This window comes from Canis aureus, chromosome 20, assembly GCF_053574225.1.
Source record: "Canis aureus isolate CA01 chromosome 20, VMU_Caureus_v.1.0, whole genome shotgun sequence".
Lineage (NCBI taxonomy): Eukaryota > Metazoa > Chordata > Mammalia > Carnivora > Canidae > Canis > Canis aureus.
In genome coordinates, this window is record NC_135630.1 from 60,344,203 (window position 1) to 60,448,443 (window position 104,241).

Genomic DNA, 104,241 nt, shown 5'->3' on the forward strand with positions numbered 1-104,241 from the left:
AGTGTGGCCTCCATTGCTCAAACATACTGACTTTTTTTAGTATTAATTCCAAATCATCAGGCTGTGCAACATTCAATATATTCTTAAGGAAGCAAGTTAGGAAAATTGTCCAAAGTGACTTCAAAACCACTTTCTTGGGCAGCCCCGGTGGCGCAGCGGTTTAGCGCCGCCTGCAGCCCAGGACGTGATCCTGGAGACCCTGGATCGAGTCCCACATCAGGCTCTCTGTACGATGCCTGCTTCTCCCTCTGCCTGTGTCTCTGCCTCTCTCTCTCTATGAACAAATAAATAAAATCTTTAAAAAAAAAAAAAAAAAAGCTTTCTTAAAGAGGCACAGATTATATTAATAAGCCTTTGTTACCAATTCAGCGCTCTTCTTACTGCACCAGTTATACAATGTCGTTGAAGCTTTATTTTATAAGGATGGGGAAAAGTTAAATTCCAGTTAGTAAAATTCTCTTGTTTGTGCCTCATGGTAGAGTAAACATCTTTAATATTCCACAAAATCAAAATGTTTTCAAACTGAAACCACAGCAGTTAAGTTCAAATGAGGTGGATATGGTTAGGTATGGGGCAGTATATTCCATTAATACCCACTTTTAAAGAGATTTACCAGTGATTTAGAACTAAGTCTCCTTGTTCCCAACTCCCAATCCTCTAAAAATCTAAATCCTCACCCACTAAAATTCACTGCATTGAATGCTCAAGGGACCCTGCTGACAAAATGATTAGCACAGACTGGGGACTTGATACCCATCACCTACTGTGGTTCAATGTACTCGATTTTGTAAAATTACCTCTTTAACTGGAAGATGCATTCTTACAATAGCTTCACAGAGCACATACCTATTAATTTTAGTATTTGGTAAAACAGCTCTTAGCCCGAAGACATTTTTAAAATCTTTATCAGAAATGTCTGCAGAGGGTCGGCCCAGTATATACAAAAGGATTAATCTGTTTTTCATTCCCCTTAAAATACCCAATCTAATTCCAAGAAAAAATATGAAAGAAATGAAGTGTTGATAAACTTTTTGATCTAACTTTTTTATAGAGAAAATCAAGTACTACACTGAGGAAACAGAACATGGGCATCTAGCATCTCGCAGCACAGAACTGCTGCATGTAAGGAGGGGTGTTTAATGCCAAAAGCTGACACAAATCCAACTTACTTAGTAAAAGATGCCATTTTTTTCTAATAAATTATATTTATTTACAAAAGGTCTAATTTTATATAACTATTAGGTTCTTTACATCAGAACAATATATAAACAGAAGAGAAAATCTGGTAATTACAAACACAGAAAATAGAAACCTGTTTCTACCCCCTTATTACTCACCTTTCAGAACAAATCTTCAGTTTAGTTGTAGAGAGGCAGGCAAGAGAACAAACCCACCACAAGTTTCAGGCAGAACCAAAATAAAGGACTATCTATAAATCGCACATTTTAGAGACCCTGAGGAACAGCATACACGGGCCTCAAGAAATGGCTTAGTTGGATCATGATCTCATTAGGCAACCACTGTTTTAGTCTATGAATGAAAACTGGGCTGGGGGGGGGGGGGGTTGGCTAGTTCCCCTGAAATGCACACGTCAACCTAGGCCGTTACTCCTGGGGCAATTACCAATCATGAACAATAATGAGATGGCTTTTGAAGCATAGATCCTATTGAGTCACAAAAGCTGTTTTTATATAGCAAGTTTTAAAAACACAGAAAATCTACAATTAAGGAACTGAGGCAGGGAGACAGGCTAAATGGAGGACTGAGGGGCATGGTGAGGTACTTGGGAACAGAATCTTCTCAATTCCCATACCTCATCCTTTGTTGGAAATAGCCTGAAATCATTAGTTCTCAGTTTAGAATTTGGCAATTTTGCTGTTCTTTCCAAGCATGGCCTTTAAAGACTATCTCTGATCTAGCTAAAAGCTAGCTCTTCAAAGAGAAGTTACTACTTTTAAACTACTATATCTTAATTCATGAATATGAAAAACTACATTTCAAATCATAAGGTATTTCCTTTCCTACTCAGAAACCACATGGTTACACGTTCTAACAAGCTTTTGGAAATTTTTGTAGCAAAAGCTGTTAAGACACAGCCACCAGAACGGCTTTAGTTGTGGGTTAGTACACTACTGCGATCATGCTGTGTACTGTGGATGAGTGTATCTTGTCAACCAGCATTTTACATTCACTCAATAAATGCCTACAATGTGCCAGGCACCGTTCTAGTCCACAGAATATAGCAGTAAATGAAACCAATTCCTGTTTCCAAGGAACCTGACCACCATTTAAGTTAAAACAACTGAAAAACTTAAGAGCAAGGTAAGATTTAATAAAAAAGAATTATTAGACTTGTATATACCATTACCAAAAACCATAAAATTTTAAGTCCTATGTAGAACACAATTCCATGAAAAATTACTCATGACACTTTGCTTTTCCTTTATGTAAAATGAGTGGCTTTACTTAGAGAACGTAAAAGAATTAAAATTGTATCTGATACTGAGAGAGACACGTACCCAAGGGAAAAGAAAAGTCTGATTTTTAAGATACAAGGAATTAATGTGCTTTGCCTCATTTTGCTTTTGGAAATGTTTATTTGGTTCCTTAGTTTTGTAATTTACATTTAAATTACATAATATTCTTAAATATTCTATAAATTTATAGCATTCATAACTCTTCCCTGGGTACTGATTAGAAACCGTTCTCTCTCAAATAGCATCTAAGCTTTAAAAAAAAAAAAAAAAAACTTTCTAGGTCTACCCCTTTCTGGATGCAAAGAGGAGAAAAGTGGCTGCCAGGATCATCTAGACAAATGTTTCTTAACACAATACAAGCCCTTTGGTAAAGAAAATTATGAACTTTCTAAAAGAACGTACAGAGATGTCTCAGTTTTTATAGTTTCTTCACTCTACCCTATGAATTAAAGGCCTTTTTCTAGGCCATTTTTATCTTATAGCTGTATAAAAGGAGGCCCAATGAGCAAAAGTCAAGCTGTGACATTTTGACCATTTTCGTATTTACTGGGAGGCATAAAAATGAAGTTTTTATTGTTAAAAAACAGGAATATATGCCAAAGCTGCTTTGAGTAATAATGACATACCCTTGATGTGTTAAGAAAAATAAATAAATAAATAAATAAATAAATAAATAAATAAATAAATGCATGCCGTTGCTTTTATTTAAAAGCATTAAGTAATTTAAGTAAATTTGGGAAAGTGCAAAGAATTCATACTTGACTAACTTTTCACACAAATTCAGTTTTCCCATACAGGAATTACTGGACTGGGAGAAAACGAAAACATCAAATATTAGAGATTCTGATTTGGACTTTTATGATATTAAATGTATTAGTAAATGTGATCCAATAACTTAATGATACAGAGGGAAGAAAACCCTCAACATTTACCAAAGAGTCTGATGCTTAACTGAAATGTAAATTCCCCTTATCTGAAAATAAACATACTTTCCTGTTTGAACACATTTGTTCAGACTCCTTTTTGAACAACTCTGTTTAACTCTAACAGAATCAGTATTCTAAGACATTTCAGCTTTTACCAGACTGAAGATTTAGAAACCTGACCTAAGAGGTTAAAAATATTCACATAGAGCTCTTGCTATAACAAAATCTTCCCATCACCTGTGCCTTCACAGTACAGTACCTTTTGGTAACTAAATCCCATTTGATGGGATCATTGAAGGTAGACAGGATTATAGTCACTTCAATTACATCTTTTATAATAACAATGTTGTATTTTAAGTTGCCATTTATCAGTTTTGTTTTTAGGTCAAATATTTTCATGGATGAACTACAGAGAAACTTGAATTTGTATTGTAGGGATTTGAGGTGGTAAGACAGTGTCTCTAAGAAATACAGAAATCTATTTTGAGGACATACTAAAACATATCAATAACTTTTTATTTAAATAGAAAAATTAAAACTTTAAGGTCGCACTTAAAAAAATCATTCATGGAATTAAAACAAAATTTTACAGATTCTAAATTCTCTTATGAAACACCACTAGTATTTCTGCCAATATCATATGTGCATTTTGAAGATTTTGCCACTGACTTCCATGTCAAGTGTTTGACATGATTAGCAATATTAACTATCATTATGAGACCTCTGAAAAGTAAATCTAGACAAACTCCCTGTTGCCAAAGTTGTTATTTTGGTTCTAATATACAATAAAAGACTAAACCTCAAGCAAGAAACTTGATTATTTCACATCTTCTAAGGATAGTGATTCTCATTTTCCACAGTCATGTCAGTTTTTCACAGAAGAAAAATGATTTGGCAGAGAAAAGTTTAAAGATAACTCCCTGCCCACCCCCTTTTTGTCTTTCAACAGTGGATGCTAGATTTAATTGAAACAGTGGGCAGAGATGGGAAAGAGTAGTCCTGGTCATCTGAACTTCTCAAATAAAATGAACTTTTTGTTCTTCTAAATCCCAACTTGAAATAGGATTGCTCGAAGTGTCCAAAATAAAAAAATACCTAATGCTAAAGACTATATGCTAAAATTTACTTATTAAAAAAATCTCCTGCACTGAAGGAAAATAGTATAAATTACATTACCAACCTTCAAAAAGTTAGCATGTAAAGAGTATTCTAGCTTCAAAACATTGCCTCTCTAAAGTTTTCTATAGGAAATTTGTAGATCAAAAACAAATTACAGGGGCCTGAAATGTACTGACTTGTAATATTCTTAAATATTAAAAGGAAAAGTAACCTAGCTATGTGGGTTAGATGAAGTAAAATTCCAAGGATTTAGTATCTTTAAATGATCATACAATTTTTTAGAGCTGAGCAGTTTAAGTAGAAATAAATACTAGTACACGCTAGAAGAGAAGGTTTAATAATTGATAAAAATGTACAAAAATATTCAAATCAGAAATGCTTTAGAATGTGTACCACGAAGTCAATACTTCTCAGTGAGTAGGGAAGGTAAAAGACTTCCTCAATGGAAAAAAAGCAAAAGCTCGGATTAAAAAAAAAAAAGACAACTGTTAAAGAAAATGTTTAAGTCAACATTGATTTTTGTTTCAGACAAGGATATTGCAACTATCACTTAAAGTCTGGTGGCACATTCTTTAGTAGGTCCTTAAGGCAATATATTTAAACTAATTTACAATTTGATTTGATGTTAACTTTTTAAACATCACCTCAAAATAATGCCCTCACAACAGCCTTTTTTTTTTTTTAATGTATTCAGATGTTTCATAAAAAATAATGGTGGCTTTATTATAGTAGTGCTCCTTAGCACCGCTATAGTTAGTTAAGGGTCTGACAGGTTTCCATTAAGAACACCTATTTCTGAGTTCACCATAAAAGATCATATCGGAACCAGTTGGGTAGTGCACAAAAAAGCAGTTTTATCAGTTGCTGGTGCTTTTTTTGTACTACTAAGTATCAAAAAATTTTTCATTATATCTTCAAAATCCAACTTCTATAAAGTAAATCAAATCGCCTCATGACTTAGACTTCAGAACAAAGTAGAGACATCTGCAGTTATCAGTAAATTGCCACCTTTAATCCATCCTGCAGTGCCCTATGAAAGGGTCACAGAAAGACAGTTATGACCATATGAAAATATGATTCTTGATACAGAATCAAAAGTTATTTTCAGTTTCCTTTGCTTTTATAAAGTCCACAATAACAATACTTAAATGCACTTTTTTTTTTCCTGTGATATAATTAAAACCCAGTGTTTTATTTCAATTGAACTTTAAAATAGAGTCCCTGGTCTGAATTAGACTTTAAATCATACTGTAAACATATATTTGGTATAATTTATTGATCATCATCCAGTTGCTCCAAAAGGGTCCTTCTGCGCTTTTCCAATTCCCCTTCACTCAGTTCACTGCCAGAAGTATCCCAATTCCCCTGAAAAGACATTGAATAGGATTACATCTTATGTCAGTACTCAAAAGGTTAGTAGTATTGAACTTTTGAAAAAAAAAAAAAAGAAAGAAAAGGCAATCAAAATGTATATGGATTCTCTTCCACAGAAACAAGCTGCTCATCAGAGGGTTTAGGACTGACCTCTCTTCCAAAAGCCTATTAATGAGTTGCTAACCATTCTCTGGCTTTATTAGGGGACATGGTGAACTTTGGTGCTTTCAGGTTGCATTAATATGTAAATCAGGCAGAAAGATACACAGTGTTTTTTCTTTCCCTTCCTCTAACACCTCTGTATGTGAAACATTTGGTTTCCATTTAATGAAGCCAGTGTTCATAACCTAAAGCACTATATTCCTTGCTAATTTTGTAGATTCCAGGTCACCTAAGTATTTTATATTACAAACAAGTATTATGTTTTTACTTTAAGATTTTATTTAGCCTCTCTGTATCTCTCATAAATAAATACATACATATATAAAATCTTTACAAAAAAAAAAAAAAAGATTTTATTTATTCATGAGAGACACAGCGGCAAGGAAGACACAGGCAGAGGGAGAAGTAGGCTCCCTCTGGGGAGCCCGATGTGGAACTCGAACCCTGGATCCTTTGATCCCAGGATAGGGATCTGAGCCAAAGGCAGGAGTTCAACCACTGAGCCACCCAGGTGCCCCAAGTATTATCCTTTAAACAAACTATCCTTAGATAAACATTGAAGATTTATGAGAATAAACATTTAAAATTTATGAGCAGGGCAATAGTCTGAAGAACACTTAAAAAATATTGTATTTGTGAAAAACAATCTTTAAAAAGTAGATAGTTCATCTATTCTCCTTCCTTCAGAGATTTCATTTAACTGATTACAAAGAACAAACTGTTAAACGCTGTTATTAAGGAAACAGAAAATCTTCACCAAGGATGTGCACGAAACTCACCAGGGCAGCTTTTAAAAAGAACCTTTATATCAACTGAATTAATTAAAACACTAAAGGGACGGTCATAGGTTGATTTAGTAGCATTACTCCTGTTAAGTCCACAGTATTTGTGGAAGAATGGCAAGGCTAAGACGATCGGTGTTACTGTGCTGTCGTTTATACACACACACACACACACACGTGGGAAATTAAAGACTAATTTGATATTAAAATGTTAACTTTGGCTTTTAGTCCCCTCCTATCCCTCTGCCCTCACCTCTTCTCTCACAATGATTACTCCTACAAAGTTAACATTTTGAAACTGAACTTAGTGTATATCTGGAGAACCTATGATCTGAGAAACCCTGATCTGAGTCTCTTATATTCTTTAAATTTTCTTCATTTTCTTCAAATGGTAGCTAACCTAGAAAAAGTCCATCAATGTCATACTAACCACAGTATCTATTTTTTCTATTCTGGAAACCCAGGTATGAAATAATTCTGAATACTTACAGAATCCTTTCCAGTCTTTTTCTTAGGTGATTTGTGTTTTGATTCTGATCTTTGTCTAGTTCTATCTTTTTCACTTTCTCGGTCTTTTTCTTTTTTATCCTTCTCTCGCTCAGCATCTGACTCTGGAGAGTCCTATGTAAATAAAAAATAACATTAGCATTTTGATGAAGAAAACCATTGTTTTTTAGTATCTCCATTTAGATAATATTTAAGAACATCTATATATTTATATTATCATAGGGCATGTGTTCCTAGTGCAGTGAAAACTGAACTAGTAACCTCAAGGATTCTGGAACATATCCAAGATTCATTGGAGGGAGTCTGTCTATCCTTTGGGAAGGGTGACATTTTAATACAGTAACATCGCAAAAGAGTTTCACTAAAGTAGGGAAGCATACAAAATGGGAGTATGCCTATAATGTAAAAGTAGACAAACATTACACTTTCCACCAACCCAATAAAATATTGGTTTTTTTGTTCAGCTATGTGTACAGAATACTGTGATTAGGTTAATCACCTAATAGGTTGATCATCATATAATAAAATTCCTCTCTCAAAACTATAACTGAAAAGCAGGATTTTTTATTTTAAAGGATTTTATTTATTTAGAGAGAGCAAGGGGAGGGACAAAGGGAAAGGGAGAAAGAGAATCTTCAGCAGACTCCATGATGAGTACAGAACCTGAACTTAAACCCTGGAGATCATGACCTGAGCAGAAATCAAGAGCTGGATGGACGCTTAACCGACTGAGCCACCCAGGTGCCCCAAAAAGCAGGATTTAAAGGGCAATATCAAAAAAATTAAAAAGAAATGGCAATGTCACTGCCTAAATAACTGGTCCTTTATTAGATATGTACAAATTCGAGTGAGTGGCACGAAGGAAAAAAATCTCAATAGGTAATAAACACCTACTCACTTATGTTTCAAAAAAAAACCTCCTTAGGATATCTTGATACATACGTAAAATTAAGAACTAAGAGTAGAGAAGGAGGTGAACATTTAGACTTATGATTCTCACCACAACTGCAAGACACACACAAACACTTGGGTCTTTCTCTAAGATTGCTTTAAAAAGCCAGAGTGGGAATCTTAACGCTGATGTATGTTTATTTTAAAAGCTCACCAGAAGGTTTTAACGGAAGATTATGGTGAAGACAAATGATGTAATTCCTGAGTTCAGGTGTCCACTGGAACTGTGCTAGACTGCACAGGAGTAGACAGAAAAGGGTTCTATCGCCGCTGAGTAAGCTAAGGGCTAAAGCTAGGGGCAGTATAAAAATTAAAAGCTTGCTTACAGATTTATGTCTCCTCTTCTTGCTTTTCTTCTTATGCTTTTTTGACTTCTTGTAACTTCTCTCTAAGCAGCATGAAAAGAAAAAAATGTCTGACTTTGAGGACATCCAAGTGCCAATACCTTTTTTTTATTTTAATTTCTGAGAGCTAATGCTAGGGGGCAGGGAGTAGGGCGGGAGATAAGAGTCTTCGGCAGACAAGGGTTCAATCCAGGAGAAATCAAGACCTGAGCTGAAACCAAGCATTGGGCACTTAACCAATGGCAAGTTAAAAGAAATGCTTACCAGATTCAGCACTAGAAGAATGTTCTGAGGCAGACCGAGACTCTGATCGCTGTCTTTTTTTCTTTGAATGGCTGTCGTCATCATCTGAATCTGATCCCTATAAAATACACATAATTTCATCCATAATGATGTTATTAACAAATACTTCAATACACTTATAGTGCCATGATAAACTTCCTTACCGATCTAGAGCGGGAACGTTTCCTGTGATGTTTTTTAGATTTTTTAGAATGTTTCTTGTTCTTTGAATGATGATGTTGACATTCATGCTACAGGTGCAAAAGGAAAAGATTTTCAAAAGTTAACATTGACTTCAGACAGCAGATTGTGAAGAATCTTTAATGCTATAAAAATAAGTTATTAGAGTGAAAATTTCATTCATTTTGCACATTTAGGATATACTTTCATGAAGCTGCAGTTGTCAGTTAAAATGTTCTGTTCCTTCCTAACCATTCCATTCTGACTCATTTCAACATCTAAACAGAACAAATATTAAAGAAATCACTTCTTATAGGAATGAGAATGGTATGCTTTAGTAGGGACAACTGATATACTTCAGAAAAGTATCACCTGTAGAACAGGCACATTGCTTTAAAAACCAATGAAATGAAATTACATTCAGACATGATTTTTATGATCAATCTGGCTAGGCTTATTATTATTAGCACCACGAAAATGAACTACCTCAGAGTTATCCTTGACCAAGATAAATGATGACGCTCTCAGAATAAAGCAAAATCTAATCCTTTTTCTCTCTACCAAGGAGCATTCCCTTCTTAGTCAAACATTAAGAACTCCAAAGACAATCTAACTCTAACACCACATCAAATCAAAAAAGGAAAGGTCTCTGTGGATTTTAATTCATTTATTAATGCTGTAGTAAAAGCTCCTTGCCCCCAAACATCTATGGCCTTTAAAATAATTCTGCTTCAGTTTATAAGTAAATGGAAATTAAATATCTAAGAAGGAAAGCTCCTTTTACTCTTATCACTGAATGCTGAATTTTTCCTCCTCTTCTAACTCAAAAAGCTCAGATTACTAGGATCGCAAAACTTATTCCTCTTCCAGAGGAAGAGCCTCTTCCTTATGACCATTTACGACCTCAGCACTTTCCCAATACAAATCACCAGAGAATTTTAATGTTGATTATGAACTGGGAGACAATGTTAAGACACTAATTAGAGCAGAGCTTCTCACAAATGTACATTCTATTCGAGTGCTTTAGATTCTTATTGAAATGATGATTCTGATACAGGATTTCTGCCAATGGGGCCTGAGATTCTGAATGTCTAACAAGCTCCCAGCTTTGAAGAGACCTAGAGGCCAAGAGGGCTGGATCTTGAGGCAGCTAGGAGAAAATAAAGATGCATGTGGATGCATGTTAACAATGAAATTCATCAAGAACAAGAAATCCAAGGAAACAGTGGACAGTTAATTAAGTGACCTGCAGTGAGTGACCAATGACCACACCATGCCAACACTCTAATGTTAAATATATGCCAGCTTTCAATGTGTTGCAAAGTATCACTATGTCCAGAACTGGCAGGGTAGTGTTATTTGTTAAAAGCATTAACCCTGGAGTCAAACAGCCTGGGCTGGAATCTTTTCCCTTCAAATTACTTTTCTTTACCTCGGTCTGCTCATCTGTAACTTCACAGAGTTGTTGTGAGGATTAAGTTCATATACGTAGTGTGTGTTTGTAAAACTGTTAGAACAGTGTCTGGACCCACATAGGCACCAAATGCTATTACTGAGTAATTACTGGTCAATTTAGCATATTTACTATATACAAGAAAGTACCTACACCTAAAATCTTCATCAAAATACCCTTATTCAGCTAATGGAGTAACTTGCAATTTTATCATTACGTATTTTAACACAGACTTACTACTTATTCCATTATTTTCCAGATCTCCCTGAGCATTGAACACATCTAACATAGTGTAATATTTGAAATGCGTGCTTAAAAAGCTATTTAAGTTTTCTTTAGATTTACCAAAGTCATTATAGGAGGCTGCTAAATTGTTGAATTTCTAAAACACTGTAAAAACATAAGTATGAACTCTCTCCACAAACACATCTTACATTCACGTGCAAACTTAGTTTCTTTTGCTCAAAGGCAGTTTCTATAGAAAAATCATTTCCTTAACCATCTCAGGTAAATGACATTTGTATAGAAGCTGTATAAAAAAAAAAAAAAAAAAAAAAAAAAAAGCAGTATAATTTAAGAAACAAACTTTGATCAATTTTAATTCAATTTGGGCTTCTTCTATTCTTATGTATTTTGTAATAGTCGAATTAATTACGAGAATACTAAAATTACCTCAAGCACATGCATAAAATCTTTAAATATTCGTTTTCTTTCAGACTCTAGAGTTATGTCCTCAAATGCTGGCTCTTTTACAAATCTCTCCCGGATCTGAAACATTCAGATATGAACACATGAATAACAAGAAAAGTATACCAATATGACTAATAAGAATCACAAAAGCCAGTGGTAATGGTCACAGCCCCATCCTCTCAAAGGATTTCTTTTCCTCTGAAGTCCAAATCATTTTTTAATAAATATTCCTAAATGCAGGGTCAGAGCTGACTTTAAACTTTTAAATATTCTCAATATATTCAATGTATACTCTACTTCAGCTTCTTTTTGAGGCTATAAAATGGGAGGGGAATTAAAGATATTTTTATCTTCAATTGTAAAGGAAAAAGATTAGAAACAATTTACAATTATACCTACATCTTCCCAGACAGCATCCAATTCTATTGGAGGAGTAGCTTGTTTCAACATACTCTTAAATGCAGATTCTTTTCGTTTCATCTTCCGAGCCTCCTCTTTTTCTCGTTCGCGTTCACGGGCTTCTGCCTTTTCTAGTAACTTTTAGAAAATCATATTTAACCAGTTATAATAGTACAATTGAAGTAATTCGTTCTTAATTCAAGCATTCTCTCATCATTTATAAGTTATGAGCTAACTTATAACACAATTTCATTTGAGCAAAGGAAACTTCATCATTAGCCAATCATCTAAATACATTATTTTATTTTACTTTTCAGTAAAATTCTAGCTGTATTCCTTTAATTCGGGAGCCTACAGCTTAAGTACTTTTAGCTGAATATATTAAAAACCGTACTAAAGTAGCTGTTTTCCATAGAGGAGCTGATAACTTACACTGTTGAAAGCCAACTTAATGTTTCCAGCATCTAATGTGGTGGATCTTTTAGTTGAACTGATTATGGCCACAAAGTCTTCGAAAGTAGTATTTACTTCAACTACAAATCCTTTATCCTAAGAAAGAAAAATCTTGTTAACAACAATAATACATAAAAAAAAAAAGAACACAATATCGACTTAAAATATACTGGAGATTAACAGTAAATAGTAAGTGTAGTGTTTACCTTTAGAATGTCTTTTATTATTTTCTTCTCATCATGATAACGTGCTTTAAGATCCTCAACATAAAACTTGAAAAGGTCAAGTGCAGTAGATCCTAATGAAAAAACTAAAGAAGTCAAAAGCTAGCTCTAACCAAAGAGCTGCAATTACTTTTTTGTTTATAAAACAAAATAAAGCACCCCTCCATTCCCCAGCACAGCCACCTGTCTCTCTGGCCCATTCCAACTACTATCATAACTATAAACTGGGAAGAAAAGAATCTCACCCGGCTGACCAAGCATATTAGTAAATCTAATGTCGGAACTAATTGTTGGGTACAATTCCATCCAAGATGACATAGAATGCAGTTGTCCATGTTCATGCAGTTCATCTAAAAATATCTGGGGAGGGAAAAGCCAACAATAACAAAAACCAGTTATACTGAAAAGTCATCTTTAAGGACATTAGAAATATTAGTGTAACATGAAAACACACTAAAAACAGCAATATTTGAAACTCTTGTACCAAGGTATCCCAAATATGTGTTAGGTACAAAGAATTGTACCTTTGATGAAAGAATTGCTCTTTGATGAAAATAAAATCTGCTTTTAGGCAAAATTCTCTTCTGCGCTTCAGAGAAAAGGATCTTTGAAAAGCTGTATTATTTTCCAGACTTCAGTTTATTGTTCCTTAAGATGGAACATCATTTCAGTTTTCATTTATACCCTAAATCTAAATCTATATGCTTATTCTAATTTCTCTTCTTTATCCTTTTTCCGTATTTGCTGACTCTCGGGGCAACATACTGGGGCTTTTATACTCAACAATTTACACATCCTGCTTCCCCAAATCCTTTGGCTGTTTAACTGAATAAATATCTCTAAAGACCTATGGCTCAAAATTCTGTTAAAATTTCTATGTCTGCACTGTTCAATATAGTAGACACAGGTCAAATGTAGCTTAAAGTACATGAAATGTGGTTCGTCTGAACTAAGGTCATCAGTATATAACACACAATGATTTTGAAGATTACCAAATCTATTTTCTGTAACCCAGATTACCTTATTTTTAACATATAGGTCTTATTTTAAACCACTGCGAAAAACCTTAAGAGCCATTAAAGCTCAACAGTTGCAGAATATTAAAAAACCTAAAAATATGTTCTTCCTACGCACAAGGCTGCTCAGTTAAAAATCTACATTTTCTAGCCTCCTTTGTTTTTACTTACAGCCATGAGACTAAATTCTCAGCAGCTAACTATGAAGTAGAGTAAAACTTCTAATCACTGTTTTAAAAAACAAAAACAAAAACAAACTGTCCTTTCAACTTCTTTCAAGCTGAAATCTCATAACGTGGACAACAAACTCCTAAACATAAATAGAAGGCCCAGGACAATTCTCGAAGTATGGGCCAGAAGCATCACTATCAGCTAGAAACCTCCTAGAAATATAAATTCTCAGAACCCACCCACCCTAGACTTAGTAAATCAAATTCTAGGGGTGAAGCTCAAGAAACATGTGTTCTAAGAATATTTTGTATGATCCTTATAGGAAACCACTATAATAATGGAACCCATAAGATTAATAAATACTAAAGTTTTAGGAATAAGGACTGAAGTAATGCTATTGACTATGTCATTTAAGATGATTTAAGTGACCTTCGGCATGACATAAAGAGTTTATTTAAAAGCCCTCTAGGTGGGATGCCTGGCTCTCCACTGGTAGAGCATGTGACTCTGAATCTTGGGGTTGTGAGTTCAAGCCCCACACCGGGCAGGGATTACTTGGTAATTCAGATGCACACAAATTTGTGAGAACTACTACCTTAGGAAATGGCAACGGGCACTACCCTACACCAAATAATTATCATTAAAGGAGAAATAAGTCTGTTCAAGTCACTGTAATTTAGCATTTATCTTAATACAGTGTTGGGCACCTGGCTGGCTCAGTCCTTTAAGCATCTGCCTTCAGCCCAGGTCATGATACTGGGGTCCTAGGAATGAGCCCCATATCTGGTTCTCTACTCAACAGGAAGTCTGCTTTTCCCTCTGCCTTTCCTCCCTGCTGGTGATCTCGCGCTCTCAAAGAAATAAGTAAAATCTTTTAAAAAATCTTCATAGAATGTTTAATGGAAGAGATTTTGTAATTAAGACTGTATAGATTCAAATTCTGGCACCACTAATCAGTCGTTGAATTCGGTTAAGTCACTTCACCTAAGTCCATTTCCTTGTATAAATGGACGTAATAACAAAAATATTACCCAACTCTCATAAGGCTGTAATAAAAATTTAAGTGATTATCAATCTAAAACGTATAGCAGTAAGCAATTAATGCTGCTAGTAATATAATTACTGAAATGGGCAATCTGGTGAAATATGAAATGTTAAAACTCATTACTCCATGATGTTCCCTATTAATGAGAGGATAAAAGTGGTATCTGGAGGTGAAAATGAACCACTGGCCTATATAAAAGATACGTAATTTCGTCTTCTATGGTGTTTAAGAACTATGGCCTATCCCAAAATTACATACCCCGTACCATTCTCTACTCTTCTCTACACACTAAATATCTAAATATCAACTACTATGAATCAGTCATCACACATACTTTCTTTTCAGTCTTCTATCATGCAATTCCTCTTTCCCAGATGAAACCTTAATTGACTTATCAGTGCTAAATATCAAATCTGCTATAGCCTCTTATGTTCCCCTGGCCTAAAATGGCTGTTTTCCTTAGATGCATCCAAAACTAATTGTAGCACTTGAGTTAAATGTGTATGGATCATTCACAAAGCCTAATGATCTGGGATGAAGGGGTCTCAAAATTGTTTCTATTATTAAGTTCACAAACTATGGTAAGAAATTAAGCTAGAAGAGAGACTTTATTTACCTGAAAAGATTCTCTATTTTTCCGCTGTCGTCTCCTTTCTCTCAGTAAACTCTTCTGTTTTTCTTCTTCTTCTTCCTTTTCTAAAGCTCGGATGTGTTCTTCAAAGCAAATTAATGCATCTTCTTTATCCATGTCTAGAGATTTTTACAGTTAAAGAAAAATTAAAATGTCCAGTATCAGTAAGGAAAGCAGTTTATTAACTTCCTATAAATTTCAAAATCAGCTTTCCAAAATACTTATAATTAAACTCAAATAGAACTTGTAATCATCTAACTAGAAAATATGTTTTTAAAAAAATTCCAACCTCATTAAAATATATCTTGAATTTGAGGGTGAAAGAAAGACCATGTGACAAGACGCAATTAAGGGAAATAAAACTGTAACTGTAAAATTTGTCAGCAACATTAGCACTACCTAAGGAGCTTTTCACAGGATAGAATTTTAGGCCCTACCCCACACCTACTGAATAAAAGCACAGTATTCAGAGGGGTAATCCAGAAAGCTATAATTTAAAAAGCAACTAAGTCAGTCAGAAAAAGAACCTGGGGAAGCTTAAGGCACGATAATACATTTTTTTTTTTTTTTTTGGTGTTTGCAAAACTCTAAAGCCATTACCTCAAGGAGACAGTATGAGTAAAACTGTGGTAATTAATCGGATTCTTACTAAATCACACAAAAATGGCAAAAACAATTTCATGTTTATCTATGACAAACATACTTTAAGGATTATCTGATAAAGCTAATATTTTCTTCCTGAATAATGAAAGGAAATCAACAAAACACTCTATTGGTAATGGACAGAGACTGCCTGGGTAGTAGTAGCTCAGTTAGTTAAGCATCTGACTTCTGATTTCAGTTCACGTCATGTTCTCAAGGTTGTGAAGATTCTCTCTCTCTCTCTCGCCCTTTCCCTCTAGCTCTCCCTCACCTTAGGAAAAAAAAAAAAAAAAAAAAAGGAATAGACAAACAATTGTATAAAAATTCAGTTAGTAATCTCATAATAAAAGTGAGAATTCTTTGCTGTTGACTTTAAAAAACTTTCTCCCATTTAGTCACTAGTCTTACTTTGTAATTCCTCATCTTCTGCAAAAGTTGGATTATCCATCAGATACTGTTGGGCTTCAGACCAGGTAGTAGAGTATGTTACATTAGCCATGTTGTCAAGTATATTTTTTAAGGCTTCCCAATTTCTCTTTCGTAACTGCTTTGCTTGCTCCTAAATCAAAAGAATAAATACACGTTTTGAGATTCAAAGAAAGTATGGTATTTGAACTGCAATCAAATTCTAAGTGATGCTCAAGTTTCATGTTATCCATTTATTTTTAATACCAACACTACTTTTCCAGTGGTCTTGTCAAAGTGCTTGGCTTGGTAACTGCTTACCTTCAATTTTTCTTTTACCTTTCTCCTAAGAATCTGGGTTCTGGGAACCCTATCTCCCCAACAATTCCATAAATCTCTCTTCCTATAGAACTATGCATCAACAGAATGTAAAATGAAAGTTACTGTTGACAAGTCACACAATAGGTAAATGCCACAGTCTCCAACCACTTTCAGTTATGTTCAATTTTTGTTAATACTTACAGTTCTATAAATCTCTTTAAGACTGAATGAGACACAACTTATTGAGTAATAAAATAGATAACAAGGTGTTTTAAAATACTTTCATTGTGCAAGCACATTTTAGTGGTAACAATTATATATTACTCCTGTTCTTGTATAGAAAATATATAGAAATGCAATATAAACAAAAATACTGAGTATTTTAAAAACCTAATGAGCTTAAAAAGTATCTTTCAAAGTTGGCATAAGACAGCCAATTAATGACAACTAAAGTAACAGTTGAATAATTCTGTACCTAGTGTGTCCACATCAATACCTACTATTACAGGAGCTATCCACTTCTAATATTGAGATCTGCTACACCACATAAATTGAATAAACCAAACAACAAAAATGAGCATTATAAAGCAATTCCTAATCAGAATGAAGAAATACCTTGTTTTATCTATAAACACTAATAATTAAGAGTGGATAATACCTTTTCTTTTTTTGAAAGAAAGAATAAAACATCTTCATAGATTTCAAGACGATCACGTTCTGATATTGCATTCCAGACTTCCATCTCTCCAAACATTTGCTCCGCTTTTCTATTAAAAAAATTAAATGTAAAAAAAAAAAAAAAAAAAAATTAAATGTTACCCTGTATTATATATTACTCAATAAAAATTATTTTTAAGCTATTATATATTAAGTATATTGAGCACTTTATATTGTATAGGATATTAAGTACATTAACTGTATATTAAGTTTAGAACCACCCAATGAACACTGTAAGTTCATGAGTATATTATATAGAAAATCTTTTGGATAATTAAGAAAAGAACAAAATAGCTTAGGCCTCCATTTCTCCCTAGAGATGGAGTGGGTAATTTTTTTTTTTTTTTTTTTTAAGATTTATTTATCTGTGAGAGAGAGAGAGAGAGGGAGAGAGAGAGAGAGAGAGACAGGGAGAATGAGGGAAGGTGAAGGAGAGGCGGGAGGGGCAGAGGGAGGAAAGAGAATCCCAAAGAGATGCCATCTTGCTAACGAGGAGCCTGATGAGGGGCTCCATCTCATGACCCTGAGATCATGACCTAAGCCAAATCCAAGAGTTGGATGTATAATCTACTGAGTCATCCAGGCACCCCAAGGAGTGCATAAATTCTAATTGAGCCATGTTTTCTAGTCAAGACTGTATTTTTTAGGGTAGCTATAGACACTAAAGAACTATCCATGGAACTAAATCATAGACTTCAAAAAATGCCAGAAATTTAGTTAATACATAAAATAGGACTATTTAAAGAAATGAAGAATCTTCAACTAATGCTTTTCTAGAAGACTGAGGAAAATAAGGAAGCACATAATAATTTATTGCAAAAATGTTATATATATATATATACACACATATATATACACACACACACATACATATATATATATACACACACATTCCTTTTTTTTTTAAAGTAGACACCATGCCCAGTATGGAGTTGAAGCTCTCCCCACCCCCAATGTGGGGCTTCAACTCACTACCCTGAAAGCAAGACATGAGCTGAGATCAAGAGTCAGATGCTTAACCATCTGAGCCACCCGGGCATCCCTCAATTTTTATATTAAGAAGTCAGGCTTTAATTATTACACTGTCTACCCCTCTATTGTTCTAGTCCCTAATTAATAATTCAGGAAGTCTGTACGTTAAATTCCACATTTAACTTCTGATTTATCTTGTACCTTATGAAACTGCCACACTCCTACCCATTTAGCTTTAATAATTATCTACTTTGGGGGAGGTACTGTACTTGGCAAAGTCTGATATAGAAACAGTGCCAATAGGGGATCCCTGGGTGGCTCAGTGGTTTAGCGCCACCTTCAGCCCAGGGCATGATCCTGGAGACCCGGGATCGAGTCCCACGTTGGGCTCTATGCATGGAGCCTGCTTCTCCCTCTTGCCTGTGTCTCTGCCTCTCTCTCTCTCTCTCTGTCTCTCATGAATAAATAAATAAAATCTTTTAAAAAAAAAAAAAACAGTGCAATAAACACACACTATGCTTTACTAAATATCTTACTTGTATCTGGTTGTGGAAGTCATTTTCTCATGATTTTCAAGAAAACGTTGAAATGATTCCTTGGCCTCTTTGTATTTTGATCTTGCCTCTTCTTTTTCTTCTTTCTCTGTCTGGACTTTGTAAGCATTAAAAGCCTGCTTTTTTTCACTCAACTTTGCTAAAGCACTAAAGAGAAATATACCATATAAGAGTAAATGAAAGCAGGATGATCAAATGTCAATACTTTGAAGAAAAAAATGACTTCATTCACAAATTAAGAAAATTTCAATAAGATATAAAAAATTAAGAAATGATTACAGAGAATAATTTCTATTTTACAAAAACTTCTAATTTCATCTGTACTCAAATTGAATGAGAAGCTTTTTGGTTCATATCTGACATAAAACAACTATTCTTGGTATCCAAAATAACAGAAGACAAAGTCAAAAGTTACACTATTTTACACAATTGTGAATTTGCTAGAGTTGGAAAAGTAAATGAAAAACTTCAAAAAAAAAAAAAAAAAACTTCAAGTATTACCTGTATCTTGGGTCATTAATGATCATTTTCATAGCTTGTTCCCATGAAGCATTAGAAGGTACCCGCTGAAAACCATTTAATGTCAAAAATTAAAATTTTGCACAAATACTGTAAAAGTCATACAACAGGAAATAAAGTATAATACTCACTGCAAACATCAAGCACTTCCCTTTGCTCAAATTTGAAAGAGGTCTAATAATTTCTTATTGAACCAAGGCAAACCTGGGTAATATATGTACAGACTAAAAAGAAAACTTAAACAGAGCAAGGATACTTTTCTTATGACTACTGGTTAAAAGATTAAAGATTATGAATAAAAAAACATAATTACATACAGAGGTAGAATGTGCTGTGTATTATACACTATTCACAAAAATTTTTTTTGGTTAAAATCAGTTTCACAGAAATATTCTCCAAAAAACTTTAGTTCATTTTTGGTTACAACATTTTATGAGATTAGCATTTTCAAAAAAGGCATCAAGGTGCTGATTGCATTAAACAGTAACTTTATTATTAATTATTGCACATCATATAAAAATCTTTAATACCTTTTCTTTCAATAATTCTTTAAATGCTTGCTTTGCTTCCTCCTTTGTATTCCAAGTATAGGTTTTTTTTGCTGGTTGGCTTTCCTCCTCTTCTTTTTTTGGAGTAAAACTAGAGGGAAATTTAAATATGGTATTTATAACTTAAGTAAACATTTGCTTCGCTTATAAAAACAATGTTTTAATCATTTAAGCATTTGATATTGAGGTTAAATTTTATAATTTTAGAAATAAATTCTCCCGTATGAACCCTACACACTTACTTAAACATAAAGACATAAAGGTAATACACTTTTTTCCTGGAACATTCAGTTATTAGGACCCTGCATAGGGGCCTCTAAAAAAACAATGACACTAAAACATTAGTTCCACTAGTCCACAAATGAATACTTTTAAACGGTCTATAAAACTTACCTAGTGTTTTCATTTTAGTGCCTTAGTAACTAAGGATTTGGGCAAGTGTGCATAAATATAAAGATATTGAGAGTACCTAAATCAGGAATGGGAAAAACTACAATTCATGAGAACCAAATCTAGCCCACTATCTGTTTCTATACATATAGTTTTACTCATAAGTTTATATATTATGGCTTCTTATATGCTACCACAGGACGGCATCATTTTAAGACTGATCCACAAAACTGAAAGTATACATATATTCTTTTGTAATTCACAAAAAAGTATGTCAAACATTGATATCAAACAAAAAGAATGAAAATATTCAAGAATTACCAACTGCACTAGTTTGGGGGTCTTTATAAAATGAAAAGATCATATACTACTAACATCTCTTCCTATATAAAGGTAAAAAAACGCAGGAAAAAAAAAAATGAACCAGAATGCTTAGGGGAAGAGAATGGAGCAAATATTAAATGGAGCAACTACACAAAATATATTCATACCCTGAGTCAAGTAACCTTACTTTGGGAAATTTATTCAAAATTATCAGAAATAGTATAAAGGGCCCAGTCAAAAATTACCACCTGTAAATGGTATATGTTGCAGAAATTAAAAAGTTTATGACGATTCAGGTACTAGAAGGAAATACTAGAAAGAAAATAAGCAGAAAGTAATTGTTGCTGAAATTACGAAAAACAAATTATTGTAGAAAAAAATAAAAGTATAGGGATGCCTGGGTGGCTCAGCGATTGGACATCTGCCTTTGGCTCAGGACATGATCCTGGGGTCCAGTCGATCCACAGGGAGCCTGCTTCTCTCTCTGCCTATGTCTCTGCCCCTCTCTGTGTGTCTCTCATGAATAAATAAAATCTTTAAAAAAAAAAGTATAAAAGGATATATAAAATACCATCCCAAAACTTTCAATGTCTATCAGAACACTGAAATTTACATATATGTAATTAATAATCATTCAACATGCTGGAGTATGTATCTTTTTTTAATTTAAATTCAATTAGCCAATATATAGTACATCATTAGTTTTAGATGTAGTGGTCAGGAATTCATCAGTTGTGTATAACACTCCGTGCTCATCACATCACGTGCCTTCCTTAATGTCCTTGACCCAGTTACTCCATCCCCCACCTACCTCTCCACTACAGCAACCCCCAGTTTGTTTCCCAGAGTTAATAGTCTCTCATGCTTTGTCTCCCTCCCTGACTTTTTTCCCCAGTTTTCCCTCCCTTCCCTTGTAGTCCTCCCTCCCTCTCCACTATTGCTTATATTCTACATATGAGGGAAACCATGTAATTGTCTTTCTGTGATTGACTTATTTTACTTAATTACCCTCCAGTCCCATCTATGTTGATGTAAATGGTAGGTATTCATCCCTTCTGATGGTCAAGTAATATTCCATTGTGTATATTATATATATAATATATATTATTGTGCATTAATGTGTATATTATTATATATATTATATATATAATACACACACACACACACACACACACACCACCTTTCCTTCACCCATTCTTCTGTTGAAGGACATCTCAGCTCCTTCTACACTATGGCTATTGCAGACACTGCTGCTATGAGCATTGGGGTGCACTTTTACTCCATTTGTATCTCTGGGGTAGATAATAGTGCAATTGCTGGGTCATAGGGTAGCTCTATTTTTAACTTTTTGAGGAACCTCCATACGGTTTTCCAGAGTGGTTTTACACCAGCTTGCCACCAACAGTGTAATAAGAGGATTCCTTCTTCTCCATATCCTCCTCAAAAGGTCATTTCCTGACTTGTTAGTTTTAGCCATTCTGACTGGTGTGAGGTGGTATCTCATTGAAGTTTTGATTTGTATTTCCCTGATGCCAAGTGATGTTGAGCAATTTTTCATGTGTCTGTTGGCCATCAGTATGCCTTCTTTGGAGAAATGTCTGTTCATGTCTTCTGCCCATTTCTTGACGGGATTATTTGTTTTTTGGGTGTTTTAAAGTTCTTTATAGATCTTGGATATTAGCCCCTTAACTGTCATTTGCAAATATCTTCTCCCATTTCACAGCCTGCCTTTTAGTTTTGTTGACTGCTTCCTCTGCTGTGCAGAAGCTTTATATCTTGATGAAGTCCTAAAAGTTCATTTTTGCTTTTGCTTCGCTTGCCTTTAGAGATGGGTATTGCAAGAAGTTGCTGTCATCGAGGTCAAAAAAGTTGCTGCCTGTGTTCTTCTCTAGAATTTTAATGGATTCCTGTCTCACATTAGGTCTTTCAACCATTTTGAGTTTATCTTTGTGTATGGTGTAAGAGATTGGTCTAGTTTCATTTTCCTGCATGCGGCTGTCCAACTTTCCCAGTACTGTTTACTAAAGAGACTGTTTATTTTTTTCCATTGAATATTCTTGCCTACTTGGTCAAAAGATTAGTTGACTATAGAGTTCGAAGTCCATTTCTGGGTTGTCTATTCTGTTCCACTGACCTATGTGTCTGTTTTCATGCAGTACCATGCTGTCTTGATCACAGCTTTGTAAGGCATTAAGATGCTCCCAACTCTGGCATTCTTTTCCAACATTCCTCTGGCTTTTTGGGGTCTTTCCTGGTTCCAAACAAATCTGAGGGATTATTTGTTTCAGCTCTGTGAAAAATGTCATTGGTATTTTGATAGAGATTCCATCAAATGTGTAGATTGCTCCGGGCAGCATAGACATTTTAACAATATTTACTCTTCCAATCCATGAGCATGGAATGTTTTTCCATCTCTTTGTGTCTTCCTTAATTTCTTCCATAAGTGTTCTGTAGTTTTTACAATACAGATCCTTTACCTCTTTAGTTAGGTTTATTCGTAGGTATCTTATGATTTTTAGTCCATTAGTAAATGGTATCAGATTGGATTAAAAAACAAGACCCGGGGATTCCTGGGTGGCTCAGTGGTTTAGCGCCTGCCTTTGGTCCAGGGTGTGATCCTGGAGTCCCGGGATCAAGTCCCAACATCAGGCTCCCTGCATGGAGCCTGCTTCTCCCTCTGCTTGTGTCTCTGCCTCTCTTCTCTCTCAAGTCTGTGTCTCTCATGAATAAATAAAAAAAAAAAAAAAAAAAAAGCAACCAAGACCCATCCATATGCTGTCTACAAGGGACTCATTTTAGACCTAAAGACACCTTCAGACTGAAAATGAGGGGATGGAGAACCATTTACTATGCAAATAGACCTCAAAAGAAAGCTGGGATAGCAATCTTCATACTAGATAAATTAGATTTTAAACCAAAGACTGTAGTAAGAGATGGAGACGGACACTATATCATACTCAAAGGGCCTACTCAGCAAGATCTATCGATTATAAATATTTATGCTAATTCGGGAGCAGCCAATAATACCAACCAATTACTAACCAAAGTAAAGAAACAAATAAATAATAATACGCTTCCACAACCCACTCACAGCAATAGACAGATCAAAGCAGAAGATCAACAAAGAAACAAGGGCTTTGAATAACACACTCAACCAGATGGACTTCACAGATAATCACAGAATATTCCATCCTATTGCAACAGAACACACATTCTTCTCGACTGCACATGGAACTTTCTCCAGAATAGATCACATACTGGGTGGGTCACAAATCGGGTCTCAACCAATACTAAAAGATTGGGATTATTCCCTACGTATTTTCAGACCACACTGCTTTGAAAAACTCAATCACAGGAGGAAATTTGTTAGGAACTCTAACACTTGGAGGTTAAAAAGCATCCTACTAAAGAATGAATGGGTCAACCAGGAAATTCAAGACTTAAAAAGATTCATCCAAACTAACAAAAATGAAAATACAACTGTTTAAAACCTTGGATATGGCAAAGGCAGTCCTAAAAGGAAGCATATTTCATTACAAGCCTCTTTCAAAAGACTAGAAAAATCTCAAAAACACAAGCTAACCTTTCACCTAAAGGATCTGGAGAAAGAACAGCAAATAAAGCCTAAGAGAGAAGAGAAATAATAAACATCAGAGCATAATTTAACAAAATAGAAGCCAAGAGAACAGTAAAACAGATCAATGAAACTAGGAGGTGGTTCTCTGAAAGAATTAATAAGGCAGATAAAGCCCTAGCCAGACAGATCAAAAGGAAAAGAGAAAAAACCCAAATTAATAAAATCATGAATGAAAGAGTTCATGAGCGACACCAAGGAAATACAAATGATTTTAAGAACATATGAGCAACTATATGCCAAAAAATTAGGCAATCTGGAAGAAATGGATGGACTAGAAATTTATAAACTACCAAAACTGAAACAGGAAGGACAGAAAACCTAAACAGACCAATAACCGACTCTTTATATTGGGATTGTGAGTTGGAGCTCCAGGATGACTGCAGACATTATTAAAAAAAAAAATAAAACAGGTGCCTCAGTGGTTTAGCTGGTTGAGCATCCAACTCTTGCTTTATGATCTCAGGATCCTGAGATGAAGTCCCCATGTTGGGCTCTGCGCTAAGAGGGTAAGTCTGCTTTCCTTCTCCCCCTGCCCTCCTCCCCCACACAAGTGTGTATGCTCTCTCTCTCTCAGATAAATAAATCCTTAAAAGATGAAATAAAACGTAAAAAAGGGCACAAGGAAATACATAAAAATGTTACTGTTGTGCTTTCAAATATACCATGTAGATTCCTTTTTCAACTTCTAAGCATCAGAAAAAAATTTAAAGCTATTTTCACTTTGGGAGCTATACATAAAATAAAAAAGAATATTTAACAAGAAGTTGGGAGATGAAATCAATGTTTAAATATTAAGAAGATGGGTGATCATGTATGGAATGTGACATTACAGTTAACAGTTTTTTAAAAAATATATGTGGACATTAAAGTCAAGAAGCATAGCTCAAGGTTACTTTTTATATCTATATAAAGCACAGCCATAGGAAATATGACCAGATGATACAGAATACACGCACATGTAAACTACAGATTGACAGATACAGCTATTTTGTCATTAAAAAGTTATACCAATTTAATTACACCCTATTAAACAGTTTTCTTACACCGTAGTAAATCTTTATTTTTGTCTACCTAATCTTTGCTTCTATTTGTTCAACATCAAACTATAGCACTTCCTTGCAGAGTTGTGCTAAGTCATACTTGAGCCTGTTGCAAAATAATTAATAATACTAATCCTGTCTCTATTTAAAATTTTGTTATTTTAATAATCATGGGCTTTTTTGCATTAGTTTTGACTTAAAATTTAAAATTGCTGCACGGTAACTGACATATCTTGATTGCTAAGGTGCTTGGTACTCCTCTTTAATTTGTCCCTCGCCCTGTGTCTCTGAAGTCTGGTTTATAAAACTGAGGAATAGTTTTTCAAGAATTTAAGACCATGAGGCCCACAAAATTCAGCCTTGGTAATGATTATCTAAAGGTTCATGTTTTGATTCTCAAAAAAATTTTAAACACTCAATGGCTATCAAGTAAACTCAAAATTTCTTCCATTAATGAAGTCTTAATTTTGCAAAAGACAAGTCACTGAACTTACTCGGATACAGTTTCTTGCTTAGCTGTTTCTTCTCCAGTATTACTGGATACTTCCATACTCTGATCCTGAACAGCAGGAGTACTAGTAAGTTGTGCTTGTTCTTCAGTTGAAATCGTCACTGTATTCTCGTTATCTACAACGGTAGCAACAATTGAAGTAACCTCAGGCTCAGGAACAACTGGACCAGTTCCACCAACAGTATTTGAAGCAGAGGTGGAAGCACTGGCATTGGCTGCAGCCGCAGCAGCAGCAGCAGCTGCGGCTGCAGCAACAACAGCGGCAGCGGCTTCTGCAGCAGCCATGGTGCTCATGGTGGTCGGAATTTCTGTTGTAGGAACCGGGGCTGTTGATGTTGTGGTGCACTCTTCTTGCTTACTATATATTAAAAAATAACAACAACAACAAACTGGTCATCTCGTTAATAATCAGAAAGCCATACAATATAGTCTATCATAAAATCAAATGAATAAGATTTATAAAAGAGAGAAAGGCAATGTGACAAACTATTAAGCTATCTGAGAAGACTAAAAACAATGAAACTGGATTACTTCAACTTAACTGAGCAAACATCCAGGATAATATAGCATAGGGACTCATGCAACAATCTGCACTTCCGGAAGTCCAACAATCGTTTTCAATCACAAAATGCCCTACTATCACATTGTATTACATACCATAAAATTTGTCCTATATCATTAATTTCTATATGAACTTTAAATTTTATCCACTTCATATATTCAAAGAACACCTGGATACAGGAATTAAATCAAACCAAACTTTGGACTTTTCTGTAACACAGGCTTCTTAATTCAAAGGATGTAATCCAAATTCCAATAATTACCATCTAGCAAACTGTCCTTTGTATATATCTTGGTAAATATTCTTTTCCCTACCCCAAATCCTCCAAAGATATCACACCATCAGACTGAACATGGTAAATATTATTTACACTATAAAGCAAATATTTAAAACAAGAATGTTACATATTGGAGATCCCAAATTTGTAAATTGTACTGATGTCCAAAACGGCTTACCTGCTTTCTTCGGCTTTGATCATTGCTATTAAAGAGAAAAAAGAACAGTTACCTATGACATGGTTTTTAAATACAATCAATGAAAACAAACTTTAAAGGGAGATAAGGAGAAGTTTCTCATACAGTAAGATTTTAATTTACCATCCAAAAAACCCAAACTTTTTCAGAGCAAATGCTTGCTCCAAAGTTCCAGGACAGCAATTAAAGAATGAAGACAAATTTAAATGACAGCAGTTTTTAGTAAAGTTTCTCTGCACACTGCTACTTTCCCAAAGGCTATTGGCTATTGCAGAACTCAGAATATCTGTATAATTCTGGAATAAAACAGCATTTTCTCTGGGGGGTTAAACTATTTGATCATTTTAAAGGTACCAAATTCAAAATGAGACCAAATTCATATTATGAAATTCCAGCACATATATACTAGCATTGACAGGTAGATAGATAGTTATGCACACCAACTATCTTGTAGTAGGGTTATATCAGAAATGAGCTTGATATTTTTTACATGAATAAAATGGGAATCTACCTATCTACATTATTATTAGCCAATGCTAGTATAGAAATTTAAAGAGCTTTAAAGACTTGCATTCAGTATTTCAGCTTCCATTCCAAATAATTTTTTTTATGAGTAACAAAAATATTCAGCATCATTAGGGAATGAGATGGTCCACATAATTGGTAACAAAGCTGAACTTTATCAAAGTACTTAAAAAACTTATCCCCCTTTAATGGAAATCATTTCAGAAAGCAGGTTTAGGACGTCTGACAAAACATACTATAGGAGTCATCATTACTAACATAAATTAACATATTTTTCAGATACAATGATGATCCAAGCTAATTACGTGACACAGGAAAAAGGTAAGTAGACTTAAGACCATAGTGCCTTTAGGAAATTTTTATTCTCTTCACTGTCAGATGTCATTCCACACTGATGACTAATTTACTGGCTCCATTTCTTAAAATGCTTCTAAGCATTTTACTTAAGCAATTACTGCTAAGTTGATAATTAATGACACCAGATTCTATTTCAAAAGTGAGAGTAAAAGAACTGAACTCTCAATTTTCACTCTAATCTCTATTTGAAGAACTGGGTTTTATATTAAGTAGTATTTCCCAATTTTCAGGGGTATTTTGAATAGTTAAGGATAATGAAAAATACTCCCTTTGTAAGTGAAGCATGGTATTTTTAAAACTCCTCCTATAACAAACATAAAAGCTAATTTGCAATGTTGTGTTAAAATAAAATCAGCATTAAATGCATAGTCTGATAATATATTAAAATTTTAAACTGAACTCAAAGGCTCTCTGCTATCTGCTACATGGGTGAAGTCACATATTATATGTATGTCTCAACAGCTGTATTTATAAATACTGTACATGATGCCCTTATTCAATTTTCCAATGGTAAATTAATTTTTTAAATCAAAGTATAATTTTAAAATTTACAAGCTCATTTATAATATAACCCTTAAATGAATTTTTAATTAGAGATTTCTCACTGCAGATTTACCCAATTATGGTTAGTGAACATTAGTAACATACTCTAAAAAATGTTAAATAATGACAGAAAATGAATTATCAAAGCAGCTCACCATGCAGGTTTGATTTTGTAATAAGACTTCCAGCAACAATGGTATTCTGGTATCCTAGTTTCAGTGGAATCAAATCAAATAAAAATCTATTTAAAATCTATAGAACTGATATCTAGAGCAACAAGAAAATAAGAGCCCATAAAACGGTTATACCATTTAAAACGTTCTAATCATTTAATTTTTAAAAATAAGACCTGTGTTTGAACAATCCTATTTATGAAGGATTGTTTCAATGTGAATGACATAGATATGTAAAAAATTAACATTAGAAATTATTTTTTTTCTGTGTTACCTTCAAGATCCTCAAGTTCTTTAGGTTTAGCCCAGCGGGATTCTTTAGTTTGAGAATTATAATAGTAAGGCTTTCCAGAGTCAGATTTGTATTCCTTCCAGGGACATTTAGATAAAAGTTGCTAAAGGAAAATAAAAATCTTCAGTTAATACCATCACTTATTATTCACATCTCTGCTTCACTAAATATTATCAGAATCTTTACAAATCAAATGCTTTTGAGATAAGCTACCAATCACAGCATACTTAGGTGATGTTATTTGAGAGCGCCAAATCTTAACCACTAGACCACCAGGGAAGGTGATGTTATTTGAAATATTATTTAATCTTTACAATAATACTGCAACATCCATACCATTATTTCTAATTTATACTGTTGCTTATAGAAAGTAACTTGTTTAAGATAACACACCTAATTAAGGGGCAGACGCAAGATTCAAAAATCAGGTCTATATAAATTTCAAATCCTATTTGCTGTTGCCATTTATACTCCACCATAAGTAAAATCTGTAACAAACACATTATGACAGACTTCTCAAATACTAATAAAAGTAGGAAAAACATGAAAACTAGGAAAAAGCAAACCCTGCTTTATCCATGCTTAGACAAGGTTTATGGCTATAATTTATTAAACCTATGTGAACTATCTTATGTAAGAAAACAAAAAAAGTATGATATACTTAAAACCTAATATATATAACACCGGCTAGGGTGGCATGAGAATGCTACTGAAAACTCTTATTTAGATGATATTTTGGTGATGATATTTAAGGAAGAAGTATTTGCTTATGTCAGTCCTGGGATAAAAAAATTTTTTACTATCTGCCAACCTTCCATCCCAAGTATTGCTGTGCGTTAATATGGTTGCCTGGAAAATATTTTTGTATCTTCAAATTCCTTAATTAAGAGGGAGAAAATAAAGATACGCTGCCAAGTAGGAAAAAAATCCCCAAGTATGGCCTGAAATACCAGATCAACTCTTCCTTAGGACTCCAGAGTTCCCTATTATACCGTATGCAATAATGTTTACTCAGTTTATTCCTTCAATCTAATTTCCACACTGTATATTTTAAGTGATAAAATTTGCAACACAAAAAGAAATAAACATGCTTTTCAGGGGCTTTTTCCAGAGACGATTTCCCACTCTTACAGAAGGAAGTACTTGTAATTTAATTCGATCTTCATTACCCTAACTCAGTGGAAACTTAAGAATTCATTGGAAAACATGGAATCACCTAGGTTTGCTATAAAAGGAAAACAGTTTAAAATGTGAATTTAAAAAATGGAGGGCAAGCAGTGAGAGTCCTTCTGCTCTTCGAATTTATTCTTTAAATCATCTTTCTCAAGATGCCACTTGATAAGGGTTCCTGAGCAGGGGCAAAAAATAAAAAATCAGTAAACAAAATTGGTCTGTTCTCCTACCAAATACCCATGAAATCCAAAAAAAAAAAAAGAATCCATTTAACAATCCCTAAAAATTTTATTATTTTTTTTTTTTTAAAGATTCTATTTATTTATTCATGAGACAGAGACAGAGAGAGAGAGAGAGAGAGAAAGGCAGAAAGAGAAGCAGGCTCCATGCAGGGAGCCCGACGTGGGACTCGATCCCGGGACTCCAGGATCCCGCCCTGGGCCAAAGGCAGACATTCAATCTCTGAGCCACCCAGGAATCCCCGCCCCCTATAAATTTTAAAGGCTCAAACTTTTACCTCAGCCGGTGTTTTCAGATCATCCGGTTTCTCCCAAGTGGACTGTTTTGTTTCAGTATTATAGTAATAAGTCCTTCCATCAGGTGATTTATGCTCAGTCCACATTGATTTCTAAAGAGCAAAAATTACAGAAAGATTTAAATTATTTAACAGTGCTATACCAGTGAACATCAGTTTTCATTAGTTTTATTAACAATATGCAAACAAAAGTACAAAATAGTCATACTTCTCAGTTTTAAGTCATTTAGAATAATTCATCAATGCAAGTAGTAGGGAGATAACTGAAAAACAGACCATTTTAGAAGTATTTCAAAAGTGGCATGGATCTATTGAGGTTTTAGAATCTCTGTATTCTAGGAAGTATCTCTGAAGGATAAGGATATGACTGTTTCTTCTGAGAATGGTAATTCTGTAACACACACAAGACAATCTACATGCAATACAACCTATGCCTTGTAGCTAAAATATATGTAGAAGGGTTAAAAAGGGTTAGAGATGACCTGTATCACGTTTCTTCAAATCTAAGAAATATATGTAGCTAAAATATATGAAGTAGATGCTAGTGCTCTTTAGCTCAACAACTTGAATTATGTACCTCAACTTGGACAAAGTTCTAGACTGACATGCCATAAAGATGCAGCTGTCAAAGCTAGAAAGGATGCATTTTGGATGACAGAATTTATCAAGCAAGGTGAAATTTAACAGGGATAAAAAGTGAATCCAAATGCTTCAACATAAAACAGGTGATAGTATTATGTGACACTGGTGTAGAACGTATATCCGCTCTAGGACCCAGACGAACTACTAAGAACCTACTCAAAGCTGCTAGTAAAACTTCAGGTATCAATAGACATGATGCCTCAGATAAAGGCTGGTTAAGAGTTTTACAAGGTTCCCATACATAAACACATAAAATAATAATAAAAGGGGTGGTAAGAAACTTTGAGAAATGATAGGTGTCTGTGGTCTTGGTGGTGATAGTTTCTCAGGTATTTATTTATTCCCCAAATCATCTGGTTATACACATTAAGTATGTACAGCTTTATATGTCAATTAGGTCTTAAGACGTTTAAAAAAAGTAATTTTACAAGGAATCATGAATAAATAAATTACTGAATGACATCAAAGGTATTAAGTCCAGTTCCAGGTACCAGATTATTTAGATTGTAACAAAGTACAGTTGAAAAAGGGTTAGAGATGACCTGTATCACGTTTCTTCAAATCTAAGACAAAACACTGTACATATATTTCTAAGAAAAAGTAAAATCATCTTCAAACTATCACATGCTTTTTATTTATTTATTTTTTTTTTTATAAAGTTTCTTCTTTTCTTTTTAATTTTCATTTATTTATGATAGTCACACACAGAGAGAGAGAGGCAGAGACACAGGCAGAGGGAGAAGCAGGCTCCATGCACCGGGAGCCCGACGTGGGACTCGATCCCGGGTCTCCAGGATCGCGCCCTGGGCCAAAGGCAGGCGCTAAACCGCTGCGCCACCCAGGGATCCCTATCACATGCTTTTTAACACTCAGATTTTACTTTGCACTTCTGAAAGATGTATTCTTAGGCACTTTTAATCAAAATTCAGTTTTTTAATAAATAAAAGGAAAAATAGGCAAAACAGTAAAGCTGTTCCTTAAACTTTCACACTGAGACCATTTTTTGAATGAGAGCTGTAGACTTCCATTATATTCCACATGTATTGATCATTCCCTTTGTCAATAATATTGGTAACGCAGCATTTATTAAAACTGAAAATCATCGGCACTTATTCTTAACTATCTTCTGTACTTAAAGCCGAATCTTCTTTCTTCCTTCTCAACAAAACTGAGAAATAGCACACACCTACTTCTGATTTCTGCGTTGGGAATGTGGTTCAGCATACATCATTTTATTGCTTTTTCTACTCTCTCACCATAATCATTTATTCCTAAAAGTGCTCTGTCATCATTATTTCTAGAACTTTCTCTGAAACCACTGACATTCATTCTTCTGATGTTGGCACTTTTGTTGTTCAGATTATGCACAACTAAGCCATAACTGCTGCTTGCAGACTGGATATCATAAGACACAATGGATTACAGAACGAATCTCCATTTCAGACATGTTCAATGGTCAAAGCAAATATGCTATTTAATGAAGATTTGCAAAATGAGGGGATAGAGAACAAGTAAAGATGACTTGACACAAATTAATGTGATTTTAACACAAGTAGATGAGGCAAGATGATTATTTTCTAAAACTTCTTGGAAGAAAATGAGTTAATGTGAAGGAATTATAAATAGCCATTAGAATTCAAAGAAGAAACTTGATACAATTTGAGCTGTTTGATAACAAAATGTCTGCTTTTCATATAGATTCTTCATTAAGTCATCTGACATGACTATACCAAATGGATTGTGCATGGTGTAGCAGGAGAGTTAGATAGTTCAAAAGATGTTATTAAATTCCTTAACTTGTTCTAGCACCTTGAGCAGCATATAATAACTATAATCTTTCTGGAGCAAATATTATAGTAACTGCTGGAAATACTTAGCTTATTGTTACTTTAACATCTTTTAACCTAAAGGTGATGTGATTTAGAAATATATGGAAGCCTCAACTATGAGTACTGCTTTACTTCACAAATTCTGCTAAGGCATACAGAGGTTTGTATTTCTTTCATTTTTTAAAAAATGAACCCAACAGCATCTCAGGACTGCACTAAAGAGGAATCTATTAAGTTCCCAAATTATATTTAAATTTCCTAAAGTTGCACCTGCTAAAGGGCATTCAGGAAAAGAGGAAGTTCACCAGAAACAAACTTATGAAAAAATGGAATTAAAAGGGACAAGGTACACTTTACCAAATAATAGGGACAAAGAGGAGAAATATACAAACCAGTAAAACAATAAGCAATTTAGTATTCACTAGCCATTACTTTATTTAAGCCTTACAACTATACAAACCAGTATGAACACTATCCCCATTCTTCACATAAGAAAACCAAGGCTTACAAGGGTTAATAACTTGCTCATAGTGATTCAGGAAGTAAATAATAAAACTATAACAATTCAGTCAAATTTGCTTCTAAAGACCACATTTCACCCACACAAATGCTGTGCCAAGGGTATTATATTCAGAACAGTCTAATTGTCAATAAGGACAGATGAATTCCTGATCTATTAACGAGTGGTAAGCACTGTGCTATGCCACTCACTGCTCTGCATCAATTCTCAATTCTTTAACTCCACTCAAGTAGATACTATTTATTATCTCCACTTTATAAAAAGAGAAAATGGAGCACAAGAAAGTACAGGAACATGCCCAAGTTTAACACAGTTGGCTAGTGAGTTCATTACAACATTGTCCTGGCCCACCCACTAAGTTCCTATTAAGGGCAAGGCTCCAACACTTTGCATCAATAGATAGAAACAATCATTTCAGATAGGAATATAAATTTTGTCCTAATGCCTTAACTAATAAATCTACTTATAGAAGTCAATTCTGGAGAAAAATGATTTATCTGATAAACTTTTGTTCCTTTTCCTTCAATGCACCTAATCTGCAACTTAAAGTAAAACTGTATCTTGCTTCTGCTCAAACCTAGTAAGTAGTATTTTAAAAGAAAAATTTTTTTTAAAAAAGGCATCTTTGAATGTTAAATATAAGATGAAGAATGGCATAAAACATTAATGCATATATCAGTAACAACTATAAAGATGTCCTATGAAAGTCCTAGGACATTTGTCCTATGAAAGTATTATAGGACAAAATATATGACTTAGGCAAGTAGTTATATTAAGTAATGAGGACAGCACAGTCTACTCAAAAAACTTATTTTCCTAAAAATCACTACTTTAAAAAAAAAAATAAGACCTTTCTAGAGCAATAAACAAATGCTGCCCATCACATATTTAGATTGTCCTTGCCTAATCATAGAATACGTGACAAAGAGATGTGTATTCTGAATGGGCCAAAACCAGGACATTACTTTTAACCATTAGATTAGTTGCTTTGAAGACTTGTAGAACAATCCTTGCACTGGAGCTCTAGTATTACTCTGCACTTTTGTTACAGATGACAGCCTTCCCAAAATTACTTTATTACTGACAGTTACTGTTATTAATAAAAAGCTGTCAACACAAATGATAGTTCTGCGGAATCAACCAAAAGTTAACATTCTTACAAATGATAAATCGAAATCATAAATTTGCAAAATAAGGAATTAAAAAACTATCATCCTTAATATACAAAACTCTACTATAATTAGTAAGACAATCTAATGGAAAAATAAATACAGCCATTAACAGGACTCAATACAGATAATATAATTAGATGTTCAACTTCACTAGTAAATCAAGGAAGCATACATTAAATGAAAACTTTTATTCATCAGACAAGTGACAGTTAAAGACTACTGATCTACAATGTTAGGAGGGTGTGAGGAAAAGTGCACGGTCTCGCCAGTGCTGGGAATAGAATTAGTATTGGTTCACAGGCAATTTACTGGTTCTCATCAAAATTGAAAATGCAAACAAAAGACAAAGAAAAATGCAAAGAATCCCTTGATGCTGGTATTTCACACCACAAAGCCCCATTGTATGCACAGTTGCCGAGATGGGCAAGAATGTTCTCTGCAGGATTACTTGTAATGGGGAGAAGCTGGAGGTAGGTCAACATCTACCCACAGGAAAACTGTTCAGCTAGGGTCCATTCACACTGTACACGTATCTTATGGATATCTGTGTTCTGATATAACAGAAAATGTCTAAGATGCAGTGTTAATAAATACAGAACAAGACATTGTGGTATAGCGGCAAAAAATACGCAGAAAATGTTTAAAAGAAAAAAAAGACTGGATAAAAGGAAAAAGTGAATATATATAATCAAGAGAGCTAATATACTTCACAATTGGCTTGTGAATAAATTCAATATGCTTAAACTAAAATAAACCTAAGTACACAAGATAAACATTTACATACATGACTATTTCTGTAGTCAAGTATAAGCTCAACTGAATGAAACCAAGAGAAAAAACATGACTAAACTGAAACACTACATAGGTAGAAAAGTTCCCTCAACTACTCTAAATAAGGAAAATAAGAAAAAGACAAAATACAAGATTAGAATTAAGGAAGAACATAATTGCAAATCGAAGATTTACAACCAACTCCCAAAATCTAGAGCAAATCATTTCCTCACAAACTATTATAATTTGCCCTGGAAGAAACACATCATACAAAAATATTCCAATTACTACAAAAGGAACTAAAAGATACCCAACTAGATAATTTCATAGCAGAATATCATGTATGATTTAAAGAACACAAAATTACAATGTCCTTGTTTCAGATCTTAGGAAAAGATGAAAAGCTGTGAAACCTGCAGTGTATATACGCAAAGTAGAATTGACTATAGCTATGTCAGGGTGGTTTAATATTGGGAAATCAGTAAGGAAATTATTTCTATTAACAAACTGAGAAAAGAAACTATCGCAGGAAAACACCAAGAGACTCGGTATGATCAAATCACATCCTCAAAATTATGACAGGTCAGATATATTAAAAAAAATAAGAACAAAAATCCTAGAAATAACAAAAAAAATCAAAATGATGAAGGGCAACTTACTGAAAACCAATAAAAAGTTATTCTAAAGCCACTTCTATTAAAATCATGACCAAAATGTGGGTCTATAATCACTGTATTTCAACAAACACTTAATAGCAAATAACTATTCATATAATAAATAATAGGAAATAACTGATATAAATATTTGGGAAAGAGATAAATTCTCTTATCTTTACTGCTAAAGATTCTAATAAAATCTAACTGAAATGAAAAAAAAAAAGTATTCTAATTTCCCAGGGAAACTGATAAACATACCTAGCACTAAGCTAAATATAAAAATAATTTCTGAACTGGCAATAACTAGTTTGCAGTAAAAATGTAAAAAAAATTCCTATTTACAATACATCAAGATTTTAGAAGGCAAAATAAAAAAAATTTAAAAAGCTATGATAGCAGTTTCTCCTACCTAACAGAATTTAAAACAAAAACCATAATGAAAATGAGGGACTTACTATGGATAAAAAGTAACAGACCAAAAACTTATTCTGGACATACATGTGTTTAGTAATTCAGCCTTGAAATACACAGCAACAACAACAAAAATACAGGGAGAAAAAGATGACATCTTTTTAAGTTAAGGATTTTAAGACACTCCTCTCTTCTTAGGTAGAGCAAAGAGATGAAAGATACGCCAAAATAGGATAACAAAATAACTTTAAATTAAAAGCACACAGAATATCCCTAAAAATTGATCTTAAAATAGACATAAGTGAAGCTTTAATAAAATGCAAACAATATTCCACAGGCTGTGCTTCACTCCCCCCCCCCATGCTTTCTGATAATATGCAAAAAAAAGTATACTTAAAAAAAAAAAAAAAAAGTCATCCAAGGACATGATACATGAAAGAAGTAACTGACAAACTGGACTTCTTTAAAAATTTCTATTCTGCCAAAGGCAAAGTAAAGAGAATGAAATGACAAGCCACAGACTGGAAGAAAATACCTGCAAAGGATACATCAGATAAAAAAAAAAAAAAAAAAAAAAAAACTATCCAGAATATTACAAAGACCTCCTTGTTGAACTTAAAACCCAGGGATGCCTAGGTGGCTCAGAGGTTTAGCACCTGCCTTTGGCTCAGGGTGTGAACCCAGGATCCAGAATCGAGTTCTGCATTGGGCTCCCTGAGGGGAGCCTGCTTCTCCCTCTATGTCTCTGCCTCTCTCTCATGAATAAATAAGTAAATCTTGAAATAAATAAATAAATAAATATACAAACAAACTTAAAACCCAGGGGCCCCTGAGTGGCTCGGTGGGTTGTGTCCAAGATGTAATTTGGGCTCAGTTCATGATTGCATGGGTCATGAGATCAAGCCCCAAGTAGGGCTCTACACTCAGTGAGGAGCTTGCTTAGGAGTCTCTACCTCTCCCCCATGCCCACACTTGCACATACTCTCTCTCAAATAAATAATCTTTTAAAAAAATTAAGAAAAAAAAATGAATACGCAACCCAGGGACAGCTGTGCAGCTCAGTTGGTTACGTGACTCTTGATTTTGGCTCAGGTCATGATCTCAGTGTTGTGAGATCAACCCTTGCACTGGACTCTGTGCTGGGTGTGGAGTCTACTTAAGATTCTCTCTCCATCTCTCTGTTCCCCTTCTCACCTCTTTCTCTCCCACTCTAAAAAAAATATGAACAACCCAACTAAGAAATGGTCAAAAGATCTGAACAGATACCTTACCAAAAGACATACAGGTGGTAAATAAGCCTATGACAAGATGCTTAAGATGCTTAACATTGACACCAAAGAACTGCAAATTAAAATTAAATGCCTTTTATTACTGGGGGGGGGGGGGATTCAAAATGGGTAGCCACTTTGGAAGACAGTCTTGCAACTTGTCACAAAGCTGCATACATTTATACCATATGATCAAGCAAGCATGCTCAGTGGTTATTTATCCAAATGAGTTCAAAACTTATATCCACACAAAGATCTGCTCACTGATGTTTATAATAGTGTTTTATTCATGGTCAAAACCTGGAAGCAAAATTAAGACGTCTTTCAGTAGGTGAACGGATAAACCATGGCAAGTTCAGACAATGAAACTGTCTGCTATTATTATTACTACTGTATTATTCAGTACCAAAAAAAAAAAAGCTATTATGCCATGAGAAAAATGGAGGAAACTATAATGCAACTAAATGAACAAAGCCAGTCTATAGAAACTACATACTGTATAATTCTAACTACGTGATACTCAGGAAAAGGTAAAACAATGCAGACACTAAGAAGATTAGTGCTGGCTTGGGGTGGAGGTAGGGAGAGAGCTGAACAGGTGCAACAAAGAGGATTTTTAGGGTAGTGAAATTATTTTGTACACACTCATGACTATACATGTCATTATTTGTTAAAACTCATAGAATGCATAACCCTGAGAATAAAGTCTAATGTACACTGGACTACAGGATGTAACAAAGCATCAGTATAGGATCATTGACTGATTAGAAATACAACACCCTGGTGGGAGATGTTAATACGGGAGGCTATAAGGGGAGAAGATATTAAGAAACTCCTTACTCAGTGTTCAATTTTGCTGCTACCCTAAAATTGCTCTAAAAAACAGTCTTAGGGCGCCTGGGTGGCTCAGTCAGTTAAATGCCTGCCTTCGTTCTGGCCATGATACCAGGATTCTAAGATAAGAATCCCACATCAGGCTCCCTGCTCATTCAGCAGGAATCCTACTTCTCCCTCTGCTCCTAGCTTGTGTTCTTGCTCTTTCTCTCTCTCTCAAATAATCAAAATCTTACCAAAAAAAATAAGTCTTAAAAAAAAAATCCCAGATCTAGAAACCAAGAAAAACATACCACCCAATATCCTTTCAATAAAGAAATCAAATGAGGGAAAATAGAAAAGAAAATATTGGGAACTCAGTGAAATGAAAACCCTCTATGTCAAAATTTAAGCAATACAGTTAAATCAGTACCAAAAAAAAGGTCTAACAGCCATGAGCTAAGTACTCAAGAAGCTGGAAAAAAGGCAAGAGTTATCAAGAAGTAAATAAAGATAGCAAAAATAAACTGAACGGTTACCCCCTCCAAAAGACAGAATAAATAATGGCAATGATAGGATTTCTAACTCTATGCTAAATCATTATTAAACCTCAACAAAACATAAATAATGGGGGAATAGTTCAATTAAATTGGAATAGTTCAATAACCACTAAACAAAATTGACATAGTTATCTAAAATCTCTATGCTCAAAAAGTATTATTAGGTTCAGACAGTTTTTGTTTGTGTTCTAATATTATTCATCATCTACGCAAATTGTTCTAAGGACCAGACAGAGAAAGCTTACTAATCACAGAAAAACCACTTAAATAACAAAGGAATTAAATACACGTATATGTAGACATATACACTCTTAACACACTTAATAACTAGGGTTCACCTTAGTAATGCAAAGATGAGATATCAGAAAATGTATCTGTGTTCTTGCACTTTTAACAGACTATAACAAAAATATCAAATGACCATCTCTGGATAAGAAAAAAAGCATTGGAGAATTTTAAAAATCAAGTTCATGGAGCCCCTCAGTTGGTAAACTATCTGACTCTTGATTTCAGCTGAGGTCACAATCTCAGGGTCCTGAGATCGAGCCCCAAGTCAGGCTTCATGCAGGGCATGGGGCTTAAGATTTTTCTCTCTTCCTCTCCCTCTGCCCCCTGAAAGTACCCTCCTCCTCCACTCTGGCTTGTATGCATACATTACATTCTAAAAATAAATTTAAAAATGACTGAATGAATAAATAAAGTTCATAATGACTTCTCTCAGCAAACTAGGAACAGAAGTGTTGTATGTGTCCCTTACACTCTAAAAGTAAATAAATATATAAATAAATAAAACAAAGTTCACAATGACCTCTTCTCAGCAAACCAGGAATAGAAATGTCAATTTAATAAAGGTGGTTTATCGGGATCCCTGGGTGGCGCAGCAGTTTAGCGCCTGCCTTTGGCCCAGGGCATGATCCTGGAGACCCAGGATCGAATCCCACGTCGGGCTCCTGGTGCATGGAGCCTGCTTCTCCCTCTGCCTATGTCTCTGCCTCTTTCTCTCTCTCTCTCTCTCTCTCTGTGACTATCATAAATAAATAAAAATTAAAAAAAAATAAAATAAAGGTGGTTTATCAAAAGGCAACAGTAGAAAAAAAAGATACAGTAAATATATTAAATGGAGAAATTTAATTCATATACTCTGTAAGAGAGAAAACAAGTTAAAGATGCCAGCTTATCACTGCTGCTGCTCACCATAATACTAGAGGTTTTTTGACTGACACAAAAAGTTGAAAGATTAGATATAGATTAGAAGAAAAAAGAAGTCAAAATTCATTATATAATATACAAAGAACCCCAAAGCAACAATTCAGCAAACCTCCTGGAAAACATATATAAAAACGATCATAAAGTATAAGATTCAAAACAGCACCAAGTCTTATACAGTATGTATAAACTAACAGAATGAGGAATGGACAAGACTCTAATAGGAAAAATTAGACTTTAATAGACAAAATTTGTCTTTAATAGACAGAAAAAACTGACTACCATGTTCACTGATAAGGCTTAGTATTATAAATATGCCCTCATAAACTACATATTCAATCCAACTCCAGTCAAAATACCAAAAATATGTTTTTGGACAACCCGAAACTGATTAAGAAAAAAAAAATACCATTTACAATTGTACCAAAAATAACACAATACCTAGGGAAAAAAGTAACCGAAGATGTTAAAAGAACTATACAGTGGAAACTAGGATAGTTTCCTAAATGAAATGATCCTAAATGAAAAAAAAATGAAAGACATAAATAAATGGAGAGACATTCTATATTCATGGATCGAAAAAATTAATATTGTTCAAATGTCCATACTACCCAAAGTAATCTATACATTCAATGTTATCCCTATCAAAATTCCAAAGGCACTTTTTTTTTTTTTAAGATTTTAGTTATTTATTCATGAGAGACCCAGAGAGACAGGCAGTGACATAGGCAGAGGGAGGAACAGGCTCCCTCTGGGGAGTCCAATGTCTGACCTGAGCCAAAGGCAGATGCTTAACTGAGCCACCCATGTGCCCCAAAGGCATTTTTCAAAGGAACAGAACACACAATCCCAAAATCTGGATGGAACCGCAAAAAGACTGAATAGCCAAAGCAATCTAAAGAACAAAACTGGAGGGATCATGCTCCTTGCTTTCAAATTATATTACCAAGGTACTATAATCAAAATAGTATAGGACTGGCATAAACCTAGATATATGTAGATCAGGGCTCCCTGGCTGGCTCAGCAGTTTAGCGCCTGCCTTCGGCCCAGGACGTGATCCTAGGGACCCAGGATCGAGTCCCACATCGGGGTCCCTGCATGGAGCCTGCTTCTCCCTCTGCCTGTGTCCCTGCCTCTCTCTCTCTCTCTCTCTGCTGCTCATGAATAAATAAAATCTTAAAATACATATACATATACATATATATATATATATGTAGATCAATAAAACAATCAAGATCTTAGAAATAAACTCATGCATAAATGGTTGGTTCATATATGACAAAGGAGGTAAGAATATACAAGACAGGAAGCCAAACGCAGAAGAATGAAACTAGACTATCTTCATTATGCATAAAAACTAACCCAAAATGGATGTAGGCTTGAATTCATGACCTGAAACCATAAAACTCCCAGGAATAAAGATAAGCAGTAAAAGCTGCTTGACCATTAATTAGTCTTGGCAATGATCTTTACGATCTGATTCCAACAGCAAAGGCAACAAAAACAAAACAAAACAAGTGGACCACATCAAACTACAAAACCTTTTGACACGGGATCCCTGGGTGGCTCAGCGGTTTAGCGCCTGCCTTCGGCCCAGGGCATGATCCTGGAGACCCGGGATCAAGTCCCACATTGGGCTCCCTGCATGGAGCCTGCTTCTCCCTCTGCCTGTGTCTCTGCCTCTCTCTCTCTGTGTGTGTCTCTCTCATGAATAAATAAATAAAATCTTGGGCAGCCCCGGTGGCTCAGCAGTTTAGCGCCGCCTACAGCCAAGGGCCTGATCCTAGGGACCCAGGATTGAGTCCCACGTCAGGCTCCCTGCATGGAGCCTACTTCTCCCTCTGCCTGTGTCTCTGCCTCTCTGTCTCGGTGTCTCTCATGAATAAATAAATAAAATCTTTAAAAAAATAAGATAAATAAAGTCTTAAAAAAAACCTTTTGACAAAACAATAATCAACAAAATGAAAAAGCAACCTGCTTAATGGAAGAAAAATATCTGCAAATCATGTATATAGACGGAACCCTGGGTGGCGCAGCAGTTTAGCGCCTGCCTTTGGCCCAGGGCGCAATCCTGGAGACCCGGGATCGAATCCCACGTCAGGCTCCCGGTGCATGGAGCCTGCTTCTCCCTCTGCCTATGTCTCTGCCTCTCTCTCTCTCTCTCTCTGTGACTATCATAAATAAATAAATAATTTTAAAAAAAAAAGATTTAAAAAAAAAATCATGTATATAGAGTTAATATCCAAAATATATAAAGAGCTCATACAACGCAACAGCAAAAGCCCCCCCAAATAATCTGATAAAAAAACGAGCAGAGCATCCGAATAGACATTTTCCCAGAAAACACATATAGATGGCCAACAGATAGGTGTTAGAATGTGGGGAAAAAGGAAACCTACATGTACTGTTGATGGCAATGTAACTAGTGTAGCCACTATGGAAAATAATATGAAGGCTCCTCAAAAATTTAGAAATAGAACTACCATACAATCCAGCAATTCCACTTCTGGGTATTTAGTCAAAGAAAATGAAAACTTAAAAAGACACATGTAATTTGGGGAATATAAAAAACAGTGAAAGGGAATAAAGGGGAAAGGAGAAAAAATGAGTGGGAAATATCAGAAAGGGAGACAACATGAAAGACTCCTAATTCTGGGAAACGGAACTAGGGGTGGTGGAAGGGGAGGTGGGCGGGGGTTGGGGGTGACTGGGTGATGGGCACTGAGGTGGCACTTGACGGGATGAGCACTGGGTGTTACTCTATATGTTGGCAAACTGAACACCAATAAAAAATAAATTTATAAAAATAAATAAATAAATAAATAAATAAATAAACAGACACATGTACCCCCAAGTTCACAGCAGCCTTATTTACAAAAGCCAAGATAGGAAAGGTGTACACACACACACACACACACACAAGAATACTATTCAGCTATACAAAAAGAATAAAATCTTGCCATTTGCAAAACACAGATGGACCTTGAAGGCACTATGTTAAGTGAAGTCAAATGGAGAAAGGTAAGCACCATTTGACCTCCCTTACATATGGAATCTTAAAAACAATGTAAAATCCAAACTTAGATACAAAGAACAGATTGAGGGTGAGGGTTCGAAATGGGTGAAGAGGGTAAATAGGTACATAGTACCAGTTATAAAATAAGTTAACTCATGGAGATATAACACATAGCATAGTAATAACAATAATACTGTGCTGTATATTTCAAAGTTTTGGGGAGTAAATCTTAAAAGTCTTTATCACACGAAAAAAAGATGTGCAACTATGTATGAATAGATGTTAACTAAATTGTGATCATTTCAGTGTATAGATAACAAGTAATTTTGTACAATCTAAAATGTTATGTTAATTATACCTCAACAAAGAAACAAGTATGAAACATGTAAAGAAAAAAGGAGAAGAGGGGGATCCCTAGGTGGCTCAGCGGTTTGGCGCCTGCCTTTGGCCCAGGGCGCAATCCTGGAGCCCCGGGATCAAGTTCTGCATCAGGCTCCCGCCATTTTTTTGGAGGGGGATACAGGAATTCATACACTAATATGTGAAAATAGCTAAAGCAATAATGAAGAGAAAAACAACGAAGATGTGCCTAAATAAATAAATCTTTAAAAAAAAAGAGAGAAAAGAAAAAAGGAGAAGAAAAAAACCACAAAAACATCTACAAAAAAATTCCGTAAGCTTTTCCCAATATATGCATATCTTTGGGCATATAACCAAATGAGCACCTGTTAGGAAGGGTGTTATAGGGAGGGGAGTGAAGATGAAGAATAAAGTGGAAAAATATGTGAGGAATCCTCCAAGGATCAAATGACAATGACCATGATCTGAAGAGTTCAAATAACTCAAATTTGTGTACCCAAAATCTAAAAAGAATTAAAGCAAATAGGAAATTTTCAAATACACAGTATTTTTAGATGGGAAAATAGAAGAGTAGAAAATGTGAATTCTTCCAAAATTGAAACGAATTAAATATAATCCCAGAATACCACAATTTTGTCTTTAGTGTGTGTGGGTATATGTATATTTACAGATTTTTTTGGAGGGGGATACAGGAATTCATACACTAATATGTGAAAATAGCTAAAGCAATAATGAAGAAACAATAAAGAAGTGTCTTAATAAACTTTTAAAATGATTTATTCATTTATATGAGAGAGAGAGAGAGAGAGAGAGAGAGAAATGCAGGGGAGGGGCAGAAAGAACCCTCAAGCAGACTCCTTGCTGAGCACAGAGTCCGACTTGGGGGCTGGATTCCAGGACCCTGAGATCATGACCTGAGAAGAAATCAAGATTTAGCTGCCTAACTGAGCCGCCCAGATTACTATTAAAGCTGTTTTAATCAGAAAATGTGCAATACTGGAGGAAAAATAAACAAAATAAACATTTTCCATCTCTGGAAAATGTAAAAGAAAATCCAGAAGTAGAAGCCAGAATATGTGTGAATTTGACGTATGATTAAAAAGCTATTTCAGGATCCCTGGGTGGCACAGCGGTTTGGCGCCTGCCTTTGGCCCAGGGCACGATCCTGGAGACCCAGGATCGAATCCCACGTCAGGCTCCCGGTGCATGGAGCCTGCTTCTCCCTCTGCCTGTGTCTCTGCCTCTCTCTCTCTCTGTGTCTATCATGAATAAATAAATAAAATCTTTAAAAAAAAAAAAAAAAAAAAAAAGCTATTTCAGGGTGCCTGGGTGGCTCAGTCCATGATCCCAGAGTCCTGGGATGGAGCCCCACTTAGCAAGGAGCCTGCTTATCCCTCTCTCTCTGTGCATCTCCCCACCTGCTCAAGTGTGTGTGCTCACCTTCTCTCTCTCAAATAAATAAAATCTTAAAAAAAAAAAAAAAAAAAAAGATTATTTCAATTTAGGAAAAAAAGGTTTGATAGACAACTGACACAACCAAAACACTAATGGTGGTGGTGGTCCCTTCGAGGTGGAAAAACTTAGGGTGAAATTCACTTTCTTCGTTTTAACTTATGTCTGCTTCTTAATCCCCCAAATGAGCCTGCATTATTTAAATAAACAAACAAAAAACCATGAGCTATCACTAGTGAAAAATATAAATAGGCACTTGTAATGGAAGACCACCACATGGATATTTTATAATTCTTCAACATTTTGTTTAAAAAGATTTTATTTAAAGAGAAAGACAGAGATCCCACATGCGAGCAGGAGAGGGGTAAAGGAGGAGAAGGAGAATCCCAAGTAGACTCCACACCTAGCACAGAGCCCAGGGCTGGATCTCATTACCCTGAGATTACGACCTGAGTAAAGTCCGACACTCAACAGACTGAGCCACCCAGGCGTCCCTATAACCATTCAACTTTTAAAGCAAAAGATATAAGAAACTTTAAAACATTTAAATACAGTTCACAATTAAAAGTCTTTCCCCTCATATTTAAAATATTAACACATTTATAATCAATTCTTTTTGCAAAAGAATTGCTTTTTGCAATGCAAATTGCAATTGCAATGCAATGCAAATGCTTTTGGCATTTCCTCAACCATAACATGGGGATAATAGCCAACTCTCAGGATTATTTTGATTAAATGAGATTATACATATAAACTCTTCTTTCCAGGGTGCCTGATGGCTCAGTCCATTAGTGACTGACTCCTGACTTCAGCTCAGGTCATGATCTATCTCATGGTGGTGAGATCAATCTCTGCACTGGCTGCATGCTAAGTGTGCAGTCTGCTTAAGATTCCCTCTCTGTGGGGCACCTGGGTGGCTCAGTAGTTGAGTGGCTGCCTTTGCCTTGGGTCGTGATCCTGAAATCGAGTCCTGCATTGGGCTCCCCGCCGGGAGTCTGCGTCTCCTTCTGCGTATGTCTTGGACTCTCTCTGTCTCTGTCTCTCATGAATAAATAAGTAAAATCTTTAAAATGATTCTCTTTCTGTCCCTTTGCTCCCCCCAAAACAAGCAAGCAGGCAAACAAAAAACCCTCTTCTTTCCATTGATCTTTAAAAAATTAAAAAATAAACTAAAAAATTACAGAAAACCCTGAGGCCAAAGGGCATGGCTATTATCAGTAAGTAAATAGCCATCTTTAAAGTGAAGCTTTCATCAGGCTTATTTTCCCAAACATCATAAAAACATATGTTCTATTATGTTCTATTAGATGTTCTATTATGAACATCTTACACAGCAACATTAGCAAAAATAACTATTATCTTAAAAATTCAAGTATGGAAAAAAAGAAATGCAGTGTAGCAGTGTATTTCTCCTTTCCTGAGGGGGGAGGGGACCAACTACCACCACCAAGAACAACAACAAGAAAAGCAATTTTGAATACTATGTCTTTCTGACATTAGGGAAGGTATAAACAAAAGTATTTTAAATTTTATGTATTAGAAAGTCTGTATTAGGTTTACAGTAATAAAAGTTACATAAATTTTTATATAGGAGTACCTTCTAATGTAAACCTTATGTGAAAATTATCAGGTTAATTACTGTATACCTATAAGTTCTGTTTCCCTTCTAATTGTACTAAGAGTGGGAAATTCAAATCTTTGTAAAATCTGACCTATATCGGATTCTTTTTTCTTTCATTAAATCCCATCAAAATTAAATTTTAAAAAAATTAAATTTTAAGATAGATCATTCAAACCATTTTTCAACCTTTGGCATAGAAAAGAAAGGAAAAAGATTCAAGTTAGCAGATGATCCTTAAAACAGAAATAAGAATCAATGTTGTAGGCTAAAGAAGTATAATGAAATAAATTATGTTCCAGAGGTACTTACTGCACCAGATGCTGTACCTAAAAAATAAAAAAAGGAACAATATTTACAATGTGATAAATCATGCTCTCCCTTCAGTGAACATTTTTAAAGTATTTATTCATACTATTTCTTCCTCCTTATCATGTCACACCAAATACCCTAAGACTGTCCCATAATACGTATATGTTCTCTTTTTTACAAAATAAACATCTACATGCAAAGCATTTTCAGTCTTAAATGGCACTTGGAGCTTTCAACCTACAAACTCACTTGGAGTTAGAGAAATATTCACAATCTTTGCCTTTTGTTTCTCCGCTTGCTATTTTAAGGTGTCTACCTTGACTAATTCCTTTCTCTACTACACTACTGAAATATAATAATGCCACAGGCCTCAGATTCTATGCTTTAGATTTACAGCACCTTCAACTATATAAAGTCCAGACTTGTGGTGTACAATACAATATCCCCTAGCTATCACATATCGCTGTTTAACTTAAAATTTTTAATTAAGATTAAATTAAAAATTTCAGTTCCTCCTTTGCACTAGCCAATTTTAAGTACTCAGTAATCACATATGGCTAATGACTACTATATTGGACAGTATAGATTATAGAACATTTTCTTCATTGCATAAAGGTCTATTAGATAGTACTATCCTAAATTATTATCAATATCCCTTTAGACATAAGGGGAAATGCTCATTAGTCACCAAGGTCAAATGAAGAAGCATTAACTTTAGAAACTAGTAAATTAAAGCTTTGTATAAAAAAGAAAACAAGGGGGATCCCTGGGTGGCTCAGCGGTTTGGCGCCTGCCTTTGGCTCAGGGCATGATCCTGGAGTCCTGGGATCGAGTCCCACATCAGGCTCCCGGCATGGAGCCCGCTTCTCCCTCCTCCTGTCTCTGCCTCTCTCAATCTGTGTCTATCATGAATAAATAAATAAATAAATCTTTAAAAAAAAAAAAAGAAAAAAAAAAAACAAAAACTATATGTAAAGAGGGAATAAAGTAACGAAACAGAGAACAGTCAAAGAAGCTACTATGGACATCACTGGTAGAACCAAAGCATTTAAAAAGTAATTAAGATATTTTATGAGTCAGTTTCTGACTCAGGATACAAGAAACAAAACACTGGTTACCAAAGAGGGGAGGGCAAAATAGGTAAACAGGATTAAGAGACACAAACTTCCGGTTATAAAATAAGTCAAAGCAATGTAGTGTATGGCATAGGAAATACAGTTAACAATTTGTAATAACTTTGGATGGTGACAGGTAACTAGACTTATTGTGGGGATCATTTTGTAATGTATAAAAATATCAAATCACAATGTTGTACACCCGAAGGTAACAGGATACTGTATGTCAATTATACTTTAATCAAAAAAAAATTTTAGGTAATTTTCCAGGATTATTTAGGGTAATAATCAGCTCTAGATATCTAAATACGCAAAATATTATAGTAGGCATTTCAGAACATCATTTCAGCTTAAAGAAATTTGTGAAACATCTTAAAAAGATCCATTATGACTCATATAAACCTGTAGGAAAGCACATGGTGCATTCTAAATGTTTCAAATCACATTTAAAACAAAAAAAAAAAGTTTCAGGCATGCCTAGGTAGCTCAGTTAAATGACTCTTGATTTTGGCTCAGGTCATGATGAGATTAAGCCCTTTGTAAGACCCCACCCTGGACGTGGAGCCTGCTTGAGATTCTCTTTCTCCCTATCCCTCTGGCCCCTCTCCCTTGCCCTAAAAACCAAAACAAACCAAAACAAAAACAATTTGGCATAACCATGGAATAAAATTCAGCATCTGCAATACCAATTTATCTGGAACATTCTTTACTCATGGAAAACTGAGGCATTACTAATATGTATAAAAGGTACACAAGTCAAAACAGTTACTGATAATTGGTTGATAAAAAATACTAATAATCACAAGGCTTTCAAATTCCAATGACTATAAGGACAAGCAGGTAACAGAATAGACTATGAAATAGTCCAGAAAGCTATTGAGAGTACATGCTCCATATCCAAAATAAGGAGTTAATATCCAATTCCACAATGTCTGAGTACAAATAATGGACTCAATCAGAATTTTTTTCTTCTTCTTTTTTTTAAAGATTTTATTTACTTATTCATGAAAGACAGGGAGAGACAGAGGCAGGCTCCCTGTGAGGGGCCTGATGCAGGACTCAATCCCAGGATCATGACCTGAGCCAAAGGCAGACACCCAACCACTGAGACACTTAGCTGCCCTCAACCATAAGTATTCATTCAAATATTCTCTACCTACTATGCTGATAAGCACCATTACAAACAATAAATATTCAGATAATCCAGTTTTTCAAGATAAATTCAATCTTTGTGTAAAAAAATAAATCTAATTGTTACATATGGCCCAAGACTTTAAATGTCCGCAACTAATTATTAAATTTAAAACATTGTATGGGCTAAAGTATAACTGTAGACCAAATGTGGTCCCAGAACTCCTGATCTAAAATTATGGTAATTCTTTATGGATTCAATTATGAATACTATCCCTATTTCTCATTACTTAAAAGGACAGAGAAAAAAAAATCAGGAGCTAATCATAAAGCCCAAGAAGTGACCATGTTTTTATTCCTTGTTATACCAGTATAATAGTTATTGTCCAAATGAAGTCTAATATTTACCACCATGAATGCACATACCTGCTGCTACATCCATATTATTTACTCCTGGCTGTAAGAAAAAAAATGTAATTAGTAATATTCACCTTGTTTAAACTGTATTTTATAGAACTTCCTCAAAAAGCACAAATATAGTCCTTTTTAATGTATAATTCTCAAGCCACTGACTCAAAGTTTCTCAGTAAGTTTCAGTGGTTTTAGTTCCTTGAGTTCATTTTAAATTGAAAAACATCAATAACCCGGGGCTACTGAAGCACTTTTAAGTGTTTTATTTATATGATCATCGGTTACATATAGATCCACAACCATTTACCCACAATTCTGATACAGAAAAAGCTCTAAAAACCAAGTTTTTTCAACTTTCATACAAACACTCATTACACAGGCAAAATCTGCTATGAATGACATGAGCTCTTTATTCATCCCATCCCAAAGAGAATATTCTTAAGCTCTGCTACAGAAATACTGTGCTTGAAATTATAAGGCACTATACAAGACCTCAAAGGAAATCTTTATAGGATATACAGAATATACAAAGTATTCTTCTATAACATTAAAACATTTTGAAATATATATTTGGCCTAAAGGTTTTGGGTAAGACATTGCAAACTTACCACCCCAGTGGAATATGCTCATTACAACCACTAGGTTATCAGGTAATAAATAAGTTATGCTATTATGAATATCATAATACTTTACATATTGCTGTATAATCCAGTAAGGGTGATAAGACTGTGAAGGATTATGTAAGCAATGTGCCATCACTCAAGTCTCATGAAATGTAAATTTAGAATAAAATCTTTGATTTCTAAATCTAGGATCTAGTACTAAACCATATTACATCCGTTAATTAACACTCAGCAGAGCAAATGTCTACTCTTTAAGATTAGAACACTACCAGACCAATAAAATGCTTCTGGCTGACAAATTATTACTTCTTAGTATTCTACTCTTGTTTAATATAGAATTAACAATTAAGAATGTGTATATAAGTATACGAATAAATGTGAATGCCTATCATTCAAGAACCTTGAAGGATAACTAAAATCTAGTTTGGGTTAAAAGGGCATCAGGGGGCAACGGGGCGGGGGGGGGGGGGATGTGGAAATGGCTTGAGCTAAGACATGGAGGTGGAATGAATAAAGTGTATTAGGGAGAGGAACAAGAAGACCCTCCAATAGGAGTAGAGATCAGTATATAGCAATTAAGAACTGTGCTAAATTGGAGCACCGGGGTGGCTCAGGGGTTGAATTACCACTGTAATTTCCACCTTGCATTACATACAGTAATACAGTACTCAAGACAGACTTAGAAAGCTAACAGGATTGCCTGAAAATATATAGATAGTATAGTATTTCATAAATAAAAGTAGTCAAAACATCACAGTAAATAATTATTTTTACTAGATTACCGGTAAGGCAGGCTGCATGGAAGCCTGAGACATATGAGACATCATCATTCCAGGCATTACTGAAGACATCATTCCAGGCATCTAGAATGAAAGTAAAAAAAAGGTTACTAAATAAAACCAAATAGAACTTTATTAATCTATCTGGCTATCAAAGCTAATATGTACAGCTCACGATTTAAACCCAGTGAAAACTATGTAATATCAATAGTATGCTTAGTAAGTGCTTGTTGAATGAATGAAGTATTTTATCAATGAGCTAATATTTAATGTATGTGTAGAGTTAAAATTATTTTAACAAACTTAAAAGTTAGGTTTACACTTACTATGTTATTTCCAATGTGAATTTGACAATATTAATCTTTTAATTTTAACTCATCACTCATGTTTTTTTTTCTTCCTTCTTTGGAGCAAGACAAAAATTTTTTGTAGTTCTCACCACTGACTATATCTGTATTAAACAAATTTCATAGCAATCTGGCTCTTTAAAAAATTCAAATTTGATCAAAAGTGCTTAAAATTCAACAACCATAAAAAATATGTAAAAAACAAACTTCAGACACATCACCTATGTCCTCTCGTGGAAAGAAAAACTTAATAAAGCACATATGTGAATATCTGAAGAAAATATTAGTCTCCCAATGACTGCCATCTAAATCTATGAATGAATTTTCACTAAGTATAAATAAAAATCATGAAGATTAATATAGGATTTTGACCTAATATTCATCCCTATTAGTACAATCCCACATTATACTTTTGATTTTAATATGAGCAAATCTAAGAAAAACATGGAAGGAAATAAAACTTGTATACAATAATCATAGGTAATGGAATAAGGTAACCAGGTATTCAAGCAGTTTCAAATTAAATGAAAATTGGAGAACTAGAAACAACTGAGAAGCATATTGGTCAAAAGGAACATACAAAGCCCACTAAACACAGATGAGAACACTTGGCACAGTGAATTTTACTATTTGGGAAAGTCCACTCACGAAACAAAACCAGGGTAAAGCACCATTAAAATAAAGTAGCACTTTATTAACAGATTAAAATACAAAGGTTTATTTTGTTCCTTAAAATATTTAATAAATTGCTTAAACATCATGAAACAAGAACTTGACAGGAAACGTTTGACTATTACTTGGAATATATGGTGAAACAGCAGTTGAAAAAAAAAGATATAGAATTTGAAAACAGAAACACAAGTCTCCACCACCCTGACTAAAAGAATTAGAGAATTGATATAGTAAGGGGAAAAACAGCAATCAAATGAGAACTAGGCTTGTCCCCTCTTCTCCCTACTCCCAACAGATACACCCTCACAACTAATTTCACTTTAGGCTTACAGCAAAGTAGGTGTGAATTCTTTAAGATTTTATTTATCAGAGAGAAAGCACTTGGATAAGCAAGGAGAGCAGCAGAGAAAGAGAGAATAGGCTCTCCACCGATCAGGGAGCCAGCCCAATGTGGGCCTCGATCCCAGGACCCTGGGATTGACCTGAGCTCAAGGCAGACATTTAACCGACCAAGCACCCAAGCACCCCACAGGTATGAATTCTTTAAGTACTACATAACTGACTTCTGGGGAGGCATGGTGAGCAACAGAAAGAAACAGCCTCGTATTTAAAATGGCCTATATATAAAATTCAAAGCTGGTAACATATCCATCAACTAGAATTCTAAGCTAAATTGGAAAACTGAACTTTGAAAACTTGAGAAAAAAGCATTTTCTCAGAAGAAATAAAAACATAAGAAAAGCGGGGGTAAAATCTCCATCACGCAACAATATTCCCACATAATAGCAGTATAAAATGTAATTTCAAGTTGAAATTACATGAAACTTCGTAAGACAGTGATCAAATCCCACTTAAAAAACAACGGACAAAACCCAAAACCAAAACCACAACCCCTTACAACATAGTAAGAATTGACCAGAACAGGCCAGTGACATTTAAAGCAAACAACCTTTAAAAATCATTAAAGAGCAGAGTTTGATAGAATTCTCTCAATTGTTCTTCCCACATTTCAAATTTTAAAACATCTCAAAAATCTGCCTTTAGCCTAAAAATTGTGGAACTGGTCATAGAATGAGATTTAGGGCACCGGGGATTTTTGTTGTTGTTGCTGTTTTTTAAAAAAAACAAAACAGCTGTTTATCACTTTCTGCTACCAGAGTCACTTAATTTTTAACTAAGAACACCTAAGTTTTTTGCAAATAGACTTTTATAGGTTTCAAATAAAAAGATGATGAAGAGTCAATGTTGATTTTGTAGCAAAAATTGAAGCAGAGGAGACAATGCTCTGGAACACACTCGCCAAACTCCAGTTTTGAGGGAGTCCCACCAGTGCTTCTCTTCATCCAGTCTGAGGACTAACCCCAAAGGGACCACACTTGTCAAGACTGAAGTGTGTCCAAATACCAGGACAATGAAACACTGTGGCATAAAGTCTTCCCCAGATATAAAACCTGAGTCTGGGGGTCTTTGCACCTTTAACTCCCCAAATTCTGAGGTTGGCATTCTCTATTTCAAAATAGAGTTTTACATTTATGGAAATAGGTGAATGAGATATCGTGTTAAACAAAAATTTAAGTTCTCCCTAAATATCTCTATAAATTCTGAGGGGTATGAAACCAAAGAACAAAAACATAAATATGGAAAATGCTATATTTTCATGAGAAGTTATTGTAAGAATCGACAAATTAAGAGCTCTTCCAGAAGTCTGAGCATCACCAAAAAACGTGTTTCTCAAAGCCTGAAGAATCTACTTTGTGGAAATGTTATAATTTCCTTTTTTTTATTAATTCTAGGATAAATATAATATGGGGATATAGGTTTCAACCAATCTGAATTCAACAAGGATGCTGTGTTGATTTAGGCCAGTCACTTGACAGCACCATCAATATGAAACCATTGAAAGTTCCTAAGTTTTCCATTATTATTTTAATAACAAACTAATCCAGGTGGCAAGCTAACGAGATCTGTGTTCAAATCCGCAGAAGTGACTTTCCCCTTCCTCTGCCCAATAATCAAAGTTGAGGCATTCAAAAGTTATTTTGTCATCCCTCCCAGCATGGTAGGTTTACTTCTTGCTTCACGTTGAAGGGAATAGACCCTTGGTCTCCCAGTTTTATCTGCAGAGTATTTTAGACTTCTCATTAGGTTTTTTTTCTTCTCACTAAGGGCACACAATATAATGGAGTGTCTTATCACTGATGACATCATAAGTTCAATGAAAATGAGTCCTTGGTTCCAAATAGTTAAAGGAACAAATTCTTAACATAGTTGCTACAATGATGCCACTATAAATTCCAATTGCCACATCACTCTTAAAGCTACAAAGTGTTAATCCATATAAGCTTAATGAGAAGCACACTATAAAATCAAAGCCATGTAGAGCTTTAGAAATTTCCATTTAAGCTACTCTGGCAAATATATTAAGTGTTACAAATTTTTAGGAAACAGGAGAAAATGGGAAAGATAAAAACACATGTAAGACAAAAGCTAAACTGTCTAAAATACAATATATTTGAATTTTACAGACACTTTGGCAGTTTTTAAAACCAAAAAAAAAAAAAAAATTCAGATATACCGTTTGGTAAATTTCATTCCTAAATGGCCAACCATTTGTATATGTGTACTACCTAAAAATTTTTCAATGTGTACTTCTGTTCTTTTAACGATATTAAGTTCAATTATCAAGATGCCTTCAGAAGAAATACAGGTATCGATAAAAACAAGTAGAAACTAGAAAGCACTGCACAGTTGGCTCATTCTTAGTATCTCAATTTAGAAAGTTCCTAACGTTAGATAAGACAAGCCTGCTTCACTTTTCATTATTTTTAAAACTAAAGGTAAAGTAATAAAAGCAATTGTTAATTCTACCACACATTAAATTGTAAAAAACATAAAACTAAATTAGCCTAATTCTTTCACGATATCAAAACAAAAGTGAAAATCTTCACACAGTGAAAATCTTTCACACTTCAAAAGTTCTTTTCTTCATAATTATTTCCTGAAGTTTTTCCTGCTGGAAAGAAATCACACAAACTAAGCATCTTGTGTTTAAATATGAACTTTAAAAAAAAAAAAAAAAAAAAAAAAAAAAAAAAAAAAAAAATAAATATGAACTTTTAAATTTGGTTGATTTTTAAAAACCATTCTTTCTGCAAATCTTAAGTTGCAAATTATCTAAAAAGTCGGATTCTTGCCTAACTTGGTTCCTTTTAATATGTTTAAGTCAAATTCCACAAATACACAGAAGCTATTAAGTCTAGTATTTAAAAACCACTTTTACATCACTAACTTACCTTATGAATGAATGCCAACCCTCTTCAGACTCAGAAGGATCAAATTCAGTTAAGGTATATCAACTTCTCAAAGTTACATACAAAGACAGTGATAGCAATAATTCCTTCTAACACAGATTAAGTATTACAATCATATTTCCTGAAACCATAAAAAAAACTATATGCAAAAGAACAAGTTAATAGTTTAAATTATTAATGATACTTAGCCCACTGCCTCTTAGTAAACCCCCAATTTTTTAAATGAGGAAGAAAATATAAAGAGAAACAGACTCAAAAACTTAAATATAAATAAAAACTATCATTTTAATAAATTAATTTTAATTTTTAAAAAACTCAACGTAGGGATCCCTGGGTGGCGCAGCGGTTTGGCGCCTGCCTTTGGCCCAGGGCGCGATCCTGGAGACCCGGGATCGAATCCCACGTCGGGCTCCCGGTGCATGGAGCCTGCTTCTCCCTCTGCCTGTGTCTCTGCCTCTCTCTCTCTCTCTATGTGACTATCATAAATAAATTAAAAAAAAAGAAAAAAAGAAAAAAGAAAAAACTCAACGTATTAGGGATATATATACAAACAGTGATGTCTCAAGTCACACAGAATTAGACTTTAAAACTTCCTCTAGGGATCCCTGGGTGGCGCAGCGGTTTGGCGCCTGCCTTTGGCCCAGGGCACGATCCTGGAGACCCGGGATCGAATCCCACATCGGGTTCCCAGTGCATGGAGCCTGCTTCTCCCTCTGCCTGTGTCTCTGCGCCTCTCTCTCTGTGACTATCATAAATAAATAAAAAAAAAAAAAATTAAAAAAAAAAAAAAAAAAAAACTTCCTCTAAAGAGTCGTCTAAGCCTTCTTTTGAATGTAAGCCCTCTAGGACACAAGTATGGAGGGACATAAGACTGTCACTATCCCCTACTCCGAGTCCTTTAAGCTAGATTCAGTTTTAGATCTATTTAAATCATTATATGTTGTTTATATGAAACTCAGCTTTTTAGTTTCTTCTCACTATCAGGAACCTTTAGAACAAGGAGCATGTCTCATTTATGTACATATTACCAGGGTACAGGACAGATACATGGACGTAGCAGAAACTCAAATGCTTCAAAGAGACAATTTTATGACCAGTTCTTGTTTCCACATAGACGAAAAAATTTTCTATTGTATTTAATATATCCTAATAAATATGTAATAACCTTGAAATTACTGAAAAATCACCTTTCCGAGGAATAACCATTGTCTTGTAGCACATGGCCAAGGAAACTATACCAAAGCCCATGTTTTTGGACAGAAACTTAATGCTCATTAATCAAAAGATAAAGTCTTAACCCAAACAGAAGATCAGGTCCTAATGAGTAAAATTATATTTGTATTGTAGTGAGAACTTTGTAAGTCTAAGATAAACAAGTTTTAAGGGGAGGAAAAAAAAATCAAAGCTGTAGATAAAGCAAACTATATTTCAACTCAGAACAGTCCTCTCTTGCTGACATGTTTAGTCCTTCAAAACATATAGCTACCAGCATCACTCAGATCTGGAGAAGACTCAGATTTCCACTTTAAGTACACAGTATCAAGTAAAAAAGAAGCAATTAGAAGCAGATTTTCCTTAAAGCCCATTATGCAAAACACCATTATCTTTAGTACTACCAGTACTACAATTAACTTTTCTTTAACAAGAGGAATGTCTAATTACTTCTAGAGAAAGAAAAGAAATACAAAAGATTCATCTCCATAAAACTTCCAAATGTCTACAAATATCATGACAGCCAAATCACAGCAGTTACAAGATAAAAAAAAGTAAAGTTCAGCCAGGCACGTGAGGGAATACCAGGCATAGGAGGGAATAAGGTACATATCAGTGTAAGATATATACATTTTTCTCTTTTTTTTTAAGATTTTATTTATTTATTCATGAGCGACAGAGAGAGGCAGAGACACAGGCAAAGGGAAAAGCAGCTCCCTGCAGGGAGTCCGATGTGGGACTTGACCCAGGGACTCCAGCATCACGCCCTGGGCTGAAGGCAGGCGCTTAACCGCTGAGCCACCCCAGGGATCCCCGTTTTTCATCTTAACACCACAGCCAAGAGACTTAAATGCCTACCGACTAAAAGTAATATGAAGGTATAGAAAAAGTAAGAATGAAAGACCAACAACTTCTAGACAAGACAGTAATCTACTCACTCCAAAAATCATTGCAACTTAGCCTTATCATCTCTAGTTAAAAAACAAATACCCCAGTAGAGAGCTATGGGATATACTCAGGTACCTTTACTAGCTACTGATTCAGTTTTATGAGGATTTTAAGTCACATCATCAACATTTCCAACAAACCCAATTAAAAATCAACCTGTTAAGCTGTTGAGATTTGTTCTCTTTCCTTTTTAATCCTGTTACTTAATGAATACATTCACTGCACTCTTTAAATGCTTCATCATACCTGTTAATACTAATTTCGATGTTGCCTCTTCCTCCTAAAGACCAGACTAAATTGAAAAACAGCTTCAATACAACATTTCTCACAAAATGGTAATTCCATGCGACATTAATTCCATGCAATGTGCTAGACAAAGCAAAATAAACATGTAAGGGGGGGGGGGGGAAGGGGAGCCTGGGGAAGTGGAGGAGGGGAAGATGGCTAAAAAAAGCCCCACAATCAAGAAACACTGAGAAAAATAGTTTTAAAAGGCTTCTGCAAGACTTCCCAGCAGCTTTAGGAAACACTGTGTCCTGTGAATCTCAAAGGAGAGGAGTACACTCCATTCTTCCACACTTACATTGTCTTCTAACATCTTTCCAAATACTCTCCATACTCAGAAACATTACTCTAGCTAAAGTTTTTAAATAGATGAGTTCATATGTAACTGAAATGCTACCTAAAAAAAAAAATAGTATCATTAGTAAATCTATCAACATCTAACTATATACACAGCCGAGAAGTTATACAAGCACCTAGGTCTGGGTCGATCTATTTTTTTAAAAAATACTTGCCTGGGTAACATAAATGCACACAGAAAGTTACTGAGATTCAAGATTATGAACAAATAACCTAATGGGAAAAAAAGCCTTTTTGTCACTTACTAATGCCCAATTCAATGGCATGGATTCTGTAAATGCCCAAAATAAAGGTCACTTAAAAGTAACAGGAACAAATTAACTGGTCAAAATCAGTCAGATAAATCTAAGATACCAACACTTTGGATTTCTCTGGAAGGCCTATATTCCAAATCATCATTTTCCCTGAGGGTATGCAAAACTTTGTGGTAAAACTTCTTTAAAAAAGACCATCACTAAAATCAAACAGATAGAAACATAGTTGTCTATTATTTAAAAATAAATGGAAATACGTACTTTTGCTTTATTCACCAAAAAATATTACATTTTATCTTCCATTTTTATCAAATGAAAAAACTAGAGAGACAAACACTAAAAATAAGAATTAAGTTGTAACAGTGTAAAGTCACAAGTAACCACTGAAAATAGTCACATGTAACATCTATCTTCATGGCCTATAATGTGGGAAAGAATATGTTTTTGTTTCATTCATTCAACAAGTATTTTACTGAGCATCCATGCTGTGCTGAGAACTGTGCTCAGCACCTGTGGACTTCTTAAAAAGTACAAAACATAGGCCCTGCCCTCTAAGAGCTTACAGTCTATTACATGCTGGAAAGAGCAAATACACCATAAAACAAAAATAAATCCCAAATAAGTGCAACAGAGTTACAGGCAAATTACATAGGATTTTATTTTAATAATTTGAAGGGAAAGTGTATGTTGGGCAAAGTTATTGCTGAGGATCTCCGGAGGAAGGCAAAACTTGAAATGGTAGAACTTAGGTAAGTAAAGGAAAGTTCATGGTGGCAGTGAGCTGTGGACAGGAGGACACGAACAGCATGAGCTCAGTCATGAACTGATACAATCACTCAAGATAGAGAAAACAGCCTGGGTTCAAATTAGGGAGCGAGAAGGCATGCAGCTCAGACTCATGCACTAAGTTGGACCTGGGAGATTCTTGAAAGTTATAAAGTGTGGAATTTAGACATTAGACCATAGGTACAGAAAAGCACTGGAGGCTCTTGGGCAAGGAGACAACATGCTGAACTCTAAAAGAATCTGAGGGGGGAGGCCTGAAGCAAGAAAACCAGCTCAAAACTTGTCAAGAGTATCCTGGGCATGGCAGTATATACTACTTGGGTCCAGATGGCAGCAGGAATAGACTCAAGATCTGTTAAAGCCTGCCTTACTCAATGTAAGAACAAGAAAATCAAACTCATTTGTGAAAAGCATTCATTTACAAACTTACTGAACAAAGGCAAAAAGAGTACTGAATAATTAGAATTAGGGAGGCATTACTAAAGAATTTTGTTTTTATGTACATATCAACCCATAAAATCTCATACATATCACCTACTCTTCTCATCAAATGACCTGAATTGAATCATAGGTTGTTAGAGCTGAAAGAGACCTTACGGCTTTTACTCCACTTTTCTCATTAAAAGAAAAATTAAAAATGAAAAAAACAAAGAGCCAACTAGGAGGACTTTCTTAGGATTTTAGTGAGGGCAAAATCACCTGTGATAAAGGTAGGACTTGCGTGTCCTTTGTGTAGAAAGTACAACAAAAATTTGTAAGAGGTGAGAACATTTTAAAAGAAAAACATTACTGACCATATAAGTGGAAAATGGCCTCACATACAATCACATCTTAAGGCAAATCTCTGCTGCAAATTTTTGAGTATTCCCACCAAGTAGGGAAAATATTACTAACGGTTTTTTTAACCAGTGATAAAGCATTATTTAATTTCCATATTAAAGTCCATGCAACTTTCACAGTCCCTTCCAACTATAAGAGTCTATAATCCTGTAAAACCAGGACAACTTTCCCATATGAAGTTAACGTACAGTAAGAAGCAAATGTAACCTATGTCATAGATAATTGAGATGAAATCTCTTTTTCAGTAGTAACAGATTCAACCTGAATTCTATAAAGGGCACTGTAGTCAATCTCCTGAATAAGTACAAAAAAAAAAAAAACCTTCAGAAAACCTAGTACTCTTTTAACCTAAATAACTTTTTCATTTGAAAAATTATGACTTCTGGCTCCTAAAGGTTGTTAATTCTGTCCAGTCTGCATACTATTTTACAAACAAGTTTTAAAATTTCCTGTTGTGCCCATATAACATTCCAAACACCAGAAGCACTTAGCGAGTAAGACTAGCACCAATTTTCATTTTCGGCTGGTCCCAGAATGAGATATTAATGTGAAGTAGGCAACATACATGAAGGTTCCATCACCCTCAGGACCAAACTCTAAAAAATTTGTAAACTGACTTTTTAACTTTTTAAAATTGAACAGCAGAACCCTACCAACTTTGTGTCCCTGCACTGAACTGTGTCATTCACAGGCACCCTGCTGTCTCTCATGAACTTCTGACCATTAACACCTCTGAGTGAGTAGTCGTGAAAAAGATCCACTGTGCTGTCAACTTTTATTTTAAAGGTAGTTATTTACAGAGCTTTAAATTAGAATTCTAGATTACTTGAGTATTTAAATTATCCATGCCCTCCCAGTCTGTTACGAAAGCTTAAATAAAGAATTACTTTTACCAAGATTTGGGCCCCATTTAAGTTAAGAGATTAAGAAGACAAAAGAAGTATATAATTTTAAGGAAAAACAGTGGGGATTCTCTTGGGACCCTAAGAGCTGGACCCTTAAGTCGTTCATTCATTCTCCTAACAGGAGCTGACAGGGAGAGAGAGACTTTTAAACATCTAAATAGGTATACTTAAAGGTACATGGCATACACTGGTCTAGAAAAAAAAGAAGAAAATCTCAAGGTAAAATTAAGAGTATTTGAATGGATGTGTACCAAATATCAAGTAACCTTACTAGGAAGATGATCACTAATACAGCTAAAGAGAAAGGGCCATAAAACAAACTGTGACCAGCTTATGCCAATGAAATACACAAAAGTACTTAAAAAAAATAAATAAAATCTGCATTGTACTAGAAATGACTAGCTGGTGTCTTAGTTTGGTAGTGCAATAGCACCATTACAGCAAGGGTAAGCAGGTCAATCCCTTGCAAAACTTACCTTGATTGGCCCAATGGAAACAGAAGGCCCCAGAAAAGAGAGAAGCATCTGGCAGTAGCAAATTGTTTTATTTTATCTTTCTGTGGAAAGAAACTAATTTTAAATAAGAACCAGAGCATTTAAAGAATAAATATTTTTTAAAGCTCATTATCTAGTTAGAGCAGCTCTACTAAGAAAACCAGAAGAGCTCCTTGCTGCTTAGAGATGGAAAGAAACAGAAGAGGAATCAGAGTTGTTTCTCCATCATCTAAGGGAGTTTTAAAACTTGTGTTATTCCAGAACAACAGAATAAATGGTTCTTTTATTATAAAAAAAAAAAACAAAAAAAAACACTCAACTCCTACAGGCAGAATCTTTTGGGCCTGGTGTCTTTGAATATAGATTTTTATCAAAATTAAGGGCTATATTTCAAATTAAAAAGAAGAAAATCACTTGACATTAAGCCCTTCTACTCCTAAGGTTAAAAGAGAAAAGACACAAAGTAAGCTCCTTTCTCCACTACAATTTCACCAATAACTTAAAATATCAAGGCTTAACTGATTATCAACACAAACAGTATTAATTAGCAGAAAGACCATACCTAATTGACTGGCTTTCCAAAATATTTTACTAGCCTAAATTTTTGATGATTTATTGAGATACTCAAATGGAAAGAACTCAGCCACCAAAGAAAGAGTCTATGTATTACAGAACCTGACAGGGAGCATGAAATTATTCATGGTAACTGAACCTGTTACCTTTCTTGGATGCTTCTCTAGGAACTCAGTTCTACTGAATTCACTGAGTCAGCATTGAAACCATTTGTTCCAAATCACTCCCACAAAATGTCCATTTACATTTATGCTGGAGATGAAAGGGACAGCTCAAAAGCAGGAGTGCAGAAGCAATAAGCATTTAAAACAAAACAAAAACCAAACAGTGTAAGTGGAAAATGAACCCCCTATATGGCACTATCCTATGAAGAATCAAATCAGAGTAGAACCTCCCTGCTCTACCCCCACCGAGTACACGCGCGCACACACACACACACACACACACGAGGAAATTATTTCAGGAATAAACTTTACTCTAAGGTAAAGGCCTAAGCAATTGCTATTTTTAGATTCTATGCATCTACGTGGTCCATAGACATAAAATACGTTGACCTATAAAATAATAATCACTCTTCAAACATTTAACTTCAATTGACATACTCGGAAAAATAAAGTCATGACGCTAAAAAGACTACATAAACAGCTACTTAAAAAGAGAACTCTTAGTTCTGCTGTGGTAGAAAATAAATCTTTAAAACAGAAGGCTTTTTCCTTACTTTCAAAATTTGATTAGACTTAGCATTTGACTTATTCGACAATATTATTTTGGCATAAACTAATCCTTAAATAACTGCAAGTATTGACCCAGGTTTTGAAAATCTTGACACAACGATAACCGAAGACAAAACGAAACAGGAGCATCCTTACTTGTCCCATTGGCGGCCCTCCCATAGGGGGCATCATTTGCGGCATCATTCCGTGAGGTACAGGAGGCATGTTGGCTCTCTGGCCCATGGGGTGCATGCCCATCGGGGCATAATGCATGCCAGGGTGGCCCATCTGGAAAACAAGGGACACGTGAGAGCGAGCAAGGGACGATGAACGCTTCTCAAAAAACTGATCGCACAAGCCGGCTACGCGCACAGAGTGGCTCAGCGTCAGGCCAACTGGGACCCCATCACCGGGTTGCCTCGTACTTTGTTTTCTTAAACAAAATGCACCTCCCACCGGAACTTACACGGGCTCGCCACCGGCCGAATCGCAAAGTAATCGGAGAAAAAATTAAAATAATCACTGGGCAAAGAGAACACAGATTTCATTTCCGCAGCAGGCCGCTGCAGCGCGTTAACAGCCGGCGCCGCGCAGGAGCAGGTCCGGGGAGCCACGACTTTGTTGTTCCTCACGGGTACGAGGTAGCCAGCGCCCGAACAGAGGCCGTTCCGGGGCCGGCTCCACGCTGACTTCACGCTTTGACGCGAGGGTTCGCCGACTTCCCCGTGAGGAGCGCGGCCTCCGGGAGAGGCGAGCGAGGCCAGGGTCCCCAAGGACGCCCGACGCCGAGCGCGGGTGCGTCCCGCAGAACCCGCACCGCAGAGCACGCTCCTCGGCTCAGGGAGGACCCTCCCCGGGGCGGCCCGGAGCCCGGCGCAGGCCGCTCACTCCCCTGAGGAAGCCCTCCGCGGGCGGGGGCGGGGGCTGCGGGCGGGGGCTGCGGGCGGGGGCCGGCCCGGCTCTCCGGGGCTCCCCCGCCCGAGGCCCGAGGCCCAGCGCCGCCGCCGCCGCCGCCGCCGCCCAGGCCGAGGCCGAGGCCCAGCCGCGGGGACGTCCGGGTTCGCCTCCGCGCCCCCGCGCCGCGCCCCGCCCCAGCCCCGGAGCCCGCCGCCCCGAGCGCCGCCGCGCGCTCCCGGCCTCTGCCCCTCGGGACCGGCGGCCGGCCTCTGACTCCGCGTCTCATTGTGCCGCTTCGCCCCGCTCCGCCGACGCCTCGCCGCGGGCCGTCTCCTCGGGGGGCCGCCGGGAGGGGCCCGGGCGCTGCGGCCCGACAGCCCCCGCTCCCCGTCCCCGGGACCCCGCGCCGGAGGGCGGCTCGCCGCCTCACTCACCATGAGGCCTCCACGCTCGGCTCCCGTCCCCGGCCTCATCGTCGGGCTCAGACTGCTCCGCCGGCGGCCACTGCCGCTGCACATACCAACAAGCAGCGATCTGAGTGGCTGGCGCCCGCCGGGGCCAAAGGTTAAAGGCTGCCCTGCGCTGCGGGGCGGGACCAGCGGGGCCAACAGGCTGACGGGCTTCCCCGCTGTCCAATCAGAGTGCGCCTCCGACACGCAGCTCTGCGGCGATTGGCCCCCAGCCTCAGCCTCGCTCGGCGTCGCCTGCATGGAGGGGGGAGGGGGACGGAGGAAGTTTCTGCGCCTCCGCCGGGAAAACTCCACCAACTTTCCCCGGGGGAGGGAGCTCAGACCGCCTCACCCCGCAGGGGGCGGGGCAGTGCGCCTGCCACCTTCACCCCCTCCGCCCGAGTTCCGTACGCCCCACCAACCTGAGGCTGCCCGGGAGGGGGGGTACGCGGCTCGTAGCGGTAGCGGGGCCGGGGCGGGGCGCGCGCCGCCCGCGGAGGAGGAGGGGCGGGGAGGAGGCGAGGGTTCGAGCTCCGTACGCACCAGCTGGAGAGCCCGCGCCGGGGCGGAGGGGGCGGGGCGGAGGCGTGTCGGGCGGCGGGGAGGCAAGTTGTGATAGGGGCGGGGAGAACAATGAGAAGGAGAGCGGGGGGCGGGGAGCGAGGGGCGGCGAGCCGCCGGGAGGGAGGGGGGCCCGGGAGGCGCGGGGCGTGCGGCGGAGGAAGGGGGCCGTAGCCCGGCGGGCGCTAGGACCGGGCGCGGCAGGACGCGGCCTCGGGGCGGCGGGGCGCGCGCGCCTGGAGGTGACGCGGCGGGGGCGGGGGTCTCCGGCCGGGACGACGCCCCGCGGGGGGCGGGGACCTGGCTCCCTTCGGGCCCTGCTCGGCGCTCTCCGGGCGCTCGTCCGCTTGCCGTCCTGCCCCCCGAGCTGGGGTCGCGCCCGGGCCCGCGGGCGCCCCGCCTCGCCTCAGGCCGCGCAGCGCCTTCCGCGCCCGGACGCGCATCCCGGTGCACCCCCGCGCCGCCTCGCCGGTGGTGGGCGCGGGGGCGGGGGCCGGCCGCTGATTGGCTGCTGCGGGCGCGGGGCGGGGCCGGGGGCGGGGCCGGGGGGGTCTCGCCCTCCGCGGGCGCGGCGGCCTTTCCCGCCATGTCGTTCGTGGAGACCGGGAGGCGCCCGCCTGCGCTGCGCCGACGTCCCGGCACCCCGGCCGCGTCCGCCCGGCCGGCCTTCGCCTTCCCCGCGGGGGGCGGGTGGGGGGACGCGGAGGGGGACGAGGAGGACGGGTGCGACCCGGTGGCCCGCGATCTGCGGGCGGAGTTCTCGGCCGGGGCGTCGTCGGAGCCCGCGGAGCGCCCGCTGCTCCGCGGCGGCGGGGGCGGGGACGGCTCGCCGGTCCTGCCCGAGAAGCGCAACGGCGTGTTGGCGGCGGGCGGCCAGGGTGCGGCGCGGCGCCGGCCGGTGCGGGTGCTGTCGATCCTGTGCTCGCTGCTGTTCGCGGTCCTCGTCGCCTTCCTCCTCGCCATCGCCTACCTGGTGGTGAAAGGTACTGACGCGCGCCCCCCGCCCCCCCGCCCGGCCTCGCCCTCCCGTCCCTTGCGGTGTGTTTCCCGAACGGGCAGGGCCGCGCCCGAGGTGGGAGGCCCGAGGTGGGCCAGCGCCGCCTCAGGTGGGTGCTCGGGCGGCCTGCGGACGCCGCGGTGGGACAGGCTGGCCGGCGGCGCCGTGGAGGCGGTGGCTCTGAGGCGATGGTGCTGAGGCGGCGGCGCTGAGGCGGCGGCTCTGGGGCGGCGCCGGTGCCGCGCGCGCTCGGACGGCCGGGCCGCCGCCCCACAGCCCCGGGCTCTGCTCTTACGGATGGAGTCCGTGGCCCTCGGCCGACGTGCGCTGGTGTCGGGGTCAGACCCCTCTGGTCTCCCCGGTCGTTAGTTGTGTTTCGTCGAGTGAGTTAGACGGCCGCCGGGTGGAACAGAGGACGTGCGCGCGGTGTGCGATCCGGCGGGAAGGCTCGGCCGCGGCGGTCGGAGATCCGCGCGCAGTGTCCGCCCCGCGCTCCCAGGCCCCCGCGGGCCGGCGGGCGGCTCCCGGGAACCCCTGAGCGAGGACGCGGGGCGCGAGCCGCGGTGCAGACGTGGGCGCCGGGCTCCTTGCCGGTGCAGCCCCGCGGCAGGTGGTCCCTGAGCGCGGAGCGGCCCCTTTTCCTCGGGTCACGACCCTTGCGACCTGGGCTTGGGTCCCTTGAGGACGGAGGAAGGGGCCCTAGTAGGCCGCGCGACAGCATCGCAGAAGGCGCGCGCAGGCACCTGGCCGCGCAGGAGCGCCGCCACCTCGAGGTGGAGTAGCCCCGCGGCGGGTGCCGAGAGGAGACCCACAGCCTCCGGGTATTTTCACAGCGACTCCAAGAAGCCCGCTTACTGGGCGATGCGCCCCGACGGACTGGATTTCCCTCGGAAGGCCGCACACCTAGTAGTGGATTCGCGCGTGGACCCTTTTGTTTCCGACTTCAGAGCACTTTCCACAGCTCCACAATATTTTTCCAGGTTTTGAGCTTCTATTTAAATTGTAAAATCGTTTATACTCAAGCCCCCCTTTTTTTGTATTTACAGAGTTACATGCTGAGAATTTAAAGACTGAAGACGACACAGACACTGGGCTACTAGGTATAAGCTTAACTCTCATTTGATTTGCTTTGGAGTTCATTTTTATTTTTCCAAGTCATAAACTTAAACTATACAAAATTTTGGATAAAAAAATTAACATTCCTTTGTGCAATTCATGCAGTCTTAAATTTTTTAATTGCATTTGTGTGTGGTAAATTTTATTGGATTTTTTTAATTTGTATATTTGGTGTGTTTGTGTATACACCACACACAGTAGGAATGCAATTTGAACACCGCTGTGTGTGTGACAAAGACCCAGAGACTAACATTTTCTACTTAGTTCCTCAAAAAGTTTTCCTATACCTTTCCCCAGGAATTAAAAACAAAAAAATCTCCTCACAAACTTAGCAAAGATGACATCTTAAGCAGACCTCAGGAGAAATTTAAGTTCATTACCTCCTTATAAGCAACTTCCTTTTTTTTAAAATGTAAAAAGTATTAGACATACTTGCTTAAGTTAATGATGAAGTCAGCCTCAAGTTTCTATAGAATGTAGAATGCTGTACAGACGACTAGTGAAAAATTGAAGGATTATTTATCTTGTATTTATTACTTTTTGCCAAAATAACTTTGAAGTGTTCAGAACCTGACCTGTTTGGGATATTTTACTACTTTTTGCTGTAATTTATTTGGTTGATCACTCTGAATCGGGGGGAAAAAAAAAGGCTGAGATCCTATCCTGCATGTCACCCCCCATCTCAATTTTAGCTAAACTATTTGTCTCTTCAAGGCTATTGGCCTTACAATGATACAAAGTATAGTCTGACTGATTTTGCAGAAGGGGTAAAACCTTTATCTTCAAATTATTGAAACAAATTATGGTTTGTTAGATGTCCCATGAAAACCTTTCTATAGTCTCGACTTCTTGCATGAGAAAATGTACTTTACAGTTGCTCATTCTATCAATGTATGTTGTATATTTTGTCTCTAAAAACAGCCAAGATTATGAGGCATTTCATAGCAGTTATTAAACTGTCAACTTGATGCAACAAGAATAGAACAATCTTAAGAACTAGGGAAAAATTCCATGTTGCTGTTTAAAACTTAGCAAATTTCATTCACATTTATGAAAAGTATAGGTGGCACTTTTCTTCTGAAGGAACAGCTTGTTTAGTATCAAAAGGAATATAGTAAGGCTTTGTCATTGCCCTGCTTCTTTTCCCTCTTCTAGTTTGGTAATACTTTTAGATGTACCTGATAGATATCTAATGCTGTGACAGCAAATAGGAAGATCATTAAGTCTGTGCTGGTGGCATGAATTAACTTTCAGGATTCAGGAACAATATCAGGAGTGAAGAGAAACTGTTGTATCTTTACAGCAAAAAACAAAACAAAACAAAAAAAAACAAAAAAACAAAACCACCAGAAACAAAAACAAAACAAAAAAAAGCACTAAACAATAGTAGTGCCAAAACAAAAATCCTTATGTTGAAGCAATGCTACAGTGGTCAGATGGAGAATATACTCAACATCTAGTGGACTAATTCAGTCAATTTCCTTAAAGTAGGCATGATTATCTTTATTTTTTTTTAAGATTGTATTTATTTATTCATGAGAGACACAGAGAGAGGCAGAGACACAGACACAGGCAGAGGGAAAAGCAGGCTCCCTGCAGGGAGCTGGATGTGGGACTCCATCCCGGGTCTCCAGGATCACACCCTGGGCTGAAGGTGGCGCTAAACCGCTGAGCCACCCGGCTGCCTGTAATTATCTTTAAAACAAATATTCATTCTAACCTGCAATAGAAAATGCTCTTTTCTAGCAAGAGAATAGAATTCTTAACCTACCTCAGAAAAACAGTGCCAACATGATTAAGCTTCTATAAAGTTGTGGTTACTAAGATAGCACTTACCCTTGCATTGTTCTGAACTGGAATTCTCTCCTGTTGGAAGAAGAAAACAATATAACCTCTTTACAGAAGAATGTTTTGAGTTGACTACTGGCCTCTGTTAAAAGTCCAATTGAGAGCTCATAGTTGAAAATAGGCTATTTTTGTTTTTTTGTTTTTTTGTTTTTTTCAAATTTTACATGGATTCAAATCAGCTTTGAGTGAACAAATATAAAGGATTGCTGCATCAGAGTATCTGTGAAGGACTGCCTGTGGAATTATATTCTTACCCGTTTACAAATGGTATAAAAGTTTTCACGTGAAGAAACGATCTTTAATAAAAACTGTTTAATTTGTCCACTATTTACAGGAAAAGTGGAATGCAGCCTTTTTAAATCTTATTTTGTTGTATTTCATTGCATTTATTTTGCCTTGTTTGCTAGGTACCTCAAAGGTAAATGTAATATTTGTTTGTTTGTTGTAATGTTTGATTGTTTTGTGTATTAACCTTTTTTTGCTGTATTATTAGTGTCCATACTTGTTACCTTCCTATTTCGATGATTCCTATTTAAATTTTATTGCAAATTGCCTTAATTCTTTGAAAACGAACTGGTTTTTAGAATCAAATAATCTAAGTATAGTAACTGCTTTCCTTTTTGCTGTATTATTAGTGTCCATACTTGTTACCTTCCTATTTTGATGATTCCTATTTAAATTTTATTGCAAATTGCCTTAATTCTTTGAAAACGAACTGGTTTTTAGAATCAAATAATCTAAGTATAGTAACTGCTTTCCTATGAAAGAACTCTCTTTCTAGACAGGTTAATAAAACTTCTGTACACTGCGGATTTTTTTATTGCAATTTAAGCCTAGTCCAAGATTGGCATAGTTTAGTAAGAGCAGATTTTAGCAGCAGCTCTCATTTTAGTATGCATAAGAATCACCTGTACTTTCTTTAAAACAGTACCTCTGTGGGGCATCTGGGTGGCTGAGTCAGTCAGACACCTGCCTTTGGCTCAGGTCATGATCCCAGGACCCTGGGATAGAGCCCCATGTTGGGCTTCTCACTCAGTGGGAGCCTGCTTCTTTTTCTCTCCCTCTGCCACTCCCCCTGCTAGTTCTCTTTCTCTCTCTCTCTCTCTCTTTTTCTCTCTTTCTCTCTTTCTCTCTCTCTCTCAAATAAAATCTTTAACAAATAAATAGGTGAAAAATAAGAAGTACCTCTAGCTTTTGTTTTAGCTCAGGGTAGAAGCCAAAAATCTTCATTTTTTATAGGTAATGTTGATGCCTCTCAGTTTGAGAAATACTTTTATAGGGTAAGAATCTCTTTACAGGTGTGGTTTGTTTTGTTTTGTTTTTGAAGATTTTATTTTTAGGTAATCTTAATACCCAACCTGGGGCTCAATTTCATGAGGTTTTGATTTTTGGTACTTGTCATTCTTTGACATCTACTAGTTGATAGTTACACTGCCACAAGATTAAGAGTCTCATGCTCTACTGACTGAACCAGCGAGGCGCCCCTAAAAAATGTGTTTAAGAGCAGTTCAAGTCCTTGGGAGTTGATTGGTGACAGGCTAATAAGGTACAATGTATAAGTGCAAACAAATGCCCCTTAGGAAACATAACTTTGAAAGGACCTGAGACACTGCCATTCCATTCTCTTGTTATCTTTGCCTGAAAGAAGTCTTTATGGGAAACTGTGTATACCTTAAACAAAAAAAGGTTCGTGATGAACATGGTATCAGTACATTTGAGGAGTCATGTGGTCTTACTGGCTAATAGGATTAGGCTATCAGTGTTCATCTTCACTGGTGAGGTAGACCAGCCAAGGAGGTATGAGAGATGCTGTCACCCAGTTTTGGTACTCATCTCCCCTAATCTTCCCTCAGTGACATTGGAAAGGCTTTCCTTTAATAATTGTCCTATAAACCATCTCGTAATGTAAGCCTTTTTTTTCAGGGAGGTTAATAAAACTTAAGTTTACTTAGTTAAAAATCACATTTTACTCATTCTCCCTAAAGGTTATTCTCAGGCCAAATTGATTGCACCAATATACAACATAATGAGTTGTTTAATTTTTGCATATTGGCTTTTGTATCTGTCACATTATCCAAGTTTTATCACTTTTCACACACTTAGTTCTATTTTCCAATTTTTGCCCTTTTTTTTTCATAGTCTTATTACAGGGTATGATAAAATGACCTTTTATTTCAGCCAAATCTGAAGTAAGTGTATAAGAAAAATAAAAGGTTTGCCTGTACCAGAAAATGTTTTGAGACTGTTGTCATCAAAGTAAACATGGGACTAGTGCTTTGAGTATGCATGCTGTAAGTATGCCATACAGGAATCGTAATTGCCTTTGTGGAGTTCCTTCAGTCTAGAAAGCTTTTGATTCTTGGTACTTGTCACTCTTTGATATTTCTTAGTTAATAGGTAACTATAAGTCCCTCTTGTGGCTAAGACCAGATTTCTAGCATTTTGCAGTGTCAAGGGCTATTCTTGTTTTTAGCTGCCCATTTAGTTCTGCTTTATGATTAAGATGTTTTCAGGCTTCTAAATATTTACAAAGATGAGTGACATATACACAGTCCAATCAGAGATGAAGCCACTCATTTGAAGAGTTTATCAGTTATTTATTCTGCAGAAAGATAAGTGAGACTCTACCATCATAAGTTCATGATACAGAACACTAGAAACATGGTAAAAATTTCTGAGAGAATGGGTGTGTTGGGAAGTGACCCATTCTCTTAGGTAAAAATTGAAAACAGTCCACTCAGTTTCTTCCTTACAGTGAAAAATGACTGAGACTGTGAACTTAAACTTTTTCCAGCGAATATATGAACCTTGTAATTTCAGGCCACTATGTATTAAGGGTATGATACAGTGCGATTTGCAGCTGGGTGGGTAACTCAATTATTTCATGGAAAAATTCACAAATACATTATTGTATTCTGTGGTGGTGTTTGTAAATTGTGTGTATTGCTTATTCATATTAGTTAAAGAATGATGACCTTAGGGAAAAAAAGAAGAGAAAAATAAAAGCCCAACAGGACTGGAAGAATAAAACTAAAATTTTAGATAATTTATCTGGGTTTTAGATTCTATTTATTTTTATCTCTTTTCTATAATGAATGTAACTCTCAATAAGAAAAACTTTAAATTTCTGAATTTAAGTTTAGAAAAATAGAAGTAATACATTCAGCCATTAATATACTATTGAAACTTAACAGTACGCCAAAACTTTGGTTTTTTTGTTTCACCTAGTATTACCAGCCGTCTTGTATTCGTCAATATAAATTATCTCTTGAACCAAAGTTCACAGCAGTATATATTAGAATTTTTGTCATGAGAGAGTTTAGGCACAGCATGGGTTATTAGCAAGAATTATTATTCAGCCAAATTATTAGTCACAAAAATCATTACAGGTCTCCTTATTACATAGAAGCAGTAATGAGAAGCACACATTTGGACCTCTAAATCGCAAGAATTTGGTGATCTGAAGGGATGTTTCTTAGGCTAATGAAGTTAAACTTTAGCTGGCATCAGAATTAGCTAGCTTGTTATGTGAGAAAAATAAAGTACGAGACAGTTTTTCTGGTGAGAATTTGTGGAAAGTGGAATATATATGTGTGTTGTACATTTAGTTGTACATAACTAGCTCTGTATATATGCCTATGTTACTTAGAGAACTATAATTTTTAGAAAAGATGCACAACAAACTTAGCTAATTGCTTTTAGGAGTAGAATTGTTGAATTGAGGTAGAAAGACTTAACTTTTATATTCCTTTATACATTATAAAATGTTAGCTCTTGGTAAAGTGGGGTTATGTTATGTCAAGTTTTTAGCTTCTGGATTCTGGAGAAAGGGACTTGTTACAGTTTTAGTTGTTGCTAGCTGCCAACTTGTGTGGCTTTTCTGCTTTTTCACAAACAAATTGAATTACTTTCTGAAGCATGAGCACTTTTAGACCATGATACTACAGTGTATTTTTTTTTACCCTATTACTATGAATTGACTTTTATCAGTGGTGTAAATGTTGATCAGTTCAAAATGAATATAAAATTAAAAAGCCCAAAGTGAAGCAAACAGATTGTGGAACAGCAGTCAGTTTTGAGAACTCAAAAATATTCTTGTATTAATTTTGACAGGTGTCCTGTTAAAGCACCTGAGTGAAAAAGTTTGATGGGCTTTAGAGAGCCTCACATTTTGTTACTTTTTTAATCTATTATTTTGTGTCTTTCTCATATTTTTTAGATGTTTAGAAGTTTCTGTTATTCCACAAGACTCCAAACATAGTTGATTTTTCAGAATTCCTATCTTTTGTTCTGCAGACCTTATGTATTATCTGATATCAAACAGTGTAAATTTGTCAATTCTGTTCTCTCCTTTAGCAGTACTCATCTAAATAATAATATTTGGTAGAATAACTATCTTTAAGTTGTAGCTGCACACTAAGTATGCTGATAATTTTTATTTTGGCCCCCTGTCTGACTGTGTTGACAAGACAGCTATATCTCAGTCTCTGCTGAGGTTCTGTCTACCTAGTTCCAAGCTGGGTTACAGTTCTAAAATCTGACACTGTGCCAGGGCATTAGGGTGGGATGCAATGTAGTCCTCAAAACATTTGTTCAAATGAGTTACTGCTGAAACATCTTGCTTTCTGGTCAGGGTGGCCTTTCAGATGTAGCACTTTTACAACCACGTCACCATCTGCTGTTTCTATGCCCCACCTAGGGAAGAGACAACTATAGTCTTGGCTCTGGGCCTGTCTGCCAAGATACTGTATGTAGCTATGATCCCTCTGTAGTGTTGTATGGCCTTAACCCAGGACTCTGCCAGAAATCCCCAGCAGTACTGCCCCCTCTCCACCTATACACACAAGGGCAGACACACCTCTTTCTTCAAACAAAGAGAATCTTTCTCACCGGCGCATAAAGCCCTCGCTTTCTTAACTCCCTGTACTACAGAAGCATTTTTGTCTGTACCCCAAACAACCCATTATCTCTGCTGTCTATCCAAGATATTTTGTATTGGTCTACCTTCCTCTTACTTATCCCTTAATCATTTTGCAGCATAAAAACCACAGAGACACTGGTTATTTCTTTGTCACATCCTTCTGGGGCAGGGAACATACAGTCCATTATCTCTTTGAAAGGAGGTAAAAGGGAAACTAGTGAGAAAAAATTAAGGTTAATCTTTCAAAAATACATTGCCATAGTATTTTGTAATACTTTGTTGCTCTGAGTTTGTCTTTTAGCTTGTTTTATCAGTCTATTACTGGGCTTCATATGGTTTACAAACAGCTCGATGCACATATTTCTTAATGCCTCTTGCTAAAAGACATCTTGGTTGTGCATTTTGTGTAACCAGGAAATTTGGCAATTCATTAGTCTTTCTCAACTGTAGTCTTCTTAACCTTTTCCTCACTCCCAGTACTACGGAGGCCTGTGACACACTCCTAAGTAGTGGTGGCTTAGTAAACTCTCTAAGGGACAGTTTGAATATGTATCTGAAAACCATCAAATTAATTTGTTCTTTCTGTTGTCACTTTGTTGATTTCCCTCATTCTTCCATTTCTCAACCTTTTCCCCCTTCCTTGAGTCCAGTATAATACCATTGCTTTTGATTTTTTTTTTTTTTTTTTTTAATCATGAGCGACACAGAGAAAGAGAGGCAGAGACGCAGGCAGAGGGAGAAGCAGGCTCCACGCAGGGACCCCGACGTGGGACTCGATCCCGGGTCTCCAGGATCACGCCCTGGGCCAAAGGCAGGCGCTAAACCGCTGCGCCACCCAGGGATCCCAACAGTGAAGTTTTTTAACCACTTTCCCGTAGTTGAATTTTATAAAGCTGCCGATAAGTTATATTCATAAGTTGAATTTGTACTTTTTACATGTTAAATAATTAAAATATTTATAATTATTTTTAATCATTTTATTAGCTTATCATTGAATTGTTAAGATATGGGCAGCCCGGGTGGCTCAGCGGTTTAGTGCCTGCCTTCGGCCCAGGGCGTAACTCTGGAGACCCAGGATTGAGTCCTGGGTCGGGCTGCCTGCATGGAGCCTGTTTCTCCCACTCCTCTGCCTGTGTCTCTGCCTCTCTCTCTCTCTCTCTCTGTGTCTCTCATGAACAAATAAATAAAATTTTTAAAAAATGTTAAGATATTAAATGATATGACTTCTTTTTTTTTTTTTTAATTTATTTATGATAGTCACACAGAGAGAGAGAGAGAGAGGCAGAGACACAGGCAGAGGGAGAAGCAGGCTCCATGCACCGGGAGCCCGACGTGGGATTCGATCCCGGGTCTCCAGGATCGCGCCCTGGGCCAAAGGCAGGCGCCAAACCGCTGCGCCACCCAGGGATCCCAAATGATATGACTTCTAATTGTGCTTTAATATTTTACATTTTTGCATGGGTTTGCTTGTAGTAAGCCCAAATCTCTTGTATCACTTACATGCAAATCAGAAGTTTAGAAATATACATGATCTTCTGAACATGAAGATACTGGTTTAATTTAAATTGCTTTGGTGTTAATAATAATAAAAGTTTTCCTTCTCTCTTCCCATTAAGGGTTCTGGACTCTACTTATAATATCTCTATCTGCTGGATTCTCCTGCTGTAGCTTTTCTTGGACAGTGACTTATTTTGACTCTTTTGAACCAGGGATGTTTCCTCCTACTCCTCTTTCACCTGCCAGGTTCAAGTAAGTATTCCTGTTTATTTTTATTTTTTAACCCATTCCAACTCTGTTGAAATGCTAATACAGAAAGGAGCAAGAAGCTTCTAATTTATAAGATAACGTGTTGAGGTCCCAACATCTATAAAATATAAATGACATCAGGTTTTCAATTTGACTCAGCCTTTAGATAAATGGAGAATATTTTAAATTCCTTACCTAGATAATGCAATGATTTTTTAAAAAATTCAAGAAATTCAAGTAATGATCTAAGACATAAGAAACTTTGGTATTTGTTCCTTTGGAATGGAATCTCATTTAAACCGTTTATGAAGGCTAAATTTATATCGGCAATGTGAAAGTTTTACTAAATGCATGTATAAATGGTCAGATTTATATCAACTTAATAATTGAATTGGACTTTTCCTTAGATTTCAGTTTTGTGTAATTAGCAAGCATTTATGGCACCCAGTTTATATGTCTAGATGCGTTTCACTGTGAAACAATATTTTTTTGGTCTGTGTTTTCTGTATTTCAAAAGACTTTCAAAAAACTCAGTAGATGGTTGTGCTAATCTAGTTTATTTATGTCAGGAAAACTCAAATTATAAATACTTCAAATTTCCAAATAAGAGTTTCTAAGACGTCTAGTTTATTCTACAAACTGAAGGGTTGGGGAAAAGGTGAAGAGTAGAAAACAAATTCTGATTTAAGATATGTACGTTACCAGAGTATTACGGTTGTTATTGTTGCTGTTATTACTACCAGCTCCAACTTACTTCATGGAGAGCTTGTAGAGACCAAATAAAATCTATTTGAGGGACTCTATAAATAGGAAGTTTAATATTAACTATATTTATTAATAATCATTGTTATTACCAGCTCTTATTATTAGTGAACTCATATTTTTTTCCTTATAAATCTGTCTTTAAAACTTCTAGCTTTACTTTAGATGACGTGTGTGTGTATTTTAAACAGCTTAATAAATCCCTGTCTGTATATGAAACAAATCATATACTTACCAATAAATTTTGTATATGTGTGTTCAAAGTGGTTAATGAGTAATTAATAATCTAAATTGACTAAGTTATACCTAACAGTGAAATAATTTCATAGTTTGTATGACCATTCAGTTGCAAAGTTAATTTTGCTATGTGATATTGTGTTTAATTCAAATTTATATTCTTGCTACCTGATGACATTAATTATTTGATAACAAGATGTATGTATCCAATGTCGATAATATAATGAGACTCCTTTCATAAGCCACCAAAAACCATAATCCTTTTTTTTTCCTTTTATTTCTTTTTAACTCACTTCTCTCCTGATTTCCAGCCCTACAATTTTAGCTGGTTAGCAGAGCTGGCAGCCTAGATATCAGAAAGCACCTTGCATTTAAAGTTATTAAGACTCTAGCTGGTCTTAAAGACCTCGGTCTCCATCCACTTAACAAGGCTTGAAACCCTTATTCAGTTTATTTATCCTTTGCCAAATGTACTCATTCCTGCTTTTTGAAGTGTTACTGGAATACTTTATCTTTGCACCTTGAGCGTTTTTGCCCTTTTTAAGGCCTTGGCTGCTGAACTTCACTCCTGGGTCTCCCTTAGTCCAAGCTTTCGCTCTTCGAATTCATCCCGTATTTTGTTACCTCTGTTAAAACAGATCTTAGTCACAGCTCTTCCTTGTGAAGAGCTTCAGCAACTTTCCCACTGCCTTCAAAATGATGTCTGACTCTCAAGTACAGCAGAACAGTCCTTCCCCAAGTGATCCTACCCCACTTTTCCAGCTTCATCTTCAGCTGTTTGTCCAGTGCACCCTACTCTGTAGCCACATACCAGATTACCTTGACATCCCTTGAATAAACTCTGGATTTTTGAGATGCCTTGACTTTACTCTTACTGTTTTCTGTTCCTGGAATATGTTTTTCCCTTGCAGATATTTTTCTACCCTCACCAGAATTCATAAATCTTATAGATGTGAGAAGCTTTTGGAGTTAGAGAAAAAGCATTTCGGTGTTTTAAATAACTGTAACTCTGTGGGTATTTAACTGATTTCTTAAAAAATTATCTCTGCATTTCAGGTTGCCTGGGTAACTCAGTCAGTTGAGCGTCTGACTCTTGGTTTCAGCTCAGGTCATGATCTCAGGGTCATGGGATCAAGCCCCCACATTGGGTTCTGCACTCAGTGGGGAGTCTGCTAGAGATTCTCTTTCTCCTTCTGCCCATCCTCCTGCTTGCACACATGTGCCCCCCTCCCCTAAAAAATAAATACATAAATATTTAAGAAAAATTATCTTTCCATTTTTTATTAAACTAGAACCCATAGTGATAGACTTGTTTTCAGTGTGTTATTAGTCATTCAATTTTTTTTTTAAGATTTTATTTTTAAGTAATCTGTACACCCTATGTAGGGCTTAAATTCACAACCCAAGATCAAGAGTCTCATGCTCCACTGACTGAGCTAGCCAGGTCCCCTTACTCATTTAATTTTAATATGAGATAGTGTCTGATTAGAGACTTAGACTGCATATTTTTTAATACAGCCCTAAAGCCACAGTATTGAAAAATGTTCATATATATAAATTTGGATTCCTTTCAGTATGTAAGTTGGATAACTTAATTTTATATGTGATAAATCAATTATTAAATATTCATGGCCGTGAGTGAAACTATAATTTAAAATTATCTTGTGTTGATATAGACACAGCCCAAAAAAGGCATACAATAAATATAGTGATGGATGATGGCATAGTAACAGAAATCACAGACAAAAAAGGCATATAAGATAGTGATAATTGGTAAAACTAAGTTTTATAGCAAAAACTCTACCTTCTAGTGCTTGTGGGAAATAATGCAGTAACTACTTCAGAAATGGCAGAATAAGTATATTCTCTGTGTCACCAGTAGAATGAGAGCTTGCACAGGGAAACAACTTCTCTACCTTTCGTGAAAGTTGAAATCTTCAAACTTTATTTTCTTAGAAATCAGATTGATATATTTCATTAATATGTAATATGCATTGATAAAAATATGTTTGTAACAGGCTATGTATTCTTTTATAACTTAATGATGTTAATATATAGATTTTTATCATTATATGAAAAATGCAAATTCTTTGTTGAAAATTCAAAAACAAAAAAAAGGAAAATTTATGAACAGAAAGTGACTGCTAACATTTTAATGTATACCTTTCCATTCTTTGCATATTTTAAAAATTAAAATTGGAATCATAGTATACATACTGTTTTATAAACCATTTTTTATTTAACATTATGTTGGAACATTTTTCCACTCAGTATTTCTTTTGAATTTTCAGTGTTTTAAATAACTTTAAAGACCGGTCATGATAGATGTCAGCTTATTTTTTTAAATCTAATATAAATGATAGCTAGATTCTAAGATAGTTAACCAAATCCCTGTTTAATAAATTAAGTAGAAACTAAAGAAAAGCAGGTCAGTTAAAAATCATAAAATGAAGGGACTTTTTTTCTTTATATTTTTACTTTTCTAGCTCCATGAATATCAAACATGAAGAGAGTAAAATAATCGTGCCTAATTGGTTTGTTAAAAAATCATTATTTTGCTCTCCTTTGCAGATTTTAAACATTTAGGCCTTTTTTTACCCCTCAAACAAGCTAGTTGGTAGAAGTTGGAGAAAAAAATTGAGAGGACCATGTTTACTGTGGCTCTCAATTGTTTATCCCTAAAAACACAAACTCCTTAAGGAAAGAAAAAAAGACATTTATTGATAGTAAATATTATATGAAGGGTCTAATGAAATCAGTTTGAACGAATAATTCATTGGGAGAGTTGAGATTAGAAATCAACCCTTGTATTAAAATAATTTTTCATATTTAATTCTATTATATTTGTTGGATATTTTCTTGATTGAGGCTACTATAACAAAGTACCATACACAGGGTGGCTTATAAACAACAGAAATTTGTTACTCTCACAGTTGTGGAGACTGGAAGACCTGTATCAGGGTGGCAGCTTGGTCAGGTTCTAATGAGAACTATCTTCTGGGTTTGCAAATGGCCTCCTCATTGTATCCTCACAAGGCTGAGAACAGGTTTCACTCTCATGATCTCATCTAATCCTGATTACCCCCAAAGGCCCCGTCTGCTAATGCTATCACATTGGGAGGTAAGGTTTCAACATAGGAATGGCAGTGTGGAGAGGGGTACAACATAGTCCATAATAAAATTTAGAAGTTTTCACTTGTAGATAAGCACAGGACCTTTAGGGAGTAACAAGATAAAGAACTTAGCAAGGTATGTTTTCAGACAGATATTTAATGGACTTCAAAAGGCATATTAAGAAAAATTATTATCCTGACAGCAAACTTTGCTGATCTGAAAGTATATTGTAATGTGATACACACAGACTTCTCTATTAGGAAGCATTTTCTTTGTGTTTTTGGATCCATTATACTTATAAATTATTTTCTTAGTTGCTTCTGAACGTAGGTAACCGTGTAATGGTAACCTCTTAAATAATGAGACGAGGCAGTAACTTTTGATTACTTGAAGTATCTTTATAGGCTTTCCCACTTCTCACTACTTTATAACATTACTGCTCTTTGAGACTACTTAATGAACATCTCCAGTTCCCTTCTCATTAGTTTTCCCTATTCATTCATTCAGTTTTCTCAGTGATTTCCAAGCAGGCAAATATAACAATATATGTGATCAGTATTTCACATTGTGATGATCTGCTTTAATTATAGTTTCCAGCAGTTACTATATCTAGGTATGTGACCTACCCAAGCAAAGATACTACACTATTTAATTAAGTCCTCCTGACTGGGGAGGTATTAAGGTATGAAGCTGCATTTTTCCTGGCAATGAATTTCACATTACCTGTGCCCCATCTAGTGGAGCAGTGATGTAGCTGCAGGTTTACAGTTATCCAGCACGCTAAAAATAAAAACCATTCCGTTATTATTATAGGTCCCACCTACAGTAGAAATGTTACCTTATAGTTTAGAAATAAATTTAGTGGAAAAATGATAATGTAAGTGATGGGTTTGGCAAACCACACAATGTAGAAAGCTTCTTTGGTTTGTAATTAAGAATCAAAATATTTAGTAATAGTGAAATGAAAAATAGTGAAAGAAGTAATTAAATTTGTCTATCTTGTAATTTTACTTGGAGTCAAGGGTCAACATTATTGAATTAAGGGTGTTCCTTCATTACAGTCAATAGTTAACAAGTCTTATTGTTGGAATGAAAAACGCATTTAGATCAAAATTAAAATTTAACAGCATATGACTGTAGCCTTCAAGCCAAGAAGTTAACTTTGTAAGGATAGGGTTATTATTTTGTGCTAGAAATACCCACAGAGACTTATTTCAAGAAGAAAAAAAGAAATCAATGCTTGTTTCCAAAGTTACTAAAGATGAGCTGTGTTACAGAAATTGAGTAGTACTGAAAATTTCAAATTTTAGCCTAATCCTGGTCAAAGGTAATATAAAAATAAAATCTCTGGTTATATGGCTATCTGAATCCAAAGTCTAGATCACTGCATCTCTTGCTGAGAAATTGATTTTAAATGATATTTCTCCCTTTATTTTGAGAAATATTTTACAAATAGCATGTCATGCATTCACAGTGTTGTAGATTTTAGAGAATGTCTCAGTTTTTCATAAATCCTCTGTTGACTTCTGTTTTAAGAAATTTGTCATCATCAATCTTATAAGTGAAGAGTCCTTTTGAGGGTAGAACGAATGAATGATTGTAGTTATGACTTTTTAGATGCAGGGTTCATGGTCAAAAAGTAAGGAAACTTTACAATTATTGGTACTATGCCATGATTTCTACGAATGTGCTAATGAAGAGTAGTGTCTTTTCACTAAACCTGCTTTAAATATCATCTATAGAATTTGGCAGTCTACAGTGTTTCATAGTTAATATACAGAACAAGAGCTGCTATCTGCTGCCTTCCTGAAAGTGTTGGTCTTTTTTGTTAGGATCACTCTGAGTTATCTACCTTTCTATATCTTCTTCCAATCACAAATGATATTTGGTAAATATGAAGATACTCAGTTTCAAAAAACACATGCTTTTAATTTTAAATTTAATTTATTTCTACAAAGCTTTGGTTTTTTTTTTTAAATAGAAGTGTATTGCCTTACAGTGCTATTTGGAATATGAAAAGTAAAGTAGAAGTGAGAAAGAAAAGGGAACAGTTGGTTTTTATGTGAATTGCTTTTTGGTAAACTGTTTTTGGTAACCATTTTACAGACTACAGATTAACACATGATCTGATACTCTTGCATGTGTTTGTTTGTTTTTTTAAGTAGGCTCCATGCCCAGGCTGGAGCCCGTTGCAGAGCTTGAACTCACAACCCTGAGATCAGGAGTTGCTTAACAGACTGAGCCGCCCAGGCACACTTGTATTATTTCTATGTATAGTGTCTGGAGTATAATCAGATGTTGAAATATTTAAATTTCATAACATTTGTATATGATTATGTGTCATTGTAGAAGGGAAGCATACAATGAGTTAAATATTTAATCCTAGAGAATTCCAGTTTTAGGATTGGCATTGATGTATTATATTTTTTCTCTATTCATCATGAGGCTTGTTTTTCTGTTATTAAAGAGTTTTCTCTAACTTTTTGTTCTTGACTTTGGGGGCTTTAATTCTTGGGGGTTGAGAAGATATGGACAAACACAATAGTAAAATCATAATAGAAATGGAGTTATGGATTCTTGGGTAGTATCATGAGTCTTAGAGGTATAGGTAAGTGGGTGATTTAGTATTTAAATTAGAAGTCCTTTTCCAAGCGCACTAGACTGAACATTGAGCACAATAAGTTGACTCTACAACTTTTTTATATAGATTTTGACAAGCTGCCTCTTTGTTCAGTCAGATTCTTTGTTGCCTTGGACTAATGAAACAGATGTCAGATGGCTAATTGCAGTAGGAAAGAAAAGCTACTGACAAGAGATAGATCAAAAACTTGGCCTTGATATTTGAGCATCATGAAGTTTTATTATCTGGGTACTGTTTGGAGCCATCAGTGGCAGTGTGGTCACTATAAATGAATATATTAATGGTGTTGCATTAATATATGGCTTCTTGAGGTGAAGGGTTAAAATATATGCGTGTTGTATATTCCATTACTGTTCTAAATGGAGATTTAAGTAGATGTAACAAAATCCTGTAAGAAATCATAGTAACCAATTTGGTTTCCTTGTTTTCATAAAGTAAGGTAGCAAGTGACTATTTGCTTTGTACCTGTTTGCTATGGCTTTTGCTTATGCTAATTTATAAATTTATAATGTTTTATATATGGGCTACTGAAAAGGCATAGGTCCATATGCATAGAACAACAATGATAAGAAATACTTGAGAGATAGTACTTGCCAGTTTTGTTCTTGGAGCTTTTTCTGTGTCAACAATCTTTGTAAGTCGTAAAAGGCAGCCTGGTATATGAAAGGCCTTATAGGGACGCTTGGGTGGCTCAGTGGTTCTGAGAGCCTGCCTTCAGCTCAGGGTGTGATCCCAGAGTCCCGGGATCAAGTCCCGCATCGGGCTCTCTGCATGGAGCCTTATTCTCCTCTCTCTTCCTATGTCTCTGCCTCTCTCTGTGTCTCTCATGAATAAATAAATAAAATTTTAAAAAGAAAAAAGAAAAAAAAGTCTTACAAAACAGAGGAGGTGGCTTCCAGGGCACCTGGGTGCGTGGCTCAGTTGGTTAAGCATCTGCCTTCAGTATTTTCTTGAGATTTTTTTTTTTTTAAGATCTTATTTATTTATTCATGAGACACACACACACACACAGAGGCAGAGACACAGGCAGAGGGAGAAGCAGGCTCCATGCAGGGAGCCCAACGCGGGACTCGATCCCGGGTCTCCAGGATCAGGCCCTGGGTCGAAGGTGGTGCTAAACTGCTGAGCCACCAGGCTGCCCTTAATTGAGATTTTTTAAGCTAGACATCTGACTGTGGCCTACTACTAGCTGTCAATTATCTTTTCTTGAGTAATTGTTACTTATTTTGCAATTTTATCCTTTCTGTTCTTTTTCTCCCTTTCTATTCTTTCGATGTAGACATTCTTTCTTTAATGAAATAATGTGGATATTAGTTCAATTTTCAAACATTGTTTTTGGCAAAGTAAAAGTTTGGCAACAAAACACAGTTTCATTTATTTCCTTTTTTCAAAATAATTTTTTTTAACTGACTCATAAAATCCAAAGACTTGGGATTTTATTATTCTTGTATCTTGTGTACTCTTTGCCCTGACTTCCTATGGAATGAAGACTTTGCTTAATCAAGATGGTACTCAGCACAGATAGAAATTTTGGGGCATTTTTCTATCTCAAAAATGTACTCTGTGTACTTTCGGGGCAGCCCAGGTGGCTCAGTGGCGCATGAAAGAGTAGGGAATTGAGATTATAAAGGACTTCCAAGTATAAAGCAAGGGGTGACCTTTCCCTTAATGAGAGACAGTATTTCCTAAGAGAGGGAAGCTTGCTTTTTAAAATCCTAACTCTTCTGTCCTAAATAGCACTCATAAAGTTAGTTGGAATACACACAACTTTATCCTCTCCAGCAATTTCTAATAAGTAATCTTCAATAAAAAGAATACAAATGTTGTATCATTTTATGTTTTTGAGAGAAACGTAAGAGGAAATGCTTTGCAAGTAATTGAAATGCGGTGGTGTTTAGTATTTTCTTTCAGATTTTGGGTTTGGTTAAGAACTTTTGATTCCAGATAAAGAACTGAGAGCTATTCCTACCAAAGCTCACACAGCTTAAAATTCTCTATGAATTAGAGATTTCTTGGCTAGGCATAGAATGAAAAATAAAAGGCGGCTCAGGAGTGTGACGGGGGACGCGTGAGTACGGGGCTGGCTTGTCCTGTCTCCCCTGAGCCCGCCAGACACAGAAGCAAGTAGCCAGTTGGTTCTTAACGTAGGGTCTGGCTCAGCCCCTCACCCTGACAAGCGCGTGGAGTGTTCTGCTGAACACTGAAAGTTCCTAAAGATGAGCAAAGAGTATTGTTGCATTAGTTAGTAGAAAGAATGTTAAAGAAAATGTAGTAAAATTGCTGTAAAATAGAGGAATCAAATGTCAGGGGAAATCTGTGCACATAAGCTAGTAGGCATGCGCATAGTAATCATAAAATAAGAAATGTGTCTTTGCTGATACCTAGGAACTCATTGAAAGCCAGTTCAATTAAGTAACCTGTTAAGTTGAAAACTGGAATGTCGGGCAGCCCCGGTGGCGCAGCGGTTTAGCGCTGCCTGCAGCCCAGGACGTGATCCTAGAGACCCTGGATCGAGTCCCACGTTGGGCTCTCTGCATGGAGCCTGCTTCTCCCTCTGCCTGTGTCTCTGCCTCTCTCTCTCTCTCTGCATCTCTATGAATAAATAAATAAAATCTTTAAAAAAAAAAAAAGAAAACTGAAATGTCTATAAAAGACATAATCTGATTTATGACACACAAATGGACAAGTGCTATTTTTAGTGCTTACAAGAGTAAGCACTAAACTACTAAAGAGTAGTTTCTTCGTGTAATCTAAAAATGGTACAAACAGGATATATTATTTCAGGTTGTACCTGAAATAATTCATATATTTAGTTCTGAGTGAGAACAAGGAAACAGTGCTCATTAATGAAAGAACATGCTTCTAACAAGATTTATACTGTAGAATTAGGTTATGATACACTCAGTGACTGAATCGCAGTAAAGAAATACAAGGGATTAAATTGAACATTTTGCTGAAATGAAACTGAAAAATCATATTTGACTACAAGGACAGTTTTTGATAGAGAACTTGAGGTCACTCTATTTACTAATCCTGCAAATATCCAATACTCTTTTTTAACATATACTAAAGTATAAAATATTAGGGAAACATTTTTAGTTTGTAAGCATTTTCAGTAAAAACTGATGGTGTTTCTGTTATACCAAATTACATTTCCTTTTTTTGTTCCCCCCTCCCCCCACACAGGAAACTGACTGGACATTCTTTCCACATGGGCTACAGCATGGCAATTTTGAATGGCATTGTTGCTGCTCTTACTGTAGCATGGTGCCTCATGTAAACCCACACCGAAGCACTATTTTTGGCAAAACTTAGTCATGATCGCTTTGTAATAACAGGGAAGAACATCATTTGTCTACTGAGAAGACCAAGAAACCTGCTGTTACGTGGTTCAGATACATGTCATATCATCGTCATTATGGAGGACCTTCCTTTTTTTTTTTTTTTTTTTTTTAATGGAGGACCTTCGTTAGCACCATTCTAGAATTTAGGCATTAAGAATATCTGAGTGTTAAATTTCAAGTAATTTCTTAAAAATGTAAGATGTTTACCTCATCTTTTTACTTTTGTGTGCATTGTCCTTATAAATTATAGAAAACATTTTAATTGAATTCAAACATGAAAACTTGAATATAGGATAATGCTATGTATAATACTACATTTTTGCTAAGAAATACTAGTAGTACTGTTTAAATGAGATAGAAATACTTCTTATTTATTCATGATACTAGAAAAGCAAACAATGCCAACTATTTCAACATTTTGTAGAAGCTACTTTGAAATCAGAATATTTAGTTTTCAATAGTCATAATCAGTGGAAGGTGCATTTATATTTTTAAAGGAGGTATAATTGCGTATGTGGTTTTTTTTAATATATTTTCCTACTACATATTGATTTTGTATGTTTTTAAAATTGCTACATCTAGATAAATGTTATTTTTTAGCTGGTGAAAGCCTAATACCTACCATTTTAAATAAATACTGTGTTTTTTTTAAAAAAGCAAAAAAAACACAAAAGACAATCTGATTTTAAAATTAAGTAAACCTATTTTCGCAAAAAAAAATACTTAAGGCATTAAAATATTGAGAAATTTGAAGTTGTTCACTATTTGTTTCCACAGTTGGAAATATTTGTCTTGGTGTATACATGATTACTCCGATAGAAATGGTATTAATTTGTTTTTAATAAGTATAAATCTGAAAGTTTTATATTTAGAAATGCTTGAACTACTTTGTTTTTAATCTCAGAAATTTAGTTACCAAAATAGAAAAGGTATTTTGATAATGTATATATGTATAGTCTTTTTACATATAGTTTCATAATATTTATATTTAAATGTTCTTCTACAATTGTTTGTTTTTGTTTTATAGTAATAAAGCTTAATTGTTCCCACTTCTTTTCTAAATACCTGTTTGGAAAATACAATTTTAGAAAGATGAACTATTTAAAATACTGTTTTCCCTGGCCATAGAAAAACTTATATTAGGAAGGCATTGTGTAGCAAAACTACTTATTCAGTCCAAATGGGAAAGGAGTATGTGCAGTGTGTTCCTGTTTATCTACTAAGTGTTGTTACTGAGTAAATGATTCAATGATATTCCTAAAAGTCTTAACACTTTTTTTTCCTCTCTAAAACTTCCCATTGGAAATGACAGATGCAGCTCCAATTTAAATTATCTGAAGTGGTTAGATTAATATGGGTGGGAGGTATGTGTACGTGTGTTTATATACACTTATATACATATACAAATCCTGTGGCTTAAAATATCCCTTCCAAAGTGGTCAGAGTGAATTTATTTTCACTCCCTGCTTTTCTCCTCTCACCCTCCCAGCTCTTCCATTGCCATGGAATGTACAGGTAACAAAATTAGTTTTTCTTCTTTCCACCCTTCCAAACTCCCCTCCCCAACCCAATTTGCATAGCTCCTTCCAGATTTTTTGTGTCCTACGACTAAGAAAAAGATTACAGTACACCTTCGGTATACGGGTATCTGTAAGATATGTATATCTATGTATAATATAAATACATATATATCTGCAAAATATTTCTTCTGAAACCCCGTTTCTTCCGGTCTAACACTCCTCTTTCGTGGGAAGTTCCTCTCTAGTACATCATGGGGTCCAAATATAAACCATCCTACCTCCATAGCAGAGTGATTGAGTAAGGATAGGGTATGTAACCAAAGCTGGGTCAATCCTAGCTTCTTATCTCTCTTGGCCACAGTGATTGCAGTGGGGGTGCCAGAAAGGTTAGATTTCAGTGAAGACCTCTTACTGGTTTACAGAGAAATGTCTTCTCATTGTATTCTCATTTAGTGAAGAGAGAGGGCTGGCTATCTTCCTCCTTCAGTGATACTAATCTCATCATGAGGTCTCCACCCTCATGACCTAACTGCCTCCCAAAGGTCCAGGCCCAACCCTTAATACTATCTTATTGGGAGTTAAGAGTTTCAACAAAGGGATTTAGGAAGGGGATAAACCTGCAGTCCATAAAAATATCCAAAATCAAAAGTAGGTTCTTTGAAAAGATAGATTTCTAGTAAAACATTTTAAAAGAGATCTATATTGGGATCCCTGGGTGGCACAGCAGTTTGGCGCCTGCCTTTGGCCCAGGGCGCGATCCTGGAGACCCGGGATCGAATCCCACGTCAGGCTCCCGGTCCATGGAGCCTGCTTCTCCCTCTGCCTATGTCTCTCTCTCTCTCTCTCTCTCTGTATGACTCTCATAAATAAATTAAAAATAAATAAATAAAAGAGATCTATATTTGTTTTTCCATTCCTGCTCTTTTTTTTTTTTTTTAATTGAATAAAGGTCCTATATTGCAAGCAACAGAAACCATCTGGCTAACTTAAGAAAAAGAGAATTTTTTTTTTTAAGATTTTATTTATTCATGAGAGACACAGAGGCAGAGACATAGCCAGAGGGAGAAGTAGGCTCCCCGTGGGGAGCCTGATGCAGGACTCCTTCCCAGGACCCAGGATCATGCCCTGAGCCAAAGGCAGATGCTCTACTGAGCCACCCAGGCGTCCCAGGAAAAGATAATTTAATGAAAGGATGTCCAGTATCTCTCAGAACTGTGGGCAGGAACCAGGAAGTACTAGAGAATTGCACTCAAGGAGGAAGCCAAGAGATTTGAGAGTGGGGACAGCCTGGTCAGGATGGTATAATGAGTCATTCCTGTCATTTGTTCTTGTTCCTTGCAAGATCAGCTAAGGGTTCCGAGTCCTTAAGAGTACTCAACTGGCCAAGATTGGGTTAGGTGCCTACTCTTGGCTTCTGTAATGGAGGATAGCATCTGGAATTCTTTTGAGATGGGTGAACAGGTAGTGACAAAGACAAATGTTCACTGCAGTCACTCTTGGCTGTTCAGTTTCCACACACATACTCTTCCTTTTATACTTAGATTTCCAAATGTACTCAAGCCTAACAATGCAGCTGTCATTTACTACATCCAAGGCCAAGGCCGTCAGATTATGTTCATTTTTTTTTTAGTTTTATCACATTCTCATTGATGTTCTGCAAATTACACTGAAGTTTGTGTGTGTGTGTGTTTTAGAGAAGAGTGTGAATGGGGAGGGGAGAAGAAGAGGGAGAGAAAAATTTAAGCAGGCTCCACATCTAGTGCAGAACCTGAACACAAGGCTTGATCTCATGATGTGTATCTTAACCAAAGTTAGCTTTACTTTTTTCTGTTTCTTCCATCATATATAGGACTTTTTTACATTGACTAACCACAGTGTAGTGCATAGATTGCAGAATATTGTGAATGGGATTACCATAGAACTAAGAAGGAAGGGACATTCCTGAGATCCTGGATATGGAAATGATTATAGTAACCTATGAGACCTGATTGTCTTCCTGTGAGGAAGGGTGCATTCTCAGTTGATTGAGAAGTAGTTTTACTATGTTAGGTGGGATAATTTTATGAAATTATGAAGTATAATCATGGGAAATTATGGGTATGCGTATATTGGTCAGGCAAAGGAGTGGATACTAGTGGGTATTTTGTCATTTCTTGACTGATAAAACCCACAGCCCATTTTTATTTTGGGAGAATTCCTTGTTACCTGTTTGTGGGAGGCAAGGCTCCACATTACATTAAAGAAGGCTAAGAGGTTAGTTATTTTCTTTCTCTCAGACTGATTGCTAGTATGTAATGTTGCTGCCACCACTTGTGTGCTCCTGCCCAAGATTTGAGTTGTGAGTGAATGAGTGAATGACACAATAACAGAAAGCTTAGAATTCATTCATAGTTATACCACTATGTGGCAGTGGTTTCTTTCTTTTTTTTTTTTTTTGTTTTTTTTTTTTAAAGATTTTATTTATTCATGAGAGACACAGACAGAGACTTAGGCAGAGGGAGAAGCAGGCTCCCTGTGTGGAGCCCAGTGTAGGACTCGATCCCAGGACCCCGGGATCACGACCTGAACCCAGGGCAGATGCACAGCCACTGAGCCACGCAGGTGCCCCCCCCCCACCGCCGGCAGTGGCAGTGGTTTCCAGCGGTGTTCAGCAATGGTTGGGCCAGTAACAGAACTCTAACCAAGCTGTTTTGAAGCTTATTTTAGCTATAATCTCTGCTACCAAGCTTTCCTTGGTTTCCATCATTCTTTGATCTTGGTTTTTCGCCTTTCCCTCAATTCTGTGAGTTACAGCCGATTCTTAAAATCACTTTCTTCTTACCTAGCTAAAATTTGATTGTGATGTTTAAGATCAAGAACTAAGAATTCGTCATATATCAACTTTTCACCACTACCTGTCCACAAAACTTTAAAAAACTTGTTCTATGGTAATTTCTGCCACGTGGATTCATTGCTTTTACTATTAATTTTAAAAACTATCATATACTTTATACTTACAGCCTTATTATTTTGTAAAATGTATTTTGTAATGACTCATCTTCCTAAAGAATCTTTTAGTGTCTTTTTAATGGACACAATACTTAGGCTGAAGCTTGCAGGTGTTCAGTAATTGTTTATGACATTTACTGAACATTTAATCTGCATAGAATTACAATGTGTAAGGAAAAATGGAAAACAATTTTGAAGATTTGACCTCAGATCTTGTGTCTCTTATATAAATAGACACTAAGAAAACTTATTACAAAACGTATTTCCTACACTGGTACCAAATATCTTTATAATACTGAAGTTTTTTAAGATATATAAAGGATAAAAGGAATGTATAATAAGTGTGATTTTTAAAATATATTCTTGGATTTATTTTTTTTTTTAGATCTGACCATTTACATTGCCACTGGATTTAGCAGACAAGTGGTATAATTAAAGGATCAAAATGTAATTTATTTAGATTTTCATAAAATATCAGAACCAGCCTCCATAGTAAAGTCTTAAATATTAAGTCACTGAGCTAAAGACCTAAATTCAAAACTACAGGTCATTGCTCTGAGTAGAGAAGTCACCAGCAATACAAGATGGTTCGTCAATCATCAATGCTTAGAATGGTAATATGTTTTACTTATCTGAAGAAGTTGTGTACAACACATCAATCTTAATTAAGGATATAGGTAATACAAAGAATATGGCTCCCCCCCACTGTGGAATGTGAAGTGAATAGTGAAACTGAGGGACAAGTTTTTAAAGTATATCAAAGCTCTTATTATAATATGTTCTATTTATTCATGTATTCCTATATTCAGGAATATTTTTCCAATGATACAAGAAGAAAAATATATTCTTTTCTTTTTAAAAAGATTGTATTTATTTATGAGAGACACAGAAAGAGAGGCAGAGACGCAGGCAGAGGGAGAAGCAGGCTCCCTGCAGGGAGCCCGATGTGGGACTGGATCCCGGGACCCCAGGATCAGGCCTTTAAAAAGGCAGGCGCTCAACTGCTGAGCCACTCAGGCGTCCCAGAAAAAGTATATTCCAAATGACTGATGTTGACATCATGAATCTAGAAGGATATAGGAGTGCTAAAACTATAGTTGAAGACCTACTCCTTCCCGGTTGGCCGTCTGAAGGCTTGGTAGGAACAATTCAATGAGCGACTAATGAAACCTTCAGTATGGCAATATATCAAGAGCTTTGATCTCCCAGTTTCACTTCTAGGGCTTTTCCCTAAGTAAGTAATATAAAACACAGAAAAATCTCTATACCCTAAAAATATCCTTCACAGCAAATAAGCTGTAGTAGGAAATAATGGAAGCCAACTGAAAGATCAGTAACATATGGCACAGAAACACAACGGAATATTGCGCAGCATTGAAAAAAGATGGCTGTCAAGAGTAATAGGAAATGTTCCTATAATTTTAAAAAGCAGGACACAGGTGCATAAAGCTGAGTTTCAACTATAAAATAACTGTACAGAAAGATGTGAAGGACATTCATTGAAATACGGTCAGGTTTTCTCTGAGCAGTTAAATTATAGGTGGTGTTCATTTTCTTTATGGATTTCTACATTGTGTAATTTTTCAGCAAATGTATGCTGTTTCATAATTAGAAACATAAAAATTTTAAAAATAAGAATAGTATTTAGCTATGTATAATTTTTGTGAGGATTAAGTAACATACTAGATGTGAGAATCTCTGGGACATGTTAAGTATTGCCTTAGAAATAATAAGAGAAGGGATATTTACGTATCTCACCATGAGGGTTCTTCTATTGTCAGGAAACAGTAACAAAAATTCTTGCATGCTGCATAGATCAAATCCTATCTATACACATTTTCAGGAATATTAATTGAAGAATTGTCTTAATATAAAACAGCAGGAAACAAACAGTCCACAACACAAAATTAAATATAGTTTGTTTACACAATGGAATACGACATTAAAAAGGATGAGAGCCATGTAGACATTAAAAATGAAGATGTCAAAAAAAATAAAAATAAAAAAAAAATAAAAATGAAGATGTCTGGATCCCTGGATGGCACAGCGGTTTGGCACCAGGGCGTGATCCTGGAGACCCGGGATCGAATCCCACGTCGGGCTCCTGGTGCATGGAGCCTGCTTCTCCCTCTGCCTGGTCTCTGCCTCTCTCTCTCTCTCTCTCTCTCTCTCTCTCTCTGACTCATAAATAAATAAAAATTAAAAAAAAGAAAAAATAAATATAAATGAAGATGTCTATGATATAGCTTTAAGTCAAAACTAAATCGCAAAAACAGGATTCGTGTATCATGGCTTTATCAAAGAAAATAAAATGAGGGGGAAATCCTATTTTATAGGTCTGACACAATAACCTTAAAGGGCTGAACAGGTGACATAACAATTTCTAATATAAAAATCAGAAAAACACTCTATTTTCAATCTTTCATGGTTCTATACAAATTTTAGGATCATTTGTTCCAGCCCTGTGAAAAATGCTATTACTATGTTGATGGGAATCGCATTAAATGTGTAGATTGCTTTGAGTAGTATAGCCTTATTAACAATATTTGTTCTTCAAATCCTTGAGCATGAAATGCCTATTCTGTTTGTGTCATCTTCAATTTCTTTCATCAGTGTTTCAGGGCACTCACCTCTTTAGTTAGGCTTAATTCTACCAATCTTAGTGTTTTTGGTGCTAGTATACATGGGACTGAGTCCTCAATTTCTCTTCCTGCCGCCTCATTATTGTTGCATAGAAATGCAACAGATTTCTGCAAGTTCATTTTGTGTCCTGTGATTTTACTGTATTTATCAGTTTTAGCAGTTTTGTGATGGAGATTTTTGGGTTTTCTATACAGAAAATCATTCATCATCAAATAGTGAAACCTTGACATCTTCCTAGCTGATTTGGATGCCTTTTATTTCTTTTTGTTGTCTGATGGCTGTGGCTAGGACTTCCGAGCTGTGTTGAATGAGAGTGATGAGGGCGGACATCCCTGTCTTGGTCATGCCTGCAGAGGAAAAGTTCTTGGTGTTTCCCTCTTGAGGATGATATGCTGCTGTCCTGACGTCCCCTCCAGAGCCACGCTGACCGCCCCGCAGGCCCTCTGTGCCCCAGGCGCACGGGCCTGGAGCGGGGAGGGGAGGAAGCGCCCTGGAGCCTGGGCAGCCCAGGCCCCCTGGACAGAGGGGGCACAGACCTCCCAGGGCACTTAGCACAGACCCTGGTGACCTGAGGCTCCCCGGCTGTCACTCTGTCCCAGGCCCATCCTGGCCGCGGGCACAGGCTGAGTCGCAGTAGAGTCTGTGGGGTCCTGACCCTGGCGTCTGGCCGCCCCTAGAAGGCACGTGGGGACGTCAGCTATGTGTGCCTGGCGGCGCCCCTGCAGGGACTGGTCGGGGCCTGGGTGGTGCCCCCTCCTCCCCTCTGGGGGTGTCTCCGCACCCTGTGCACAGAGCTCCGGGAGACGCAGGAACAAGCCAGCCGTGCATTTTCACACAACACTTTATTGAACTTGCAACAGCAAACAGGGGCTCAGAGCCGAGGGTGCACACCTTCCCCTGGGAGACCTTCCTGTCCTTAGAGGAAAGTGGGAATCCCACAGGGGTACGGGTGCTGGAGTCCCCCACCTGGGAGCCTGTGCGGACTCGACTCCGGGTAGGGGCGCGTGTCCTCAGGTTGGGGCGTTGAGAGGCGGTTCTGGGGACAGCAGGGCTGATGTGGACCTGCGGCCCATGGTCTCCTTTGGCCTCGGGCCCCCTGGGGCCGGGTGACTGACTGCTGGAGCCCCAGCACGTGGAGGAGCCTGCCTCCTTGTGTGGGTGCGGGTGGGGCCCAGGGGCCTGCCCCTGCTGCCCTGCCCTGGGGTGTCCCGGGATCCCCAGTGCTGCCCTAGGTCAGCGACCTGGATCTGTGGGGCACGCCCAGGGCCCAGGAGGCCACATCCGGCTGTGAGAGGGCTTGCTCAGCCCGGGGCCAGAACGCAGGCCTGGCCAGGGCCCCCGGGCGCTGGATCCCATTAGTGCTGGGCCTTGGGGGGGGGCTCGAGTCGCCCCTGCCCCCACAGAGCCCGGGGCCAGGCCAGCCCAGGTCCCTCTGGGTCAGGGGCTGGTGTCCTGTGCGGGGGGTGCCGCCCTCCGGGAGGGACAGCAAGACGAGGCAGGGCATGGTGACGGCGGGCCAGAGCCTCCGGGCCCCCACCCTCACCGCCACGCTCTGCCCCCGAGGCCCGCGAGCATCGAGCTGCCCCGTGGACGCGGAGGGCAGAGAGTCCCGGGCCTGTGCGGGGCCTCGGGGCAGCGGGCTCAGCGCCGCCCTGGCTCTGCCCTGGCTGTGCCCGTCACTGCCCAGCGAGGGGCACGAGCCGCAGTGGCCGCGGGGCAGGAAGGGTGTCCTGGGCCCTACAGTGTCGTCCCCAGGGGGCTGGGGGGACCCCGTGATGGGAGTCCCAGGGGTGCTCCAGGGCCTGGTCCGTCGCGGGGCCTCTGGGGTGGCCCAGGCAGGTGCCGAATGGAAGGGGACCCCGTTTTTTGTCTTGAAGACCACCATGTCCGGGGGCTGCCTGCCTGCACCATCTTGTTGCACTGGGAGGGTGGGGAGGGAGCTCCAGCGCTGGGGGGAAGTTGGACGATGGCCTGGCCGGGAGGGGGTCCGGGCGGCTCAGGCTGGGTGGCTGGGCCCAGGGAGGCCGGCTCCTCCACCCTAGGTGGTGGCTCAGAGGCCGGAGAAGGGAGGAGAGGCCCGGGCGCCGGGGACACTCGCTCCAGGCCCAGGGCCCTCGTGGGGAACTCCTCAGGTCCCGCTGGAAAGAGGCCGACGGGGTCAGCGACTCCAGCAGGCTGTGTGTCCCCCGCTGGGAGCTCCGGGCGTCCTCACAGCTCCCGCGTGGCCCCCCCAGCCTGACCCTGTGCTCAGCTCCCCACACTGGTGCCCGGGCCCTGCAGTGGGTGCTCGCCTGCCCAGCCCTGGCCTGCGGTCCCTGAGGCTGGAGCAGAAGAGGAGAGCCCCAGAGATGAGGACGGGGGCCCCGGGGGCTCTGTCCCCTGTGGGCGGCCCCAGCAGGCCGAGTCGGGAGGGGCCGGGGCCCTGAGCCCACCTGGGGGGGGCAGGTCGCACCGCATCCTCCAGAGCTGGGTCATGGAGGCCCAAAGGTGTCTGAGCACCGCCTTGTCTTTCAGGGCCCAGGGCTGGGCCAGAGAGTCCTGGAGGAACTCCCGGAGCCCTTCCAGGGGCAGCTTCAGGAGGCGCTCTGGGCGGTGGGCGAGAGTCAGACCCAGAGGGCCCCGCCCTGGGGCCCCTGGGGCCCCCAGGCCAGCAGCTGGGGTCCCGCTGTGCCCAGGAGTGCCGTGGGCAGTGCACTGGCCGGGGAGGCCCCTGCCCACTTCTCCTCTCAGGGAGCCCCACTGCACCCGCCTGCCCCGCCGTCCCCCCGCCCCAGGTCTGGGTGCTGCTCAGAACACAGGGTCACCGCCCCTGCCCCCCCCCCGGCACACCTGGGCTCCCAGGGGCTCACTTACTCCTGTGCACCTTGAGGATGGTGTAGGCCATGGCCGTGAGCACCCTCTCCCCATCGAGGACGTAGGCATCCCACAGCTTCAGGGTGAGCGAGAAGGGGGTCTAGGGGACAGCGGGGTGGAAGGAGCGGCCTGAGCAGGGCCCCTGGGGGGCTCGACTGGGGCTAGGCTAGGCCTGCCATCTGCCCCCCGGCTGCCTCCGACGAGGCCCCACAGCTCCCCCGTGCGTACCCTCCTCCCAGGGAGATCAGGGCTCCCGGCCGCTCCAGGTTCTGACCCCGGCCAGCACCTCCCGCACCCCTGGGGGCCAGACTCTGCCCCCACTTGACACCACGCCTCGAGAGGACCCCAGGCTGGCCACCCGATGGGCCGAAGGCCCGTCCACACCCCGGGCTGACCCAGCCTCCCCCAGGGGAGCTGAGGCAGAGACGGCCCGCCCCCCAGAACCTCCTCCAGGGACCCTCTGGGCTTCTCCAGGACGGGCTGAGCTGCGAGCCTCAGCCTTAGGGCCCCGGGGTCAGGCCTGGCTCGTCTGGAGGGTGGGGCTGAGCTGGGCCCTCCCCGGGGGCAAGGGGCAGGTCCGGGAGCGGGAGTCCCGGGGGGGGGCCTCACCCGGCCGAGGAAGCACTGCAGGAACCACTTTGGGGTATAGATGCCGGTGGACATCTGCTCCTCGTCCTGGCGGGAGGGCAGGAGGTGCTCAGGCCCCACGCCGTGGCCCCTGGAGCCGGGTGGACGCGCTCCCTACAGCCCAGCCCAGCCCCGAGGGCGCCCCCGGGCCCCAGGGGGAGGAACATGACCCCAACTCTGGGCAGCTCGGAGGGCCGTGCCCCCCAACCCCCTGCCCCGGGCCCCAGGGATGGAGCCTCAGGAGCTCCCACTCGCCATGTGCTTCCTCAGGTCGGGGAGAGCTCTTTGGAGGACGCGCTCGTGATGAGCCTGGAACCTGAGGAGCTTCGGGAAGCCTGGGACGAAGAAGCCTGAGAAGGCCCCAGGCCGCCACAGTCAGGGCCTCCTCCTGCACCAGGCGGGGTGGGGGGTGTCGGGGCAGGGGCCTCCCCCCACGCCCTGACCCCCGTGTGCCCACCGCCCTCGGAGCCCTGACTGGACCTGCTCTTCTCAGAGGGCAGGGCTGCCTCCCAGGCCAGGGGCACGGGGCCCAGGGACCCTCGTCCTCACAGAGACCCCGCGGGGCGTGGGCTGGGGGCTGAGGACCAGGCCCGGCTGACCCAGCACCGTCTCTCCTGCAGGGGCCGCCGCGGGGACAGGCAGGTCCCCAGCCCTGAGGGGCAGCGGGTGCAGGCCACGGGGAGGGTGATGGGCGTGCACGGCCCTCTGTGGGGCTTGGGAGTGAGGCTGGGGGCCCCCGGGAGGGGGAGACGCTGCCCCCTGGTCCCCGTGTGGCCGTGGGTTGGCAGGGGGGCCTGGGGGGCAAGCAGGTAGCCGGGCAGGAGGCTGGGGGAGCAGCGGGAGTGCGAGCCCGGCCTGCAGACGGTGGGGCGGGTGGCCGTGGCTCTGGGACCCCGAGGCCACCGGGGAGGTGGGGCCCTTGCCCGTGGGGGGGCGGGCTGGGGGGTCCCCGCCTGTCCCCCAGTGCAGCAGTCTGCAGGGAGGCCCTCCTGACTCCCCTCCCGCCCGGCAGCCCGGGGGGACCCTACCGTGCATGGCATGCCTGTCATCCACCATCAGCTGGGCCAGCGCCCAGAAGGCGTCCTCCTCGGGCAGGAACATGAGGAGGATGGCCACGATCTCGCTCATGCCCTGGCAGTAGCCCACCTCCTGCAAGAGCCAGAGCCCCATGGAGGGCGTGCGCCCCGAGGCCCCCTCTGAGCCCTCCCCAAGGGCGTCAGGCTCCCCTGGCTCCCTCACAGCCCGGGCTCCCGGAGGGGGCTCCCAGAGGGCGGGGGGGGCAGGTGAGGGCCACCCGGACCAGCTCAGGCGGTAGCACCCCAGGCCCCGCTATGGAGCCCTGTGGCCGCCGTGCCAGGACCCCTGTCCTCAGACCAGCAGGAGGGGCCTCCGTGAGCTGTGCTAGGCTGCAGGGGACCCGCCAGGTCTGGAGACCCCCTGGAGGGCAGGTCGGGGGCCTGACTGTGGCCCCTGGCAGGTCCCACAAGGGGAGCTGGGCCAGGACACCCCGCGGGGCCAGGGAGCGTGTGAGCTGGGGTCCTCGGTGACCCTTCTGGAATGCTCCATGGAAGGGGGCGGCCTCCTGGGCGCCTCAGCCTCGTGCCCTTCAGGGGAGTGGGAGCCTTCCCCGCCAGGGTTCTCGTCAGTAGTACCATCTGTCAGGGTCCAGACCCGAGCTCTAGGACAGCCGCGGTGCACGCGGGGGCCCCGGGCAGCCCCGGCCCTCGGGCACGCAGGCCCTGCCTCCCCTGGGAGGTCTGCACCCCGTGCCCTGCCCCTCCCGGAGGAGAGAGACCCTCCCCGGCATCTCGGGGCGTGGAGCTGGGGCCCTGACTGTGAGTCCCGCTGGTCACCAGCACTCAGGACAAGGCCGCCCGCGGGGCAGGAGGCGGGGGCAGGGACACTCACGGTGTCGTACACCGATTAGGCCGCCAGCACGAGGAACAGGGCTCACTGCCTAGGAGGGGGGACAGCGGGGGGCTCTGCTCAGTCAGCCCCTGCCCAGCGAGGCCGCCGAGGTGCCGACACCCGCCCCGCAGGCCCCGCGGCCCGCAGGGCCCCTCCGCGGGGGCCGATCTCGGGTCAGGTCTGCGCACGGGGACAGGCAGCGACCTCACACGTGCAGCGTGCCGGGGGTTAAGTGCACCCTGGGGTGTCTGACGCCTCCGAGCGGCTCCCACCGTGGGGTGTGCAGCTCCGGGCTCCCCCAGCACCGCCAGCGCCCCCTCCAGCCCTGGAGCGGCGCCCCCCTCACGCCCCCTGGGAGCCAGCGCTCCCCTGCCCCAGTCCCCGCAGCCCCTGATGCCTCTCCTCCGCTACCCTGGCCTGGCCTGGCCCTGTGTCTTGGGAACACCACCAGCCCCACGTGGCCCCTGCCCCAAGCCCACGCAGCTGGGGCATCCGTGGCCCTGAGCGCACCCGCACGCCTTCCCAGGTGTCCCTGGGCTGGACTCTGTGGGGAGGACCCCAGGCCCGCCCATCCCAGAGCATCTCAGGGCTCCAGGTCTGAGCTGCCGTGAGGAGAGCAGGGAACGTCGTGCAGGTGTGACCCCGATACAGGCTGCGAACCCCTGGGATCACTATCTGAACACAGGGGGGTACAGGGTGCGGCCCCCTCAGCGCTGCCAGAAGCCGCCCGATGCGCCCCGCACCGCGGCCTGAGTCTGCACCCAGGCTCTGCGGCCCCCGGGCCCGGGCTGCTGGAGGCCGGCTCCCCCTGGGCCGGGGGTCACAGGTCAGCCTGACCCGGCCACGCTCTGAGGGCCACGGGGGCCCCGGGGGGCAGCAGGTTCCCTGCAGGGAGGAGCACCGAGTTCTCGTGGGGAGACGGTCCAAGCGGCCCCCCGGGAAGCCCAGCCACCCTTGCCTGGTGGCTCTCCAGCCCCGCCCCTGGCACCCCTGCAGGTCACCCCTGGGGTCCCGGGCTCCCACACACCCCGCCCACTGCACACAGAGGGAGCTGCACCCTCTGCTCCGCCCACCTGCACCCCCCTGTCGGGGGCTCCTTGCCTTCCCCACCTCCCCGCGGCCCCTGGGGACTCTATGGGACACCCGGGCTTCTGACGGGAGCAGGCCGTCAAGAGAACGCCAAGGTGGCCGGGGAGGCTGAGCATGTCCCACAGGGGGCAGCTGCACCGCGTCCTTGTGGGGGGGCGGCGGGACCGATAGTGTAGGGGTGGGGGGTCTGGGGGTGTGCGGGATGGTGTGGGGGGTGATGTAGGGGGATGGCGTGGGGGCGGTGGTTGAGGGGATGGGGTGAGGGGCTGCGGACACAGGGCACCCCCTTCTCTAAGGTGCACACGGAGATGTCTACAGATAAAGGCAACCCCAGGCTGGGGTTTGTTGTGACCCCTGCCCCTGCCCCTGGGGCCCCGTGTGCTCAGCGCAGGGCCTGCCTGGACCGGGGCGGCATCTGGGGGTCGTCATGCTATGTGTGCTCACCAACTGCAAATTGTCTAAGATAAAATGCCCAGAATTCAGAAGTACATAAAGCACCGAGGGTGGGTGTCACCCTGACCTGTCCAACCCTCGTCGGGTCCATGTGTCCCGGTCCAGCCACGGCCATGCACCCTGGCCCCCAGGTCCCCTTACTGCCCCCCCACACCCACACCCTGGCTCCCTGCTCTTCACGGGGCCACCCCTCACCCCCTTGGGGTTCAGCTCAGATGGTGACCCCTGGAGACCCCGTCCTGGGGCCTCCCCATCCCCGAGATCCTGGGGGTGGGGGCACAGGGGTCGTCCCCAGCACCCTACCACGTGGCAGTGTGTTGTTTGCTGCCGTCACTCCCCCCGGCCTCGGAAATCCCGTGTCCCCTGCACAGAAGCCCCCGGGCCTCTCCCGGGCCCCCGAACCCCGCTGGCCCAGCAGCCTCACCCGACCCCGTAGTGGTCCCAGAACATGGTGTGACTGCGGAACGTGAGGTTGACATCCAGGTCCATCTGCATGATGTCCCGGGAGGAGACCAGGGCCACCTCCTTCATTTCCTGCACGGAGACCCCCGGAGGAGGAGCCGGCATCAGGGACACAGACCCCGACCTGTCAGCAGCTGCCGTCCTGGGCAGGGAGCCCTGGGGCCACCATGGGAGTGTGTCCTGCAGGAACCTCCACCCTTCCCCTGGGGGGCCAGGGATGGCGGGAGTGCCCACCGTGCCCGCGGGGCCTGCGTGAGGGCCTGTGCCCAGCTGTCGTGGGCGGGGAGGGGACTGAGGGTCAGCCCGGGTGGGGAGGGGACTGAGGGTCAGCCCTGGACAGGGAGGGGACGTGGAGGATCAACCCGGGTGGGGAGGAGACATGGGGGATCAGCCCGGGTGGGGAGGGGACACGGGGGTTCAGCCCAGGTGGGAAGAGGACATGGGGGTTCAGCCTGGAGGGGAGGGGACAGGGGGTCAGCCCTGGACAGGGAGGGGACATGGAGGATCAGCCCGGGTGGGGAGGGGACACAGGAGTTCAGCCCGGGTGGGGAGGGGACATGGAGGGTCAGCCCTGGGCAGGGAGGGGACTGAGGGTCCAAGGGGAGTGGACGGGTCCCACCTGGTATTTCCCGGCATTCCTGGCCTTAACCTGGTCGACGTTCAGCAATCTCAGCCACACCTGTCTCCGCACCTGGAGCGGGACCCCCTTGTAGACCCGGTGTTGCAGCTGCGGGAAGGAAGGCAGTGCTGGTGAGAGGGGCCCAGGGCGGCCCCTTGGAGCCCAGGGAGTGCGAGGCATCTAGAAGATTCCGGCTTCGGCTTCAGGGTGTCTGCAGAGAGGCTGGGTCTCCCTGGAGCTGGGACCCGTCCCCCACGAGGAGCAGGGACCGTGGCCCCAACCTGACGCTCCCCCACTGCCGTCCCGGGGCCTGGGGAGGCTCGGGCTCCCAGCAGACTCTCCCCAGGCAGGGGGCTCCCCCGAGGACGGGGCAGGAGGACACTGAGGGCGGCCCCCCAGCCCCGTCAGGACGGAGAGCCCTCGGGGGCACCCAGCGCCCCACCTTCTCGCTGGGGAGGTAGTGGTCCCATCGCTTTAGCATTTTATCCATTTGTCAGCGCGTCGGGGCTCCTGGTGGAGCTTCTGGAAGAGGACAAGCGGGGGCCGCAGGTGAGGCTCCAGCCGCGGGAGGTGGGCGCTCGGGCCGCGTCCAGTCCCCCGCAGGACCCGGAGGAGCCAGGAAGGCACAGGGCCCCCCGCGGACCGCGGCTCCGGGTCTGGGGTGCATTCCCGGCAGCCCGTGCGGCGCTGGGACGGGGGGACTGGGGAGACGCCCGTGGATGTCCTGGGGGATGGGGTGCAGACAGCTGGCCCCAGCCCCCCCCCACGTCCTGCCCGGGGCCCAGGACGGGCTCTCACCTTGGCCTCTTGGGGGCTGGGGCCGGGCAGCTCCTTGTCCCTGGAAGGCAAGAGACGCAGAGCCCTGAGGCCCCGGCCCCATAGCCACCACCACCCCCCGTCTGCACCCAGGGACCTGGGGAGGGCAGGGCTCCTCCAGGGAGGGCAGGGGCTGCCAGCGGCCTGAGGGTGGGTGGGGGCGGCGTCTTGGGGGGGTCTGAGAAGGGTGTTTACTGGTGGTGGGCTGGGCGGGGGTGACCCAGGGGGTGACCTGCCCCGCTGTTCGATAGACCAGCCCGAGAGCTGTCAGTGTGGCCCAGGTGCCCCATGACTGTCCCGCTGAGGTCCCCCCGCCTCCCCAGGGCCTGACTTCCCAGCATCCAGCCGGCCTCCCCCTGCCCCCTGGCCATCACCCTGCTGTCCCCTGACTCCCCTCTCTGCTGTCCCCTCTGCCACCCTGGCCCATTTCACCTCCTGTCCTGTCGGAGCCCCTGAGCATGACCACCCCTGAGCCATCCCAACAGCCACTGGGCCGTGAGCAGGGCTGAGGGGGCCCCACCTGGGGTCACCAGCATCCGTCAGGTTCTCGTGGGGCTGTTGACCCATCAGCCTCGTCCCCTGTGACCTAGGCCACTGGGCTGTCCCCTCCCTCGTTCCCGCCCAGGGCAGACCCCTCCTCCTCTTCCCTCCTCCTGCCTGGTCGGGCCCTCCCTCTGCACCCCCCCCCCCATGCCCTGGCCTGGTCCCCGGCATCTACCTGCAGCCCCACAGAAGCCTTCGGGACCGTGGGGGCCCTAGCTGGGGGGTGTGGGTGAGAGCACCCCTGCGGACTCATCCCAGACCAGGCCGTCCCCCTATGGAGAGCACGCCCCGGCCCCAGAGCCCCTCACAGGCAGGATCCCCTGCTGACGGGACTGGACACCCCCCCCCCGATGCAGGAGGCAGACACCTGGGCCTGCCCAAAGCAGGTGTGGGGGCCTCTCCTCTGAGTGTCCAGGGGCCTCCCCCGGGCCCAGCTCCCTTCCTGCCCACGTCCCGGGTCATCCTCCGGGGTGTGTCAGCTGCAGCCCAGCACAGACATGGCCCTCAGAGGGCTCCAGGGGACGAGGTCCTGACCTGGGGGGGGGGTCAGCCTCCAGAGAGGTGTTCCTGCAAATGCCACCCCCCCTGAGATGGATGAGGGGTGTCCAGGGGACTCACTGCAGAAAGCCTTGGTGGTCGGTGACCTTGCACAGTGACAGGTCCTGCAGAGACCCTGCTTGGTGCGCCTGCAACAGAGGGGGCTCCGTGGTGGGGACCGATCAGAGCAGGGAAATGGGGACAGACAGGAGGGAGCAGAAGGGCTCCTCCCTCCCCTGAATCCTGAGGGAGCGCCGACCCTCTGAGATTGGCCGGGCACCAGAGGAAGGGCCTGTCTGCCCGGTGAGCGCAGCCTGACAGCCTCACCTGCTTCTATCTATCAGTGACAATCCCCACCTGGGCCTCACCTGGACCCGGTGACTATGGTCCCCCCACTGGGCTTCACCCGGACCTGGTGACTCTGATCCCTACCTGGGCCTCACCCGGACCTAGTGACTGTGGTCCCCACCTGGGCCTCAGCTGGACCTGGTGTCTCTGATCCCTACCTGGGTCTCACCTGACCTGGTGACTCTGATCCCTACCTGGCCTTCAACCGGACCCGGTGACGGTGGTCCCCACATGGGCCTCACCCGGACCTGGTGACTGTGGTCCCCACCTGGGCCTCACCCAGACCTGGTGACTCTAGTCCCCAACTGGGCCTCACCCAGGCCTGGTGACTCTGGTCCCCAACAGGGCCTCACCTGGGCCTAGTGACTCTGGTCCCCACCTGGGCCTCATGTGGATCTGCGACTCTGGTCCCCACCTTGGCCTCACCTGAACCTGGTGACTCTGGTCCCCACCGTGGCCTCACCGGGACCTGGTGACTCTGGTCCCCACCTGGACCTCACCTGGAACTGGTGACTGTGATCCCCACCGTGGCCTCACCTGAACCCAGTGACTGTGGTCCCCCACTGGGCTTCACCTGGATCTGGTGACTGGTTCCTACCTGGGCCTCACCTGACCTGGTGACTGTGGTCCCCACCTGGGCCTCACTTGACCTGGTGACTCTGATCCCTACCAGGCCCTCACCCGGACCTGGTGACTCTGGTCCCCAATTGGGCCTCACCCAGACCTGGTGACTCTAGTCCCCAACTGGGCTTCACCTAGGTGACTCTGGTCTCCACCTGAGCCTCATGTGGATCTGCGACTGTGATCCCCACCTTGGCCTCACCTGAACCTGGTGACTCTGGTCCCCACCTGGGCTCACCTAGACCTGGTAGCTGTGGTCTTCATCTGGACCTGGTGACTCTGGTCCCTACCCGGGCCTCACCTGTACCTGGTGACTGGGCTCCTCAGCTACCAATGACTAGGATCCAGGATGGACCCTTAGTTGCTACTGACACCGGGACCATCCCCAGAGTCTCACTTGTTCCTGGTGACTATGGTCCTTGTCTGGGCTGACCTGGCTCATCCTTGGCTCTGATCCCCTCTTGAGCCTCACCTGCTCTTGCAGGTATGGTCCCTGTTGTGGGTGTGTAGTGCCTATGGTCCCTTCTGGGCCTCACCTGATGGTTAGGGTTAGGGTTAGGGTTAGGGTACGGGTAAGGGTTAGGGTACGGGTTAGGGTTAGGGTACGGGTTAGGGTACGGGTTACGGTTAGGGTAAGGGTTAGGGTAGGGTTAGGGTACGGGTTAGGGTTAGGGTACGGGTTAGGGGTTAGGGTACGGGTTAGGGTTAGGGTACGGGTTAGGGTACGGGTTAGGGTTAGGGTACGGGTTAGGGTTAGGGGTTAGGGTTAGGGTTTAGGGTACGGGTTAGGGTACGGGTTAGGGTACGGGTTAGGGTACGG

General features: G+C 40.1%; 2 protein-coding genes across 9 annotated transcripts; one reads left to right on the forward strand and one right to left on the reverse strand.

Moving 5' to 3' along the window:
* Positions 1-4,838: 4,838 nt before the first annotated feature.
* PRPF40A (pre-mRNA processing factor 40A) lies at positions 4,839-64,482 on the reverse strand. 7 transcript variants are annotated; one of them, XM_077861756.1, is made up of 26 exons: positions 64,093-64,482; positions 62,918-63,049; positions 51,068-51,148; positions 49,678-49,708; positions 47,006-47,022; positions 30,382-30,492; positions 28,674-28,794; positions 28,382-28,435; positions 26,784-26,808; positions 25,750-26,124; positions 19,847-19,955; positions 19,299-19,363; positions 18,780-18,944; positions 17,213-17,321; positions 16,237-16,387; positions 15,172-15,305; positions 12,569-12,683; positions 12,306-12,409; positions 12,079-12,195; positions 11,647-11,784; positions 11,230-11,325; positions 9,089-9,175; positions 8,907-9,003; positions 8,625-8,686; positions 7,330-7,461; positions 4,839-5,887 (listed from the first exon to the last, which is right to left on the reverse strand). In XM_077861756.1, the coding sequence occupies exons 1-26, from the start codon at positions 64,366-64,368 to the stop codon at positions 5,795-5,797; spliced, it is 2,997 nt and encodes a 998-aa protein (XP_077717882.1). In that variant the 5' UTR covers positions 64,369-64,482; the 3' UTR covers positions 4,839-5,794. The 7 variants fall into 7 exon arrangements, with proteins under 7 accessions (XP_077717882.1, XP_077717883.1, XP_077717884.1 ...); XM_077861757.1 differs by having other exon boundaries at positions 12,306-12,397; positions 64,093-64,476; XM_077861758.1 differs by lacking the exon at positions 64,093-64,482 and adding an exon at positions 63,228-63,468.
* A 757-nt stretch (positions 64,483-65,239) lies between these two features.
* Positions 65,240-86,648, forward strand: ARL6IP6 (ARF like GTPase 6 interacting protein 6). Of its 2 annotated transcripts, none has more exons than XM_077861761.1 (4): positions 65,240-65,774; positions 66,712-66,765; positions 75,167-75,299; positions 85,237-86,648. In XM_077861761.1, exons 1-4 carry the CDS (start codon positions 65,255-65,257, stop codon positions 85,328-85,330), a joined length of 801 nt encoding a protein of 266 aa, XP_077717887.1. In that variant the 5' UTR covers positions 65,240-65,254; the 3' UTR covers positions 85,331-86,648. The 2 variants fall into 2 exon arrangements, with proteins under 2 accessions (XP_077717887.1, XP_077717888.1); XM_077861762.1 differs by having other exon boundaries at positions 65,240-65,651.
* Positions 86,649-104,241: the final 17,593 nt, after the last annotated feature.

Excerpts from the sequence above, each read along its gene's own strand:
- PRPF40A (XM_077861756.1), bottom strand. The coding sequence starts at position 64,368 with ATGCAGGCGACGCCGAGCGAGGCTGAGGCTGGGGGCCAATCGCCGCAG. Across the intron at positions 18,945-19,298 it reads ATTAATGACCCAAGATACAG|TGCTTTAGCAAAGTTGAGTG; the intron begins GTAATACTTGAA and ends ATTTCTCTTTAG. Across the intron at positions 12,684-15,171 it reads AAAATAGAGAATCTTTTCAG|ATATTTTTAGATGAACTGCA; the intron begins GTAAATAAAGTC and ends TTCCCTCCCCAG.
- ARL6IP6 (XM_077861761.1), top strand. The coding sequence starts at position 65,255 with ATGTCGTTCGTGGAGACCGGGAGGCGCCCGCCTGCGCTGCGCCGACGT. Across the intron at positions 65,775-66,711 it reads GTGGGCCAGCGCCGCCTCAG|AGTTACATGCTGAGAATTTA; the intron begins GTGGGTGCTCGG and ends TTGTATTTACAG. Across the intron at positions 66,766-75,166 it reads CACAGACACTGGGCTACTAG|GGTTCTGGACTCTACTTATA; the intron begins GTATAAGCTTAA and ends CTTCCCATTAAG.